Source organism: Eleutherodactylus coqui, chromosome 5 (genome assembly GCF_035609145.1).
Source record: "Eleutherodactylus coqui strain aEleCoq1 chromosome 5, aEleCoq1.hap1, whole genome shotgun sequence".
Lineage (NCBI taxonomy): Eukaryota > Metazoa > Chordata > Amphibia > Anura > Eleutherodactylidae > Eleutherodactylus > Eleutherodactylus coqui.
The window spans coordinates 140,652,397-140,796,575 of record NC_089841.1 but is presented as its reverse complement, the minus strand read 5'-3'; the positions used below and the strand labels follow the sequence as shown (position 1 = coordinate 140,796,575).

The 144,179-nt window shown below is 44.6% G+C and overlaps 4 protein-coding genes across 4 annotated transcripts in view; 1 reads left to right on the top strand and 3 right to left on the bottom strand.

Annotated features, from left to right (window-relative positions):
* PPTC7 (protein phosphatase targeting COQ7) overlaps positions 1 to 17,237 on the bottom strand; it is a 23,896-nt gene extending 6,659 nt beyond the window's left edge. The window contains exons 1-2 of the mRNA XM_066603257.1: positions 16,786 to 17,237; positions 1,870 to 2,049 (exon numbers count right to left, since the gene is read on the bottom strand). Of these exons, the coding sequence (XP_066459354.1) occupies positions 1,870 to 2,049; positions 16,786 to 16,987 (382 nt within the window). The 5' untranslated portion in view covers positions 16,988 to 17,237. The remainder of the gene's footprint in view (positions 1 to 1,869; positions 2,050 to 16,785) is intronic.
* Positions 17,238 to 42,719: 25,482 nt separating this feature from the next.
* LOC136628817 (periaxin-like) lies at positions 42,720 to 43,580 on the bottom strand. Its single transcript, XM_066604911.1, has one exon. The coding sequence runs from the start codon at positions 43,578 to 43,580 to the stop codon at positions 42,720 to 42,722; it is 861 nt and encodes a 286-aa protein (XP_066461008.1).
* A 350-nt stretch (positions 43,581 to 43,930) lies between these two features.
* On the top strand, positions 43,931 to 104,941 carry TCTN1 (tectonic family member 1). Its single transcript, XM_066603255.1, has 15 exons — positions 43,931 to 44,321; positions 46,600 to 46,720; positions 53,850 to 53,977; positions 57,398 to 57,552; positions 64,388 to 64,475; positions 64,760 to 64,866; positions 74,758 to 74,778; positions 75,031 to 75,156; positions 77,302 to 77,421; positions 94,722 to 94,806; positions 96,763 to 96,901; positions 99,940 to 100,111; positions 102,314 to 102,436; positions 103,477 to 103,628; positions 103,927 to 104,941. Exons 1-14 carry the CDS (start codon positions 43,973 to 43,975, stop codon positions 103,618 to 103,620), a joined length of 1,878 nt encoding a protein of 625 aa, XP_066459352.1. The 5' UTR covers positions 43,931 to 43,972; the 3' UTR covers positions 103,621 to 103,628; positions 103,927 to 104,941.
* On the bottom strand, positions 104,808 to 138,572 carry HVCN1 (hydrogen voltage gated channel 1). The gene is made up of 6 exons (XM_066603256.1): positions 138,382 to 138,572; positions 115,122 to 115,326; positions 114,817 to 114,921; positions 110,726 to 110,957; positions 109,505 to 109,617; positions 104,808 to 106,358 (listed from the first exon to the last, which is right to left on the bottom strand). Exons 2-6 carry the CDS (start codon positions 115,299 to 115,301, stop codon positions 106,296 to 106,298), a joined length of 693 nt encoding a protein of 230 aa, XP_066459353.1. The 5' UTR covers positions 115,302 to 115,326; positions 138,382 to 138,572; the 3' UTR covers positions 104,808 to 106,295.
* Between the last annotated feature and the right edge of the window lie 5,607 nt (positions 138,573 to 144,179).

Genomic DNA, 144,179 nt, shown 5'->3' with positions numbered 1-144,179 from the left:
GGTATTTTGCTTCTTCCTATCCACATATTCTTAAAGTGCTCATCAGAATGACAGCAACACCAGTCCAAAACAACCGGTCCTTTTCCGTGCTAAGATCCTACCCTGCAAGTTATTAATATGATCTCCTATACTTGGAAAGTCATAAAATGGATCCACATACTTTGGGCACATGCTGCTCCTTTCTGACCTTTACATTTAGATTAAGAACAACATATGCTCTATCACAAGACCCACAGAAGGCCCCAGATACATTTCAACTTGAACCTCTCTAAGACGGCGGGGGATGAGGGGGAAGTGAAGAAACTCCAATAACACAATGATAGGTTAAGAAACGGAATTTATATAAATGATTTGATAGACATTTTATACACATACAGTATAGAATGGAACCTCTCCAGCAGACTGCCAATGGAGGTGCTCTAGGACCCCCACCGATCCTGAGAACGGAGGGGCCTTCAGTGATTCTACCTGTACAGCAGTGTCCTGGTCACCCAGTGTGCAGGGATAAACCATGAAAGCCTCATTTAAGTGAAAGGTTTGATCACCACTCATGATGAAAGCAGCAGCTTTGCCATCGCTGATTTATCCAGGAACAGCAGCTCATCCCTATCTGCACAACAACGCACGTGTCCAGAGGGGCACATGTAGCCCCTTCCTTCTCTTGCTAGAGGTTGACTATACACAAACATGCATCCATCGTGAAACAGCACCGATAAGTCAAACTCCAACCATACAGGACAGAGGTAGTAAACGCATCAAAAACTGCATAACTGCGTGCTTGTACAAGCAGCATATTGCAGAGCCATCAGATCAGGTTTCTTAACACCTCGCTGTTTCAGACTGACATGTCTAGCTCGGATTTGTTAAGTCATATCATTGTATTCAGCAGGATGTGAAATACTGTCAAAAGTGCATCTTTATATCTCTTTTACGGTTCTCTTATGCACTACAAGAGGATTATTTATGTCCTTCGTATTAACTGGACGCACTCCCCCCAAAAAACAACTTCATTTTGGCTCCTTGTCCACGGGCGTTGCAAAGTCCTGCGGCAGATCGCCGCCGCAGGAGCCACCGACGAATCTCTGCCGGTCAGCCCTATCTGATAGATCGCAATGATTCTCCGCTCGTGGACAGTGGCCGGCGCTTTCCATAGCAATGCTATGGAAAGCGTCGTCCGGCGTGATTTGCCGGCAAATACACGTCCGTGGACAGGGGCCTTAACTGACCACTCATGAAAAACAAAAAAGCATAATAAACATTAATAGCAACTCCCAATATATCGGCCGGTGCCCTTTAGGTATTAAACATTTTCTTAGAAGGGTTATCATTTCAGTGCTCTGGGACATTATTATAAACTTGGCATATAAAGCTTCATCCCTTCAGTGAGAGCTGCCCGCTCTGCTGAGTGCATTTGTCCAGAGACACATTAGTTTTGGCACAAGTGTACAAATTCACCATTTCCCTGTAACATATTTAGGTGATAGCGCTTTATTACAATGTTCCTCATGTCCACAAAAGATGTACAGAAATCTTTTTCAGGGCTCAACAAAACACCAGATCACCGTGAGAACTAGAAAATAGGTTGCGCTTTGCTCTCCGAGAGAACATACTGTGTCTGCTGGTGTGGGGCTTGGTCCACTTCTGGCAACTGGAAATCCCAAGACTGGTGTGCAGTGTAGTCCTCCACCGGACTGTGCAGACCCGGCTCTACAATATGTTGTGCCGACTTCTTTACCAACTAAGACCTAATCAATTTTTAATATTAAGCTGTTATTTACTTAAGTTAACTTTTCGAAAAGAAAAGGTCTTTTTGTAACCAGGAAACACTAAAACGGGATTTCAAGTCAAATCAAAAGTAGTACTATTTACCTAGTAATGGTACTTTGTTCTGGAGCAGCTCACAGTAACTTGACGTTAGAATCCCAACAGGGTTTGTTGGCACAAACCGTCCTTCTTTAACCAAACGCTCGCATGTTCGCATAAGGGTCTCAGAAAACTGAGAGGGGTCAACTCCATAGTCTCTCCATCCACCCACTCCATCAGCCACACCTGAAAATAGAGGAATAGGTTATTGTCTCAAATATATACACACACAGTTAACGGGTGTTCTGGGCACAGACTAACATCTTAAAGTCTAATGCACATCATTGCAATTAGTCATTTTGTAATAGGCTCACTGCACCGGTGTGCTGGATCATATTTTCCTCCAGCAGGCTTCGGGGTATTATGTAGCTTCCAAATTGTATAGTGTGCACACATCATCGACCAGATCAGACACAAATGCTGGTCTAAACCGGGAGAGTCTCTGCAATGTGTAGAGCCTCAGGCTTTTTATTATAACACATGACACCTGCCCTTTAATGGGCGTGCAACAGATTACATCAGTAACATATAAGATTCTCATTTGTCGGATCATATAGAATCTCCCGCCTCTCTGCCCACCCTTCCTCAAGTCCGATGTAGCTTGGACTTTGTCTTCTTAGCATGCAGGCAACCTTAAGGAATTCCTGTGTACGTGACAACTCATTGTTTAAATAACTTCAGTGTGGGGGGGTGGAAGAGGGCTAGGAAAACACTCAGTATTGAATACAGGTATACGTATAACACTATGACCTTTAACTCTTAGAGGCTGCTTGTGCAACTTATGTACCAAGCTAACATTACACCACACATCTTTCACCATGCCATTGTCCAACAAATACCATGATGAGATTGTGTGGCCATTAACCTCCACAAAGTTAAAAGTCATTACAATAGCATAATACATTTGGTTTATACAAATCAATAGACATTTTACACTGACTAATCATCATGTCTATCACACCGGATCTAGCTACTTTCTTCATTTTCTATCTATGTCATGTAACCATCCATCCATCCATCTGAAAGACATGTCCAATTCCTCTGACATGTTGTCTGAATTTGCTACTTCCTCGCATCCATAGCCTCCAACATCCTGTGAGCAGTGTATGATGGGAGGACAGGGGTGGAAGTACTGCGCTGTACTGCTCATGTGCAGTTCAGAGCGCCGGACGGTCCTGTCTGCTGCTTGAGCAGGCTCTCTGGCACTCAGTAAGAGGGATGCTGGTAGCTAGTAACTTGTAGGACCTGTGAGCTGTGGGCGGAGCTACAGTGCAGGCCAGGAGACATACTCTTTGAATGCTGGAGCTGTAGGTGACAGTACGGGATGCAGGTAAACAGCAGCAGATTGGCAACTGCACAGGACAAAGAGGGTCCAGAGTGGCAGATAAGGTACAGGTTGCTGCTACTTAGCTGCATCTTCTAGACTTCAGCATCTGAAGAATATCCATTGTATGCCCGAAAACCCCCCTTAAGTAGGAATTATGAATTCTTTAATGCATCAGTAAATTGACAATGTTATATGTTAATATACACATTAATTCGTGTCCCAAAATAAATACATGTTTCAGATGTTACACCTCAGATTTCATCTTATCATCCTATTTTGCCACTGGCCCAGGGCCAGATAAACAGTGGTGCAAATGGAGCATTGGCTCCAGACCCCACGTTCCTCTATGTTCAGGGGGGGCCCCTGGTTGCCTGCTCTTCACTGGATGGCAGGGGCCCCAAGCACTGGTCCGTTGGTTTGGCAGAAAAAGGTGGCACTATTAACAGGACAGGAAAAAGCTGCTTTATAGATAAGTCAGAAAAAAGCAGCGTTATTAATTACTGTTGCAGAAAAAGGCGTCATTAATGGGGACAGAAAAAGAACATTATTAATAATAGGGCAGAAAAAGATGGTGTAATTGGCACATCATTGGTGATACATAACTGAGCACATAGAGGAAGTTAGACTGTCAGGCCCCATTCACATCTAAGTCACAAACTCGCCAGTCAGAATATTGGAAGGACACATTACAGCAAATGGGGGCGTCTTACTGCTGTTCAGGTCCGATATTTCCATTGTTCGTCTCTGAGGACCAAGACCAACCGAAATAAACCAAAACTGCAGGGCGCAAATATGAAAGGAGTTTTCCCCGGCAGCTGGGATACCCCAGGGCCGGAGCTGAAGCAGGTGCTCAGACCCCTGTGTAGTGGCCGATGCAGCTGTCATTGAAATCAATGGGAGCCGCACCTGCATTTATAAGCACAACTCATTGATTTCAAGTGTGGATTCTGGAGTGTAAATCCACAGCAATTCACAGTCCAAGTAAATGGTGTGCTAAAGCCACATCATGTAGCACCGAAACCAGAGCATACTGAAGATGGTCTGGTCTGCAGCATGTTCATCCTTGGGTGGAAAAGCCACTGTGCCACCATGCAGTAAGTGAGCCAGAGGAGGCATGGCATTGGCTTGCTGCTAACCGTGTATACCAGCTGACTTGGTGCATTTCAGCTGCGTTACACCAAGAACATCCTGCTTATAACGATGTGCAGCTTGGAGAGCAGTGCCAATCTGCCTGTTCTTATAAGGACCAAGATCAGAGCATTACAATAAGCAGTATGCATTTTACTGGAACACAATGTCCTTCAGATCGTGCCCTGACAGACTAAAAGCAGGATTTTTGCCTTGACCCAGCTATGAACCCTGTAATCTGTGAGAAACATGTTGCCAGACTACCGCCTGGGCAGATTAATCAGATTCTACCAAAAAATACAGGTCAAATTTTCAACCACTTGCTCATGGAAGAAAGGAGCGAGCATCCCCACACTGACGAGTAATGGGACTTCAGTAACTTGTTATATTCTTCAGCACTTTCAGAACAATTTGATTGTTCTAATGCGAAGCCCGACAACAGTATTATACATACAGAAACCAGTTAGTGCTGACAACTCACCCCCCATAGTATGTACATAATGTATTTATAGGTATGTAAATCTGATGCTGAACGCCAGGGATTACAAGCTACTGCAGATTAACACTAAGAGTGTGATTACTTGTGTACAGTGACTGCAACACAACACCACAACCCACACTACATGGCCAGAAGTATGTGGGCACAGACCTCACCCATATGCAGAGGCATAACCTAAAGCTTCTGGGCCCCAATGCAAAACCTGTAACAGGGCCCCCCAACTATAATGCTTTATTGATAGTCTTGGGCTCCCTATATGGAGAAAAGTGAACTTATGGCCCCCTAAGGCTCCTGGGCCCGGGTGCAACTGCACCCCCTATAGTTACGCCCATGTGCAACGTCCTTACAAACCACATCCACTTTGCGGATGAAGCAGGAAGATTCACAGCAAATCTGCCCTTACTTCATGTTCGTGACCCATGTTTAACTCCTTTACAGGGCTCTAGATGACGACCAAATTGGTCTTTAGAGTGCCCCAGAATTTGCAGATGGCGACCAGAATTTACAATCGAGTCATCTGCGACTAGCCTGATGCCGCTGTCCTGCAGAGGTTTGGAGGAAAAAAATAAATCCCTTTCCTGCAACTGCGTGTAACAGATATGATGCACAACAGGATCGCCCGTTAGACCCTCCTCCGAGGTACAGAGCCCACACAAACATTCCCGCCGAGTCTTAATTATGCACTGCCGGAGGATCCAAGTAGTGGCAAGTGGAGAAGACAGCTGGAGGAACCTTCTAAAGTCGAGCTGCTCAGCTCTGTCGAGCCCTACTGCCGCTTCTGCAACTCTTCCCCGGGTCAACACCCACATTTACTCAGCACCATTCAGCAGGGGAGGTCACAACCACAGCAGGATGGGAACATGAGGTAAATGGTGGGGGTGAAGTGAAAGATATGCTGTGAGCAGAGGCGTAACTATAGGGGGTGCAGAGATAGTCACTACCGGGCCAAGGAGCCTTAGGGGGCACAAAGGCCCTGTTACATACCAAGACACCAGTATTATAAATGGTAGATAGAGGGCCCTGTTAAAGATTTCACATCGGGGTCCAAGGGCTCCTAGTTACGCCTCTGGCTGTGAAGGAGTAAAGTGAGACATATGCTGGGGAGAGCAGAGGTTATAGTGCAAAATATGCTGTGGGGTGGCAGGGATTATAGTGAGGTGTATGCTGGGAAGGAGGGATTACAGTGATTTATCCACAGCCAGTCTGTCCATGCTTTTACTATGTTCACCTCTGCGCTGCCTGCCCAACATATACATGGGGCTCTTTTCACCTCCCCCCCCCCCCCCCCCCCCCTCCGTTTAAGTGGGTTTCTTCCCTTTCCTGTTTTTTTTGAAGGGCAGAAAAGTGTTCTGCTTTCTATCCTTATATAAAGGCTTACCAGGGATGGAAACCTTGTGACCAAAATGGTCTCTACCTTACACAGTAAAGAGGTTGCACCACCACAACAGACTTATCGCGTATCTGTAGGAGATATCTAATTGGTGGGCTGTGTCCCCTTCCTCACTGCACCGCCAAAGGCGCAATGTGAAAGGAGTATCCTGAGCTACGTTGCTGGAGTCCTGTTCTTGTGAGGGGGGTTGTTTCCGGCTCCAACTTCCGTTGGCTTGGCCTATCTAAATTGTGACAAATTGATGTCTGTGGCCGACAGTGAATTTACCAGAAATATAGCTGTTCAGGCAAGATGGAGAATAGAACCTCTAACCAGCCTCATATTACAGTGGCAAGGTGCACGTGGTATACTCGTACCCCCAGCTTCAGGAGGTCTATAATGAGCCACTGAAAAGCCACCGCAAGTACAACTGAAGGGTTTAGACCTGCTTGGACTACACCTAATATTAATCGACTCTTCACTTGAAATGTCGGCTACTGAGGAAGAAATTACTCTTGCTCACTTGTGCACCGATCTCCACAACCCCCTGTGCCACAGAGGTCTTGTTGTGGTGGGCAAAAATACTGGGTGTCCAAAAACTGAACAAGCCCTTGCCAATTAGACCCATAACAGCTCTGGATACAAAGTGGAGATGAGTACACCCAGACACTTAAATGGCAGATTACAAAAATACCACCCTGGCCCGAGGCTAGCATCCAGAACAAGGAGCTAATTACAGTCCAAGACAGTTTGTCTTCTTTCAAGCCTTAGCACGCGGTGAGACCATAACATCAGTCCTAAAACACATGCTGTCCTCCAACTAAGCTGTTAGTTCAGTCAATTAGACACAGTTGGCCTGGGATTTGCAGCCAAAATACGGGCACAGAATCACCCCATTATTATGCCGATGTGAACTTGGCCTTACTGTACTTTTCACAGTACTTTCACAAATCAATGTAATATAAAAATATTTCCGTGTATTACCTTTCTGTTACATGAGGCTGCCCACCTCGTGGACTTTGTGAAAGGAGAAGCCCCAGTACACACAGTATAATGCAGTTACCAGTGAGGTTTTGCCATCACTGTTCGGAGCTCCCGGCACAAATCTGGCATGAAATGCTAGATAAAGATGACCTTTTCCAACCCACACTGACGATACATAAGATCTCTTTGATCAATCTTGCTGTGGTTTGTTAAATGCATTTGTGGTCTTCTTAAAATTAAGGTCTTTTCGGCCAGGCTCTCATGTTCATAAGTGCAAAACGCTGCGTGGTTTACACAGCGTTTTACCGATGTAGAGCCGACAGTGACCCGGACTATTGCGATTCTCCACCACAGCTATCAGGATTGTAGAGAATTTCCCATTGTTTTCAATGGGGAGACACTGCATTACACTAGGCACATGGTGCAATGCTGCCGCCAGCCACGTTGAGAACAATGAGAGATGCGATGCAAGGGCACGCCCAAGGATAGCGCAAATCTTGCCTGCTTTGCTCAGCCGTGTGAAAACGATCTTAAATGTTTGCCATTAAATCACTATTGTCAGGATTCACCAAACACAGGTGGAAATACCGGTAGTCAAAACAATGCTGTATTATATTACAACTCAATTATAACAAGGCTTGCTTGTGCACTCAACTGGACGTAAAACTTGGCAGTCCCCTATTATGGGACTGCAGGCACCGTGTGCATGGTGCCTCCTTACGGCACAGTACTTGGTCTTGGAGTTCTGCCACGGATTAACTATCAGATCCACGGCGGAAGAATCTGCTGACTGAACATGCTCTAAGAGAGTCCTTCAAACAGGTTTAATTCGGTGGCTTGTAAAACCACCACACCATAGATTTTTTTTTTTTTTTAGATAGTAGATGCCCTTCTTGTATATTTTTTGGATTCACTCCTGGCTTTGGCTCAAAAAAAATGCACATGTGCATCCAGCTTATGGAGGCTGGCCCATTAATTACATTCTGTTAGATCTTTCAAAACAGAATTTTTCATTTAGCGATGATGTGTCACCCCTCCTGACACGTCTAGCCTAGAGAATACTTGTATTCTTCATGAAGTCATTTTGGAGCATCTTTTCTTATAACTTTGCATTTGTGCCATTCCCCTTTTATTCAGCCTAGGGATCCATAATGCGTGTTTGGGTCAGTAGACCCATGGCTGGGCCAAGACACTTGCCCATAATATGGGCACACAAATGCACCTGCAATATGTTCATCCATGTTCAGTAAAGATAGTCCTGTACCACGCTTACAAGAAAAGTCTATGTGATGTTGTATACTCTTGTACAAGATGACAAAGTATAATAGAAGTGACATCCTTATTGGCCAGCCAAAAGATATTTGCAGGACTCTGATCTCCCAAGCTTGCAAATTTATGTTCTGATCAGCCAATAAATGGACCACCATTATAACGCTGTCTTTTTTAATACAAGAGTATTTAACATTACAGTCATTGTTTCTGAGGCGCTTTACATGGATAGTTAATCACAGGAAATAGGGTGGAGAGGTTAGCGGCAAGCGGCCCTTCAAACATCAAGTTACGCTGACAGAGAAAGTGCCTTTACATGAGAAGATTGTCGTCCCCATAAGTACCAAACAGTCTTTCTGGCGACAATGCTTGCACACAGGAACAAGTCGTTCAGTGAATGGATGCGGAGCAGCCAGAGATCTCTTCCAGCCACCTGCTTCAATTTACTGTGAGCAGGTCGTTCAAAAACAAACTGCCTGTTTACACGGGCCAATACTTTTATGGGACCTGAAAACCAAGACACTTATAAATGAGGGATTTCTCGTTTAGTGTCCTGTCGGTGGCCGACTAGCACCCAAAGTCACTGTTTACAGAGATTAATCAGGTGCTCATCCCATGTAACTTAAAAAATAGAATCTCTCAAATGCATCCAGACTTCTAAAGAAAGATAGAGGGAGGAGAAAAAAAAAAAAAAGAGGCCTCTGTGCAACTGAACCCTGCGCTTTGGTCTACTAAACTGACTCCAGGTATCTCTAGCTTTAAAGGAATTTTGTCAGAACCTTCTCCAGGATCAGCGGTGACTTCCAGGTGGAAGCATGCGACTCCTGAGGCCAAGCAGATGCCACCATCAGCACTCCTTGCATTAGCGCTCATATCCAGGGCGCCATGATGCCAGGAGTTTGGGGATGTGACACTGCAGTCTCCGATTGGCCTCAGTAGTCACATGCCTCCGCCTGGCCGTCTACCCATAAGTCACTGAAGATACTACTGGTGGCTGTCAGCTGCCTCCCAGGAAACCAGGAGAGGGGAGTAGATATTTTTTAATTTTAGGCAGGCCCAGCTGTGGAACGGGGTTTTGTTCTAATGGCCCCCTTTAACTCTTGGAGGAAGAGGGCAGGGGGGGGGGGGGGGGGGGGGCTCTTCATTTTACTTATGTACAGTGGAGGCAAATTTAGAAGACTTGAGTTCTACACTCTATTAATACCCTTCTGTTGAAAACTTCTTACAGGGTGTTACTTGGAGGGTAGCTGGCGATTGCATGGGGTGTGTGGGTGGGAACTGTTTTACCAGACATGCTGCAGTTTCTCTCATGCGTGTGTCTGAATACACCAATGCGAAGCAATCATGTTGCATGCTATCTGAATTAAGTCTGTAAAAAATACAGGACGTAATATGGACAGAAAATATGAATGAGGCCTAAGGGCTCCACGTACTTGCGTTTTTTTAACGCGAATGTCAATGGGACTTTATAATTTTAAAAATGTATCAAAAGTTTGTGCTTTGCGATTTTTGTGCAATGCGTTTTAATTTAAGTCCCATTGACATTTGCGTTCCAAAAAATAAGAAGGAGCGTTAAAAAACACACAAGTGTGTGGGAGCCCTTATACAATCACAGGTCACAACCTAGTTAAGAAGCCCTGTGAGGCACTTAATCGCATCCACATGGAGCGGAGAAATGCCACATGAAAACTACATGGTGTCTGAAATACACTGGATTGTAAATCCGCAGCACGGCAATTTATAGCTGGAGATTTTGACAGGGAATTGCAGCCTTTGTAAATTTGCAGCAATAGTGACACCATTTAGGCTTAGACGCGCCGTGTACGCACCGCTGATATTCTGCTGTGGAAAGTCGGCGGTGAACATGTCCTGTTTGAAGGTACCTTGGAGTTTGCCTTTGTTTTAGTCATTTTCCAGGCTCTTTCAACCTTTGCAGTTCACTTTTACAAAGCTATAAATATTGGAGATATCCTAGAATGTCTTATAGACCTTGAATTTGGTAGCAACCAACAAAGATTGTCCCATTCCCACATAGTCAACACCTAGACAACAAACTATAGAATCCATGTGCTAGGTCTAGGACGGGACACTCCAAGAGCGTGTACACCATACAAGTGCGAGACATTACAGCAGAACATACAAGTGCAGCTAGAAACACAAAGGAAAGGAGGAAACTAAAGCCTGGAGAGATGATGCATTTTGCTGTCCTTTTAGGTTACGCTGCACAATCAGCCTATGAAGACGCTGATCCCATATATGGCAAAACTGAAATAACACAATTATTCTCCCGCATGAGTCACTGAACTCGCTGAAGAGAATCCACGAGGCACAGAACAGAACATTTCCACCAGGGAGTGACTCACTGGATTCTGTATCCATCGCTCCACACCCCAGCCGTTCACAAAAACATTTTGTCTTAAAGAGATTACTTAGCCAATTATCAAATGTGAATGCAACTCAAGCTGTGTTTGACTACTGTGTCGGAGCAGTTAAGCATTTCTTGCTTTTGACAGGTGATAAGTCCAGAAATAACATCTCAATAGAGCTGCTTGGAGGGGACACTAAAGACAAGGGGCACAGCTGAGGTTCAGCCTCCTGCCACCCCCCACACCAGCTACCCTTCATGGCTGCTGGCCATGGTCTGCAAGGAACTTTCTGCTCCGTCTGTGGGTCCTTTAAGTGACCCATTAATACAGCTCTAGCAGCCAAGAATGAGGCTATATTTATGTCTCCCCACCCCCCACCCCTCCCACTTGCCCTCCAAGAAAAAAAATTAATTATTATTAATATTATACACCCCCCCCCCCCCCCCCCCCCCAACACAACCTTCATGACACGCCAGGCTCAGATGAAGCAGCTCACCATTAGGATCTCCCTAAATAGTGTAATCATATAATAAATACCAGCTCGACACAGTGATAGTTTTTACAGTGCTATTACCTCCAGTGATCAAAGAGGATGCCTTCTATGGATTGAAAGCACTCGCTATCTGGACCCAGACTATCATTAAGACTTCTTTAAGCCATTACTTGCCCCTGCACATTCGCCCAATCATGTCACTATCTGCAATGTCCATCTCAATACCTCCCAGCAATTATGCCCACTTTTGTGCCCTGTAAAGTAATAGTGCCTCCACAGTGTTATATTTCCCCCATAGTAGTAATGTCCACCTTTGTGCCTCATACAGTACTAGTGCCCCCTGTTGTGCCCTGCAAGGTAATAGTGCCTTCACACATTTTCCCATAGCGACCCTCAAAGCAACTATAGTGACAGGGTTTGAAGACCCACCTCCAGCAAGAGATTGCTACAATTGGTTCATCAAGCGCTGGCCCAGCCAATCAGAACCAGCTGTGCTGAAAACGCAGCAAAACTGTTGTCAAAAATGTAGGACAACGCTGCTGGAACCGCAAAAAAATGCTGCAAACGCCTGTGTGAGGGAGGCCTAACTTGCAAGGTCTCATGTTCTGATTCTGGATGCTACAAAAGATCTTGCAGCAGTCATGCGTTAGTTTTTCATGAGATTGAGCCAATCACCAGTGTATCCAGCGACTGGTTGTAGTGATCGCAGGAATGGCAGACGACGGCTGATGGAATTTGCAGCACTGGTCCACAAGGACAATACGGTTTAGTTTATTTGGTCCATTCAGTGCCTTGGAACGTGTGTGTCTTGGTAAAACTCTAATAGTATTGCTGTTCCTCTGAATATTAATGAATTGACATCTAGGCGTTACCATTCCCCATGTCAAAGCTTTATGTCCATACAGTCCCATACGATCACCAGTGATTGGGCAGTGTCAGAGAGTGAAGACAAACTTCTAGTTTCAGTTCAGTCTTACGTTTCTAGGAACAGAGGAACGGCACAGTTCTAAGAAAAGATGCGCCTACATCTAGATCACAGGTATTTACTAAAGGCAGACACGTCAGGAGAGCGGGCGTACCTTTAAGGCTACCTGACTAGATAGGAGGCGTTGAAAGGGGTTTGCCCACACATGAAATTTATCACCTGACCGCAGGATAAGTGATAGATGTCTGGTCACTGGGGAGCGCACCAACCCCTAAAATAGGTGAGCTCTTTATTTCATGACAGCAGTGAGCATTGAATGAAGTGGTGGTTGAGCATGCACACTGCTACTCCAGTAAAAGTCTACAGGACTGCCGGATAAGATAGAGTACAGTGATTTGCTCCATAGACTTTAAATGGAGCAACAGCTTACATGCTCGACCACCACGTCATTCAGGCGTCTCACTCAAATGTCATTTGTGGGGAAAATCTCTTTAATAACTTGCAAAGTATATTAGGGAATTGCTATATCAACAATTCTCCAACATATTCATTAACCAAACCAATTTCTTAAGAAATGGAGGACTTGGGTAATAGAAGAGAAAGACAGGGAAATAAGTGTCCAGCTGCCTTCCCTGCAGTCTGTTCTGCACATGGCGAGAGCAGAGGGCAGTCATAATCTGTGCTTTAGAGGACACAAGTATCAGACGGCATTTGTTTTCTGCGATGGAGCCTGCAGGGCGCTTGTGTGAAATCAGATTTCCCTGACACTTGGCGTTCTATTACCCAGATTTATGTCTTCTTTTAGGCGCAGGAGTATATATAACAATGTTCTCAGAGGCTCCGAGGTGAAGCGCTATTTAAAAAAATAATAATAAAAGCTGTTTGGAACAACATAGTCCTGATACATTGGGAATATATAACCTGCACAGTAATGGCGACTGCTTGTGCCCTTCATTTCCCCGCATAGAATGGGAACTGCAATCTCCGACAATGGGAAACAGCTCCATATATGTCTGCACTCGCTTCAGCCAACGTTTCCATCAGTACATGAATGTTACAGCTTTAGAAAAACAGGATATTTTGACCATAAAATCCTTTTCTCGGGGGACACAGCAAAGGCCTTGGGTATACCTCCTGCCACTAGATGGCAGACAATAAGCAAAGAAAGTTAACTCTTCCTACCAGCTATACCCCTACGGTAGCTGCTGCACCAACTCATTTTGTACAGAAGTAGGAGGAGAGGAAAAGCCCACAGGCTAACTGAAAATGTAACATGAACACAACATACAACTAAACATAGCAACATACATAGTATGTCAGGCAATGTCTATCCAGTTCAGACCATTTCCACCCCCCTCCCTTGTTGATCCAGAGGAAGACAAAAAAAAACCAAAAAAAAAAAACCAATGAGACAGAAGCCAGAGCAGAGAAACAGCCGAACATCTAAGAAAGTATTTTACGGTAGGAAACAAAAAAAAAAAAGTTCACGCTTGTGGCGTTTGGGGACACAGTGAAGATGTTCAAAAGTAGTCACTAGGGGTGGGCCAAAGTATCTCTGATGAGATCAGGGTACTGCCGCCCATAGAATCCTGAAAAGCAGCATCAAAAGATGCAAAAGTATGTACGCTGTAAAACTTTGAAAAAGTATCAAGTGAAGACGAAGTAGTATCCTTGCAGATCTGGAAAGAAGCGTTATGGGACACCACCCAGAAAGCATCCACTGCACGCATGAAATGAGCGGTCTACCAGAATGGATGGAGTCCTGCCTATGGCAGAGCAGTCCTCCATAATCGCTGACCTAATAGAGAACCTTTACGTGCAAGATAGAGCCAAAGTGCATCCGTCAAGCTTGCACAGATGATGCTCCATGGGGTGTGAAGGCTCTGGACAGAAGGAGGGCAGAACGATATCCTCGTTGAGATGGAGGGGATGAGACAACCTTTGGAGGAAAGGATGGAACCGGGCAAAGGACCACCTTGTTCTGATGAAGCACCAGAAAAGGAGGCCTGCATAACAGCACAGTGAGCTCAGAGATGTGGTAGATGCAAGTGATGGCTACTAGGACGGCAACCTTCCAAGAAAGCAGCAGAGGGGAATGTCACACATTGGCTCGAAGGGAGATAATTGTAAAGTATCTAAAGACCAGACTGAGGCCCCAAGGTGCTGATGGTAAGGAGGGGCAGCATAGACCACTCCCTGAAGGAAAGTACGCATCGCAATGGACTTAGAAGGCAGAGGGCATAGAAAAAGGATTGACAGCCCAGAGCCTGATTGGATAAAGGAAGGGATTCTCAGAACAGAAAAAACAAAAAACACATGGGTTGCATATTATGTTGCTGGAATCATCTGAAGGAGAACTTCCACACCCTATGGTAGATGCAAAAGGAGGAAGGTTCCCTGGTCCTGAGCATAATCTGTACAACAGGGTCTGCAAATCTCTGCACTTTCAAGACTGCGGATTAAACAGCCATGCTGTCTAAACATTGCACATGCAAATACGGGTGAGGAGCTGGGCCCTGCCACAGCAGATCCTGTATGAGTGACAGGGGCCAGGGCATGTTGACCACTATCGACACCAGATCGACGTACCAAGAACAATAGTGTGGAGCTATGAAAATCATGGGGACACTTCATCTTGGCTGTCTTGAGGAGCTGTGGGATCAGAGGCGTTTGTGGAAAGGCACACAGGAATGAAAACTGGTTCCTTGGTACCGCTAGAGCGTTCACCACCCACGGATGGGTGCTACTTGCGGTCCTGAGGAGACTGACAATTCTGAGGGCCGTGGGGTGGAGCGACGAAAGAAACAAAAAGCAGGCCTTCTTCTTGGCAGAGTACCGAGGAGAGGACCTGTATTGCGGAAGATGAGAACTCTTTCCGCCTGTCGCCTCAAAAATTATTTTGTCCATGATGAGGCAACGATCGGACGAAGGGCCGACCCCAAGCTGCTACAGGAGGGGTATAGTTGATAGTAGGTAGAAGTCAACTCTTCCTCTACTAGTGTCCTAGTGGCAGGAGCTATACCCAAGGCATTAGCTGTGTCCCCCAATTACAAAGCTCTATGCAGAAACATTATTTCTCGGCTAAGTGAAGCAGATTATCACATCAGTAGACGCCGCATGTGGGAGGAGGGACAAGACTTCCAGGACCTCCCTTCATAGTTTAGGCATAAAGATGAAATGCTAAATAGCCCCGTGCAAACAGCGGTGGTTTATCTAGGAACGACTACCTATTTACTAGGAATGCAGGCGGATGGCTGAGGAGATCTCCGGCCGGCTGAGCCTTCAGTCACAGAGCCATCAGTGTGAAAACAGGAGTGATTATCGCCGAGATGGCTTAAGCACCCGACAATCATCCTGTGTAAGCGTCACCTGGAGAACAGCATGTCCTGCCATGACACCCAGGCAGGAAGACGAGTTCAGGCGTCTCCGGTGTGATCGGAATGACTGTAGATTATTGATAAGAGTAGCATTGTCTGGCTGCTGTATGAAGAACCCCACGATCATTCCAATCTCGTAGAGCTATTTTACAATAGCAGGATGCACGGACGACCCCCAGCAGAGCAGCTCCTGCCAGCTTTCCTGGACAGCATGCAGAGTGGCAGATGGGTCACACGGGCGTCAGCGCCAGCTTCATGAGGTTTATCCGCTGGCTCATCCTGCACACTATTTTAATCCTTAAAGGGCTTGTGCCAAGATTTAAAGTTCTCCCCCATCCACAGGATAAAGGGATAACCATCTGATCAGCGGGGGTGTCACCATCGATCTCAAGAATGGGGGTCCTGTGTGCAGTGGCTGAGTGGGTCGCTGGGGATACCTGAGCACTAGATACCCACGCTTCCTCCATAAGCACATTAGAGACGGCTACAAATGGCTACAAGTATATTTTGCAGATGAATCTGAAATCAAGTTCCAGCATAAAGCTAAATAAGTTCTATAAACTGGTACAGAGGCTCCTGATCAGGTTACACCAGAAGGGTTGGGTTTCTTGCCCAGAAGAGGTCATGACATTGAGTACAAGCACCTGTCCCACACAGGGTTAACTGGCACGGGGCCACGATGTAAGGCAGGAGTGTTGTAATAACAGGGAGCTCTTAGAATGGACTTTTCAAGGACACCTTGCAGCCGCTACATTGTTATATCCTCCTGAGAACTAGTAGTCCCCTACTGACATCAACAGGGTGGGCGAGATAGATCAGCGTCTGAACACACACGGCGAGACGTCCCCTAATAACTGCCGTAGGAGACACCTAACTCACCCCCGCATGTACCGAAAACACTCCATAATGGAGGAGAAGGACTTGTGCTGCTGGGCTGTACATGGGGCACTGCAGCAGGACATTACACACCAGCAGCTTCCATCATCCCCTATAAGCCAGTCCTAGTACCAGCAGTGCTGCTGAATGATCAGCTATTGTTCTCTGTTATCTGTCATCTCGGATGGAGGCGGGGCCTAGCACTAGAGCCGGCACGTTTGTGGCCCTTTAACACGGGAGTGCAGGCTCGCGCCGGTCACGTGTCTCCTGAGGACTGCACAGATACACCGTACAGTGCCGCACACTCACCTAGCACGTCCGCCGTCCGGTGCCGGGCGATGAAGCACGCGTCGTCCCCGTAGCACATCCCCTTCTTCAGGATGCCCTTCCTGGCATCCTTACCGAAGCCGCAGCTGGCCGTCACCAAGCTGTAGTCCCGGGAGTCCGTCTGCGACAGCCCGCCCAGCACGGCTCTGGCCACCAACCTGCCGTACGACAGAACCGAGAACATGGCCCCGGACGGTGCCCCGAGCCTCTCGCCCTCCTCCTCCTCTTCAAGGACACTCCGGCTTCTCACTGTTCGACTGCTCAGTGCTTCCCCCGCTGGACTGTACCCTCCGCCGCTGAGCTCTTCCCACCACGCCGGTGTCTCTGCCCGTGCCCCGTACGACGCACTCAGTGCCGGTTCTCAGGAGTCTGCTCGACCTTTGCCGCCATCTTGGACCGCACTGACACTCAGGAGGCCGGAGGAGGGAGGTGACTGCAGTGAGACACGTGACCAATCGACGTGACTCTGACGTCACCAGGATTCCCCGCAGTAGGCCCGCCGCGTGCTGCTGGTGACAGGGGCGTCCCGTGCCAGAGTCCCCCCACCGGGGACCGGAGGAAGCGGCCAACTAACCATTCCTGAGCTAGTGGCAGTGAAAATACACACATTGACAAGAGAATGCACCCAGATAGAAGTGTGAGATTGCTGCAGAACTCGGCATGCAGTTACATCTCAGGCAGATCTGGACACCGTTACACACCGGCTGCTCCTCCAGAGGACATAAAAGTGTTCCTCCATCACCCTATAAAAAGGCTTTGGGAGTCATACAGCTGTTTGCTTGGGCAGTTGTTTCATACTCGGGGTACTTCCATAAATTCACATATGTAGGAGAAGTTAGATTCCAGATTTTGCTGTGGGGCTGCTTTCTATTTCTCCCTCTAGTACAGGATATAAAAAGTTTTCAATAATAGGTCAAATACAATTGTCACTGGGTGGGGGCACATAGCAGGGCACTACCGCTGTGTTGGGGGACATAACAGGGAATTGTCACTGTGTGGGAGCACATAGCAGAGCACTATCATTGTGTGGGGACCCAAGGGAAGGCACTGTCACTGTGTGAGGCTACAATGCAAGATACTATCACTTGTGGGAGTACAAAGGAGGGCACTATTACTGTGTTGTGGTACAAAGGAGAGCACTGTCACTGTATGGGGCAAAATAGAGGGCACTGTCACTGTGTGGAGCACAAAGGAGGGCACTATTACTGTGTTGTGGTATAAAGGAGAGCACTGTCACTGTATGGGGCAAAACAGAGGGCACTGTCACTGTGGGCACAAAGGGCACTCACTGTGTGGGGGCACTATTATTGTCGGACTGTATTATTATTGTTTCCTGCCCATAAGAGGGACATTGCTATGTAGGAGGCATTGAGAGTGGCAGCATGAAAGAGCAAAATTTGAGCCAATCTTTCTTAGTAGAAAAAGTAAAAACCACTCACGAGAGGTTGAGCATCCAGGCGCTTCAACCTCTCATGGATCTGTCCATCTTAATCTGGAGGTCCGCAGCACAGAATAACATTGCGGCAAAGAGTCAGCCCCATCCTGCTCTGAGAAAAGAGAGGCAGTTTTGTTTAAGGGCATTAGTACGTCTACTTCAGGCCTCTTCTCTGCAATGTATGACTAGGCTGCAGGCTTCAGAGCCAGGAGTGGGAAATGGAGAGCAGATGTTGAGCTGCCACTATTGCCACCACTTTCACCAACATTGACATCTACCCCATATTCTAGCGTGCCCCAGATCAGCAGCCAACCCTCCATCCTCCAGCTATGGTAACCTAACACCCCAACCATCCGCAACCACGGAGCTTGTGAATGCAAACATTGCACAGCTGCTTGCAATGGAAATGCTGCCCTTCAGACTAGTGGACACAGCATCATGTTGCAGAAGGCATCTATATGCCAACTCACAGTACCAGATGCCCAGCCGCCACTTCTTTGCCCAGACAGCAGTCCCTGCCCTGCACCACCATTTGAGTGATAACCATGGACACATGGTCCAGCAAGCATAGCCAGGAGTATTACATATCCTTAACAGCACACTGGGTCAATGTCCTGCAAGTGGGGCATGAAGCCAAAAGTGGTGGTCCACGTGTCATGGTACTCCCAAGGCGTACGGGACATTCATCCATGTCTGTCACGTCTTCAGCCCCCTTCTCTTCCTCCACTGTTCAACGCCCTCCACATAAGCACAGATATCCATGTGTGACAAAACCCGGCCTTCACACAGTGCTGCACATGGTAAAAGCCAACATGCTGTCCTAAAACGCATATGTCAAGGGTAGCACAGCCACACGGCCAATGAGGTGTTGATAGCTCTGCAGGCTCAGGCTGACGTGGCTGCCCCAGCACAATCTGAAGCAGGCAAGCTCGTGTATGACAATGGGGCCATTCTGCTGGCAGGCCTTTACTCGGCAATCTCACACACAAAATGTGTGCGGTTTTAGCCTGATTTGAGGAAGCGACCAAAATGGTCAGTCATGATGATGCACTGATCAGGATGCCCATCCCTGTTGTCTGCCAGCTGGAACAGACACTACAGGGCCTCAGGGACACAATGATGTGTTGTTGTCACAGGAAAAGGAGGAAAGAATAACAATCTGTCAACTGTCTGGCCAGTCTGCCCAACACCACAGGGAGGATGGCCTTGGGCAAAAAAGGGAGGTGTCTTCTCCAACACATTTCTCCACCCATGGGAGAAGTATAGAAGAGGAAGTGAGATAATATAGGTTCCGCGGCAGGCTACGCAATGTTCCTTCCATCACTAACCCCAGTTATTCTACATGGATGGTGGGACCAGCTGGAGGAAACTCTTAGGCCTTATCCTGGGGAATGTGGATCATCACTTTGAGGCATATGAGTGTTTTATGCTGTAGTGCTTGCAGAAGGACAGTCATATAGCCAACATCAAAACATCAGATCAATCCTGGGTGGGTACCCTTCTTGATCCCCGCTACAGTGTCAAAATGACAAATCTCATTCAAGCAGATGAAAGGGACTTCAAAATACAGCACTATCAGGGCAAACTGTTAAAAGGCTTGAGCAGAGCATTTGCCCATGGCCGTGGCGATGCATTCGCAATTGATCGCACCTCTTGGCGGACGAGCAGGAAGCTGCCACAGCAGCACCACAACTGGTGGCAGGGAAAGTCTAAAGCCCCATTTAGACCGGATGAATGTTGGGCAAACGATGCTCGACACTCGTCCCCGCACATACACTCTCCCGTGCTTCTTCACGAGGGCTTGTATCGCTGGCTCACAGCAGGTGGCAGGAGTAGATTTCAGTTCTCGCTCCCCCTGCCTCTCTCCATTCAGTTAACATAGTGGTCGTTCAATACTGTACGGCTGCTATTTACACTGCAGTTATAGTTAAACTCATCGCTCATCGTTTATGCAGGACTAACAATCAGCGCTTATCCTTGATGGTCCAAGAGTATGACAGTTCCTGTATGGATGTACTCAGACATGGCGTTCACCCCTTTAGCTTCTGGCAAAAGCAAAGATGGAAAGGAACTGAATGACCAACAGAGTGTCAAGGCTAGGTGGAGGGAACACCTAGAGGAACTTTTTGCCTGCAACCATGTACCTGGACCTATGCATGAGGTGGAGCCTGTGGACTTAGAGCCCCCCATTATGGAGTCAGAATTCGTTATGGCAATCAAACAACTAGTGAAATATAATGCACCAGGCATAGATAACATATAGGCAGAGCTATTGCTGCCACTACCAGTGAAAACCATCGCAGTGCTGTATTGGTATCCATGCAATGGCTGCAGGACTGGAAAAGATCTGGCTTCATCCCTCTGCCAAAGAATGGTGACTCCAACTACTGAACAATAGCCCTCGATCTGCATACAAGCAAGATCCTTCTCAAAATTATAAAGGACAGTCTAAAGGCCCATTTAGACACAACGATTAAAGCTCAAGATTCACTCAAAGGCAATCTTTTGAGCTAAAATCATTGCGTGCATTTACGCACTCCAAGAACTGCTGTGTTCTTGGAGCGCTCAGCTGGTATCCTCTCACCCTTCTTGTTTAACCTATATGCAGAAGTGATGATGCGTAAAATAGACCTAGACGAATTTGCAACCGGGGTGAAAATAGGTGGCGGAAACCTCAACAATCTCCATTACGCAGATGACACAACTCTGCTTGCAGAAACAGAAAGTGGTCTGCAGCAGCTAATATGTAAGATTAAAACTGAAAGTGAAAAAATGGGCCTACACCTGAATTTAAAGAAGACAAATTATGACGACTGCAAAAATGGCCAAATACAAATCAAAATCTACACCGAGGCCATAGAATGCATGAGAGACTTCATCTTCCTTGGCTCAGAAATTCACCAGGATGAAGAATCTATGCCAGAGAACAAACATAGGATTGCATTGAGGCGGAGCACGATGCTAGACATGGCCAAAATTTGAAAAAGTAGTGATATCAGCATAGCAAATAAATGCAGGATAGTGTAAACCATCGTTTTCCCCATAGCCATGTCTGGATGTGAAAGCTGGACTGCGAAAAAAGGTAGTAGAAGGAGGATTGATGCGTTTGAGATGTGGTGCTGGCGAAAGCTGCTGCGTATGCCCTGGATGGCGAGAGTAACAAACAGAGAAGTCCTGAGTCGTATAAGACCCAATATATCACTGAAGGGCAAGATGACTGGTCTCAGACTCACGTATTTTGGCCATGTAATGCGAGCAGAGTCGCTAAAAAAATCTATAATGCTTGGGCAGGTCAGTGGCAAAAGAAGACTTGGCCGCCAAAGAATATGATGGCTGATACTGTCAAAGCTGATACTGGCATGGATATCACACAACTGAAAGAAGCCTAGATAGACAGGGCCTTATCCTGTCTATCTGTCCATCTGTAGGTGTGCAGATGCCTTGTGTGAATGATGTCCTGTGTGTAGCTGCTGTGTCCCTGCCTTGTGTTTTCTGCCTCTTACCATCTTTCCATCTATGGTGAGTCAGGTGTCAATAGGTTCCAGTGTGGGGCTGTCCTTTATGAGATCACCTCCCTACTTGTAGAAAGGGTTCCCTTTTTATGAGTTAGTTGTCTTGTTATCGTAGGGACTCACAAGACAACTGTCAGGTTGTGCTGCTGGGATCTGTTGTACTACTGGGTTCCAGGAACGCATCTTCACAGGTAGGGGTTAATTGAGCTGGCTGGGTGTGGTCTCCATCAGCCAATCCCCTTTAGTCTGCAGCATATAAAAACCAGAATATCTCAGTAGTTGATGCTGGTCATTGTACTGCTTTGATTCACTGTCTTGTTTTCACTCATAGCTTTGTTTGCTAGTAGGTCTCTTAGTGTCTCTCTGCTTCCCAAAGATGGTTTGGACACTTGTAGCCCTTGTCTGTAGCACATGCAGACCCCCTCTTCCCTTCCCCTGTCAGGTGCGGCCTCCAAACGTCTTATGTCTCCGTTTGTGTGTCAGATGGGTGATGTCTGACTCAGTTCCCTATGTCAGCGTGGTGGCTGACTGTCTATCCCCCTGTTATAACAACATTTTAGACTTGCTGTAGAGTTTCATCTGTGTGCATGTGAGTTCTTGGTTGAGTCCGTGTTGTATGCACTACCTGTTGTAGTCTGGTGTGAACAGTAACTAGTGTTGTATGTCTGTTCAAGTGGCCAGACATGTGGTGTGAGCAGTCCTGTTCTGTGTACAGTGTGTGTGTGTCAACAGTGTCATGTCCATGTGTGTGTAGTGTCTTGCTAGAGTAGGGACTACAAGACATGAGGAGCCTTTCCCTGGCCTTACAGCTTAAGTTCATTGGCCAATGCATGAACTAATTTCTTGCTTTTATTTTCAGCTTTTCCATCTGCTGTAGAGTGTCAGGTTTGTGTGGTGAGTTTGTGCATTTGGTCAGTTCCGCCTGGTTGTGAGTGTCCCCTTTTCAGGAAAAGCAGGGCCAAGGTTCCACTGTGGGTCCACCTTTATAGAGGCGATCACTCTGCTTTGTTAGGTAGGGCCATGTCATCCTCCCAGCAGTATAGGGCCAGTTGTCCCTAAATCCGTGTCTACGGGTCACGTTCGTGTGGGCCCGGTGCTTATTCTCTCACATGAACATAACAACAACGAGGACTTTTGACATGAGCTTGTGAGCTTAGGTACTTTGGGCAAAATACTATTAGCGCATGCTTATTTATATTTCCATCTGCTTGTGTATTAGTACATTTGGTAGTATTTTGCCGCCTGGTGGGTGTTGAGGTGACCGCCTATTGGTGTTATTGTTGGTTGCATGTTCGGTTCTATGTTTGGTGTGTATGGTATCTGTTCGTATACCCTTTCTCTCCAGCCCTAAATAGATTGCGTCCATGTAGGTGGCTGTTCCCACGGCCTGCACGAATGTAACAGCCTAGGGTAATAGATGCTGTAATTCTATCTCATGGCAGTGCTAGCTTGAGATCGAAGAAGCAATGGAAAGACTGTGGGTCAAGTGTTCTAGTTTGACGTGCATCTCCTGTGTTTCCAGGTCACACAAGTATCTTGTTTAACCATGACCTACAGTTCAAGCTAAAATAGGAAACTCTTCTAAACCTCTTGTGCTTGCCAGGCACTTTGACCTAGATCTGGGGGAAAGGTGATATATGTTATGTCTAGTGAAGCTGCGCTGGGGTTGTATTCAGTCACTATTGTCTGCCTGATCTGTAATTTAGGGTTAGGGCTCATTCACACAATCGTGATTTCGCCACATATTACGCATGTGTTGAACACCCGTGTAATACGCTGTACATAGCAGCAATAGAAGTTAATGGATTATTGTTGTTCCGCTCACATTTGCGTAAAATCATTACGTATGTCACGCGTGCAAGAAAAATCGCAGCACGCTCTATTTTTTTTTTTTTTTGCGTATTATGCACAGAAGAGTCTTATCATTTTCTATGGCTGCTTATAATTGGCAAAGCCTACGTAATGCCAACACAATTATGATTGTCACAACGGCGGTTTTCATGCATGTTGCTAGAAAACATGTAAATAAATTGAAAAAGAAAAAAATACAGGAAAGTTGTAGCAGAGTTCAGGGCAGAAAACAAGAACCAGGAGACGGCAAAGAAGATGGCAGGCACATACAATATGGGGAAAACACATTACCTTGATGCAGGACCAACCTGCAATCTGGAACACCAACCTTCCAGAGTACCAGGACAGGGTGTCAAAGGACCGCACCTGGAATGAGCTGGCATCCCAAATGCACGAAGGCCAGTGACAGTGGGTTTCCACCATGCTAAAGAAGGATATGTTTTGAGTATTGTTTTGCTACTGGTTTTGGTGATGTTCTCTATGAATTTTGTGCCTTAGCATTGCTTATTGGCTGCATTCAAAGTGATTTTTTGATTTGGAGGTTTTAGTGTAGCCATGAAACTAGTGGTATTTCCTTTTTTTTGTGTAATAGCTGTGACAATTGAAATTTTTGTTGGATTTGCGTGGAAGATTTATTTACATATACTTGCTTTTATTAAAATTTACTTGGCCAGAACACATACCGTACTAGCATGCACTATTTGCCATGATCAAGTTTTGTTTTAAACCGGTAAATTGTCAGTGCAATTGCAACTTGTATATTTTTTAGAGAAAACAAAAAAAGCTTGACAATTTGCGCATACAAAGGTTTCAAGGCTTTTAATGCAACTGTGCACCAAACCAACAGAATTAAACGTCGAAGAATTTAAAATTAGAGCATTATGTTTCAGTGGAAGAGATGAAAAAGTGGCAGTCCGCCAGGGACCGGTTGAGCTGTGAGTACACCACCAAGGTGAGAAGTGGTTCAGCAGACAGACGAAAGCAGCCTTACGTGTACCTGCATGAAATTATGTACCTGGCAACAACAATGGACCTTCGTCCATAAGTATAATTTCTTACCATTTCTCCGTACACTGGCAATATAGTCTTTTCACAAAGCTGTCAACTGGGGAAGGAAGATACTTGTCTGTTGGATGGCAGGCACGCACTGGTTTTAAAACCAGGGCCCCCTTGAAGCTATGGTTTCCCCTGTTTGAAAAAAGATGACATCCCTAAAATGCAAACCATTTTTTTCCCAAAAACTAGATACAACGTGGGCAGTCCATCACAGCAGCAGGAGGAGGACACATTGAGGACTTTACAAGTGCCGAATGTCAGCCATCACCAGGCTGAGACTTCTTCACAATTGGAGGAGGGCAGTTGTAGTCCAATCAGCACTGGTGTGGAGGAACGTGTACAGACACCACCGCCTCCTCCATGAAGAAGATGAAGAAGGGTGGCAGCTGTGCAGTCAGCGTCTGCCTCTGACCCAGCGGCACAAGTTAACATTGCTCTGCAGCAACGAGTGGTTGAGCTGCTAGATCAGAGGCAGTCAGATGACTGGGCAGACGCCTTTTGATGCACACTTGCGCCTGTGCTAAAGCATGTACCGGAGGCCATGCGAGTCCCCACGCAAATTTATACTTTATGCCTGGCAGAGGCTGCAGTGCCTCCTGCAGAACCTGGGGATGTGCATGCCTTTATTGATGTGTGGTGGCATGCCCGCCATCAGCCAGCAACTTCCATGGCTCCACAACCACCAGCATAGGCGTACCCGGCCCCTGCGCTTGAGGGGGCCCAGAGGCCGCCCTCCACCATATACAGCTACACTTTCACTTTGCACTGTCGGCGGCCACGTGCTAAGTTAGTGCGATCCGGCCGACAGCATGAGCCAGAGAGGAGAGTAGGAGAAGGGAGGGGTTAGGACTTGGAGAGACGACAGGGGAAGAGGAGGAGGGATGGGGGAAGGAGCAGAGAGGACACAGACTCACGGCACATGGGCACAGCACAGCAAGGCATCGAGTGGAGCAGGGATGATGTCATTTCCCTGCTGCTTCCCTCCAGCTCACACTGTGTACAGCTGCTCTCCTCACCAGAGAAGTAGTCCGGGCACCAGGGTATGTATCTATCTATCTGCATGTCTTTCTATGTGTCTGTCTATCTATCTTGCCTGGTCTCTTATCTATCTATCTATCTATCTATCTATCTATCTATCTATCTATCTATCTATCTATCTATCTATCTATCTATCTCTCTCTCTCTCTCTCATATCTATCTATCTATCTATCTATCTATCTATCTATCTATCTCTGAATCTCTCTTATATCTATGTATCTATCTATCTCTGAATCTCTCTCATATCTATCTATCTATCTATCTCTGAATCTCTCTCATATCTATGTATCTATCTATCTATCTATCTATCTATCTCTGAATGTCTCTCATATCTATGTATCTATCTATCTATCGCTGAATCTCTCTCATATCTATGTATCTATCTATCTATCTCTGAATCTCTCTCATATCTATCTATCTATCTATCTATCTCTGAATCTCTCTCATATCTATCTATCTATCTATCTATCTATCTATCTATCTATCTATCTATCTATCTATCTCTGAATCTCTCTCATATCTATGTATCTATCTATCTATCTATCTATCTATCTCTGAATCTCTCTCATATCTATGTATCTATCTATCTATCTCTGAATCTCTCTCATATCTATGTATCTATCTATCTATCTATCTCTGAATCTCTCTCATATCTATGTATCTATCTATCTCTGAATCTCTCTCATATCTATCTATCTATCTATCTATCTATCTATCTATCTATCTATCTATCTCTGAATCTCTCTCATGTCTATGTATCTATCTCTCTCTCTTAGGCCTCATGTCCACGGGCAAAAGAAGAATTAAAATCCGCAGCGGATTTTAACTCTTCTCCCGCACGCGGATCCGCACCCCATAGGGATGCATTGACCACCCGCGGGTAGATAAATACCCGCGGATGGTCAATAAAAGTGATTTAAAAAAAAAATGGAGCATGAAAAAATCTGGACCATGCTCCATTTTCGTGCGGGTCTCCCGCGGGCTTCTATTGAAGCCTATGGAAGCCATCCGGATCCGCGGGAGACAAAAATCGGGATTTACTCACCCGCTCCAGTTCTTCTCTTCGCCGCGGCGCCATCTTCTCTACGTCGCGGCCGGATCTTTTTTCTTCGGGCCGGCGCATACGCAGGGCACGTCACCGACGTCATCCTGCGCATCCGCCGAGCCGAAGAAAGAAGATCCGGCCGTGATGGAGAGAAGATGACGCCGCGGCGAAAAGGAGATCCGGAGCGTGCGGGAGGTAAGTTTATTCTTATTTATTCTCATTTTCAGCGCTCATGTCCGCGGGGCAGGAGGGACCCGCTACGGATTCTCCATGGAGAATCCGGAGCGGGCCTGATTTTCCCCGTGGACATGAGGCCTTAGGCCTCATGTCCACTTGCACGCACGGATTTCACTGCTTAATCTCACAGTGAAATCCGTGTGTGCCCGCGGACATGGAGAGGGAAAATACATTATACTCACCTCTCCGGACGCTGCGAGGCTCCCCTCTGTGCAGCCCAGATCATCTTTCTACCGGTCGGTGGACGTGTGCATGTGCACCAATATTTAAAAAAATCTCCTGTTCTCCCGCGTATCCGCGGCACAGCACAAAAACAGCTGCGGCTATGCCGCGGATACGAACGGCTTCCATAGGCTTCAATGGAAGCTGTAGGAGTCGTCTGTGCGGCATATACGCAGGAAAATGGAGCATGCTGCGATTTCTTCCTGTGCGTGTGACCCGCACTCTGGGAAGGAATCCCATCTGCATGCTTTTAGCTGCCCTACCAATGCATCCCTATGGGCAGCAAGATGCACAGATCTCCCATGCGGGGCCACGTGCGGATTTTATAAATAAAATCCGCACGTGGACATTGGCCCTCAGGCATAGGTACGGGGCAAGGGGGAAAAAGGGCCCAGGGGGGGCCCGAGCTGAACTTTTGCACCCAGGCCCCTGAGCCTTTACGTACGCCCCTGACCACCAGCACCACATTATAGTGCTGCCAGCTGCCAAAAGCACTATGGCAAGGCAGAATTGTTACTGCCAACCAATTTGTCAGCTGCCATCTGCCCCACAAAGGCAGCAGCATAGCACCCATGAAGCTGGAGTCTTGACACCTCCGTCCACTGAACCAGATTCTCGCTACACAGACTTGTAAATATATTGTTCTCGTTCATTGTTATGGACATTCCATTTAAAAATTTATTTTATTCCTAAAAAGGTTACATTTTTTCTATATTAAAGTTTCTATTTTTATAACTGCATTGCATTTAAAAAGGTTCTATTGGCCCACATATCATACACCCATCACACAGAGGCTTTGTAAACAGTAGACAGGCCTCAAAAAATATCCGAACAGTAATAGCAGCAACAATTGAGGCTAGCCATTCACATGCTCCTCAGATGCTTTTGAGTCTAGACGCAGAGAAGGTGTTTATAATAATCTTTATTTGGCGTTTGATAAGTTGTCATGGCCTTTCCTTCAATCCACATTACAGAAGAGACTCTTTGGCTTAAATTTCTGTAGCTTTGTCAGATACATCCAAAATGACACCTCAACCACTCTTACAATAAACAGACACAATACACAACCAATAGACATGTTTCAGGGAACCAGACAGGGTTACTCACTCAAGGCCCTTCTTTTTAACTTATCTTTAGACTCCTTACTATTCCACCTACAATCACGTTCACCATCAAGATCACCTCACACATACCGCCCGAACATCTTTGCAGATGATGTACTAATTTGCATCAAAGACCCAGCTAACGCACACCCAGAAATTCTCCGAAATCTGAAGGAACTGGGTCTGCTGTCAGGATACACTCTTAACCTGGTGAAAACGGAAACATTACTACTAAGGGGCTCACACACCCCAAATTGGGCCCACCAGTACCCCTTCCAATGGCGCACATGGTTCATACATACCTCTGGGTCCGCATACCGAGGAAAGACATTAATTATACAAGGCCAACATAAAACCGTACATAACAGCATTGGAACAAACCCTCTTAAAATGGTGCAAATTCCCACTCTCCCACTCTATATAGGCAGATGTCACTTGTTCAAAATGGTGGAATTCCCACTTCCTTTATATAGATTACACACTCTCCCAATATACCTCACCCCTGAGGATGAAAAAAGAATAAACTACCTCTTATGTACATTCATCTGGAAGGGCAGAAGAAGCAGAATCCTGTTCAATATTTTAAGGCAATCAAAACAAAATGGCGGAATAAATCTCTCCCAACGTAAGAATATACAACGTTGCGCGAAAGCCAGGATAACCATAGATTGGTTACAACAAACATCTGTTTTCACAGATATACAAATAGAACAGAAACTCATCCCTGAGATCACTCTTTCCAACTTCCCACATCTAATATACCAGGCTTCAGTTGCTCCTAAATGAAATCATAGGTTCTTCCCACTGATGGAGAAATCATGCTTGCTCTCACCTCAGGATGACCAGCCGACGCTCTTCAGGGGAGATACAATGACACATAGTGCTGTCGGTGTAGCACAGACCATATCTCTTCTAGCAGTTTATGACATGATAACACTGTCATTCTGCAGACGGCTGTAAACATCTCTGGATCCCTTTCGGAGATTGCTATAGAGGCTAACAAAGACGCCCTTTCTGGCTTGCTGCGATACAAGAGGGTGAACCCAGAACCTCTGCTTCTTACTTCTGGGCTCTTCCTCAAGCATCGGGTGTTGTGGTGGGAAAATGGAATAGACCAGCCAGGCCAAGAAAAACAGATGCTCTTGTGAAGACTTAAGTCTCTGATACACAAGTTTTTTTTATCTGCATGTCTGTTGTGAAAAAAAATGGACGATACACAGACAGCATACAGAGCCATAATATTCAGGGAGTTTTTTTACGCAGACATGGACTGCGTGAAAAATCTCATTGCATGTCCTATTCTTGTCAGTGTCACGGACTAGAATTAGGACATGCAGATGCAATGTGTGGCTAGTCCATGTATCGGATAGCACACGTACAGGTGTCCATGTGGTGTTTGATGAGACACTTAAGCACACCGCGGGCACACGGTAAGTGTGTAGCTAGCCTTATTCTTCTTTGCATCTGGCACTAGTATGCCTGCCTGGAAGTGAGCTCTGCACATTTCAAGTCTTATTCTCATATAGACTCGCATAAAAATAGGACATGCTGTGATTTTTTGATGTTGCACTATCCCTGTGAGTAAAAAAGTGCTCATGCAAATTAACCTATTGAAAATAATGGGTTATTACAATGCACAATCTCACAATTGCACAGAACTGGTAAGTTATTCTGATGTGTAAATTCAATCTAATGTTTACCATCTAAGCTCTTCAAGGGTACCCCAATGCCAGTCCTCTATGTCCTGATGTGACAACAAGGGCAAAACATCACTGCATCAAATGTCGACATCAGTAACAACCATTGGACAATGCAGCTATATGATATGACAGCACTATGGCTATAAGGTTACTGTAACCTAGTCATTATACCTGAGCACTGAGGATCACTCCGGAATTTTGGGTGTAATTTCATAAACATTTTTCACTAATATCTGCATATTGGCAAGACATTTGTGGTTCCGGAAACTAAACCATATAGCTTTTCAGCCGTCAGAACACCAATTTCCTGCTCATTGTCTATAAATTTAATTGCAAAAGTTTGCCTCCACACTGATGCTAAAATACTGCATTTATTGCTCTAAGTGAGAGTGAATGAAAAAGCAGATTTATGAAATCAATGTATTTCAATGGCTTCATTTTTATCTGCGATGTGTTCTCTGTTGCAATGCTGTGATAGGAAAAAATCGCGACATATTCTATCTTTCGTCTTTTTGTGGCCTTTTTAAGCGCCTATGTTTCCATATGAAGCTATCATTTGTTCGATTTGGGTGAAAATAAGGCACAAATTCCTCCAGGAGAATGGCTGAGATATTTTCAGCTGCTGGGGGCCTTGGATTCCCTGACGCCCGATGCAGGTTTAGTTGAACACCTTTCCCCCTTCGAGGTAATTTGCACCTCCATAGATACTCCTAAACACCCAATACCGTACCTATATAGGATGCTGCTGTCTCGAGAGGTGGGGGACGAACCCCCGGAGTATGTTGGGGCTTGGGAAAGGGAGCTATCACTCTAATACACAAGGGGACAGTATATTCTAGACTCCAGGAACTTAACTTTAAGATATTGTCACGATGGTACAGGACACCGGAGGGCCTACATAGAATGTTTTCCCAAGCCTCCCCCATATGCTGGAGGTGCTCTGGGAGTAGGGGTAGTATGAGTCACATATGGTGGGATTGTCCCCCGGTGGCAGCTTTGTGGTCAGATGTCTTGGCCCTGTATAACAGAATATGTGGTGCTTCCATTGTTCTCACCTGCGAGATGGCTTTGTTGTCTATGTTTGCAGGGTCCATAGCAAAGATAAACAGGGGTTTGTTACAATTCTTTGTCCAGGCCGTTAGGCAGATCATCCCAAGATTGTGGAGAACCAACATTTTCCCAACCAGGGTTCAGTGGGTGGAGGCAACCAACACACTGGTGCGTTATGAAGAGATGAGAGCTGAGGAGGACCAAGATCTTAATGCATTTTATGCGGTATGGCAGCCATGGCTGGAATTTAGGTCATCTCCCAGAATGGAAAAATGGTTGTCTTTAGGTTCGGGCATGGCACAGTAAAAGCTATCTTTGGGCTTGCCCCTGGTTTCCTCGGCCTCACATGAGAGAATGTCAAAGATAGCCTGGGTTGCCAACATTTCTACACAGCAGGGTTGATTTCTCTTTTCCAACCTCCTTTGAGGCCCAGATGTCCCTTCCCACCTTTCCCTTTCCTATATTTCCCTTTCCTACCTGTGTTCAACCATTTTACTTTGTGTTCTATTATATTATTTGATTTATCTGAAAATCTGTGACATGGGTGTAGTCTTTGGATGCTTTTCGAGATCCACTGGCAGAAGAGATATGCTGTTAAATTCCCTTTTATAGAGCGTAACCTGTCAAAGTTATACAGCTATATATTATTGTTGTTAATTATGTTTTGTCACCTATGTCATAATAAAATATTTTTGAACGAAAAAAAGGCAAAGCAGACACATATTTGCCCCATCGCTGCGTTTTTCACCCACCCAAAAATGCAAACGTCCATGTGGAGGTACCCTAAGCCTTGGTTTCCACATTGTAGTAACTGTGTACGTTCAAATGCACTTGGCCACGGCAGCCAATTGCCACAAAACCTTGCCGGCAAGATCTTGCAATCATTGGATATAGCAGATGCACAGGGTTTTGAACACATGCAGTTACCAAAGATTGGAAACCCAGCCTAAATGGAGGTCAGTGAGTCTGAATGGTCATTTGCATATATGTATTAGCCAGTAATAATGATCTCAAAATATCTACAGTAAATAGTCACTGGTCACATGATTATGTAATTTTAGATTTGCCTATTGCAGTATGGAATGTGTGTGACTACTGCTCAGAAATCAAATTTAGAAAAGAAGGGGCATCCAAACCCTCTTAGGACTCAGAGAGTTACATGATTATAATACAAAAATAGAAAGCCAAGTGGTATAATGCTTCATTGCGCACATAAATATTTATACTTGTTGAGCTTGCAACAAAGAAGTGGAAGCAAATACGTGTCAGAGAACAGTAGTAGATTAAAAAGTAACTTCTTTAATATCCTCTTATTACAAACAATCACTATTACCAAAGCAAACTGTGCATTAGCCTGATGATAACCACCAGTTACATATGAAATTTCCATATTTTATTGCTACTGGGAATTGATAGAAATAATTCCATGAATGCTTTGTGACCAAGTATATGCATAGGGGATCTTATACTTGGGAAAGTTTGCATTATGGGCATAAAGTGATGTGTCCCAAAACTATAGAGCTTTATATTGTGAATTTTGTGAACAGGAGTTTATACAGTCCTGATCACTAAAATGGCATATGTTGTCACTGTGGTAAATTACTGCAAAATGGATAAAAGGCAGGGCCCAATAGCAGGTGTTGACACCATGGCATAATATCACATCTTTGCCTTGGTGACATCTTTGTTGATGTCACTGGGATGTTTTCAGTGGCTTGCCAATGCATGTGATGTCACATGGGTGCTGATCCTGTAAATTGAACATTGAATCCTACAGGTGTTGGCATGGTAGCTGCAGCAGGGATCGGGTTGTCACACACCAGAGGTGTGGAGCATCCATAGTGAGCAATGTCACAGCACTGGTGATGTTATTTCTGGGGATTGTTGGAGACATGGGTTGGTACAGGTGATGTCATAATGGCCAATATCAAAGACATTGCCTGATGTGTCCACTTTAAAGTCACATAAAGGGCATGACATCAAATGTGGGGGCATTGCAGCAGTTCTTGACATAGGATTGTTCATTTTGGCCAAAATATTAACCAATATCTAGTATTTATCAGTATTTATTAGTACATATCATTAACATGCAGTATGGAAAAATCTTCTCTTCTCTTGCCAACAACTTTATTTTCCAAAAGGTAAAAGAGAAAACAACCGGATCTGCTTTCTTGGACCTAATTCTTACCAACAAAGAGGAAATTATTGAGGAAGTAAGGGTGGCTGGGACCTTAGGACCTGTGAGGACTCAGACTTCACAGATGGATTTCAGAAAGGATTCAATGACTGGATGTTCCTAAGGATAGAAATGTCCAAGAAGGATAGGAGATTTTGTGCAAGGAGATTCTAGAAGTTCAATCTTTAACAATCCTTAAAAGAAGGGAAAATGGGAGAGGCGGGGGAGGCGACTGACTCAGGACACTGGAAAATGACACATAGATCAAATGGTACATGTCCGCTGGGTGGCGCCTCCAAATGGGTCTATCCTCGGCGTCCCCTCCGCGCCTCCTTTAGGCATATAGACTGTCAAGTTAATTCATTTTCTTTGAAGCATTTATCAATGCAATGTTGCATATGTCTTTGTAAACCAATAAACATATTTTGAAGAAAAGAAGGGAAAATGGGAAGTATTTAAATAGACCAGGATGGATAAACACAGAACTTAAACACATGCTAAAAAGGAAACAAGACAGGTATATCAAGTGCAAATATGGGAATATATCTAAAGAAGAATATAATGCAGTCTGCAGAAATTGCAGGGCTAGTGTCAAAAAAGCTAAAGCTAATAATGAATTGAGGCTTGCAAGAGAAGCCAAAAGCAATAAAATAAATTTTGAGGGTATGTCAAAAGCAAAAGCAAATTCAAATGCATTATAGGATTTTTACAGGATAGAAATGGTGAATTGATTAAAAATAATGTTGAGAAGGCCAAGCTTTTAAATTCTTATTTTGTATCTGTTTTCTCTCAGAAAATAACTATAACATCAACTAATCTTCCCTGTGCTACTGGGGGAATAAAAGAATCCAGGCTACTTAGAAACAGAGAGATGGTGAGGAAACACCTAGATAACTTAAATGAATTCAAGTTTCCAGGTCCAGATGAATTATATCCTAGGATACTGAAGGAAGCAGCATAGGCAATTGCTGAACCCCTCACCATAATCTTTGAAAAATCCTGGAGATCAGAACTCCCAGAAGACTGGAAAAGGGCAAATGTTTTCCCTATCTTCAAAAAAAAAGGGAAGAAGGTGGACCCAGGAAACTGCAGACCTGTGATTTCTATACCAGGAAAGATCTTTGGACAAATTATTAAACCGCATGTATGCAAGTATTTGGATAAGAATTGAGTAACTAACCCCAGCTAGCATGTGTTTGTAACAAACAAGTCATGCCAGACTAATCTAATTTCCTTCTATGACACAATCACTGATTGGGTTGATCAGGAAAATAGTTCAGTAAAACATTTTGTAAAAAAATTCTGAGATGTATTAAGAAAAGCATGAACTTTGGATCATGTGAAGTAATTGTCCCCCTCTACTACTCATTGGTCAGAGCTCATCTGGAATACGGAGTCCAATTTTGGGCATCCCCATTTTAAAAAGACATCGACAAACTGGAACAAGTTCAGAGAAGAACTACCACGATCGTGAGCAGTCTGCAAATCATGTCCTATGAGGAATGATTAAAGGATCTCTGAATGTTTAGCTTTCAAAATAGAAGGCTGACAGGAGACTTAATAGCTGTCTACAAATATCTGAAGGGCTGTCACATGCAGAGGGATCAGCCGTATTCTCATTTGCACAAGGAAAGAAGAGAAACAATGGGATGAAACCGAAAGGGAGGCGGCAGATTACATATTTGAAAAAACTTTTTGACAGTGAGGATGATCTATTTAATGAATAGAACAGGTTGCCATAGGTGGTGGTGAGTTCTCCTTCAATGGAAGTTTTCAAACAGAGGCTGAACAGACATCTGTCTGGGATTTAGTGATCCTACATTAAGCAGGGGGTTGGAAGCAATGACCCTGGAGGTCCCTTCCAGCTGTACGATTCTATGACTGACTCCCTGACATGTCCCCATAATTATAACTCTGGCTATTTAACACCTTTAGGGCTCCTGCACATGGCGAGAGCGATATCAGGATGTGATTCACACCCCAATATCACTCTCACAATTCTTCTGATCCCCTGGATGCGAGGCGTTTTCTCAGGAAAACAGCCTCCCATCCTAGCAGGGCTGAAGGAGTCTCCTGCTGTGACTGTCACAGTCACGGCAGGAGATAGTGATGTTTCTCCCATAGATTTCAATGGGGCCAGTGGCAGCAGCGCCAGCTCCATTGAAATCAATGGGACACAATCGCTGAAGGAATTCCCTGCTGCAGCTGTCACAGCTGCAGCAGTAGATCCTGATGTTCTCCCATTGTTCTCAATGGGGCCGGCAGCAGCAGCGCCGGCCCCATTGAAATCAATGGGAGATGATTGCGATCCTCTGTCACTGCTGTGACAGGGGACTCCCTACGGCAAGGTTTTTTGGGGTGGGGGCTTGAAATATAAACCCTATCCCAAAAATAGTCCCTAACTGTAAAAAAAAAATATATATAATAATACATCACCTTAGAAGCGCTGTCATCTCCGGTGTGTCTTCTAGCAGGTCCCCAGCAGTCTTCTTCAGCTTCTCTTCTGGCTGGGGATCGAAAAATCCCCGCCTCCTAAAAGCACTGCCTCTGATTGGCTGCGCGCTGTGACCAATCAGAAGCAGGGCTCAGCCATTCATCGAATGACAGCTGAGCGCTGCCTCTGATTGGTCACAGCGCTCAGCCAATCAGAGGCAGCGCTTTTAGGAGACGGGGATTTTTCGATCCCCGGCCAGAAGAGAAGCTGAAGAAGACTGCTGGGAACCTACCAGAAGATGCGCCGGAAATTACAGCGCTTCTAAGGTGATGTATTATTATTATCCTTGTCATGGGAAGTTCCCTGCCACTGTTGTCACAGTAGTGGCAGAGGATCGTGATCATCTCCCATTGATTCCAATAGGGTCGGCACCAATGCTGCCTGCCCCATTGAGAACAATTGGAGAACATCAGGATTCACTGCTGCAGCAGGGGATTCCTTCAGCGATTGTGTTCCATTGATTTCAGTTGGTCTGGCGCTGCTGCCGCTGGCTCCCTTGGAAACAATGGGCGAGATCGCAAAAAGATAGTACATGCTGCGATTTTGTTTTCACGCTGCATCGAAAGCGTTAAAACATCGCACATGTGAATGGAGCCATTGGAAGCCATTGGCTTCATAATTTAGCGATTTCTCACAGCCTCGCCAGTGTGAAGGTACCCTTAGATGCTGCAGCACTTAAAGGGGTTGTCCCGCGAAAGCAAGTGGGGGTATACACTTCTGTATGGCCATATTAATGCACTTTGTAATGTACATTGTGCATTAATTATGAGCCATACAGAAGTTATTCACTTACCTGTTCCGTTGCTGGCGTCCCCGTCTCCATGGTGCCGTCTAATCTTCAGCGTCTAATCGCCCGATTAGACGCGCTTGCGCAGTCCTGTCTTCTGAATGGGGCCGCTCGTGCCAGAGAGCGGCTCCTAGTAGCTCCGCCCCATCACGTGTGCCGATTCCAGCCAATCAGGAGGCTGGAATCGGCAATGGACCGCACAGAAGCCCTGCGGTCCACCGAGGGTGAAGATCCCGGCGGCCATCTTCACAAGGTAAGTCAGAAGTCACCGGAGCGCGGGGATTCGAGTAAGTACTGGACGGTTTGTTTTTTTTATGCCTGCATCGGGTTTGTCTCGCGCCGAACGGGGGGGCTATTGAAAAAAAAAAAACCCGTTTCGGCGTGGGACAACCCCTTTAAGTGTTTTTACAAAGCGAGAAGGCTTCCTTTAGAAGCACATCAGGGCTATTACAACGTGATTGTGGGGTGCTGACCTGCCATGGCTATATGACTATTAGAAATAATAGAGTGCCTGTCATTCTGAATAGCTAAGCGCTGTCTGTAATTGGCTGAGCGCTCAGCCAATCAGCACAGCCCTTTCAGGAGGCAGGGATTTTTAAATCCCCACCTGCTGAAAGTGATGGACAGCAGTGCAGGGGAGCCAGGACATGTCTGAGCGGCGGAGAATTGAGTACATTTTTTTGTTTGTTCTCCAACCAGCTAAGGATTATTTTCAGGGAAGGGCTTATATTTCAAGCCCTTCCCCTTAAATCATGCTGCGGGGGTTGCCACAAACCACTGCTTTCAATGGGGCCGGCAGCGCCGATCTCATTGAAAGCAATGGGATAGCATGGTGGACTTCTGCCACAGCTGTGACAGCTGTGACAGCTGTGACAGAAGTATGTGATATTCTCCCTATGTTTTAATGGGGCTAGCGCTGCTGCCACTGGCCCCATTGAAAACACTGGTGATATCACAGCGTTTTTCTTGCGCTGCGAGGCAAGTGTTTTCACTTGCTTTCGCAGTGCAAGAGAAAATAAAACGCCAGTGGGTGTGAGCCCTAATAAAGTTGATATTATTTAAACTGCATGGTGAATAACCTACAAGAAAAATCAATAAAACATTGGCGGAATTGATTTTTTTCACCATTCCTCTTTTAGTTAGCAGTAATTTATATGTACCCCAATGTCTATTAAAAAATATGACATTTATGACTTGTCGCTCAAAAAGCAAGCCCACATAAGGGCTACATCCACAGAAAAGTATGGCTCTTGGAATACAGTGGCATAAAACTGTTTTGTCCACGAAGCGTGTTTTTATTGCGGAAAAAGTAGCAATATATAAGAAATATTTTGTATCACCAAATAGCACCGACACTAGAATAAAGGTAACCTGTTATTTATGCTGCATGGTGAATAGTGTGTCCCCGGGATAAATGGAGTGGCGGTTGAACATGTCTCATCATTCATCGGTATGGAACTGCCAGAGATGGCCAAATGCTGTACTCAGCATCTCTTCAGCAGCACAATAGAGATGAATGGAGCAGCAGCATGCATGATCATTTGCCACTCCCTTCATACAGGGAACCCAGGACCTCATCTTGCAATTGGTGGCGATCCAAACAGTCAGACTCCTACTGTTCAGATAGTTATCCCATATCCTGACCGAACAGTTAATGTCTCCCACTCGCACACCACATCCTCGTCTCACATTCTCTCTGTTGGTGTCCCCCAAGGCTCTGGTGTCCCCCCTACTCTCTCTTCTCCATCTACAGCTCTGGCCTAGTTTGTAGAATCACATGGCTTTCAATACCACTTTTATGCCAATGACATTCAAATCTACCTCTTTGAACCAGATGTTACCTCTCTTCTATCCAAAATCCCTAAGTGTCTATCAGCCATATCCTTGATCCTCTCTTTCTGCTTCCTAAAATTTAACATGGAGAAAGCTGAACTCATCCGTTTTCCCCCACCAGCCTTATCAATCACTACTTTCATTGTTTTCAGAAGTCCACTATCTCGGTGTAACATTAGACTTTGCCCTCTCCTTCAACTGCACATATAAGCCTTTGCCGCCTCCAGCTCAAAAGATCTCTTGGATAGATGTTTCCTCAATCCCGAGTCAACAAAAATGCTAGTACTTGCTCTCATCATCTCCCATGAAGGCTACTACAACACTACCTGGAAAAGCTTTAGAAGAAGCCTGCAAACCCACCTCTTCTGAAAGCCTACTGACAGCACAAGATGAGCACCTTCTGCCTACTGTCTCCTTCCTTTGTACACTGTAAGCCCTTGCAGGCAGGATCTTATCTCCCTTAATATCGTTTCATTAGTTATTTAGTAGAAGCTTATTGTTTCTGTCATTGTATACATGTTATATGGTTATATATGTAGTAGTGTGTATAGTTAATCTCTAATTAAACCCCCCATTTTTCATTTATCCAACGCCCTGGAATTAAAGTGGTAGTCCTGTTACTAGATAACACTCCTGCTTTAGTGCCCCCTGTGTTCTAATAAGAAGAGGAGCACTATTTGTGGTCCACTGCTGCAGCCTTGCTGCAGTCCCAGTGTTTTATTGTGACAGATGATGTCACCAGAAAGCAGGTGACCGCTGCAGCCTGTCAGAGGCTGTAACATCACTACTCGTTCTCCTGCCATCAGCGCTCACGTCCTGAGTGCCATGATGCCAGGAGTTCAGGAATGTGATGCTGCAGCCTCAAATTGGCTGCAGCAGTCATCTGGCTTTTGGGTCACCACGAGGCTGTAGCCCTGAACCACAGCAGCAGGGAACAGATCCGGACAAGTTCTTATTTCAGCATGGGGGCACTAAAGGTAACATCTTATCCAGTAACCAGACAATTTCTTTAATAGCACTTTAAAATAAATGAAGGAAGTCAAGGAGAGCGCCAAACACTTTTCCAGATGCTTGTTGGTAAATTATATCAACTCACCTGGTGCCAGACATGACACCCTAGGGTGAGCATGTCAGCACCTAGTGTCCAGGCAGGCATATAGCATTTTTCTTTCACAAGAGATCCACCGAGTTGTATTACAATGGAGAGCTGCAGGTGTCACCCAAAAAATCCGAGCCTCCTAAGAGGTCGGATCACACAGAGATAAAGAAAAGGAAAAAAATAGGGCTCCTGCGCTACTTTATATGGAACAGGGACCGATTCTTTTTTTAAAAGAATTGCAGCGGTCAGTAATAATTAATAATAAAAACATTTATTTAACATTACAATCTAAGGTCACAGCCTTATATAAAGAGTATATAAATACTTGCAGTACAAAATATGCGACGCGTTTCGACGTGCTAGACGTCTTTCTCAAGCATACATGAATACCAATCAAGCCGGGTATATATAGCACAATAGTTAATTACATACCTTTCCCTGAAAGGTCACCGGAGTTGTGCATAGTTCCGGTGTGCGGCGCCATCTTGGGCCATGAATGATGACGTTATCACCTGCTATTCTATGGGGCTCCTCTCTGGGAGCCGACGTACAAGGTTTCGTCACATGACTCCTAATGCGGAGCTGCGCTGTATAGATGACACGCAGCGCTGCGTTCCATATAGAGGTGATTGGCCGGGGGCGGCATCCAAGAACCGTACCACGTGACAGCTCACTCACAACTTAAAGCCGTGTCACGTGACTCATATACGGAAGCCTACTGTGTGATAGAAGACTTCCTTTATATACCGATTAGGGAGCTAACCTCAAAATGTAACAAACGGCTATTTTTGATAAACCAATATATTGCAGAACTATTAAAGATATGAAGGACCGCTATGACAGATGTTTTTTACATGTAAATGGCTATTAATTCTACCGTTGTACTGATAAATTGATTTGAATTAATATTTTCCTTAGTGCAATGATTACGGCTATATTTGGCATAATGGTAGGAATAATGGGGAGGGGAGGGGGAAGAAAACTCAATAGGGGAGGGGAAGAAAGGGGGGGGGGGGAGGGGGGAAAAAAAAGGGGGGTTCCTTTAAAATTATTCTCAGGTCAGTAACGAATTTTATATTTATATGTATTTATATTTTATAGTGATATATTTGTTTATGAGAATAATTTTAAAGGAACCCCCCTTTTTTTCCCCCTCCCCCCCCCCTTTCTTCCCCTCCCCTATTGAGTTTTCTTCCCCCTCCCCTCCCCATTATTCCTACCATTATGCCAAATATAGCCGTAATCATTGCACTAAGGAAAATATTAATTCAAATCAATTTATCAGTACAACGGTAGAATTAATAGCCATTTACATGTAAAAAACATCTGTCATAGCAGTCCTTCATATCTTTAATAGTTCTGCAATATATTGGTTTATCAAAAATAGCCGTTTGTTACATTTTGAAGTTAGCTCCCTAATCGGTATATAAAGGAAGTCTTCTATCACACAGTAGGCTTCCGTATATGAGTCACGTGACACGGCTTTAATTTGTGAGTGAGCTGTCACGTGGTACGGTTCTTGGATGCCGCCCCCGGCCAATCACCTCTATATGGAACGCAGCGCTGCGTGTCATCTATACAGCGCAGCTCCGCATTAGGAGTCATGTGACGAAACCTTGTACGTCGGCTCCCAGAGAGGAGCCCCATAGAATAGCAGGTGATGACGTCATCATTCATGGCCCAAGATGGCGCCGCACACCGGAACTATGCACAACTCCGGTGACCTTTCAGGGAAAGGTATGTAATTAACTATTGTGCTATATATACCCGGCTTGATTGGTATTCATGTATGCTTGAGAAAGACGTCTAGCACGTCGAAACGCGTCGCATATTTTGTACTGCAAGTATTTATATACTCTTTATATAAGGCTGTGACCTTAGATTGTAATGTTAAATAAATGTTTTTATTATTAATTATTACTGACCGCTGCAATTCTTTTTAAAAAAGAATCGGTCCCTGTTCCATATAAAGTAGCGCAGGAGCCCTATTTTTTTCCTTTACTTTAAAATAAATAAATATTTAATTAATTATATTGGGGATAACTTCTAATTATGGCCCAAACACTTTCAATTGAACACAAGCTTGACAAATCATGATAATTCACATTTTTTTCATCAAAGACTGGGACACTTGAACATATCATGACATGATTTACTGCTTTTACGAATTTAGTTTACTATTTAATTATTCAATTCACTGAAATGTCATACGATGTTGCATCTAAGGTGAAGAAATGGGAGAACTGGGACTGGAATAGGTGCATCTCTGTGGCAGGGCCTGTAAGAGGGCATCTGTAGGAAGCTTCTCTGTGATGGGGGCATCTGTAGGAAGCTTCTCTGTGATGGGGGCATCTGTAGGCAGGTTCTCTGGGAGGGCATCTGTAGGCAGGTTCTCTGGGATGGGGGGCATCTGGAAGCTGGTTCTCTGGGATGGGGGCATCTGTAGGCAGGATTTCTGGGATAGGGGCATCTGGAAGCTGGTTTTTAGGGATGAGGGTATCTGGAAGCAGGTACTCTGGGATGGGGGCATCTGGAAGCTTGTTTTCTGGGATAGGGGCATCTGGAAGCAGGTACTCTGGGATGGGGGGCATCTGTAGGCAGGTTGTCTGGGATGGGAGCATCTGGAAGCAGATACACTGGGATAGGCGGCAGCTGTAGGCAGGTTCTCCGAGATAAGGGGGCAACTTAGGTAGGTTGTCTGGGATGGGGGCATCTAAAAGCTGGTTCTCTGGGATGTGGACATCTGAAAGCTGGTTATCTAGGATGGGGGCATCTGAAAGCTGGTTCTCTGGGATGGGGGCATCTGAAAGCTGGTTCTCTGGGATGGGGGCATCTGAAAGCTGGTTCTCTGGGATGGGGGCATCTGAAAGCTGGTTCTCTGGGATAGGGGCATCTGGAAGCAGGTTCTCTGGGATGGGGGCATCTGGAAGCAGGTTCTCTGGGATGGGGGCATCTGGAAGCAGGTTCTCTGGGATGGGGGCATCTGGAAGCAGGTTCTCTGGGATGGGGGCATCTGGAAGCAGGTTCTCTGGGATGGGGGCATCTGGAAGCAGGTCCTCTGGGATGGGGGCATCTGGAAGCAGGTCCTCTGGGATGGGGGTATCTGTAGCCAAGTACTCTGGGATGGGGACATCTGAAAGCAGGTACTCTGGGATGGGAGGCATCTGGAAGCAGGTACTCTGAGATGGGGGGCATCTAGAAGCAGGTACTCTGGGATCAGGGGCATCTGGAAGCAGGTACTCTGGGATCGGGGGCATCTGGAAGCAGGTACTCTGGGATCAGGGGCATCTGGAAGCAGGTACTCTGGGATCAGGGGCATCTGGAAGCAGGTTCTCTGGGATCTGGGGCATCTGGAAGCAGGTACTCTGGGATCTGGGGCATCTGGAAGCAGGTACTCTGGGATCTGGGGCATCTGGAAGCAGGTACTCTGGGATGGGAGGCATCTGAAAGCAGGTACTCTGGGATGGGAGGCATCTGAAAGCAGGTACTCTGGGATCTGGGGCATCTGGAAGGAGGTACTCTGGGATCTGGGGCATCTGGAAGCAGGTACTCTGGGATGGGAGGCATCTGAAAGCAGGTACTCTGGGATGGGGACATCTGGAAGCAGGTACTCGGGGGGAGGGCATCTTTAAACAGGTTCTCTGGGATGGAGGGCATTTGGAAGCAGGTACTCTAGGATGGGGGGCATCTGTAGGCAGGTTCTCTCGGATGGGGGCATCTGGAAGCTGGTTCTCTGGGATAGGGGCATTTGGAAGCAGGTACTCTAGGATGGGGGGCATCTGGAAGCAGGTTCTCTGGGATAGGGGCATCTGGAAGCAGGTTCTCTGGGATAGGGGAATCTGGAAGCAGGTTCTCTGGGATAGGGGCATCTGGAAGCAGGTTCTCTGGGATGGGGCATCTGGAAGCAGGTTCTCTGGGATGGGGCCATCTGGAAGCAGGTTCTCTGGGATGGGGGCATCTGGAAGCAGGTTCTCTGGGATGGGGGCATCTGGAAGCAGGTACTCTGGGATGGGGGCATCTGTAGGTAGCTTCTCTGCGATTAGGGCATCTGGAAGCTTGTCCTCTGGAATGGGGGCATCTTGAAGCAGATTCTCGGGGGGGGGGGCATCTGTAAGCAGGTTCTCTGGGATGGCGGGCATTTGGAATCTGGTACTTTAGGATGGGGGACATCTATAGGCAGGTCCTCTGGAATAGGGGCATCTGAAAGCTGGTTCTCTGGAGGAGGGGGGGGGGCATCTGGATGCAGGTTTTCTGGAATGGGGGCTTCTGTAAGCTGGTTCTCTGGGGGGGGGGGGGGGGATCTGGAAGCAGGTAACTGGGGTTTTCTTAGCAGGTGATGCATGAGGTCCGCTTAAGAACAACCGCAGAGAAGCTGGAGGCCGCCACACGGTGGCGCACGTTACAGCTGCAGTCAGGACTTATTAGTTACAGTATTTGCTAAGACGATCCTCAGCCGGAAGATGTTTGTCGTCACTTCCTGGAGCCGGACAAGCTCCTCGTTGTTTATAGCAACGCTGCTGCGGCGGCCGCCATGCCCGTGTGTACCCGCTTTGCGGTGCTGCTGGCAGTGGCCGCGGTGTGCAGGGTGGCAGCGGTTGGCACGGAAGGACCTGATGTTACTGGGCATTTATTTGCGGATAATATAACGGAGGCTGGCGGGCTGCTGGACGATGGCACCGGGCAGGGGAATGCAGGAGCCGCCACTTCCGAGCCTCTACCCGGGGAGTACACAGGCTCACCCCCCGTAGCCGGGACTCCACCTGTGTCCTCGGAGCCACCAGTAGGACCGGGCACGACGGCTGGACCCCCAGCGACCACAGAAGCCCCCGTCTCCACGGAGCTCCCCCAGTTCCGCTCCATCCCTCCTCTCGTCATCCCCGGTGAGCAGCCCGACTACATGCTCTGTACAGCGGTGTAGTCGGCGCACACAGACCGCTCCCAGGAGGAGCCACACTGAGGGTTTCCCTCGGTCACTCTTCCATGTTCCATTAGAAGCAGTGTTTGCAGGACAGCTGCGCCCCGGCAGCCGCTGCTGGGAGGAATCTGTGGGGGATTGAATGTGTAATGGAGTTGGTGTCCCCCAACGTTGTGAATGGCTGAGGGCTTCACCTAAAACCACCTGGCTGTTAGCAGAGCACCTAATTCATCAGCAAGCTGCAAGGACTGGCATCACTGGCGCAGGGACCCCTACGTGCCACCGTTCCCTTACAGATCTCTCCAGCATGAAGTTGAGCTGCTTCTACACAGAATGATTATCGTCCGGATTCCTGCGATCCAGCAAAAATCTGAATGATAAATCGTTCATTGTAAATGCATACAGAAAACCGAACAACGGATCGTTCCGTGTAAACCGCAATAGCTCACTTATGACCGACCTGCTTCCTGCGAATGGCGGCGGATAGACTGGAATGATCCCCGTCCCGCTCAGCCTCCATTCACTAGTGATGCTCGTTCCGGTGTAAAGGCACAGGAAGGATTATCGCTGGGACGAGCCGTTAGGCACCTGCACCCGACGGGTCGTCCCATGTAAGAGTACCCTTACATGCCATACAACTGTAGTAAATAGTGGTGCTACTAGAGGGAGGCTCTGAGGGGACGTTCTCACAGGGTGGGTGCCGCAGCATTTCCAGTAGCTGAGAAGCAGATGACCTTTAAACCAATCTTATATATGCTGCAGAAACCATCTGCACACAGTTAGCTCTGTATGTGACCTGCGGTGCAGATTTTAAAGTGAATATGTCATCAGAACATAACCCGTTTCATACATCAGGTTTTTATGTTAGAATTTTAAAAAAAATTCTTAATGTCACTATAGCTTTAAAAAAGTCCTAAAATTCAGCATTTTTCACCCTGACCACAGGGCCTAATAATAGTCTGACACTTCCTGTTTTGCAGAGAGAACTTTTCAGCAGTCATCTCATTATCATCACAGGCAGGATCACACTTAGATGTAACATCTATATCTGTGTTTCCCTGAAAATAAGGCCCTGTCTTATATTTATTTTTGCCCCAAAAGAGGGACGGCATCTTATTTTTGGGGAGTGGGTTATACTCACCTGGCCCACGGCATCTGAGTCCTTCGTGCCGGTCGCCGGCGCTGCGGCAGGCGGCCTTGTCCTCAGCGCTGACATATTACTCTTTTTCTGGTGACAGGGTTTTGAATACCTCGCCTCCAGCAAGCGAATGCTGTGATTGGATCACGAGCGCTGTTGCTCAGAGCTCACTGAATGGCTGTGAATGATCGAGCACCGGCTCTGATTGGCTCAGCCAGCGGTGCTCTTTATCCAGTCACAGCACTTGCTTGCTGGAGGCGGGGTCTTCAAAGCCCCGTTATCACAAAGAGAGTGATATGTCGATGCTGAGGACTGCCTCAGCACCAGCGCGAGAGACTCGGGCACCGCTGGCTAGGTGAGTATTGCTGTATTTTGTTTTTTTTATGTTGTAGAACTAGGGCTTATTTTTGGGGGAAGGGCTTTTATTTCAAGACTATATCCCCCTCCCCTCCACCCCCCAAAACAAATCAGGGTAGGGCTTTTTTTCAGGAAAGCACAGTAGATAACACAGAATCCACTATTCACAGTACACAGTGGCGTTATACACAATGACCTCTGCACAGGTCGCAAAACTAGCCTACGGGAGGGAGACCCCTAGGGGTCAGCACTTTACAGTGATCATTCTTGGTACTTCTGCGTGTTCTCACAATGGCTTATAAGCTCGAGTTGTTTGAAAAGTTAGTGACCATTTAAGCTGGGTCTCCTTGCTTTGGCAGCTGCCCCTGCCGTATCCCTGCCCATCCACGGTAGCCAATGGCCACACGATTTAGTAGGTAATAGTGTAGGATGGCCAAGGTTTCATCCACATGTGGCTGCCACAGCATGACAGTATCCCAGTCTTATAAGTAAAAAGAATCTGTCAGCTTGTCTAATAATCATTTTTAAAATAAACATGTTGTAGATGGGGCACCTATTAAAGGACCATGTCTCTGAATGAAAAAAAAAAAGGGGGGGGGGTGTTCCATTCACTGACAGCAAGCAGAAATATTGAATCCCATGGGAGTGAAGCAAAGTGCTTTAGAAAGTTGTACAGCTTTTTATCTTTATTAAACAAAACCCATTAAGCAGTTTCTATACATTTATGTTTGTACTTTGTTTTCCCCAGTTGGCAGCCTGTGTGTCTGTGACCTGCTGGTGGCCGAGTGCGATGTTAACTGCTGCTGTGATGCCGACTGCAGCGCTGCTGATTTTAGCGTCTTTTCTGAATGCTCCATTCCTGTTGTAACGTAAGTAGAATCTATATTGTCTCCTCCTTCTGTCCTGAGCCGTCTGGCTGCAGCGTGCATATCACTCTAGATTGGTATTTATCGGGATGAATATAATACTGTTGGTAAATTTTTCGTAATAAAATATATATTTTTGAAGTCTGCCTTTTGTGTCACCGTGAATTAGGCTCTGCTCAGAGCCTCCGCTGCTGAATTCCATTAAAGTCCTGGATTAAACAGTGCGGCATACTGTGCTTTGTCCAGGAGAATGCTGGACAGCATGCCATAAACTAAGTGAGGTCCATTTGGTGGTGTTCGTTTCCATCATAACATGGATCCATGCAGCCAGGGTCACATAGCAGAGCAGGAAAACAGAAACCACAATGCCCTAGAATGGACCCATGCTGCAATCCTTTGTTCCAGTATAAAAGTATTGTGCATGGACTGTAGCAGAAGGGTTAAATGACCTGGTGCCATCCTCTTCCCTATTTGCCTGCCAATCTGCCTGTTCCTTGGGCCTCTCTTCATACATTCAAGATGGCTCAGGCAATTCTTAGACTGGTGGTGCATCTACCATGAGCAGTGCTGGCCCATCAGAGCAGTCAGACAGTGCATGCTGCTTCCCGACAACTCGTAGTGTGCATCGAGTAGTGACAGGAGCGAGCACCGTGGCCATGTTGGACATATCCGGAGGAGCAATTAGGAGTCTCTCTTCCTTCTAATCTGCTGTCCACTGCCTGTTAAGTGATGCCCATGCGTAGTATCAGAGATAACAGGATGGAGAACAGGAAGTGGAGAAGGGAGATTACTCATGCTGCCCATAGAAGCCTGTGGAGAGGAAAGAGCAAAAGGGAGAGACTCTCACAGACACTACAGCAGTTAACTGAAAATTAGAGATGGAGCCTGCAGAGGCGAAAACTAATATAAATGCGGGATACAAGTCATATAATGGCCAGAAATAGTGTTATTACTCATCTTCACACATGGAAGCTTGTTCTGAAGAGTCTTCTGAAAATTCGAGTATGCTTGTTAGTTGACTATTGATTGTTAATTCCCTTGTAGTTTGTACAAGTGTAGCCAACAATTTTAAAGTCCCAGATAGCCCATTTGAATGGGTTTTCCAGAAGCACAGTTGTTGTCTTTTTCCTGTCATGGCTATGCAACTTTTTATTCATTTCTTACAAAAATAATGTGCTTACCAATAGATAATCATAAAAAAATTGTCTCATGGTTTCCTTTCACTAATGCCTCATGTCCACTGGACAAATAGAATTAGGAAATCCGCGTGGGTATCCCGCACGCGTTTTCTACAGCCATAGGGATGCATTGGAAACCCGCAGGTAAGTAAATACCTGCGGATGTCAATTTTCCCTGCTGCGCAGATCGCACGTGCGGGAAAACACCCGCAGCATGCTCCATTTTCTGCGGGTCTTCCGCAGTCTTCCATAGAAGCCAATGGACACCGTCCGTATTCGCGGTACACCCGCAGCTGAATTTCTGCTCTCCAGCGCGGGAGAGCAGGATTAAAAAAACAAAAAAAAATGCACAGCGCATGCGTGCGGCACGCTTCTAGCGTGCCGAGCACATCCGCCGGGCCGAAGAAAGAAGATCCGGCCACGACGGAGGGAAGATCCGCTGCATCCGGACAGGTAAGAAAAATCCTTTTTCAGGCCTCATGTTCGCGGGAAAGGAGGGACCCGCTGCAGGATTCTGCATGGAAAATCCGCGCGGGCCCGAATTTCCTAGTGGACATGAGGCCTCAATCTCACATTCAAAGGGAATATATCATTCATGCGAGGAGCAACATGCAGGGCTGCATTTCGGGCTCCGAGGTCTCACTATTAAGCCACAATAGTGGCAAGAGTGAGACCCCCCCCCCTCACTGTCAGCATAAAGATCGTTCTCCTCCGCCACAGCTGCAGCAGCTGTGGCAGAGAAGAACGATGTTAGCCCATTGAATTCAATGGAGCCGGCAATACAGCCGGCTCCATTGAAAGCAATGGGCTGCCGGCGAGCGCGGGATGAATTTTCGGGAAGGGCTTAAAAATATAAGCCCTTCCCTGAAAAAGAAACATTTTAGCGCAAAACAAAAAAAGGAATAAAAATAAACGTACCTCTCCGCCACTGCTGTGACCCAGATGTATCCATCACCCCCGCTAGTTAAAAGAATTCCCTGCTGCTACATCTGCCACATCTGTGGCAGATGCAGCAAAAGGAATTCTTCAGTTCTCAACTGCAGCTGTCACACATGACAGCTGCGGTAGAGAATCCTGCTGCCGGCATCCTGTCAATGGCTTTTCAGGGAAGGGCTTCATAAGCCCTTCCCTGAAAAGCCATTTAAATTAGTGCAAAAAATAAAAATAAACAATTCTCACCTCCCTTCAGTTGCCGGGGCTCAGCCGCGACTTCTAGCGCTGTCCCAGGCTCTGTAGTTCTAAACTATCAGCAGACGGGGATTTAAAATCCCCAGCTGCTGATAGCTCAGCAGCGCTACAGAGCCGGGGACAGCGGCAGAAGTCCCCGCTGAGCCCCGGCAGCTGTTAGTGGCTTTGCAGGGAAGGGCTTCATAATAGTAAAAAAAAAAAAAGGTACTCACCTCCCTTCAGCTGCCGGGGCACAGCCTCGTCTTCTCCTGCTGTCCCCTGCACTGTGTTGCTGAACTGCTGATCTATCACCAGCCGGGGATTTTAAATCCCCGCCTGCTGAAAGAGCTGAATGTGATTGGCTGAGGTGCTCAGCCAATCACAAGCAGCTCTCACCTGTCATTCATTCGGGAAGAGCTGCCTGTGATTGGCTGAACACCTCAGCCAATCACATTCAGCTCTTTCAGCAGGCGGGGATTTTAAATCCCCAGCTGGTGATAGATCAGCAGTTCAGCACCACAGTGCAGGGGACAGCAGGAGAAGACACGGCTGTGCCTCAGCAGCTGAAGGCAGGTGAGTATCTATTTTTTTTTTTTTTTTTAAATCACTTTTAATTCATTTCCAGGGAATGGCTTGTATGTAAAGCCCTTCCCTGAAAAAGAATTCAGGTGTGCCAGCGGACCATTGTCTTCAATGGAGTCGCCCGCAGCAGCAGCGGCTCCACTGAAGAGTTTGCCTGCATTTTTATTCTTTTTTACACTAAAATCTTTCTTTTTCAGTGAAGGGCTTATATGTAAAGTCCTTCCCTGAAAAGGAATGCAGGGAGCCAGCAGGCCATTGTTTTCAATGGAGCCGCCAGCAGCAGCCGTGGCTCCATTGAAAACAATGCGTGCATTCCCTATGGTGCACGCATGTCCTATCTTTGCAGGCACGCACCTGCAAAGTACGGACATGTGCACACACCATAGGGAATGCAGTGTTGTAAATACAAGCGTGTTTTTGTGCGTGCGTATGCACGCACCAAAACACGCTCTTCTGAACGCACCCTTAAGGATGATTTTCAGGTAAGGGCTTATATTTTTAAGCCCTTCCCGATAATTCATCCCGCGCTCGCCGGCAGCCCATTGCTTTCAATCGAGCCGGCTGTATTGCCGGCTCCATTGAATTCAATGGTCTGTGCTCGTTTAATCGAGACGAGTACCGCATGGTGCTCGTCTCGAGTAACGAGCATCTCGAGCACCCTAATACTCGAACGAGCATCAAGCTCGGACGAGTATGCTCGCTCATCTCTAGTCACAATCTATATTTGAAAAATCCTGAAATTCAGCATTTTTCATACTGACCACAAAGCCTAATAATAGGCTGATACTTCCTGTTCTGCAGCGAAAGCTTTTCAGCAGTCATCTCGCTAACACCACAGATAGGATTAGGCCTCATGTCCACAGGCAAGGCGGATTCTGCATGTGGGAGCCCACAGCGGAATCTGACCCTGACCACGGTCGAGGACAGTGCTTACCTGTACGGGTCTTCACTGCGGATGGGTGCGGAAGCATTGGCGCACATGTGCAGTAGAGTGTTTTTTAAATTTTTTTTAAAATCTGCTTTCCTGCGGAATCCGAGGCCCGTCTGCACGGGTCAGCGAACATGCCTAGAACAGACTTCCATACAAGTCATTGGGTCCCCCCCTGATCATTCAGTGTATATGGCTGCATGATCTGAACACCAAATGATAATTAGTTCAGATTGTGCAGGCATGAAAGTCAGAGGACAAGCAGTCTTTCATCTATAAACGACTGCCTGCTTACTGTGAATGAAGGCGGGCGTCAGAACGATCTCCGGCGCGCTCCACCTCCATTCACTGTGTAAAAGCACAGGAGCGATTCACTGGGTCCCCCGGGTGAAGCAGCCCTTTGGGTGGTTTATCCTTTATTTCCATTGGACAGATTGCTATGCATGCGAGGGCAACCTTCATTATACAGTACTATATGGGCTGTACAGTCCATCACATCAAAGAAAAGCAGGTCCTGTTCTACCCTTATGTCACATCTCTGTTTTACACGCCATCAGTGTTTTAGAAAGAAAGCTTCTCTAAAGCCACAAGGTGGCAGTCAAATCATTTACCTTTCTTCTAGGCATCTGCTGCATACATACATCTGTATCTACAGTTAGACATGTATTAATCCAGTGTCAATAGACCCTGAATGTCGCTGGCTCATCACATATGCTGAATTGATGAAGTCAGAGAGAAGTTTCTAAAATTCACCAGTAAGGACTGCAGAACTTTAGGGAGAAGGCCAAAAGTAAAATAAAAAATCCACAACTATAAAGTTCTGCTTCTTATCTTGGGAAATTCTGCATAGACAAATGTTAATGTTCACGTGAAAAGATCTAGGGCTAGTAAGTTGTAAATGGAATGGGGCAAATATGATCATATAATTAAAACATTTACGTTGTCAAAATAAAGCTATGATTGATAAAGTAACATGGATATTTGATATTGATTTTTCTTTAGCACAATAACAAAGCATTGATGAGCTCAACCTACTGATTACAGATTGAGGAGCAAAACAAATGTACCTTTTGTGGTTTAAACTTTCAACTTAACAAACAACTTAAACACTGAAATGCCACATTAAAAAGTCCTACGGGAGGGACTTTTCTGTCTGGTAAAACGCTGGACAAGATGATGGGAACCAATCAGATCCCCGTATTCAGTGGAGTCTATCGGTGTCGTACGGTTCTGTCATAAAAGGGAACTGTTCAGTCAAGGGATTCCATTTTTCTACACCCATATCGCAGCAGGAAAACTAAACCCCCATTGTACTATACACTTACTGATACAAGGGTACAAGTGCAGACACAAATGTCAGTTTCCAGCAGTATACAGAAAAAACAAAATTCCATATGGGAGAGATAGCACTGGTGTAAAGTACTAATGCACAGCTACTCATACACCTACCGTTCATGAGACGGGTGGCTGCTTACGATTCTATATACTTGCATAAGGCTTATGTAAGATGCTAATTGCACTATTACATGTAATGCACATTGCTGGCTTACAGTCTATTGACCCTGTCCATACTATTAGATCAGATAGGCTATCCCACACTTTTTGCGTGTACCAAAAGGCACCTTGTGCCTCCCAAATATCACAAAGTAAAACGGTCTCCTGCAAAAATGATAAACGTTAGTTGATATTTTCTCAAGCTCGCAACCCGCATCAAGGGTCTCATTGATTTGGAAGTCCCTAAATAACTTTACAAGTAATTCACAGAAAGTTAAATAAAATCACAGAAAAGACCACACTTAAGGTTCAATATAAACGTGTTAACTGGACAATGAGCAGGCCATGAATGAGGCTGATTGCATTGTTTATGCCACTGAACAATATTGGTTCTTGGCAGCATATCTCCTTGTGTGAATGGGGTATATGCTGCCAAGAACGATTTAAAGGGCATTCGGAAGGGAGCTTGTCTCACTTTTTATTGAGTGCGAGGAAAACCCTTAATTATAGCCACTGGTTCATCATATGGCCACTACAGTAAATTCCAATGCTGTGCAGGCCGGGTGTTACTTCCAGGCAGCACAGCAATAGAGTTTACTGTAGTGGTCATATGATCGATCAGTGGCTGGGTTTGGAGCTTTTCTTCTTCTTTGATAATATGCTGAATAGATGTCCTTGCCCCCCCCAAAGAAAAAAATACGTCCAAGTGAATGGATTCAATTTTCCTGCTCCATCATAGAAGCAGGAAACAGAATGCTTGAGAAAGATGGATCCATCCTATGACTGAACCAAACGGCACAAAACTGTCCCTATTGACTCTCATGGGATCCTTTTGGCTTCAGTTATGCCCTTAGGCATTTTATAGGATGAAGAAGAACTGCATGCAGTGCTATTTTGCCCTATATTTTAATGGAATTCAGTGATGGAGGCCCCAACCCTGATGGGAATGAAGCCTAAAACCGTACTTACACACATAAATAAATTACCTGAACGTGCTGCGGATTAAGTTGGCTCTATACAAATTTATAGCAAGATTTATTTTTTTATGTGCTGCAGATGACTAGCACTAATCAACAAGATCGGTGCTTGACTGCCTGACCTTCACACAGGCTGATTCAGACTCTAATAGGGGACGACCCATTGTTCATCCCCCATAGCATATCATCATTCCCAACAGCATATCCCCTGTTCATTGGCAGATGTGGCAACAACAACGATGATTCCTATGTGCTACACAAAATATATGATTAACCGATGTGCAAGTGTTTCCTCATTCACTGAGTAATTGGCACAACTTCCCCTTGGCTCATTATTGGGCAAACAAATTTTCCAAGCAACATTCTTGCCTGCTTGGACCAAAAAAAAGTCCTTTAGGTTGTTCTGAGTTTTAATGCACCTGTACTCCCATAGGTTTTTTTTCACAAGGGGCACATGCTTTAAAGAAGACATTGCTGCTCCCCGATGTTGCGCTTAAATACGGTCTGAAGTAGACCCTCTTTTAGTTATTCTATCCTGTAGCATGAAGGGGTATTCCAGGACTAAATAAAAAAAAAAAGCAACTATTAGCAGAACATAAGAAAATAAGACCAATTACTCACTTGCTAATCTCCCACCGCTCCAGCGCCTCTACTCCATTGGACCCTCTGCCGGATTTAGTTTGCATGTGAACAACTGGTACAATATTATTGCTCCTCTGCGGTTGTCTTTATGAAGTATATGAGAACGTTGACTTTTTCATATTTTTTCTCTAAACTATTGTAACTTTTCATTTTTGTTTGTACAGTGGTGACAGCCAACAATGCAACCGTGAAGCTGTTCTCTATTCAATCAGTACTTCAAAGGTTCCTCAAAGAGTAACACACACAGTGGAAGTAGTGAACCCAAATATTTTCTGCATCCAAGCTACAAATTGTGAGTATTGCTAAAATCATAAAGATTTTACAGAAATTGTAACCTATCCATTCACATAGCAAGTAGCATCTGACATCCCGGAACCAGAAAGCAGTTAAGAGCTGATTGTTTTGGTTTCGCCAATTCTAGTTGTAAAAAGCAAAATGAAGATTAGAGGGGATGGCTGGGGCTTTTACTATTGATGGCCTATCCTGAGAATTGGTCATCAATAGTTGATTGGCAGGGGTCTGCTGCTTAGGATCCCTGCTGATCAGCTAATCTCTGTTTTACTCCGTTAGGCCATTGATTTCTATTTCTAAGCCTCTCTAGAAGAAGTGTGCACATTTTCTTTCCCCCCCAAGGAATCTGCTAGCATTCCACTGACAATGCATGTGATTGGGGTGTTTAAAAGGGTTGCCTGGTTTAAAATGTGCTTTTTAACCCCCTAACAGTATAGCACTACATTTATATCCTGCAGCATCGGGGTATGTATGAAGGGAGATGGTGCGGCGATCCCCCTCCATACAACGCAGGCGCTGGCTGTTTCTTAAAATCAACACCTGGCGGCAACCCACGCGGCTCATCGGAGCAGTTAAATTCCTTAAATTAAATTCTGACAGCGGTATTTAAATGCCCCGACCGATGTTCTGGGGTCCCATATGCCCCCCTTCCCCCTCCGGCGATGAGATCACAGGGAGCCATGCGGCTGTCATAGCAGCCGGGAGCTTTCTGAAAGGCCCCAGGGCTGTCATGGCAGAATGCCTATCAAGCCATGCCTGTGGGGTAGCTTGATAGAATGCCTGCCCGATCGCCGTATGATCAAGGAGTCCCAAGTTGTTGTCCCTTGTGCGGACTAAGAAAAAAAGTAAAAATAAGATCAATAAAGTTTTTCTAATTATTAAAAAAAAGATAAAAAAAGAAGAAACCAACCCTTTGCCATATTTGTAAAGAAGAATCTAAATAATAAAACAAAAATATATATTTTGTATTGCTGCGTCCGTAAGGGTCTGATCTATCAAAGTAATGCATTATTTTTCCCCGCACGGTGAACGTCGTCAGAAATTTTTTTTTTTAAATGCCAGAAATGCGCTTCAAGAAAAATGCAATAAAAAATGAACAAAAAGTCGTATTTATGTATTCCAAAATGGTACCAACGCAAACTACAGGACGTCTGGCAAAAACCGAGCTCTCGCACAACCATGTCGATGGAAAAAGAAAGTATTGCGGTCAGAAGATGGCAGCAGAAAATAATTTTTAAAAATTAGATATCTTTAAAAAAAAAATAAAAGTAGTACAGCAAAAAAATTAAAAACTATATAAGTTTGCTATGGTTGCAATTGTACTGACCCATAGAATAAAGTTATCATGTCATTTTTGCAGTTTGTGTGCCGTAGAAACAAGAAGCATTAAAAGATGTCGGAATTTTGTTTTGTTTTTACATTTTACTCCACTTAGAATTTTTAAAAAGTTTTTCAGTACATTATATGGTAGACTAAATAGTACCATTGAAAAATACAACTCGTCCCGCAAAAAAAACACTCAGACATCTATGTCAATGTTTTGTTTGTTTTTTTTTAAAGGGGGGAGGAAAAAACTAAAAGTAGAGAAAAAAAAGGGTCACGTCCTTAAGAGGTTAAAATTAGAGGCAAATGGGTTAAAACAATAGGTACTTGCCTGTTTTCAGCCTTGTGAATTTCCCGGTCTCTGTTGGCGGCTGAAGTCGGGTGGCCACTGCATGCAAGTCAGAGGCCACAACATTGCTGTTCTGAATTCCTGGCATCCTAGCTCCCTGGATGTGAGTACATGCAGTGATTGGCTGTCTAGTAGCGCCTCTATGCAGTACAGTAAGGTATCACTGGTCCTGTACTGCTCTCCACATGCACCAGGATGAGCTGCTCCTTTGGACACCAGCTCAGGGCAACCCGGTTTTATTTTCCTGCTACATTGTGTGCTGTACAGGAGCCTAAAGAAGCCTCTGTCCTTTACATAGGAAGTGATTTAGGCTGGGTTCACACAGGGCGGATTTGCTGCGGTTTTGCCGCGGTTTTTCAGTTGCGGTTTTGCCGCTGAAGAACTGCTTCTGCGGCAAAACCGCTTCAAATGTTAATTTTGGCTTGCGGATTTTGCTGCAGATTTTCGTGCGGAAAAATCCGCAAGCTGTTTTTTCTGCAGCGCTTTTTACTTCTTGCCGCGCATTTGTCGCGGTTTTGGTGCGGTTTTGGCTGCGTCCATAGAGGTCTATGGACAAAAAAGCGCTGCGGAAAAGACCAAAGAATGAACATGCTGCATCTTTTAAAACCGCACCGCAGTTGCATTTCCGCACTGCGGCTATGCGGAAAAAATCCGTCCTGTGGGAACAGCTTTTTGGCAAATCTCATTTGTGCTGCATTGCACTGCAAACGCAGCGGTTTTGCCGCAGTGCGGATATGCAACGGCAATCCGCGGCAAATCCGCCCTGTGTGAACCCAGCCTTACTGCCTCCATCAGCTGTTTTTGACTGTTTAATGTTAGAACTTGCTGTAAGTTATCTACTTGATTTTTCTTTTTAAAGGCTTTTTCCAGGCAAATACTATCAGGATCCCTGGCGATCAGCTGATTTGCTTGGCCATCTGACAGCATAACAGGGCCAGACCTCATCGGGGTTGGAGCAGGAAGTCTAATATATGGCTTCACCCCTATTAAAATCACTGAGAGCGAAGCCGCCTATTACACTTCCAACTCCACAAAGGGGTCAGAGCCTTGAGTGTAATAGGCAGGATCGATCCCATTGATTTCAGCTGAAGCAAAGTCGCCAATTGGGCTTCCTGCTCCAACCCCTGATGATAAGGTATGGCCCTGCCGCACTGACAGCTGGCCAAGCGATCAGCCGTTTATCCTGAGCAGTAAATCGCCACCGATCAACTATTGTTGACCAATCCTGAGGTCTAATCCTACCATGATCATCATCTTGAGTTGCGCTGTGGGTTTCTTTGATCATTAGGTGCAGCACCCTCGGACCCGTTACTCGCTGCTCACCAGTGCCAGAGAGTGAAGAGAGTCCAGATCTATACTGGAACTATTTGGCCCAGTGCGTATCCTCACTGAATCTAGTAAATGTGTGGAGGATCAGGATCAGAACACCTTGTTGCCATTATAAGAAACCTTGTATATTCAGAATCGGCATATTCAGCCACTTGCATCCCAACATGAATAACTTTCAAGTCTGTGAAAACCTCTTTTCTTTTTGCCACCTAGAAAGTGTAATATCAACACATTGTAACTTTATTATTTTCAAGGTTTGTAAGGGAAAAAAGCCGCAGAACTTGGGCGCCAGCTTTGCAAAACAGTGGTTTTTGGGGTTTTGTAACTAATATGCAATGCTCTCTTGTCTGTAAAGGAATAATAATGGTAGTGGTAATTATGTTTTTATGACTTTTATATCTTTTACAATTCTTGCTACAGATCTGCCAGCATGGTCTTTCATAACCCCAAATGAACCAACAGAGGCAAGCTTTGAGGGTCTTCTCCAGGAATTTGGTGGAATGAACTTCAACAGTGAAAGTGATATGCGCAGCACAGTTGGCTCAGCTGAAGCCCGCATGGCATCCAGATATGAGGTAAATATTATTTTGATATCCCTTAAAGGGGTTGTCCCGCGCCGAAACGGGTTTTGTTTTTTTTCAATAGCCCCCCCCGTTCGGCGCGAGACAAACCCGATGCAGGCATAAAAAAAACAAACCGTCCAGTACTTACCCGAATCCCCGCGCTCCGGCGACTTCTGACTTACCTTGTGAAGATGGCCGCCGGGATCTTCACCCTCGGTGGACCACAGGTCTTCTGTGCGGTCCATTGCCGATTCCAGCCTCCTGATTGGCTGGAATCGGCACATGTGACGGGGCGGAGCTACGAGGAGCCGCTCTCCGGCACGAGCGGCCCCATTCAGAAGGGAGAAGACCGGACTGCGCAAGCGCGTCTAATCGGGTGATTAGACGCTGAAGATTAGACGACACCATGGAGACGGGGATGCCAGCAATGGAACAGGTAAGTGAATAACTTCTATATGGCTCATAATTAATGCACAATGTACATTACAAAGTGCATTAATATGGCCATACAGAAGTGTATACCCCCACTTTGTTTCGCGGGACAACCCCTTTAACATATTGGGTGCAGCACAGATTGAATGCTATTTTCCGACTATCTCCCTTTTTCAGCCCCTCCCCCACTCCCCTACATCTGAATGAAGCTTCTCACACAAGTAAAAAAATTTAAAATGGTGCCAAGCAATGCTCTGTGATAAAGGGATTTATATTATTTGGGCTTTTAGGTTCTATTCACATCATATTAATCCTCATATTCATAGTATTACATTCATGCAACAAAGGTAAAGGAGTGTCCTTTTGGCCTCTCAAACCATTATACCGTATTATACTATTCTATACAAAGGTATGAAGTAAAAAGATATATAAATGATATATAATACCTTTTTGTTTGATTTAAGGGTGCTCTTACAGAAGTTACAAGGCGCATGAATAATCGCTCAAATGAGCAAATATGGATGATTGTCTGCCAGTATGAAGACTGCATCCGACCGGGTACTGAGCCAGAAGTTGCTTAGTAGTCGTTCAGTTTCAGCTCACTGAAGCGGACCAACTAGTGAGCGACTTCTCGCTCGATGTAAACAGGCAACCCTTCATCTTTGAAGGATTGCCTGTTTGCAGTGAATAGAAGCGGGCACGTGCCGCCTACATTCACTGAACGACTCACTCCTGTGTGAATGGACAGGAGCCATAATCGTGACAGCAGTCGCCAGACAGTCGTCCCATCTAAAACCAACCTAAGCCTATTCGCAACGTATCCCACTATATAGCCATACATGGGGATACATCAAAACCTCCATCAGGAATATATGTCGGTAGATCCTCTGACAGAAGGCTCCTAAAGGGCTTGTCTTATTTGCTCACATTTCAGAAACTCCATACAGTGACATAAAAACTGCTGTAACATTTCCAGGCTTACCTTAGCCCATACAATGAAGACCCATCCGGTACCTATTGGTAGTGAATGTCCTTCGCTTTCCAAGATGGTAGCTGCATCCTCTGCTGTGCAAGCGCTGAAGGATCGGTGGGAACAAAGCTTTATGTAAAATCCAGAACAAATGTTCTCAAGTTGAATTGCTATCATTCATCTGACACAAAGCATGTGGGTGATGTCTGTCAATATTAGACACATTTTCTGTACTAGGAATGATGAGGGAGCATCCCTTTAAAGCTCTCAAGCTATGTCACATAAAATATAAAAACTAATACAAACTTTAGTGACAAAAGAAAATACACTTGGGAAAATACAATTCTGAATATGAATTCCCTAGCAGTGCTCATGGTTGTAACTCTTTCCCATCTTTTACTTTTAAATCTGGTAGATGGCTGAGATCGCAAGATTGTCCCACCAATAGTAATACTTCCATATCTGCAGATAAGGGGATAACTTTCTTTATTGATGTGTGTCTACAGGCCCATTTAGATACAACAATTATCTCTCAAAATTCACTCAAAAGTCATCTTTTGAGTGATAATCGTTGTCTAAACGCACTGCCATTGTGCATTATTCATTCATCACTGATTTCTAGCAAGCAAGCTAGAAATCACTGATGACTGTTATCAGCGCCGTGCGCTGATTTTCTCAGCGGGTGGCGCTGATGGCATTCTTTTAGCTGGTATCCCGCTGGGACTTCTCAGCAGGATACCAGTTGAAAGCTCCGATAACAAAGCAGCTGTCAGTGCTCCTGCTGTTTTTTTTTGGAGTAGCATATACAAAACAGCTGCTGTTCTTGGAGCTATCCGCTCAACTGAGTACCAGTTGAAAGCTCAGAGAACAAAGCAGCTGTTTGCATATACAAATCAGCTGCTGTTCTCGGAGTTAGCAGCAGTGTCCCGCTCCACCTGCATTTAACTCTTTAAGTAGCTAATTAGCTACTTAAAAAATATGCAAAGATGATCGCTCAAAACTGTCACTCAAACTGTCCTTTTGAGCGTTTTTTGAGCGGTCATCTTTCAGTGTAAAATGGGGCTTAAGGGTGCATTTACACACACAGATGATTGTTCAAAATTCGTCAAACTGACAGTTTTGAGCGATCATTTTGCATTAGGTACTAATGGGCTAATCAGCCCTTTAGTAGCTAATAGCTTCATTTGGATGTATTTAGAGAACAGTGGGTGGTCTATTCTCTAAATACATCACTATTGTTCTCCAGTGGGCAGCAGCTGTTAAAGAATCTTATCAGCGCTGTCCATGGAGAACTCAGCGTGCAGTCCCTCTTATCAGGGGTGACGGATTTTACGCTGACCTTAAGTCAGCGATGGATGAAAAGTACACAATGGGCGCACATTTACACGCAACGATTATTGATCAAAAGATGGCTTTTGAGACAATTTTGATCGATAATCATTGTGTGTAAAAGGGCCTTAACTGCTGGTACCTCAGCTGTCGTGAATTGAAGATCCCCATGTGAATGTAATAATAATCACGCACGTGCATCTCTGCTCCATTCATCTTAGTGTGACTGATGGAGATAACTGTGTGTACTGTATACAGCAATAGTGACTGATGGCGATAACTCGATGAGCTGTATAGAGCAAGGTTTCCCAAAGTGTGGTCCGCAGAGCCCTTGGGGCTCCACGAGCAATTACCAGGGGCTCCGATTGAGAGTCTAGCTTCCCGCTCTACTCAGCCCTGTAAATGAAAATCCAGGACCTGCTGTCAGTGTAGCAACGCTGCTCACATGAGCTGGCTCCAATCATGTGATCCGCACTGCTATGCCGATTGCAGGTCCTGTATTTTCATTTACAGGCTGTCCAGACACCGCGACAGGGCTGAGTAGAGCAGGGACCAATGGTTGGATTATATTAGGAGTGATTAGGGCGACTGCCCCAGGCCTGAGACTCCAAGGGGGCCCTCAGCTGTCCCAATTACCCCTATTGTAATCCGCACTGCTAAACCTCCAGCTTCAGCTACTGGGCCAGCAATGGGAGGCGCTATCACCACTGGGGCGGCACTGGAGGGTGGTGGGGGGCTGCTATCACCACTGGGGCTGCAATGGGGGGGGGGGGGGGGAGGGGGGCGCTATCACCACTGGGGCGGCAATGGGGGTGAAAGGGGGGGGGGGCAATCACCACTGATTTCTGCCGAAGCATGCCACTCCTTTCCCACTGCAGGGGCGAGGCTTGGTATTACATACAAAGTTCCCATTGACGTGAATGGGTATAATACAGGGTTAGGCAACTGCAGGGGAACGGAAGTGTCTGCTAGTTCCAGAAATCTGGTCAGAGCATGAATGCATCAACTGATAGAACAGCTGATTTGTAGATTTGCTGGGTGGTGGATCACCACTGATCAATTCTTGATTGCCTATCCTAAGGATAGACCATCAATGGATTACAACTGAACACCCCTCTTTCCCTATTTCCGAAAAAAATCGTAGTTGCTATCGCTGTGTCTGCTCCATTAAAAGATTGCATTACTTTTCCCACATGGTGAACACAGAAAAAAATATATCAATAGGAAATTCATCTTGGTCCGCAAAAAAACAGCCCGCCTCAACAAGAATTTTTTTTTTCCAATTGTGAACAAAATGTTTACTTTTTAGAAAGTATGGATATATATATATATATATATATATATATATATATATATATATATATATAGTGTGTTTTGTGTGTATATATATAATGTGTGTGTGTGTGTGTGTGTGTGTATATATATTTTAGTACAGTATTAAGAAAAATGTATAAATTTTTTAGCAACGTAATCGTACTGACCCACAGACTAAGGGCTCTTTCACACGGGCGTATTTTTCATCAGTATTTTGTGAGCCAAAACCAGAAGTGGGTCCAAAATACAGAAGAAATGCAAATCATTCCATTATACTTTCTCTCCACTTCTGGTTTTGGCTCACAAAATACTGATGAAAAATACGCCCGTGTGAAAGAGCCCTAAAGTTAATGTGTCAGTTTACTGCTTTGTGAACGCTGATGAAGCAAACTCCTCCTTCCTCCAAAAAAGTGCAACTACATTTTTTACTATTTCACCCCACTTAGGCTGGGTTCACACAGGGCGGATTTGCCGCAGTTTTTCCGTTGCGGTTTTGCCGCAGAGGAACTGCTTCTGCGACAAAACCGCTTCAAAGGTTAGTTTTGGCTTGCGGATTTTCCTGCGGAAAAATCCACAAGCGTTTTTTTATTTTTTTCCGCGTATTTTGATGCGAATTTAGCTGCGTCCATAGTGGTCTATGGACAAAAAAACGCTGCGGAAAAGACAGTAGAATGGACATGCTGCATCTTTGAAAACCGCGCCGCAGTTGCATTTCTGCGGCTGTGCGGAAAAAATCCGTCCTGTGAGAACAGCTTTTTGGCAAAACTCATTTGTGCTGCATTGCACTGCAAACGCAGCGGTTTTGCCGCAGTGCGGATATGCAACGGCAAACCGCAGCAAATCCGCCCTGTGTGAACCCAGCCTTAGAAATGTAAATAACACTATTCTCTTTACGAAAGACAGACCTTCAGCTAACTGGGGAGACCTGTTTCCCACACCAGTGTCATGCAGATATGATTTACTGCTCCTGTATTCTGCAGTGGAGAGAAGAGGTTCTGTTGTTATGGCCGTCCCTGATGTAAAGGACATCCAGTAAACACAAAATAGTGATGTCATTAAAGTCATTTCAGTGCAAAAGTTTGTATGATGAGCCAAACACAATAAACGGCAGTGAAGCTGAACATTGTGCTTCACTTGTTGTGTGTTACAGATCTATTCTTACTCTTGGTAATTTGGCTATTTGTCGTGGCTCACATACCGCAGACGGAGGTTTAGTTCCTCTTTTTATGTAAATATAAATACAGGTGCATCACATTAGCACATGGCCCAGCCCTTCCCAAGACTGGCTTTATTTTGTGTGTTTGTGATGGGCAGAAGATGAGTTCTACCAAAATCCTGTTTATCTTTACAAAGCAAGCAAAATCTGTTTCCCATACTAGAAGGCTTTCAGATGAAACAAACACTTAATCTTGTATATATTGTTATGTTTAATAAATAATCCCCATTGCTTAGATTCCTTCCTTTACTGAGCAAATAAAAGTAATATCTATTAAAGAGACCCTATGGAAGGGAAACAGCATCTGTCTTGTCAGCCAGTCTCCAAATTACCCAGTTGTAACATTAAAAAGCATCCTTACAATCCATCTGAACATTTTAGATAGATAAAGGCCTCATGTCCACGCAGTGGAACCCCACCCTGCCCGCAGCAAGAGGACATTACTTACCTCTGCGTGGCTGTGCGGCCTTCCATCTTCTCCACTGCGGATGTGGGTGAGCGCACTGCCACACATGCGCAGTGAAGTTTTTTTTTCTCCCAAGTCTCATGCTTTCCCGCGGGATCCGCGGACCGTCTGCAGTGTCAGCTGCGGGCGGGCCACAGATAGGACGACTTCCATTGACTTCAATGAAAGCTGTCCATGCGGGACCCGCAGCTAAATGGAGCATGCTGCAAATTGTTTTCCAGACCACAAGGTCCACAAATCAAATCCGCATGCTTAAATTCAGCTGCGGGTGCACGATTGCCTATGGGCGACTTGAATACTGGTGAATACTAACCACTGCACTGAGAACACCCCACAAGATTTGCCATTTAGATGTTCTGACCAAGCTGTCTAACCATCACAATTTGGTCCTCCTCAAACTCACTCAGATCCTTACGACAACGTGTTGTGTTTTGTTTTTTTTTTGCTTCCAACACATCAACTTCAGAATTGACTGTTTACCTCTGCCTAATATTTCTCACCACTTGACAGGTGGCACTGTAACAAAGTGATGATGATTATCCATTCAGGTGCTTCAGTCACTCTATGGAGCAATGTTCTGCACGCGTTCCTGTCTTTCACCACTTCTTTCAATTCCGTGATTGACAGGTTTGTGCTGGGCTTGATTGTATCTAGCCATTTTGTTCTTTGTCGTCCTGATTTTCTCTTTCCACTGACCTTGCCAAGCATCAGTACTGTTTCCAGTGAGTTAGCGCGCATCACGTGCCCAAAAACAGAGAGCCGCTGTTTGATGATTTGCCCTCTAGTGATATTTTCAGTTTGACATGATCTAACACGATCTTGTTTGTTGTCATGGCAGTCCAAGGTATCCATACCATTCTCCTCCAGCACCATGTTACAAAGTAATCAAAGTTATTCTCTGCACCTCTCAGTGGTTTTATTGGCTAATCTGTGTGTGCGTGTGTGTGTGTGGGTGTGGGTGTGTGTGTGTGTGTGTGTATATATGTATGTGTGTGTGTGTGTGTGTGTGTGTGTGTGTATATATATATATATATATATATATATATATATATATATAGTTTATACTGTTCTAAAATATATGTCTAAATCTATTTTAATCACATGTATTTTTTTTTCGTAGTATGGTTCTCCCATTCTGACTCGAGACTCTTACTTAAAACTCCCTTCTCCTCTCGGTACGAGTGAGTGCACAGACAGTAACCCAGTAGGTAAGATTCTTCTTCTTTTTTTTTTTTTCCTTTGTTTCGCTAGTATTTTAGATGCTCTGTGACTACAAATGGAGTCGGACATATACACTAAGTAGCACCCAGTCTGAAAGGTTCTCTCCTCATTGTCTTTTAAAGTAATTCAGCATTCTGTGTTAATTCTTAAACCAGCCATATTTTGGACTGAAATACTATTTCTCTGTGGGCTGAAAATTATTATAAAAATGAACAGCAGTTGGACTAAGCTCTGCATATGGATTTCATGAATTAACTTGTCTGTTCAATAGGATTTTTGAAAAGTCAAGATTTGACTTGTAGTCGAACTGTACAGATAGAAAACTGCTCAATTCCTGTACTGACTCTTGGAACCTACACAAACATTGACGTTTTGCCTGTAAGTAATCATTATTGTCATCTGTTATTTATGAAGATTCGACATATTACATAGCAGATTTTAATGCGTATGCACGTCTGTGTAACATCCGTATGCATTGCATGTGTCCATTTTTTTTAAGCCTGTGTGATATGTGTCATCCGTTTTTTTTTTCTAATGCACAAAAAACACTAAAGGAGGCCTAACTTTTGTCCTAGAATTGCTTAGCAATGATCTGTGCAGAATGGAGCACACACAGATGTTCTCCATGTGCGTTCTGTGTTTTTTTTTTTTTGGCACACCAATTGACTTGAATGGGTGACTGTTGTACAAAAAGTTGGACCAGAATAGGACATACTGCAATTTTTTTCCCCCCACATTCCGTGTAACAACAAAATAACACATGTGTATAGCTCTCACTGTAGGGAGCAACTAATAGGATAAAACGTAACTTTTATTTCAAATATACGTGACAAACAAAACAAAAATAATGATAAAAAACACAACAATATAAGTTGTGTGTACCGTATATACCGGCGTATAAGACGACTTTTGAACCCCGAAAAATCTGCTCTGAAGTCGGGGGTCGTCTTATGCGCCGGTAATACAAAAAAAAAAGTGTAAAAAAAAAAATCATTACTCACCTCCCCCGGCGTTCTGTCGTGCTCCGGCAGGATGTTGCTCGCTCCTCGTCCCCGGCGCAGCATTGCTTTCTGAATGCGGGGCTTGAAATCCCCGCTTCCAGAAAGCTAATACACACGCCGTCAGCCAGTTACAGCCATTCAATGACAGCATTGAATGGCCGTGATTGGCTAAAACACACGTGGCTTCAGCCAATCACACTATTCAATGACATCATTGAATGGCTGTGATTGGCTGAAGGCGCACGTGTGTTAGCAATCACACCCATTCAATGATGTCATTGAATAGTGTGATTGGCTGAAGCCATGTGTGTTTTAGCCAATCACAGCCATTCAATGATGTCATTGAATGGATGTAACTGGCTGACGGCGTGTGTATTAGCTTTCTGGATGCGGGGATTTCAAGCCCCGCATTTAGAAAGCAATGCTGCGCCGGGGACGAGGAGCGAGCGACATCCTGCCGGAGCACGACAGAACGCCGGGGGAGGTGAGTAATGATTTTTTTTTTCTCCACTGTAATACCGGCGTATAAGCTGAAAGTTGGGGGGTCGACTTATACGCCCCGTCGCCTTATACGCCGGTATATACGGTATATGCGTGATACTGTATTTGGTGATATTATGCTCACACCAAGGAGGAAAACCGTATAATTGACTCTGTATCTATATATATAAAAATGAATGTATGTCTGTGTGCGTGCGTGTCTGTTTGTCCTTTATGCGCTACTACACCATTCATCCGATCGCCATGAAACTTTGGGAAGTTGTTGAGTACACTCCTGGGAAGATTATAGGCATAGTACAACTATCCTACGATAAATGGCGCGCGCGCGAGCGTCGTCGAAAGCTACGACCCCCCCACGTAGATCGAATAAGTAAGCCACCTGCTATTGTGATGTCATCACTGATGTCATCAACATCGGACGCCCTTGAACATGCCCCAACATGTTCTATAAAGCTGCATTGTGAGACCTCCTGCTCATATACTAATATATTAAACAGACGACCTCCTCCTCATATACTAATTCTATGCGCAAAAAAATTAGCGTCCAAATTTTACGCACGGAATCGAATTCTCTCGCTTCTTAATGTAATAGAAATGTGAAATTTGGCAGGAGCATTGATTATGGCTAATGGGTCCCAAGTCCATTATTCAATTCTATGCGCAAAAGAATTAGCATCCAAATTTTACGTACGGAATCTAATTTTCACACATAGAAACTCGAAATTTGGCACGGGCATTGAATATGTCATAAATAGGCAAAGGTAATGGGTCCCAACTCGATTATTCAATTCTATGTGCCAAAGAATTAGCGTCCAAATTTTACGTACGGAATCGAATTCTCTCGCTTCTTAATGTAATAGAAATGTGAAATTTGGCAGGAGCATTGATTATGTCATAAATAGGAAAAGTTAATGGGTCCCAATTCGATTATTCAATTTTATGCGCAAAAGAATTAGCGTCCAAATTTTACGTACGGAATCTAATTTTCTCACTTTCCGGTGTCATAGAAACTTGAAATTTGGCACGAGCATTGATTATGTCATAAATAGGAAAAGTTAATGGGTCCCAACTCGATTATTCAATTCTATGCGCAAAAGAATTAGCGTCCAAATTTTACGTACGGAATCTAATTTTCTCGCTTCCCAATGTCATAGAAACTCAAAATTTGGCACGGGCATTGAATATGTCACAAATAGGAAACGCTAATGGGTCCCAACTCGATTATTCAATTCTATGCGCAAAAGAATTAGCGTCCAAATTTTACGTACGGAATCGAATTTTCTCGCTTCCCAATGTCATAGAAACTCGAAATTTGGCATGAGCATTGAATATGTCATAAATAGGAAAAGCTAATCGGTCCCAACTCGATTATTCAATTTTATGCGCAAAAGAATTAGCGTCCAAATTTTACGTGCGGAATCGAATTTTCTCGCTTCCCAATGTAATAGAAACTCAAAATTTGACACGAGCATTGATTATGTCATAAATAGGAAAAGTTAATGGGTCCCAAATCGATTATTCAATTCTTCAATGTCTTCGCAGCAACGCGCGACGGGTACGCTAGTAACTTATAAATCAGAATGACACGATGTCATGTAATATAGTATATATATTATTGATAATAAATATATAACTATTATGTCAATTCTTATAGATGTTATATCAGTAAACAGAGTAAGGTCCTAATTTTCTGAATGTACACCCAAGGAGCCATGCGTTGTATTGAGTCTTATACGCATAGTTCTCACAAGTCAATATGCACGTTCGTTCTTATAATTAATTTCTCCCTTTTTAACCAAGATGGAAGGTATAGGTAATAAAGGTTATGAGAAAAGCTCTTCACTTTGTTGATAGAGCAGAAGTAACGGCCAATATTTATATCGATGCGTGTTTGATGCATCAATTTATCATCAGCACTGAGTATTCATGATGATGAGTAATGCACCTGTTTTTATAAAGATTCTTTCCTCTGATATGTAAATAGAGGTTATGTAGAATTCTTAGGTCAGTGACGCATCTCAATGAATACGTTAATTATTGCATTGTGTGCATATTAATTACCTTGGGTTAAATGTGCTTATTAATAATATTATATAAAGCACCTATTTGTATGCAGAAAAACGAAAGACATGTATTAGTGGTAGACAAATGTTGTGAAAGTCGTCTATCACTAAATGAGATGTTTTATAGACATTAGATTCCCCTTTGTGGCAAGGGGAAAATTATGTCTAACTCCAAACATATACCAGCAGAGTAATTGAATTAAGTAGATGGCTGTTCAATTCTCTGATTACATGAAACGGAGCTCCTTGTAACTGTTAGATCGGTATAGATCTTACATCGATTTTGTCTGTTGATAAATAAGTGCATTCAATTCTCAATCATGCACTTATGAGAAACAAGTCTTCCTATATGCATCACCCAGCTATAGGTTAGATTAGATGTCAATCCCACTGGGTGATAGCTAATGGAGAACTAATCTGCCTAGGTGAATTGTTTAGCTAGAAGCTAAAGACTGATATTAGACACACTAGGAGATAGGAAAGTGTCCAGCAACGCGTTTCTACTGCTTAGTATAAACTAGCAGTGTCATCAGGATGGACATAGAACTGCAGAGCAGTCAGAGAACCATTCAGCACGGTGGATGTCTATGCTCATTTGTCTGACAGCCAGTAGAAACGCGTTGCTGGACACTTTCCTATCTCCTAGTGTGTCTAATATCAGTCTTTAGCTTTCAGCTAAACAATTCACCTAGGCAGATTAGTTCTCCATTAGCTATCACCCAGTGGGATTGACATCTAATCTAACCTATAGCTGGGTGATGCATATAGGAAGACTTGTTTCTCATAAGTGCATGATTGAGAATTGAATGCACTTATTTATCAACAGACAAAATCGATGTAAGATCTATACCGATCTAACAGTTACAAGGAGCTCCGTTTCATGTAATCAGAGAATTGAACAGCCATCTACTTAATTCAATTACTCTGCTGGTATATGTTTGGAGTTTAGACATAATTTTCCCCTTGCCACAAAGGGGAATCTAATGTCTATAAAACATCTCATTTAGTGATAGACGACTTTCACAACATTTGTCTACCACTAATACATGTCTTTCGTTTTTCTGCATACAAATAGATGCTTTATATAATATTATTAATAAGCACATTTAACCCAAGGTAATTAATATGCACACAATGCAATAATTAACGTATTCATTGAGATGCGTCACTGACCTAAGAATTCTACATAACCTCTATTTACATATCAGAGGAAAGAATCTTTATAAAAACAGGTGCATTACTCATCATCATGAATACTCAGTGCTGATGATAAATTGATGCATCAAACACGCATCGATATAAATATTGGCCGTTACTTCTGCTCTATCAACAAAGTGGAGAGCTTTTCTCATAACCTTTATTACCTATACCTTCCATCGTGGTTAAAAAGGGAGAAATTAATTATAAGAACGAACGTGCATATTGACTTGTGAGAACTATGCGTATAAGACTCAATACAACGCATGGCTCCTTGGGTGTACATTCAGAAAATTAGGACCTTACTCTGTTTACTGATATAACATCTATAAGAATTGACATAATAGTTATATATTTATTATCAATAATATATATACTATATTACATGACATCGTGTCATTCTGATTTATAAGTTATACAGAGTCAATTATACGGTTTTCCTCCTTGGTGTGAGCATAATATCACCAAATACAGTATCACGCATATACACACAACTTATATTGTTGTGTTTTTTATCATTATTTTTGTTTTGTTTGTCACGTATATTTGAAATAAAAGTTACGTTTTATCCTATTAGTGGCTCCCTACAGTGATAAATATTTAACATACGGGAACTTATTTGCCTCGGTGATACTCTCATGTGTATAGCTCGATTGATTGTAATGGGTCAGTGTGCTGTCTGTGTGCAGTCAGTTAGAAATACGGACAGTCCACGGGCATGAAAATCACTCATGTAAATAAGTCTGTAGACCAACATTGTATATATGGTTAACGGTGATAAATCTTGCATATTCGTTAAGGTGACTGTTTAACCCCTTAAGGACACTGCCCTTATTTTTTATTTATCTGACGGCTTGTTGTTTGCAGGACGAGTTGTATTTTTCAAGAGCACAATGTAATGTACCACATAATGTACTGAAAAAGTGCTGTAAAATTATTATTTTTTTTTTACGGTGTACACACTGCAGCAAAAATGACAATAACTTCATTCTATGGCTCTGTACGATTACAACTACACCAATTTTATATAGTGGTGGGTTTTTTTGTTTTTTTTTAATTGCTGTACTACTTTTAAAAAATAGAATGTTTTTGGAAAAAAAAATAAAATCTTCTGACCGCCATAACTTTTTTTTATTTTTCTGTTAACATAGTTGTGTTAGAGCTTGCTTTTTGTGGGATGTCAAGTAGTTTCTATTGGTACCATTTTGAAGTAAATGTGACTTTTTGATTGCTTTCTATTACATTTTTTTCTTGGTCAGTTCTGATGAACCATGCGGGGTAAATAACGCGTTACTTTGCTAGATCAGACTTTTATGGATGCAGCGATACCAAATATGTTCTTGGTTTTCTTTATTTAGGTTTTTTTAAATTATAAATGAAAAGGTGTTTTTTTTTTTGTTTTTTTTTTACTTTTTCATGAATTTTTTTCTTTAATAAAACTATTTTAAAATGATTTTTACTTTTTTTTTTTTATTTTTTTTAGTCCCCATAGGGAACATGAACTTGCGATGGTTTGATCAGCCCTGCAGTATGATGTAATACCATAGTATTATACCGTGATCTAACAGGTAGTCTATCAAGCCACACCACAGGTATGGCTTGATGGGCAAACTGCAGTAGCAGCCCTGGAGGCTTTCAGAAGTTCCTAACTATCATGGCAACTGAATGACTTGTAAATGCTGCTGTCAGAATTGGTGGCATTTAAATGGTTAACAGCTATGATCAGCAGAAGGGTGCCATCGGTAAGAAACACCCGGCAGCTGTAAGAAACTACCAGCACATGTGTGTCAGGTTTGCATGGAGCTGTTGAAGGTGCTGGCTGTAAAATACAGCTAACACTCAGCCACATTAGTTGGGAATGGAGATAACTCAGATCCTGGACATTTAAAGGAGTTGTCCCGCGCCAAAACGTTTTTTTTTTTTAAATTCAATAGGCCCCCCCCCGTTCGGCGCGAGACAAACCCAATGCATGGGTTAAAAAAAAACAAACGTTTAGTACTTACCCGAATCCCCGCGCTGCGGCGACTTCTTACTTACCTTACCAAGATGGCCGCCAGGATCTTCACCCACGATGCACCGCAGGTCTTCTCCCATGGTGCACCGTGGGCTCTGTGCGGTCCATTGCCGATTCCAGCCTCCTGATTGGCTGGAATCGGCACACGTGACGGGGCGGAGCTACGAGGACCAGCTCTCCGGCACGAGCGGCCCCATTCACCACGGAGAAGACCGGACTGCGCAAGCGCGTCTAATCGGGCGATTAGACGCTGAAATTAGACGGCACCATGGAGACGAGGACGCTAGCAACGGAACAGGTAAGTGAATAACTTCTGTATGGCTCATAATTAATGCACAATGTACATTACAAAGTGCATTAATATGGCCATACAGAAGTGTATAACCCCACTTGCTTTCGCGGGACAACCCCTCTAACTACCGTATATACCGGCGTATAAGACGACTTTTGAACCCCGAAAAATCTGCTCTGCAGTCGGGGGTCGTCTTATGCGCCGGTAATACAAAAAAAAAAAAAGTGTAAAAAAGAAAAAATTTATTACTCACCTCCCACGGCGTTCTGTCGCGCTCCGGCAGGCTGTCGCTCGCTCCGGCAGGCTGTCGCTCGCTCCTCGTCCCCGGCGCAGCATAGCTTTCTGAATGCGGGGCTTGAAATCCCCGCTTCCAGAAAGCTAATACACACGCCGGCAGCCATGACAGCATTGAATGGCTGTGATTGGCTAAAGCACACGTGGCTTCAGCCAATCACACTATTCAATGACATCATTGAATGGCTGTGATTGGCTGAAGGCGCACGTGTTAGCAATCACACCCATTCAATGATGTCATTGAATAGTGTGATTGGCTGAAGCCACGTGTGCTTTAGCCAATCACAGCCATTCAATGATGTCATGGCTGCCGGCGTGTGTATTAGCTTTCTGGAAGCGGGGATTTCAAGCCCCGCATTCAGAAAGCTATGCTGCGCCGGGGACGAGGAGCGAGCGACATCCTGCCGGAGCGCGACAGAACGCCGGGGCAGGTGAGTAATGAATTTTTTTTTTTTTCTCCACTGTATACCGGCGTATAAGGTGACAGTTGGGTGGTCGTCTTATACGCCCCGTCGCCTTATACGCCGGTATATACGGTACTTAAATGCCTTTGTCAGTGGGGTGCCGCTTGGTTGGCTTTGCAGCCTGGGGCCTAGTGAAGGCTCGAAGGCATTGATTTTGGCCTATTAAGCCCTGTCTGTGGCAAGTTTAATAGGCTGTTATTAAATGTACAATTTGCTGCCATACTGAAGTATTGCAGTATATTGTACAAGCGATCAGATGATTGCATGGTCATGTTTCATATGGGGACGAAAAAAAAAGTGTAAAAAAGTAAAAGGGGATTGTCCTGTTGTAAACCATTGATGGCCCACTACGAGTGCCTGCTGATCAGCTATTTGCTGAGGGAGTGTGCTTGTTGTGCACTTAGCTGATTTCTGCCCAAGCAGACTGCTCCTCTCCCAATGCAGAACTGTCTGCTTTTTTTCTAGAAAACAGGTCAGAACAGGAAGGCATCAACATGGAACAGCTGATCGGTGGATTTCCTGGATCGATTCTTGATTGCCTATCCTAAGGGGCCTATCTGGGGGTGGGTCTAAGAATTGGGGCCCTCCCTCTAGCTCTGGTATACTCAAGGCTTACTATGGGCGGTGGGTCTAAGAATTGGTGCCCTCCCTCTAGCTCTGGTATACTCAAGGCTTACTATGGGCGGTGGGTCTAAGAATTGGTGCCCTCCCTCTAGCTCTGGTATACTCAAGGCTCACTATGGGGGTGGATCTATGAACTGAGGCCCTCCCTCTAGCTCTAGTATACACAGGATTCACACAGGCATTATACGCACCAATAGGACATGCTGCTTTTTTCATGCATGTAAAGGAAACTGCTGATTTGAGTGACCCAATAGAAATCACTGGGTTTTTACTACGTATTACGCGTATGAAAAACATGTGGGCTACATGCATCTGTGTGAGTGAGCCCTCAGTTTATTGATTTATGAAATGGTCGGTCATTCATCTGACTAGCTGGCATGTAAGAGTGGATTCATACCTGGCGTAAAACTAAGCCACAGACGAATCCACCGCAGAATCCACATGTCTTGCATGCAGAGTTCCCCTAAAAATGCTGATTCTGCGCCTTGCATTACATAACATTTCTGCAACTTATCCATGGCAAATCCACATTGTATCCATGCAGATTTTGCATCATATTTGTTTGCTGTGGATTTTTATGCCGTAATTCTACAATAATACCTGAAGTGGCTGCTGCAGGAGAAAGATATGACTGGCAACGGCTTCTCTTGGCAGTAACAGCCCATCGCCAACCCTACAACATGGACTTTTGTTAATGATATCTGTTCCGCTTTCCATCACATATAGGGTGTTTTTTTTTTGTTTTTTTTTCCAGAAAAGGAGTGTGAGGACAATATTTTGTTTATCTAATCACTCTGTGAATATTGAGGCCTTTTATTGATTCCACAACCCCTTAGATGATCTGGCCAATGCTGACTGCATCATAGAAGTGGTTCAGCAGAAAAAATAAAACTATTCTTCTCTTGCATCATGTTTTATTGTTGAAGTAAAAGAAAAATAATTTTAAAAAAACCACATAATTGGTTTTACAGCATCTAAAATGCACTGATCCTTTAGAGGGGGTACTTCCATATTGGCCCCTCATCTTATTCCAGTGCTCTCCTCCTACTGGCCACAGCATCCAGGCTTCAAGTGTTGACCGGGTCTTACGGAAGCAGCTGAACACCATATGCTATGCTGTTTTCATAACTTCCATAGAAGTGAACGGGAGTTGTGTAAACCATGTAGCAGAGTGAGTTACACTGCTTCATAAGTCTTGGGATGTGAAGAAAGCATAGCTCAGTGTATGATGCTGTTTAGGTAACCTCCATTTGCTTCTATGGCTTTTACGGAAACCGTACACTCGGATATTTCCACAAAACCCATCCACCTCAGGCAGCTTCGATGTGACGGAGAGCAGAACAGGGCGGGCAGAGACTGGGTGGGGGCTAGCTCTCAAGATAGGTGCGTCTCCCAGAGGTGAAACCCACATCTATCAAACATTTATAGCATATTCTGTGGATATGCCAAAAATGTCCTGGGATAGGCTAAAATTAGTTACTTCACTAAGTGGTTAAAATGCATGGTATGCACCAACTGTATTTGAGATCTAAATTCAAAATGCAAAAATGACACTTTTTCAGGAGAGTTTTTCCAATTTTAAAGGGGTTGTGTCAGAGATGCCCCATTCAGAATGTGGCACTTGGGGTGAACAAATGAGGAGGCAGGTAGTTTTGCAAGGATTGTATATTTGGATTAGATCTAATACTTTGGTTGGGGAATTAAGAAGTTACATTGCTTGAAGCAAAGCATAATGGTTACAATTTTATTCAAGTTCTTATACCATGCCTTTTCTTCACAATTCATTTAGTTTATTCATATTTTTTTCCTATTACAATAGGTGCCCTCTTCAGAAAATACGGTAAGAACTTTTTGTTCTGTTCAGGCTGTATTGGTATTTGTTTAAGTCTTCTTTTAGAAAATATGATCCAATCAACGTATATATTCACAAAGCAAATGACTTCTCTGGTCCCTGCTGGTCATTACATATTCAACGCTGATGTTAGTAGACTTCCTTTTCAAAGACCTTTGCAGTCCAGCAAACCTCATATTGCAATGTTCATATCAGGTGTTTGGTTAATGCCTTCAAAACATATTTTCACTTTTATTGCAGATTAATGTGACTCTTCAGGCTATTACCATAACATCTGTGGATGGTGCTGTCTTCCGTGGCAATCTTAGTGACTATATACCTTCCTATGACATCACTATGGGGGTTTGTAACAATGTTGTTCTTGGGGTAAGTACTTATGTGATGTACGAGGTATAGGTGAAGAGTTATTGTTATACTCTGTTATATACTGTATTTTAAATGGCTGCTTGCAGCATAACAGCATTCCAACGCTGTGTTCATGTCTTTATATATACTTCACTGCATCACTATTCTTCCTGATAAAAACAGAACATGACTGACCCCATTATAAATCAAAATGGCTCTTTGAGTTCTGGTGACATCTGCCGTTAGTTGTGAATAGAACCTTAATTTGGGGACATATTTTGGTTATTACAGTAAAAATGCCCAATATGTACATTCTGGGCCTGTACTCTATGTCATGCATTGCCCCTCTCAGACCCCAATCTGGGTATAAAGCAGTATATTATTTTTGCCTGTTATGTCACCCCTTCCCACCCCAGGATGTAAATGTACATCCTGGCCAAGAAGCAGTGCCAGTGAATTGACATACATTTACATCCTATGAATGGTGCGGGCTCAGAAGCGGAGCCCACTCAATCCAAAGTGGGCACCGGCTGTAACTAACAGCTAGCCCCATGCTGCAACAGTGATGATTGGTGAGAACACTGATCCCCGCTGTTAACCCGTTACATGCGGCGATCAGTGCTGATGGAAAAATAAAAATTATGGGAGTTTGCATGCAGTCATTGTTAAAAAAAAAAAAAAAAAAAGGGGGGTTTTATTGTGCAAAATTGGAAAGACATAAACAAAAAAATATATAATTTTGGTATTGTCGTAATTGTACTGACCTGCGATTGTATCATCTCATTTATGCTGCATGTTTAATGCTGAAAAAAAAACAACAATTGATACCCATAAAAACTACAGCTCATCACTCAAAACACAAGCCCTTATATGGCCATGTTTACAGAAAAATAAAGTTATGACTTTTGAAAAGTAGAGCTGAAAACTCCCCCCAAATCTTTGCAACCTTAGCTCCCAAATAGGTCATGTTACTAGGGGGTTAAACACAAAACTATATTGCGTACCAAAGAATTGAAAATTATCACACTGTTTCATTAGGCGTTAAAGGGATAGTTTCAGGCTTTTACAATTGATGACCTATATTCTTGATAGGTTATCCCTAGTTGATTGGCTGGGATCCACTGGAACACCACCAATCAGCTGATAGTGACACCAGCTGTTAGTGCAGCGGTGCTGAATGTCCAGAAGATAGGTCAACTCTCGTACAAACCTGGAGTACCACTTAAATGTATTACCCAGAGTCTAAAAAAATGATCCATCTTCTGCCAGCTTATTAATTTATTGTATAGTTATATTGTATCACACACAAACTAGGATCAAAGCGACAGGAGGTGTTTGTAAAAAAAAAAAAAAAAGTAGCTACAGTGGTGTCTGGCAGACACTTTTCTTCAAAGTCATTAAAGTTTGTTTGTTAATTATAACACATAAATATCAGATGTGTTTGCGAAAGATAATCTTTTTCTGTTAATATCAAAAATTCTTCATTATGTCCACTTCAATTCAGCGCTATTACACAGTAAAAGAGTTAAGACAAAGTATGAAGCCCCATGGGGAAATCCTTTTTTATAGTCCTTTTATTATATAAAGTGGTGTCTGTATACTTAAAGGGATTTTCAAATGAGGAGTTTTCAATGTATGGTCGTGGGCCCAGGGCCACTACAATCGTTATTTACCTAGGCACCGCGATGTTCACACTACTGTCGCTGTTCTTGGTGCTGCAGCCCAGACTGACAGTATTTTTGAATGGGCTGAGCTACAGTATCAGGCATAGCCACTTGTGCCTGATAAACAATAATGGATAATCCTCAGCGTATTACACAACAAGCAATCTGGATAAGATTTAAAGAAATGTCACCCACATGCTGCAGAAATACGTAATCCACAGCTTAAATGCACCTGCAGTGCAGATTTTACATCCATAGTATTTCAGTTTATGCTGTGGATTTGCAACGCTGATTCCATCCCTTCAAAGGAAGAGGTGGAAACTATGGATACATTTGTATTGGTAAATGGGTATTGTGCTGCTGCTGTGCCCCAGAGTACACAGCAGATTATTTTGTGTAACATACCCTTACATTCCTAGTTAGAAGGTTTTGTTTCTTTTTCAGCTTGATTTACAAACCGCTATTTGACTTATTACTTTCTTTCTTGTGTTTTCCTCCTTAGGGTAGTTATACGTTTTCATATACAGATAAAGGGGAGATCACAAGCATTGCGGCATTGTTTATTCTTGGAGCAATTGATAAGAACACAGTCCAACAGAACTTCCAGATACATTTCATTGAGGTACAGAATGCTGCATTTTAATTTTATAGTTGTACTTCTGGAAGTTAAAGGATAGGTTATAACTGTCTAGTTGGTGGGGACCACTGGGACCCCAACCAATACCGAGAATAGTTATCCCAAAGGCCCTTGCATGAATGGAGTGACAGTCAAACATGCACACCGCTGTTCCATACATTTGAGTGGAAATGCTAGAGATAGCTCTTGAACTCTGGTATCTCTAGAAATCCCATTTAAATAAATGAAGCAATACTACCACTACTAGAACTTTTGGGACCCTCATTCTGGCCATCGATGAGGATCACAGGGGTCAGACCTCTATTGATCAGAAAGTTATCTCCTATAGAGGATAACTTTTAATCCTGCCAAACCCATTTAAGAACTAGAATAGTGGTGGTGAACACGCAGAGCCTTCTCTGCTGGGATGCGCGACGGTGGCTGCTCACCACTGTACATGAGGTAAAAAATACATTTACTCACCTGTCCGGATGCGGTGCGGGTCTCCTCCGTCGCGCCCGGATCTTCTTTCTTCTATACAGCATGCCACGCTTGCACCGTGCTTTTTTTCCTTTTTTAAATCTCCAGCTTTCCTGAGGATCCACGGCACGTCTGCAGTGTCAGCTGCAGGCGGGTTGTGGGCCGGATGGCTTCCATTGACTTCAAAGGAAACCATCCCTGCTGGATCCATAGAAAAATGGAGCATGCTGTGTTTTGTTTTTTTTTCCCCGCGTGCAGACTGCACGCCAGGAAAAATGGGGCAACCACAAGCATTTAAATACCTGCGGATTCCTAATGATAGTCTATGGGCATATTAAACTGCGGATTCCGCAATTCAGTTATGCCTGTGAACATGAGGCCTTACTGTTGAGACCACTGTGGGGGTCACTATTACTACGGAGACCACTGGGGGGGGGGGTCACTATTACTGCTCGGGCCACTGTGGGGGGGTCACTATTACTACTCGGGTCACTGTGGGGGGGGGGGGGTCACTATTGCTACTGAGACCACTTTGGGGGACACTATTACTACTGAAGCCACTGTGGGGGGAGGGTCACTATTACTGCTGAGGCCACTGTGGGGGTGACTATTACTGCTGAGGCCACTGTGGGGGTCACTATTACTACTGGGGTATTGCAGCATTTCTGCATTCAAAAAGCTGTCAAAATCTGCACACTGTCTATTTTGAAACAGCCCTGTTCTTTTTATAACGATGGAGGTAAAATAATACATTGTGATAGGCCCCGCCCCCTGACGTGTTGGCACTTTCTGATTAACCCCTTAACGACCAGCCCATAGTGTTTTTACGTCCTCCCGAAGTGGGCTTTATTCTCTGAGGACGTAAAAACGTGTCCTGCAGAGAATAAAGCCCCTTGGGCTCTGGACGTGACAGCTCCATGCTGTCGGTGTCTGCAGGTAGCCGACAGCATGGAGCTGTCGTCCCGGGCTGTTCGGACCCCCCCCCCCCCCCCCCCCCCCCGGCATTGCGATCGGCGCTATCCAGTGGATAGCGCCGATCGCAAAAAAGTAAATAAAACTGCAATAAAAGTTAAAGATTCAGCTGCTCTGATGGATCAGATCCATCGAAGCAGCTGAAATTACTCACCCGGATCCGGAACGCTGCTCCCCGCTGTCCCGATGCTTCGGGCCCCGTAGCCGTCCTTCTGCGCATGCGCAGAAGGCGGTATTACGTCAGCCGCATGCGCAGAAGGCCCGGCGGCGCGGGAAATTTAAAATCTCCTGGCTCCCGGCTCCTGTAGGTAGCCGGGAGGCAGAAGATGTCAGCGGGGACCGCGGTGAGTGGTCCCCGATACCGCGATCGTCGTTATCCAATGGATAACGGCGATCGCGGAAAAGTGAAAAAAAGTGTAAAAAAAGAAAAGTTTCACCTCCCCTCATGGATCGGATCCACGAGGGGAGGTAAAAATACTCACCTCAGGTCCGCCGATGTCCTCTGGCCAGTGTCGGGACCCCCCGCTGGCTTCTGCGATGTGCCGATGTGGCGCGCATGCGCAGAAGCCAGCGAGCCCGGCAAATTCAAAATCTCCCTGCACCCGGCTGTCACAGATAGCAGAGTGCAGGGAGATATGACTGGGGACCGCTGTATGCGGTTTCCAGTCATATGATCACCGTTATCCATCGGATAACGGTGATCATATAAAGTTAAAAAGTAAAAAAAAAAAAAAAAAGTTAGTTTCATCTGTACTTACGGATCGTATCCGTAAGGGGGGATAAAATTACGTACCCAAGGTCCCGGATTTGTTCCCTGGTGGGATGTTGACCCGTGGACCTTACCCCAGCTTCTGTGCATGCGCCCGTCAGCATGATGGCGGACGCATGTGCAAAAGTGAAAGATTGCCCAAGAAATTTAAAATCTCCCTGCTGCTGGCTACCAAAGGTAGCCAAGAGTCTGGAGATGTCACGGGGAGCCGCGGTATGTGGTTACTGGTCACATGATCGCCGTTATCCAATGCATAATGGCGATCACGTAAAAGTTCTTTAAAAGGTGGCAGTTTCATCTCCCCTCACCGATGCGATCAGTGGGGGGAGATGAAACATCTTCTCGGAGGCTTCCGCATTTGAATCCAAATGCGATGATCCTCCATGGACCCTTCCGGCTGCTGCGCATGCGCCCGCTGGCAAAATGCCGGACACATTCGCAGGAGTCGGGGAGCCCAGGAAATTTTAAATCTCCTTGCTCCCAGTGACCAACGGTCGCTGAGTGCTTGGAGCAGTGACCGGAGACCTCGCTGAGCGGTCCCCGGTAACGCGATAAAGTAGCGATCTAACATTAGGCCGGTCACACATGACCGGAGAGGAATTACGGGTTCTGCATGCGCTTGATCAGCGGTAATCCACGGATCAATCGCATGCATTGGATTACACAATTCCCCCCAATTAGCGGGTCGGAATTACGTAATCCACTCGCAGAAACAGAACACGGCATGTTATATTTCACCGCAGATATCCGCGACCTAGAGCCCATTGTGCTCTATGACCGCGGATATACCCGCAGCCCATATGCAATCACATTGTGTACGGGCTGCGGGTACCCGGGTCATCTCTAAGCGACGGCACGGGAAATATAAACAAAAAAAACCCGCCTGTGTGAGTAGGCAGTTATGCGCAGTACATTACGTGGCCGTACGCAGGTTCACAGCTGGAATCCGCTGCGGGCCTCCGCAAGCGGATTCTGCCAATGGCTGCGTGAGCCCGGCGTTATTCAGACCGCTACCTGTAATACGTAATTTACAAGAAGCCCCGGGAACGCTCGCCTTCATGCAGTTCCAGGAGCACCTTGTTGAGCGCCTTCTCTGTGAGACCGCCGCACCGCAGCAAAATTACAAAGCCTTACAGAGCGCCACTTTTTACACCCCATACCTGCCGCTGAGGTTACGAAATACCCCCCAAAATACATGAGAGGAGGGGGGATACACGGTTTTCTTGCCCCATGTGCCCATCCCAAGCAGCCTCCGTAATTACCCCTGTCTTCGGACATAAAACGCAGTTTATGTTATTACCTTTATCTAATATTTAGGGAATGCCAAAAAAATGGGGATGGGGGGGGGGGGGAGGGGATTATTTTTAGGAAGTCAATTTTTTTTCTGTATAAGTGGGCAATGGGGCCTGGAATTTATTCAGTTCTGCCCTGAAATCCAGCGGGCATTCCCTCCATTATGGGCCTAGCCATGTGTCCTGTAAGTAGATTAGGGCCACAATGGGTATGTTTCTGAACACGGGAAAAATGGGGGTATCCATTTTGGGGTGAAAGTCTTTATTCCTATGTACACTGTACAAAAAAAACTGTTTTTAAATTGATAAAATTGCCAAAAAAATAAAAATCATATTTTTTTCCTTTTGCTTTGCTTAGATTCATTCAAATACTGTGGGGTCAAAATATGCAGTACACCCCTAGATGAATTTGTTAAGGGGTCTAGTTTTCAAAATGGGGTCATTTGTGGGGGTTCTCTATCGTTTTGGCCGCTCAATGGCTCTACAAGTGGGCAATGGGGACTGGAATTTATTCCGTTGTACCCTGAAATCCAATGGGTGCTCCTTCCATTATAGGCCTAGCTATGTTTACTTTAAGTAGATTAGGGCCACAATGGGTATGTTTCTGAACACGGGACAAACGGGGGTATCCATTTTGGGGTGAACATCTTCATTCCTATGTACACCGTCCAAAAAAAACAGTTTTTAAATTGACACAATTGCCAAAAAAATGAAAATCATTATTTTTTCCTTCTGCTTGGCTTAGATTCATTCAAAAACTGTGAAGTCAAAAAAGTCGTCATACCCCTAGATAAATTTGTTAGGGGGTCTACTTTTCAAAATGGGGTCACTTGTGGGGGTTCTCCATCGTTTTGGTCACTCAATGGCTCTACAAGTGGGCAATGGGCCTAAATCTCCATCAAGCAAAATTTCTGTTCCGAAAGACACCGGTTGCTCCTTTCATTTTGGGCCCCATTGTGCATACAGACGTAATGCTAGGGCCACAATGGGTATGTTTCTGAGCACAGGACAAACAGGGGTATCCATTTTGGTGTGCAAGTCTTTATTCATATATGTGCGGTACAAAAAAAACTGCTTTTGAAATGACAGAATTACCAAAAAAATGAAAATCGTAATTGTTTTTCCTTCGGCTTGGCTTAGATTCATTCAAAAACTGTGAGGTCAAAAAGTCATCGTACCCCTAGATAAATTCGTTAAGGGGTCTACTTTTCAAAATGGGGGCACTTGTGGGGGTTCTCCATCGTTTTGGTCACTCAAGGGCTCTACAAGTGGGCAATGGGGACTAAATCTCCTTCAAGCAAAATTTCTGTTCCGAAAGCCACCGGTTGCTCCTTTTATTTTGGGCCCCATTGTGCATCCAGACGTAAGATTAGGGCCACAATGGGTATGTTTCTGAGCACGGGACAAACAGGGGTATCCATTCTGGGGTGCAAATCCTCATTTTCATGTGTACTATAGAAAAAAGTCCTGTCTTTAAAATGACATATTTGCAAAAATATGAAATTTTAGTTTTTCTCTTCTAAATTGCATTGACTCCTGACAAAAAAACTGTGGGGTTAAAATACTCATGACACCCCTCAGTGAATACGTTAAAGGGTGTAGTTTTTAAAATGCGGTCACTTGTGGGGGTATCTATCATTTTGACTCCTATGAGCGTTTCCAATCTTGGATTGGTGTAGTAAAACAAAGTGTTCCTCAAAATGCTGAAAAGTAATGTTACATTTGTACATCTCCTAAATGGTCAAAAAAAAAACGAACATTTTTCCAATGCGCGCCCAAATAAAGTAAACGGATGGAAATATATATCTTAGCAAAAATTTCTATATTATGTTTGCACGTATTTGAGATATTGCAGTTGGAAATGTGAAAAAATGACGATTTTTTTCAAAATTTTCCCAATTTTGGCGCTTTTAATAAATGAACACAAATTCTATCGGTCTTTTTTTTCCACCTAAATGAAGTACAACATGTGGCGAAAAAACAACGTCAGAATCGCTTGGATATGCAAAATCTTTCTGGTGTTTTTCCATGCTAAAGTGACACGTGTCAAATTTGCAAAATTTTTCCTGGTCATTAAGGCGCAAACAGGCTTGGTCACTAAGGGGTTAAATAAGTGGGTTTTCTGTTGCAGTTTGAACACACGGTCTCTAAGGCCTCATGTCCACGGGGAAAATCAGGCCCGCTACGGATTCTCCATGGAGAATCCGCAGCGGGTCCCTCCTGCCCCGCAGACATGAGCGCTGAAAATAGAATATACTCACCTGCTGCGGGCCATGCGTGTCTTCCCTTCTTCCCTGCCGGATCTTCTTTCTTCGGGCTGGCGGATGTGCTCGGCCGAAGAAATGGAGCATGGTCCGGATTTTTTCCTGCACGCGGATCCGCATCTGCAGGGAAAAATGACATCCGCAGGTATTTAACTACCTGCGGGTGTCTATTGCATCCCTATGGGGCGTGGATCCGCGTGCAGGAAAAACGCTGTGGATTTTAAATCAGAATTTACAAGTGGACATGAGGCCTAAGGGCTCATGTCCACGGGCAAAATAAGAATTAAAATCCGCAGCGGATTTTAACTCTTCTCCTGCCCGCGGATCCGCACCCCATAGGGATGCATTGACCACCCGCGGGGTAGATAAATACCCGCGGATAGTCAATAAAAGGGATTTAAAAAAAAATGGAGCATGAAAAAATCTGGACCATGCTCCATTTTCATGCGGGTCTCCCGCGGGAGACCTAAAATAGGAATTTGCTCACACGCTCCGTTTCTTCTCTTCGCGGCGGCGCCATCTTCTCTCCGTCGCGGCCGGATCTTTTTTCTTCGAGACGGCGCATGCGCGGGGCACGTTACCGACGTCATCATGCGCATCCGCCGAGCCGAAGAAAGAAGATCCGGCCGCAACGCAGAGAAGATGGCGCCGCCGCGAAGAGAAGAAACGGAGCGGATGGGAGGTGAGTTTATTCTCATTTATTCTGATTTTCAGCGCTCATGTCCGCGGGGCAGGAGGGACCCGCTGCAGATTCTCCATGGAGAATCCGGAGCGGGCCTGATTTTCCCCGTGGACATGAGGCCTAAAAGGTTCGCCATTACTGTCTTAGAAGAAGCTCTGAGAAATGGAATGATTATCCAGATCCCTTATACTGGGTTGAGTGCTAGTGAATGGAGTAATGATGTGCATGTGTGACCTAAGGCAAGAATTAGAGGAGGGGGGAAGAATCAAGAGAAAACGCTTTAATGATTTTGCAGATATTTAAAGAGACTGTCACCATTTTGCAGCCCTCTCTGAGCGCACCGTAAGGCAATGCCTGTCACGCTGATTGCAAGAATATGTCTGCTGTTTAGATCTGTGCAGTAGTTTTGGAGAAACTTGCATTTAATTAGTAAAAGCCAAATACAGAACTGGTCCTGCATATTCATGAGCTGCAGGCTAGTCACACCCACCCCGCCCTCTAGCCAATGATTGGCTGCTCTCTTTCTATGCACAGTGATATGCAGACAGCAGTCAATCATTGGCTGGAAGGCGGGGTGGGTGTAGCTAGCCAGCAGCTCACGAATATCCAGGGCTACTTTGTCGTCCTCCATGCATGTGGTGCTACTGATAAAAACTACTGCACAGATCTACACAGCAGACACATCAGTGTAATCAGTGTGCCTTGGAGATTTTGGAGATATTTCATGCTATTTTGCCCCTTTTTAAATGCCTCTTTTTTTTTTTTTTTTTTAATCCATGTATTTCTACATAAAGAAAGCCTTTTTGTAATTGGATAATGTAAAAACTTAAAGGGGTTCTGACATCCAAAAAAAAAAATTGTACTCACCTTGCCTGGCCTGGCCCGATCACCAGGCATGTCCCCTCCAGCCGGCATCTTCTTCTGTGCCTTTAAAGCAGAGCAGGAGCGGTCAAAAAGACCGCTTCCTGCTCTGGTCCGTCCGTCAGGCACTTCCGAGGTGAACGGACGGACCGCCCACAGCAAGCACGTCACAAGCAGTGCTTGCTGTGGGCGGCCCGTCCGTCCTGGCTGAACTCCAGAGTGCTGCGCATGCGCAGTGGAGACGCAGCCCGTCCTGACTCCTGTCAGAGGGCACCTCTCCACTGCGCATGCGCGCGATCCCGGAGCGGCGTGGCTCGTGCAGACAGAAGAGGAGGAACAGCGCCTGCTGGGAGATTACCCCCTCCCCCGATGTCAACAACAACAGAAGAACAGGTAAGTATTATCTTTTTATGCTTTAGCAGCCAAAAATTGTGGGTTCCTTGTGTCCATTAGGCAGACCAGGGAACAATGGCTGCTAAAGCATAAAAACATTATTTGTGTCAGAACCCCTTTAATGCATTAATGAAGGACTTGCATATTTCATCAGACAGACTGAAGGGACCCTGAAACTAATGACAGGCTAGGAGAAGCGCAGTGAAAGGAAATTAATTATCTGTGGCAACAGAGCTGTCCGCCTTAAGCACAGAGTACAGTATGCTGACTCCCAAGTGTCACCTCTTGTAATGACAACTTGTTAGCAACCCATACCTTGTAGCCAGGAAATGTAGTAAAATAATTTTTAATTAGATAATTGTGTCCTGTAACATCTCCTCCCATTCTCCCTGCTGTAACTAGAGTTTCTCATCCGTTGCATTGGGAGACACAGCTTAGACTGTGGGTATAGCTACTGCTACTAGGAGGTGGACACTAAGCAAAAAAGTGTTAGCTCCTCCTACCAGCTATACCCCTCCTGCAGGCACCAGGTTAAATCAGTTTCAGCTTAGTTGTCCGTAGGAGGCAGACCTCTTCTATTCACCAGTTTTAAACTGTTGTCCATTTGACTTTGGGAATACTATCTGACCCTGGACTCTCTCCCTATTAACCCACCGAAGAGGGTGAGCAGATTGGAGCTAACCAGTCTGTGGTCGGCCTGACCTTCAGAAGACAAGTTGGCATTGTCAATGTCAGTTTGGCCCTGACTTGCCAGCTATAGTGGCCCCTTATTGAAGCACTCCCTTCCTATCCAAAGGCAGGCAAGCACAGGGGCACACACCGCTGGAGTCCCAGAGTTCTCTAACCCAAGGTGGTAAGGTGGGTATTTTCTCCACAGAGTAGGTATCCTGTCCCATTACCACCACTATCGGCACTACTACTCCCTTCCTTCTCTGCTCTCTTCACCTCCCCCCGCATAGGGACCTTTCTATTGCCCTGACCTCCGCCCACCCCCGGCAGACATTCCTTCAGAGGTATACCTTCGGGTGGCATGGGGACTTCCCTTGGCAGACAGTCAGTGGGCCAAAGGAATTCTCTGGCGGGCCGTATGTTATGTAGTCCTGACATAGAGTTTTCTGCCCACTCCCTCGATTGCTTCTTCAGAATTCTGGTATCTCCTTCAAATGCCAACACTTTGGCTCATGTGTCTTACACACTATGCTCTCATAGTGTAATGGTCCCTGTTCCCCTCTTAGAACAGAACAAGGGGTTCTATTCCAATCTCTTTGTAGTGCCCATCATCCATTCTGGATCTAAAGCAGTTGAATGAATGTCAAAGCTCGATACTTCCGCATGGAGTCTTTGACGTCCGACATTGTGTCCATGGAACTAGGGGAAGCTCCTGTCATCCATCAACATCAAGGATGTGCATCTCCATATTCCCATCTGTCCAGCACATCAGCGATTCCTCCACTCTACCATCCACTTGGAACACTACCAATTCAAGGCCCTTCCATTAAGGTTGGCCATGGCTCCCAGAGTCTTCACAAGGTTCTGGCATCAGTGATTGCTCTCCTCCACTCCAAGGGGATAGTAGCCATCCCCTTTCTCAACTAAATTTTTGTGAAGGCCCCAAATCGGTCGGACAATTTGAGAAGTCTCCACATCACTCTAAACACTCTGTCCTGATTTAGGTGGATCATCAGCCATCCAAAGTTTTCCCTCTCACCGTCATAACAACTGAACTTTCTGGGCCTCTTTCGACACAGCATGTGCCCAGGTTCTACTCCTGCCACAGGAATGGCATCTCCTTCAGGGGCTAGTGCACTCCCTGTAATTTGAAACTCCCATGATAATCTATCATTGCGTGTGAGTGCTGGGGCTGATGGTCTCATCCTTTTTGAGGCAAATTCATTTTGCCAGTTTCCAGCCTATCCAGTGGGTCATTGTCTCTTGGTGAGACAAATCAGCAGTCTTCCTCAGTTGATCTGCCTGCCTTGCTAACCAGCACTCCCTTCTATAGCGTCTGGAATCTCAATGAGTCATGGGCCAAAGATCACCCTCCAGCACTCTTGGTGGTCCACATTCCAAACATGGACAATTAGATAGCCGATTTTCTGAGCAGGAAGACAGTTGACCCGGGAGAATGGGAGTTACATTCTCAAGTGTTCCAAACGCTTTGTCAAAAATGGGGTCACCCGAATGTCAATCTGATAGCGTCCCAGGCTCTACCGCAAACTTTCAAACTTTGTGGTGAGGTCTCGGGATGCCGAAGCTCAAGCAGTGGATGCCCTCGTAAAACCTGGTCCGACTTCCAGCTCCCATACGTCTTTTGTTTCCTTTCATCCCTCGACTTCTCAAGAAAATCAAGTGAGAAGGTCTCCTCGTGATTTTTATCACTCCAGACTAACCTCAACACACAGTATATGGATCTCATTGACATTCCATGACACCTTCCCCTTTGGGAAGATCTTCTCTTACAGGGACCTCTCTCCTCATGAATTTGTTCTTGCTTCGGTTAATGGATTGGCAGTTGAAGTCACGGTACTCAGAGTCCGTGGATTTGCAGAACCCATCATTCAGACCAAGAAGAAGGCTAGAAAGCCCTCCTCTTTCAGGGTCTACCATAATGTCTGGAAGACTTTTTTTTTTCTTTCTCTGGTGCAGACCGCACAACTTTCATCCCATCTGTTTTTCTCTTACGCCTTCTGTCCTTTTTTCAGGAGGATCCGGACCTAGGATTGGACCTAGGCGCCCTGAAGGCTCAGGTGTCTGCACTGTCCATTCTGTTTCTACACCGTCTGTGTCTTTTTACAAGTAATTGCCCATGCCGCTTCTCTATTCCTCTGTCACACTTTGGGACCTCAATTTGGTACTGAACACCATGCAGTCTCATCCCTTTGTGCCGCTACACAGTATTCCAACTGGTCTTTGTCCTAGAAAGTATCCTTTTTGGTAGCAATCGTGTCCATTCACTCGGTCTCTGAGCTTGCAGCCTTGGCGGCCAAACCTCCATTCACCATCTTCCATCAAGGCAAGGTGGTCCTGCGTCTTGTGCCATCCTTTCTCCCTAAGGTTGTGTCAGCCTTTCACATTAACAAAGGCATCACCTGGCTTTCATTCTGCCCCTCAGCCACTCATCCGAGTGAATGTGCCCTCCATAAATTGGATTTGGTTTGAGCCCTGCAAATATGCTTCTCCCAGACATCTTCCTTCAGATGCTGTGATTCTCTGTTTGTGATCCCAGGCAGTCTGAGATGCGGCCTTGTGGCCGATGCTGTTATTTCTTGCTGGATCAGATCAGCAGCAGCGGAGTCCTACTGTGCCAAGGGTAGGGAGCCTTCCCACCTGATTACTGCTCATTAGAATTAGGCAGTGGTTACTTCTTGGGCGGCTCACAATGAGGCTTCTGCTCTTCAAGTGCGTTAGGCCGCCACTTGGGCACCTCTACACACTTTCTCCAAATTCCATTGGTTGCATATTTTTGCATCTGCAGATGCTTCTCTTGGATTCTCTAGGGGAGAGTTTTGCTGACGGCTGTTAAAGGGGTTGTCCCGTGAAAGCAAGTGGGGTTATACACTTCTGTATGGCCATATTAATGCACTTTGTAATATACATCGTGCATTAAATATGAGCCATAGAGAAGTTATATACTCACCTTCCCTGCGCTGGCGTCCCCGTCTCCATGGTGCCGTCTAATTTCAGCGGCTAATCGCCCGATTAGACGCGCTTGCGCAGAAGGGTCTTCTCCCTTCTGGTCGGTCCGGGAACGAGCGGCGTTCTGGCTCCGCCCCCTTCTACGCATCATCACGTAGCTCCGCCCTGTCGCGTGTACCGATTCCAGCCAATCAGGAGGCTGGAATCGGCAATGGACCGCACAGAGCCCACGATGCACCATGGGAGAAGACCCGCGGTGCATCGTGGGTGAAGATCCCGGTGGCCATCTTGGAGGAAAAGAAGGAAGAAGTTGCAGAGAGGGGATTCGGGTAAGTAAAATTTATTTTTTTTTTAATTTCAACACATCCCTTGGGTTTGTCCTGCGCTAAACGGGGCCTATGCAAAAACAAAAACAAAAAAAACCTTTCGGCGCGGGACAACCCCTTTAACTGACAGCATTTGTCATTATATACCTTTCCCCGCCCGGGGAAAACTGCTCTGAAACGTCCAATAGTCTGAGCTGTATCCCCTAAAGTAACAGATTTTTGTACTTGCCATAAAATCTCTTTCTTGTTGCGTTCATTGTGGACACAGCACCCACCCAGTTTAACCCTGAAGATTTCACGATATTTTGCACCTTGTTGAGTTTTTCTCTCTGGAGGTCACGTGCTTTTTGCTGTGTTTGTAGTCTTAAATGTCTTTTAATGTTTTAATATTTGCATTCGTTGTTTTATCTCTTATCCTATTTGGCTGCTTTTATGCAAACTGATTAGCTTGGCACCTGGAGGAGGGGGGAGAGTATTCCTGGTAGGAGGAGCTAACACTTTTTGCTTTGTCTTCCTCCTAGTGCAGTAGCCATGTGCTTCTTCCACCTGACCTCATGTCATTCTTTTCAGGTCAGAAGGGGAGTTCCAGGGGTCAGGGTACTGGCTAACGTAGTGTAATACCATACATTTCCAATATAGCGAAATTATAGGTATTAAGCAGTACATTATATTGCCCTAACAGAATACTGCTCAACAATAGAAGCTCCTACACTATGAATTATAAGGCTGGGGTTCACACAGGGAAGAATCCCGCCGGAAATCTCGCAGTTTGGCCATAGTGAAAAACTGCAAAATTTCAGCCGGGAAAGCGCTGGTTCAAAACCTGTGGCACGCAGCCGTGGGTTTTGGAGCGGCTTGGCTGCATGCTTTCCCGTTGTGGCCGGCGCTCCCATACAGAAGAGCAGGGCCCCAACTGGAAAAAAAGACATGCTCCTGTGTGAACCCAGCCTAAATATTTGTATGGGTGTTGCACACTTAAATCCTGTAGTAATATGTTTTACACATACTGTGTTTCATTGCCTGATATTGCTAGAAGTGGCCATACACATTATTGATGTACATCGTCCGAAACCATAAATCATTTAATGTGTATCATGGCCTCCCACTTCTCCCCCAATGAAAGATGCTGTAGGAGATGAGGATCAGTCAGCTGAATTTGAACTGCCTGATCCTCCTCCTCTTGGAGAAATAAGCTCTCCCCTTCCTGGCCAAACGTGCATGTGTACGCTGTCTTGCCAAAAGTAATTCGACCACCTGAGCAAGAATCAAAAGTAGAATTTATTTACATATGTTAATACTTAGTGGGACCTCCTTTGGCCCTAATGACATGACATACTCTCTGTGGCATACTTTATACTAACGTCTGATACACTTCAGCTCGTATTTCCCTCCATTCATCCTGCAAATGTCTGGTGAGTCCTCCTTGAAGATGCATCAACCTGTCTACAATGATGCAAGGAGCATTGTCACTGGAAAGTTGAGCAATGGAAGAATGTTTTATGGGGTTATGAATCACGCTACTCTATCTTCAAATAGGAAGGACATACCTGGGTGTGGAGGATGTCTGGGGAATTCCTTTTGCCGGATTGTGTTGTGCCAACAAATAAGTAGGCTAGAAGTTCCATTATGGTCTGGGGATGTTTTACGTGGCATAGTCCTGGTCCATTGCTTGTAGTGCCAAAAGCCATCAACACAGAGGTTCTAGACAATAATGGGCTGCTGACAATGTGTCAATACTCTGGAAATGGAAAAGAAGGCTTACCAGCAGCACACACTCAAACCCGGGCTAGATAGGACTGGAATCATGCAGCAGCCACCAAGGAACTTGAACCACTATTCCCAGGTCAAATTCAAAAGAAGCATATATAGGTGCAAAGTAGTGAATAGCTTTATTCCTCCATGCCAAAGATAACACAGCTACGTTTCGACCCTCAGGGCCTTTGTCAAGGGTCTACATTTTGACACTCAGGGTCTTGACAAAGCAATACTTCCAACAAGACAACATATCTTGTCACAAATACAGGGCTGTTTTACATTGGTTTGAGGTTATGGATAGAGATGAGCGAACGTACTCGGATAAGCACTACTCGTCCGAGTAATGTGCCTTATCCGAGTACCGCTGTGCTCGTCCTGAAAGATTCAGGGCGCTCCGCTGCTGACAGGTGAGTCGCAGTGGGGAGCGGGGCAGAGCGGGCGGGAGAGAAGGAGAGAAAGATCTCCCCTCCGTTCCTCCCCGCTCTCCCCTGCAGCTCCCCGCTCCGCAGCGCGTCCCGAATCTTTCAGGACGAGTACAGCGGTACTCGGATAAGGCACATTACTCGGACGAGTACGTTCGCTCATCTCTAGCTATGGATGTTCCACGATTGGACTAGCCTGCGCAGAGTCCTGACCTGAACCCCATTGAACATCTTTGGGACAAGCTGGAATGTTGGTTTAGGAAATATGAACAGCGTCCATCTTCATTGATCAAACCTGCCAGATGCTTGCAGCATGAATGGAGGGAAATACCAGCTGAACTGTATGAGACATTAGTAGAAAGTTTGCCATTAAAGACAAAGGAGGCCCCACTAAGTACTGACATATGTAAATAAATACTACTTTTGATTCTTGCTCAGGTGTATGAGAGTGTCGAGCAAGATCGCTGTCGGCCGAACAAGCATTTAACATACAGGTATCTAATGTGCAAGGTCACTCTAAGGGACCTTTTACGCGGAACGCTTTATCTTTCAAATTCTCGCAGGATCACTGGAATCTCAATGATAATCGTTCAGGGTAAATGCTGCCGGCGACTGAACGACGAACGATAATTAGTTTGTCATTCCGTTTCTGCAGGCATATAAATCAAAGGACGCCCAGCCTCTGTACACAGGCTGTCATTGATGAACGACTACCTGCTTACTGTAAATTGAGGCGGGCAGCCGGAAGAGACCCTCGGCCCACCCTCCCTGCATTCACTGAGCTATCGTCACTCCTGGGTGACCGATTACTGCTGGGACGACTATCAGACGCCTAATCATGTGAAAGGACCCAGACTATGAGAATAGATCTCGGAATCTGAGAGCTGTTTGCAGAAGCTTAATGTCTTTTATATCACTATGTTTAGTGTTTATGGCTTAATAGCAGCAACTTGTGCTTCTGTTTGGATGTCATACAACTGAACCTTGGTGTAAAGGATCTAGAGAGTACAGTTTACAGGAGACCAGCTTGTCCTCACTCCCCAGATAACCAGTGATTAATGGAGGCTTAGTATTTATATAGTTTTTACCCTGAGAAATCATTAACCCAACATAGAAACCGTTGCTGATTGCTTAAAGCTGTTGGTACATATTTTATTTCTGTTGTAAATACAATTTTCTGAGTTGAAAGGAATGGAAAATATTAATGCCATACAGTCAACAATGTCTTATTGACTAAACTATTATCTTTGTATCCAAGAAACTACAGCACTGGGAATTTATGGCTGTTTCCACACTGGTGGGTAATTTTAAAAATTGCTTAGATCCCTGTATGGACTGATTTAATAAAGGCCCTATAATGGCTTCTCCTTCCCCAAACTGCTTTCGTACATTAGCCCCTTAGTGGCGGCCCCATTGCCTTTTTACGTCCTGCCTAAGTGGGCTTTAATCCTAGTGGACGTAAAAACATGCATCCTCTTAGGATTAAAGACACGTGGGCTGTGGACGTGACAGCTCCGTGCTGTCTGTTACCGGAGGTAGCCAACAACCTGGAGCTGTCATCACGGACTGCAGGGAGCCCCCTTCCCCGGCAATGCGATCGGCGCTTTCCAATGGATAGCACCAATTGCATTAAAGTAAATAAAAAGTGCAAAACAGAGTTTCAGCTCCCCTCACGGATCGCATTCACGATTGGCTCTGAAACTACTCACCCAAGTCCTCCGCTATCCCTGGCAGTGTCCTCCTCTGGAACGGAGCTAAAGCCGTCTTCTACACATGCGCGTCAAGGAAAAATTGGCGGCACATGCGCAGAAGCCCGGATCGCCCAGGAAGTTTAAAATTTCCTGGCTCCCAGCTACCTACACGAGATGTCACCGGGGACCGTGATCATGGAAAAGTTGGAAAAAGTTAAATAAAGCTAAAGTTTCACCTCCCTTCATGGATCAGATCCTGCGGCAATATGGTCCTTCAAGGCCCCCACATCGCCTTCTGCGCATGCGTGCCCGATGGAAACCTCGGGAGCGTTCACAGAAGGGCTCGTGCGTGGGAAATTTGAAATCCCTCTGCTCCTGGCTAGCAGAGAGATGTCACCGGGGATCGCTGTACTGCGGTTCCTGCCCACATGATCACTGTTATCCAATGTTGTCTACTGTTATCCAGCCCGGCCGACACCCCCCCCCCCCCCGGGACTTCTGACAGCCCGGCCACCACCAGCACCACCCCCTTCCTGCGAGAGCCCGGCCGTCCACTTACCCTACAGATGAAGATCAAGATCCAGCAGCCGCGCGTCCCCTGCAGGCATAGGAGAGCTTCCCAGCAGCTGAAGCTCTACTGCACATGTGCAGTAGAGAGAAGAAGCGAGAAGCACGTCCCCAACGTTCCGTCAAGACCTGGAGCCAGCCCGACAAGAAGAAAAGAAGATTTCTTGTCGTAACCAGGGACGACTGAGGAGCAACACGGGGGGGCACCCCTACAGGTAAGTCAATAACTTCTGTTTGCCTCATTTTCCATGGACAATGTATATTACAAAGTGCATGGTAATGGGCAAACAGAAGTAATGAGATCTAATGTTTATGGCCGGACAACCCCTTTAAATCTCTTCTAGCATTGCCATCAAGCAAATTTAACCAGAACGGAGGAGGCTTTATTGGAATTCCTTCAGAAGACTATTGGTTCCTCAGTGTCCATCGCAATTCCATTTAGCTAGTGGACATGAGGCCTAAAGGATGCAGTAGCAATGCTCCCTAATGAAAGAGCGTTCGGCTTTGATGGCCTTCCAAACAATTTTTTTTAGACATTACAGTAGATTTTATTGTATGGATCACCATTTGAATAATGATATGAAACAGAACCAAATGCTTATCTGGGGTGTGGGATGAACAATAGATTGGACACCTGTACAAACCTTTTCTCGTTAGGGGCAAGTCTTTCATCTCCATCCTCCACTCTTTCTCTAGTCAATAAATGGCTAGAAATCCCAGCAGTTTGCTGTGTTTCAATATGAATGTAGTTGCCCTTTTAACAAGGGACATGCAGCCTGTTCAGACAAGCAGATTTGTTGTTGACTCATTCAACAAGAATCATTCAAGTGAGAAGCGAACATTTTTAGTTCATCGTTCGGTTGTTGGGTCGTGCCCAAACCGAACAATTATTCCCTTTCACTCATTTAAACAATTCTCTTTCTGTTTAAAGGCACCCTTGGTCCTTAATAATTTTTTTTCTTTGATCGTTTGAGTAGGTTTTGTTGGGGATTTTATCTATTTAGATGTAATTATGTTTCAATGCACTGTTTGGGTGGGGTAATGATATGCCGTATGTATATTATGCTTATGGATATATTAATGCATATAAATGAAGTGGTACTGTATTAAAGTTACAACTTTAATTTAAAATGATCTGATTTAAAAAAAAAAAAAAAAAAAAAAAACTACAGCACTAACCTTCTGTTCTGTTACAGAATAGCACGGCACCCACCCCTCTCAGTGGGAATCCAGGCTACGTATTTGGGCTGCCAGTAGTTGCTGGCTTCAGATTGTCACAATATCCTTTTTGAATGTCATGTTTGACCAATATAGTGATCTATGATTTTATGAATCACATGTCCAGGGTTATAATTCATAAGATAGGTGTGTTATACTGTTGTTCAGACATACTTGATATATAAAGAAATGGGGGTCGTCTGATGAACACAACCAACTTTTTAATAGAAGCCATTATGGAAATAAGCCTATGACCTTAGCGGGGCAGTGGTTTATCTGTGTGAGTGCACATTTGGTGGTGATGATGGCCATTATGCTTTTAGTGCAAACACCCACCCACATTATCTTTGTATACTAAATACACTGAGAGAAGTGCAGTTTCACAGTCTGTTAGGAGTTGAGGTGGGAGGACTGCTAGGAGTACACCACACCAACATGTACATAACTTGACCGTTCTTAAGTTATGACCTGAAGCCACAAGGGTTATTGAAAAAGTAAGATCGTTGTTATAGTTGCAATTAGAACACCAACCACATCCTGTGTAAGTATTTCCAACCATTTATTATTAATGCCTACAAACATGAGTGTAAAAGCCTATAATACAATATAAAATAACCTTTATTTAAAGAGGACCTGTTACCAATCTGTTTTAGTCAATGCTTGTATGTCCTATAAGTCGACAGTTCTGGAGGATCTTTTCCTCTTAATCTGCGTTGCGCCATTCTTCTGTTATTCCTCCTGGAATCATATGAATAAATGGACAACTAGGTGTTCCCATCATGATATATCAAGTAAACCACGCATAAAAACGTGTTGTCATATTATAAATACCCCTTTCATATTTAGGGTCACTAGGTAGCATGAAGACTATAAAACAGAAAAGTGACTATGACAGAGACCTATTACGGCACTGACATTCTCCATTCACATCTTGGTTAGCAGTAATTAGAATTGCAGTGCAGACGTAAGACTTTGTAGGTAATTCTGATACACTTGTTCAAAGGAAAACCGGAGACGTTTATTATGCAGAAGAAATAGAGAAATGACTTTCAGAAGCTTATTGGCTGCTAGAGGGCACTCTGATTCTAGCCATATTGGTGGTTTAATATTAGTGGAAAACCTTCATTATGATGAGCTGCAACTGTAGATAGAGATACTACACTTGATGAAAGGCCTGGCTTACTGCAGTCAAAACCGCAATTGGGCATTTCCTAGAACAGTTTCTTTTTTTAAAAACATATCCGTGATTAAGCGAAAAATCATGTTGGCACATGAGGTTTCGATGTAATCACATTATGTACATAGTGTGCATAGACTACAGGCTCTTACAGTATATGACTTTGGGAAAATTATGGCTAGACACCATGGTCTCTGAAATCTTCACCTAGGGCAGTGTTTTCCAACCCCGTCTTCAAGGTAGAACCCCAACAGGTCATGTTTTCAGGATTTCCTCAGTAATACAAAGGTGATATAATTATTGTCAGTGCCCCACACATTGCTACAGGTGGTGTTAGGGCTAATGCCCACAGACAGATTATCGCTGCGGAATTCACGGCCAGACGCCCGCTGCATCTGTTTGCCTCGCGATATTTTGCACTGAGGGAGTACCGCGAGAATTCGCGTCACAGCCCAGCATTGGCGCGTTATGCAATGTGCATGTGCGCTGGTTCGCGTAGACGCTCGCGGCGGATCCGGAGAGGCGAGTATGGGTCTCTGTGGTGCGCCTGGTCTGATTCCGCTGCAAGATTTCATAGTATGAGTCCGACCTGGCTGTGGGCATGAGCCCTTACTTTAGGATATCCTAAAAACCTGACTTGTTTGGGTACCCAGATGACTGGAGTTGGGAAACGCTGGCTTAGATACTGGAATGCTTCTTATAAAATGTTACCATTTTTAAACAAAGGCCTAATATTCCAGAGCCCTGTACATCCCGAATAAATCTTAATGTGAAAGAGGATTTCAATAATTTTTTAATTCATTGCATACAATTAAATGTGTCCTTAACGCACTTGTATAAATCCGGTATTATTCAGAGTACCAATAGACTTGGGCAACTGACTCTGCTTAAGAGCTCAAATGACCAAAATTGTTTGGCAGAAGAAGGAAGCAGGACTCCAGTGTTGTTTGGGTATAACATGCTGTCCGGCTGCAGACTGCGGTAAGTGCTGGGATTTTTTTTTTTGTAATTGACTTATTTTTTCTTCAATGACCATTCAGAAAGGCCTGTCTCCAGTTAGTTGGTAGGTATCGGGTATGATGTTTCCTCATCAATATCCCTTCCCTTAGGCCTCATGTCCACAGGGAAAATCAGGCCCGCGCGGATTTCTGCTACGGATGGACTATAATAGTCTTTTTTTTTTTTTTTTTCCCCATGTGGGAGATCAATTGAGATAGAGCTCCCACACGCATGATCCGCGTTAAAATGGAGCATGCCGGTTTTTTTTTCCTGCGCGCGAAATCTGCAAATCACTTAAAATACCATCCGTGGCTATTTAATTAACCATGGATGGTCAATGCTTTCCTTTGGGATGCGGATTTGCGTTTTTTCTCCCAAGTGGATTTGCTAAATATAATTTCCCCGTGGACATGAGCCCTTACTTAGATTTGTAGCCTAGACTAGAAATCATAACTAGTTGAAGGGTTAAAAAAATAACAATTGTGACATCTGCTGCTAATGGACCAAAAAAAAAATGCTGGGCCAGACAAAAGTCAGATGAAGAACGTCCAGGTCTGCTATACACCAAGTGCAGTAAATATTACCAGATCGCTTTCAACAGATTCTCCTGTAAAGAAATACTGTAGTAGATTCACCCTTCTTGTATGTACCGTCACCTCTGCAGGGTTTACATTAAATATTGTTATGTCTGCAAATATGATAATCATAATGAAACCTAAAGTGTGTATAGGTAGGACATTCTGTCAGTTCTGGCCGAGATCAGAACCTCCCAAAGTAGCTAATTGTCTTTGTATTCTTGCTTTACAATGCCCCCCCTACTTTTTTGTAGAACGGCATTAGTTCAGAAATATTAAATCATTTTGTATGTATGACCCACTTGTAGTAGTAATAGTTTTCAGCTTTCCTTGACTTCCTGTGGGATATTGGCTTGCAGGTTGTGTTAATATTTAGTAGATTCCATTCTTCCCTTTATTTGCACAAGATTGTCAGTGCCGCGGCTGCCCCACAACCCCAGGACATAACAGAATGCCTGATGTCATCCTTCTGCTCATTTCCAGAATAGAAATAAGCAGGGCCCACCAGGACATTTGAGCACAGAATCGTGGTTATGAAATCTAATACAGGTTGTAGCTCAAGACTGAGTGGATTCGGACATGGCACAAAAATACACAACAAAATCTGCAATAGCGATTCCTCAGCAAAAAATGCAAGAGGAATTACTGTTGCAGATTTTCTGGCCTATTTGCTGCAACATAGTCTTTAAGGCTGAAAAAAAAACCCCACATCCATCTAGTTCAGCCTAATATTTCTTCACCTCCTCCCCCGCGTTGATTCAGAGGAAGGCAGAAAAAAAACCCTATGAGGTTGAAACCAATTTTCCTCATTTAGGCTACATTCACAATGGTGACAGTAATAGCGCGCTGAGAAATTCGATCTGATATTGCGCTTGTCTATGCGAGTTTTACACGTGGATGTGAGGCTTTTTCCATTAAAAAATGTGAAGTTGCGATCCTCGAGCAAGTGTTTCACACAGATCAGAGGATCACAAGTGTTTCCTATTGTTTTCAATGGGAAACATCACATCGCACGGCATGTAATGTCTTTTAAAGTAACATTGAAGACAATGGGCGAGGTTTTTCGAGAGAACGCCATAAAATAGAACATACAGTGATTTTTAACCTCACAGCATCGCTGTGAGGGAAAAAAAATCTGTCATATTCGTGAGTTGCACAACCCACAAATCTCAGGCAAGATTTGCGCTTGTGTGCATGTAGTCTTAAGGGGGAAAAAATCATCCACGTCTGGAAAACTACATAATCCTTGGATCAACAACCCTTTTGAAGTGATTGGTGACTATAACATGTAATGTTGTATCCCTTAAGAAAAGCGTCCAGGCCCCTATAAAAACTCTTTTATCAAGTTTGCCATCACCACGTCCTCAGGCAGAGAGTTCCATAGTCTCACTGCTCTTCCAGTAAAGAACCCCTTTCTATGTTGGTGTAGAAACCTTCTTTCCTCTAGACGTAGAGGACGCTCCCTTGTTATAGTCACAGTCCTGGGTATAAACAGATGATGGAAGAGATCTCTGTATTGTCTATATAATTATAGTTATTAGGTCGCCCCTCAGCCGTCTTTTCTAAACTAAATAATCCCAATTTTGATAACTTCTCTGAGTATTGTAGTCCGTCTATTTTGTTTATTACTTTAGTAGAATTGAGTTGTGGATTTCTGTGCTGAATTTCACATGGCATTGAAGTATTTGATGAAACTCCACATCCGAAGTCTGCAGCACATGTAGAAGATGCTGCGGAAATAACTTGTGATGCAGAAATATTTTTATACATGTACTGCAGGGTTGTTTTCTATGCCCTTAGAAATGCATGGTGTAAATTTCACCACATGTGAATCTACCCTAACAAGGCAAAGTATTTGCACACTCACTAAAATTTGTGTCTGTAATGTTATTTTTAAGGCCTCATACCCACAGCCAGGTCAGAGTCCGCCAGCAAAATATCGCAGCGGAATCGGACCCGGCGCCCCTCAGAGATCCTATACTTGCCTCTCCGGATCCGCCGCGAGTGTCTCACACGGCGGAAGTATCGCAGGAGTGCTCACTGCGGAAGTATCGTGGGGCAGATGGCTTCCATTGACTGCAATGGAAGCCGCCCGCATGATTTTCCACACAGAATAGAACATGCTGCGATTCTCCCCCACGAGTAGAAATGCACCGTTGATTTCCACTCGTGGGCATAGGAGAATCGTTTACCACAGCATGTCTATTGATGGACATTTTTGTGAAATTCGCTGCGATAATCCGTCTGTGGGCATTAGCCCTTAAGGTGAACCTGTACTTGATTTTTTTTTTACTTTTTTTTTTCCCCTCAAGCATGTGAGCAAAATCCTGGGTTCAGTGATGTAGGCTGTATTTCACTGAAATTTAGGCAGTACTACCGGATTTATAGAGATACTGGACATAATACATTTGCATATAACTAAAATTATTTTTGTTTCCTCTTTAGACTCAATTATACTGGCGCTAATTTCTGTAAGCTGGCCAGATCTGCCATTCTAAATGTGCTCCAAGGACAACAATTTCCAAACCATGTGGCCCAATTTGGGAACTCGCAGCCACAGAATATATTAGACTGGCTGCCGATCAATATCCTTAACACAGAGCAACCTGAAGTTCAGGTAATGAAACAGCATTGCAGGTCCATATTATGAATTAGCAAAATCTGGAGTGACAACACTATAAAACTTGCTCTTTTTTAAAAAAAAAACCAAAACATTAGTAGTATAGAAGTTGCAAAAGAGCCATCAAATACATGGCCGGACTAAAGGGTCTTTTAGTTGGATTGATTATTGAGCAAGAACATTTGTCTGATCCTCAGGTCGTGTCAGAGGACAAGCAATAACCGATGAACAAGCATTTATCAGTTAATCGTATGCATTTTAGAACATAAAATGCCCTTTTATAAGCTGTAGATATGCAGCTGACCAGTGATGGCCATATGGGGATTACGATTGGTTCGTTACTCATACAGCAGACCATCTACTCATGTGAACCATAGATGACTTCAGTTACCAAACTGTTATATAGGAGAAGTATTGATGCTGCCATGTTTATGGACTGAGCTTTGCAGACTGGGTTTTTAAATATAGCTGTTTGGTATTGATTCTCAAAATATAAATCTTTATTATAACATAGACTGACAAAGGGTTAATTTTGGTTATGGCAATTCAAATTTAGTATCTTTAAACCCAGATTATTTTTAGGTATTTAGTACTATTAGTTCACATCTAAATACCGGGATTTTGCCCATTCTTCCAGGCAAACTGCTCCGACTCCTTCGTTAGATGGGTTGTGTTGGTGTACAGCAGTCTTCAAGTCCTGCCACAGATTCTCAATTGGATTGAGGTCTGGGCAGTAACTAGGCCATTCCAAGACATTTCAGCGTTTATCCTTGGACGCCTCCAGTGTAGTCTTAGCCGTACTTAGGTTCATTGTTTTGCTGGAATGTGAACCTCCGTCCCACTCTGAAATTTGACTAACTGATACTGGTTTTCCTCAAGCATTGCACCGTATTTACGGACATCCATCTTTCCTTCAATCCTGAGCAGTCTTCCAGTCCCTGCAGATGTAATGCATCTGCCCAGCATGTTTTCATTAGTGTTCTTCACTGTGGGAACAATGTACTTGGGTTGATGTGAAGTGTTGTGTTTGCACCACACAGAGATTTAGTATTAAAAATGTAAGTTTTCTGGGGCAGAAAACTGCCAAACATGCTTTGTGCCACATTTGCTGTGTGTTTTAAACACTTTTAGACATATTTTTTTGGCTGTGTCTAACCTAGAGCATTCCTTTAAAAGGGGTGTGGCCTAAACTGTGCCCAAATTTTGGTGTTAAGCTAAGCCAAGTAATAGGTGATATAAACGTAGACTTAGCTGAAAGTGTAGTTACGCTAATTTTCGACATGTCAAAATTACTGCTCAGTGGGAGTTCTACTGCTGAGAATACCGCTGATCGCTAGAATGAGGGGGCCGCATCAGTCAACAGAGTGCTGAGCCCCCTTGGCTGTCTTCGCTGGTTTTCAGTTGAAGACTGCCTAATAGAAGTGTATATAAGCTGAAGTATGCTGGCATTGGTATATAGAAAGCGCTACAAACCTCCATAAAGCCATCTTAATGAAATTTTAGGTTTATTTTATAGTTCTTTTCTAGTGGGTATCAAACAAGACTACATAGAATACAAAATCGCTATCAACTAGATCAACCTAGTCTACCAGTATGGTTTTATTCTGTATATGCCCATTGGGCTGCTAGCTTGTCCACAACATTAGGGCGCATTCAGACGACCATATATCATCTGGCTATTCATGCCGGCCGATATACGGCATCTCTCACTGCAGGGGAAGGAGGCTGGAAGAGCCGGGAGCAGTGCTCTGCCTCCTCTCCGCCCCTCTGCACTATTTGCAATGAGAGGAGGTGGGATGGGGGGTGAGGCTAAGTTCCGGGAATTAGCTCCACCCCTGTCCCGCCTCTGCTCATTGCAAATAGTGCAGGGGGGTGGAGAGGAGGCGGAAGCTCAGAGCACTGCTCCCGACTCTTCCAGCCTCCTTCCCCGGCAGAGAGAGACGCCGTATATCGGCCGGCGTGAATACCCGGCCGATATACGGTCGTTTGAATGCACCCTCAATTTGACCAGGTACAAATGCAGTAGATGGCTTAATCAATAAATACTAAGAGTAAAACTACTACTATAAAAACAAAAAACAACTTTTTTTGTTTTATAAGAAAATAAATAAAAAATGCAGTTTTAGAAATTTCCCTTTGTTTTTATATTTTGACCCATAAACCTGCACTTGTACTTTACAGAATGTTCTTAATTTTCAGGCTGTGTGCAGAATCCCAATTTCTTTAAATCTGGAAGTTAAATGGACAAAATTTGGCTCCTTGGTGAACACTCAGGCACAAATTGTGAATGTGGAGCAAAATATTGCTTATGCATCTTTCCCGGTAAGTAGCTATAGCTGTAGCTCGTCTTGGTAGATTTGTAGGCACATTAAAGGCCCATGGAAGGATACCGATTTTGGGGGGGGGGGGGGGGGGGGGGGGGGGCTTTTTTACAATGTTGCATTCAAAGTATCATAACTTTATTTTTTCCATGTATGGAGCTCTGGGAGCAACGATTTTTATCTCCACTTAGCAAAAGCCATAATATATATTCATTTTTTCAGTGACACGGCCATATAAGGGCTTATTGTTTGTGTAACAAGCTGCAGGTTTTTTTTGGTACCACTTTAGGGTACATACGACTTTTTTGATGTGTTTTTTGGGAGGTAACAACAAACAAAATAAGCATTTGCCTCAGTTTTTTTGGGTGGTGGAGAAGGGAAGTTTTCTTTATTTCTTGTCCTTCATACAAAAATGGTTTTGGGTTGTTTTTTTAACACACTTTTTTTTATGTCACTGTGGGAGACTTTAAACAATAAAAGCTCTGATCGCTATTAAAATGCATTGCAGTAGTTTTATACTGCTAAGCATTATTGATCACAAGAGCAATAACAGGGCATGCAGGCCCAGACACCAGTGCATGGGGTCCGGTTGCCATGATCATCCATCCGCCTTTCACGATTACAGCACAGATGGAGCACTTTGTGAACCCTTTACTTGCCGTGATGTATATTGATTGCCGCATGAAAGGAGTAAAGAGCGGGGTCCATGTGCTTATCTAACCCCACTGTTGCAATGCAAGGCTGGCTTTCAGTCACAGGTGACTCTGGTTGCGGGATAGCGCAGGCTCCCTTCCGAACCCAATGTGTTAACTAGCCCTCCGCCAGGATGTACGGTACCCTTACATCCAGTGGTGTGAAGGGGTTAAACTGATCTAACTTGCCCATTAAAATCGATGTGAGTATGCCTGATGTCTTTTTGCATGCAGAAATTTGCTAATTTAAAAAAGTAAACATGCACAGACCTGATGCAACATGCCTCGCACAAAATGTGCTTATGCCTTTGTGACGCCGGCCTAAGTGTATAATGTGTTTTGTTTACAGAATAACCTGGAAGGTATGAGATTTATACAGATCTCTTCCTCTGTGACTTTTCTTGATGTGTCACAGCCAGCAAGTCCTGGTTACAAAGCTCAGCCGACCATTGATGCAAAATTGCCCTTTGATTTCTTCCATCCATTTCTATAAATGTACAGGTAAAACATTAGTTGGTTATCTGGCTTCTCTTCAAATATTAATTGGGCTCTGTAAATGATTGGGTCGTTCACTGGCCTGTGACACTGCATGTCTTTAACATTTCTTCAATCTACACGAATTTACAAAAACCTAGAAACTAACTAGGTAAGTTCATCTGAAGTATAGTTTTATAAACTGTTTTCAGTCTGCATAAAAGAAATCGTCCCTCTTGTAGAAATTCTGTATTCACTGATTATTTATCCTACAGCAATTCTTGTGTATAGTAAGACTTTTAGAAAATTGTGTCTTCTCTTTCAGATTGATCTGCTGAATAAGCAATGAATGCATATGGAAGACAGACAGTGATACCCAACCAGCTGGAATTTGGAAAATTGTATGCAAAGATAGTTTTACAAAAAGATTGTGTACTTTTAAAAATTACCAATCTTCTTGAACAAAAACTCACTTATGGCTTTTGCGTTTTACTTATTACAATTGGATAGATCCCAGTCTTGTCCTTCTGGGCATCACTAAGAAAGATTAGTGTAAATTAGGATTCATTTTGTATCAGGCACTAGAAGTACAGTAGCCCTCTTAATGGTCCCTTATAAGGCAACATCTCCACTTGTCGAAACGAAAGATGGTCATACAACGTTTTGCTAAACAAGTATTTAGGTGACAGCTAAACCCTACTCCTCTGGACCCTGCCCCACAGGGGTGTAAGTATAGGTGTTGCATAAAGGCCCAGGACCCATAAGGCCTCTCTTCTCCATATAGGGAGCCTAGTAGTATGAATAAAGCAGAGTTAGGGGGCCCTGTTACAGATTTTGTATTGGGGGCTCCAAATCTTCAAGTTACGCCTCTGCTGCCCCATGCACTCTGGACTCCTCCAAGTGTGCCACCGACGACTCTGGTAGCAGCTTTTTTTTTTGAGCACAAAGGATTGGGCTTGTTGAAAAAAAGACGTGTCCGATCCTTCTTTCTTCCACCATGGGAGAGTTTGTACATCCCCATAAATAGATGGGCAGCTAATCCTGTCAAAATGGGAAGGCTTGGCTGACAATCTAAAATGCCTGAGCACCTTTAGTTTTATCAAAGAGGTCCTCTGTAGTGAGGAACAGCATAATATCTGACCTAGAAGTACAATAGACTCAGAGCAGCTAAGACAAAAAACTACTTAAAACAAACCTTACACTTGGTGGCTGGTCCATCGTGCTTTATTTTGGTCCAATAATGTTTTTTATTTATATATTTTTAGTTCTAATTGTAGAAAAATCACATTTATTAAGATGTACATGTTTTATACTGTGAGATTAAACACTGAGAAATCACATGATCTTTGTTTCTTTGCATTGCACTCATGTTACGCAGAACGCAACAATTTGTATATAAAAAGTCTTCCAAAATACCTTATTATTCAGATTATAAGACTACCCTCCCCCCAGGTTCAAGGAACACAAAAAAAATATTTCAGTTGTTAAAAGTTCCCTGGTGACTTAAGAGGAGGTACAAACGTTTGTGGGCCAAGGTAGTGCTTTAGTTTACTTACTAGTTACTTCCTTTTTTCAGTTATCTTTAGGTTACTAATAAAGATGAGCGAGCATACTCGCTAAGGACAATTATTCGATCGAGCATTGTCCTTAGCGAGTATCTCCCCACTCGGAAGAAAAGGTTCAGCTGCCGGCGCGGGTGAGAGGTGAGTTGCGGCAGTGAGCAGGGGGGAAAGAGAGAGATCTCCCCTCCGTTCCTCTCCGCTCTCCCCCGCCAGCAGCCGAATCTTTTCTTCCGAACGGGCAGGTACTCGCTAAGGGCAATGCTCAATCGAGTAATTGCCCTTAGCGAGTATGCTCGCTCATCTCTAGTTACTAATGATCCATGCAAGTAACGGTAAAGCTATAGGTGTAAATGCACTTTCACAAAAGTTTTTTTTATAGAAATGGAAGGGGTACAGGTACTAAAGATCCCCACTGATTGCTAAAATGAAGGGGCATAAACTGTTAGCCGAGCCCTGTATCCTTGCAGAAAGTGTTTTGTTTGCTTATTCACTTGATTGTGTAGGAATTTACAGGACATCAGGATAAATATGGGCATTGCTGTCCAGATATCAAAACATGGGGAATTTTTTTTTTATAACTATAGAACATTTTGTGTAATGACACTTAAATTAGGAGATATTCTTGTTGGACTTGTGGCCTCTTCGTCAGAAGGTCTCCATATCTGCTTGCGCTAGTGCTACTATGTATTGGAATCTATTACCCCTCAATGTGCTTTTTTTGTTATAACAAGGCTTTTTAACGCCCCACATCACAGGTGACTGTATGTAAGACTGGACATGATTTCACAGTATTCCTTTTTGTTTGTGGCTGCCTGCTTCTCCACTCACTACAAGTCATAGTGCAGCAGAGTGTAGCGACTGGCCAGTTGGTTGGAGGAATTGTTGAGCACAGCAGCGAGGTACAGTAACTGGCAGCACAGACAGCACTCAGACCAAGGAGGGTGACAATATAAAAGGATTGGGAAAGGCAGAGTACAAAGCGAGATCATCAACAAGGCACTTACTTCAAACGACAAGACAGGCTTTTTAGCAAGACTTTTCTTCTTGCTAAAAAGTGTATCTTCTAGTCTGAAAGAATATGGTACATATTTTAAAAGAAAATAGTCATCTTTATCTTCAAACAGTCTAGTTTCTAAAGCTCTGGAAATATGTTGTTTTGCTGTAATAAGGTTTGAAGTCTTGAGATCTCTTGCTCCTGCAAAATGTAGAACAAAAAGTTATTTTAGATTAAAGCCAGACAGCCTCAAACAATACAAACTCAAAGTTGAAACAGTTATAATAGCTCAATTTAGTGCAATTACTAGCACAGCAAGTACAACACCCATTATAGTCTAGTGTTTGCTGTCAGATCAGATCACTGCTTTGCATTTAAAGGGGCTTGCCAAAGTAGGTGATAAAAACGATCAGTAGGGGGCTCCGGTCTTATCACTGAGACTCCTACCGACCCCAAGAATGGGAGTTTCATGTCTCCTCCTCCTCTACCCCTTCCTTCACTGCACCACCCTCAGGGAGAAGATTAAAAATGAATGGAGCAGTACTACTCATGTGCGACCTCTAGTCAATGGGACTGCTGTAGATAGCCAAGCTCTGCTATTTCCATTATCCCCATTGAAATTAATGGAGCGGCACCACGCATGTGACCGTCATTCGATCTTCATGTCACTGCGGGTAGGTACAGAGTCTGCAGTAAGCAGAAGAGGGGGACATGGGACCTCATTACTCAGGTTCAATGGGGGCATCAGTGAATAAGAATGCAGGAAAAAAAAAACCTCACTCACCGAGCCGCTGCCGTCCGGGTCGTGGTCTCTGCCGCTGACCTGGGCTTCCCCTACACTCACAAGTCTATTGCTGTGGGCCAGGTTTGCAAACCCTGCCTCCAGCAATAGATAGAGCCAGCACCGAGAACCAATGCCCAATCATAGCCCTTCATTGACTGTCTCTGCCAATCAGAGCCGGCAAGCTCTGATAGGCTGTGACAGTCAATGAAGGGCTGTGATTGGGCATCGAGCCAGCGCTGATGCCCAATCACAGCCCTTCATTGACTGTCACAGCCTATCAGAGCTTGCCGGCTGTGATTGGCAGAGACAGTCAATGAAGGGCTATGATTGAGCATAGAGCCAGCGCCGAGAACCAATCACAGCAATCTATTGCTGGAGGCAGGGTTCGCAAACCTGGCTTACGGCAACAGACTTGTTAGTGCAGTGGAGACCTGGACGGCAGCGGCTAGGCGAGTTTTTTTTTTTCTTTATCTACTGTAGCTCGGACTGATTTTCGGGGTAGGGCTTATATTGTTTCAGCTGGTATCCCGCTCCGTGAACACAGCCGGGGTAGGAAGAGCAGCTGTGTTCTGCATTCTCCGCACAGAGGGCTCCAGCTGTGTTCTGCATACCCGGCTCGGAGTGCTCAGCTGTATAACAGCTGTGCACTCCGTGAACACAACAGGAGTATACAGTACACAGCGCTTCAGCTGTCCTCTGTATACCCCACTCGGAGCGCAAAGTGATTGCTCAAAACTGTCATACTGCCGTTGAGTGATCACCTTGCCCTGTAAATGCACACAACGATTATCGCTCAAAAAAAGGTCTTGAACAAATTTTGAGCGAGAATCCTTGTCTAAACCAGGTATAAGCTGTGAACAGGGCCTAGGGATAAGCTACATGATGCTGGCATCAGATACCCCTTCACTAGGTGGTATGGTGCTAAATAGAGATGAGCGAGCGTACTCGGAAAAGCACTACTCGCTCGAGTAATGTGCTTTATCCGAGTATCGCTGTGCTCGGGTCTGAAGATTCGGGTGCCGCTGCGGCTGACAGGTGAGTCGCAGCGGGGAGCAGGGGAGAGCGGGCGGGAGAGAAAGATCTTACCTCCGTTCCTCCCCGCTCTCCCCTGCAGCTCCCCGCTCCGTGCCGGCACCCGAATCTTCAGACCCGAGCACAGCGATACTCGGATAAAGCAAATTACTCGAGCGAGTAGTGCTTTTCCGAGTACGCTCGCTCATCTCTAGTGCTAAACCATTGTGCAGCTTTCTTGAAGAAAGCCAAAAGACAGTCTTTCCTCCCTGAAAGGCTTCCCATCCTCACAAATCGCAGGCTTAAAAGACATTGTCACACAATGTACCATGAAAAGCTGCATTCTCACTTGGTGTTTTTGCAGACAGCTCAGCTCTCACTGTAGTGGCCAGGTTTGGTATTACAGGCAAATTTCTTATTGAAGTGAATAAAAGTCTTTATATAGCGCCAACATATTCCGCAGCGTTTAAAAGACAGGGGAGAACAGATACAAAAACCACTGTTACATGTAATCGAATTGATGGAAACAGTAAGGGTTAAGGGTCCTGCTCCAACAAGCATACGTACTACAGATAATGCGGTGAAACAGAAGGTAAAGGGGCTGGAGATGTGCACGGTATGGCAAGGTGGAGAGTGAGGGATGCTATACACACAATGTTCAGACTTAAGCCATGTGGTGGCTGAATCTGTGTGACTATAGGCAGTGGTTGAGTGCAGCTAGCAGGGATTGCAGTCACTAAGACAGGGAGCATGTTATCAGGCGGAGTACTGAGGGGTTTGGTTTAGGGGATGTGGTATGCCTCCCTTAAGAGACGAGTTTTTAAGAGCACACCTGAAGTTTTGTGTGTCAGGGATTGCCCCGATACTTTTGGGGTAGCACGTTCCACAGGACTAGTGCTGCTCTGGAGAAGTCTTGGAGGTGGGAACTTTTCCTGCAAAATTAAGCTTGGTCACTACATTGAGAATGGAGCTGTCCGCTTCTTGCAGAAATCAGCTCAGTGCATGAGAGGCATTGAAATGGAAAACCAACAGCACAAAAATGGGAAAAATACCTTTTCAAGGGGAGGCTTTGAGGCTGCACAGTCACGAACAGAAGATGGACCCTATCTTCCTTGAAGCGACGAAATATGCAAATGTAGTGACAGCAGCACAAATCCAGGTGCATTAAAAGAGTTTTCTTTATTCCATCAGTAAAATATGCATATTTTACTGAGTGCATGAGAGGCACGGGTCTAGTGAACAGCGGGTCGGTTGGGATATAAGGTGGTAGACCCTCACCAAATCTCTATTGATAGCCTATCCTTAAATCTAAGCCAGCCATGGTTTGAACAGTTAACCATGTGATGGATTGGGAGCAGCAGTATGAAAGCTCTTCATTCTAGCTCAGAGGGGGTCATGTGGACAGGAATGGTCTGTCTGAAATACAGTCTTTAAGAAGTGGCCATTTAGGAAATGAGATATTCTTAAAAGTAACCTCGAAATGCCATCAATTTGTATCATAAAGCCATTGAATTTATTAGTGATTTCAGCACAATGCAAAGACGAACCGTACCTGTTGGGTACACTGCTGCTCCAGCTGTGAGACTTTCGCAAGTAGGGTCTCCTGTTTCTCCTTTAACGTGTTGATCTTTTCTTCTGCTCTGCTCTTCACAGACAAAATGACCCCTTAAAAACAAAAAGTAATTAAATACCGAGCTGTATTAATCTGACTGCCCCAAACAGAAAAAGAGCATTTTGGTAATAAATATTGATATCATAAGTGACATGTCAGTGGGTGGGACCCTCACTGAATAAGTAGTTGTTCTTGGATGCAGTGGGCTTGTATGCAGTTACACTTTATTAAAATGATTGAAAATTAAAAGGTGTTGTCCAGTTGTAAACTAACTGCAGCCTTTCCTTAGGATAGGTCATGAATAGTAGATTGGCGGCAGTCAGTTATCTGGGAACCCTGCTGATCAGTTGTGCTTTTGCACTGAGCTTACTTCTGCAAGAAGCAGATCGCTCCATTCTTGCTGTAGGGGCTAGGCCTGAAATTGCAAAGAAGATTTCCATTCATTCCAATGGGAATTTGGCCTGCAATACCAAGCCTCACCACTATAGTAAGAGCTGAGGTGTTTGCTTCCTAAAGAAATCAGCTCAGTACATGAGTAAATGGCCAAGGAAAGAGCCAATAGGTGGATGTCCCGGTGGATGTCCCTGCAGATCGCCCCCTCAATTTACTAGTGTGGCCAATCCTAAGGCTAGGCCACAACTCATTTATAGATAAGCAACCCCTTTAAGGTACTTTGCAAGTGGGATGTTTGAATAATTCCCATTTCAATATATAAGAACGATGCATTTACAGCTAGCTTTCCATTTAAAGTTGAGCAGATCACTCCTAGATTAACTACATTTCTTTCAGGCATATACCAGTAAATAGTAAGAAAAAGGTAGTGGTCCATCTAGAAGAACCTACTATCACTGTTGGTCAAAACAACCCCCATGAGGTTCTCACTTTAGGGGAATACATTTCTGAATTAAATACAGATCTTATTTTGTGAAACTGCAGGCTGAAAATATATAAAAATTGACTCATTGGTCTAGGAGAGGCATTCTAAATCACCATCCTCCAGAACCATACAGCATCACTTGGTAGTTAACATGCACACCGGCTGCAGTTATAGAATTTTATTATACTAGAGGACTCACAACAGACCCCGTGTACCGTGCAGGTATTAGATGGCAAATAAATGTTAAAATATCCAAATAAAAATATTGCTATTGCCCCATTTACCATTCACAATTCTGGCCACTCTCCAAAGTCTGAGTAAGATTAACAGGCCCACAGCGTTGAAGAAATCTGCCCGGGTTATGTAGACCACGTCGATGATAAAGGATATTATAACAATAACTGCATCAAACACTTCAAACTTGTGGTGGAAGAATTCCAGTCGAAAGGCATATAGTTTACCAACAATTTCCAGCAGAAAAAAGGATAATACGGAAACGCTCAAATAGTGGAATATCTGATGGGGAAATAAAAAGAATCACACATTAGTTCATGCAGACCCAATCTATAAACTAACCAACCATACCATTAGAACCACATGCCTAACAATATTTAAGTCTCCCTTTGCCACAAAAACAGTTCATCAAGACATGGTCTTCAGCAGGGCTCAGAAGGTGCCCTGTGGTATCTGGAACCAGCAGATCTTATAAGTGCTGTAAGTTACAAGGTAGGACTTCCATGGATCGGACTTGTGTTTCCAGGAAATCCCACAGACACTCAATCGGCTCGAGATGTGGAGAATTTGGAATCCAAGTAATCACCTTGAACGTTTTATTGTATTCCTCAAAGCCGCCTTAAATCAATTTTTGCAGTGTGCATTATCTTGTACTATCAGATCTGCAGAAGTGTTTAGGTAGGTCGGATTTGTCAAAGTAACAGCTAAATAAATGTCAGGACCCAAGGCTTACCAGGAAAGGATTTTGCCAAGAGCATCACATTGCCTCTGCCAGTTTACCGGCTGATGTTATTTCTTCCCCAAATGAGCTATGCACACACCCACCCACATGATTCATCAGAAGGGGCCACCTTCTTCCATTCCTCTATGGTCCAGTGCTGACATTTATGTGCCCTCCGTAGGCGCTTACAGTAGTGAAGAGAGCTAAGGATGGGCACTCTGACTGGTCCGCGGCTATTCAACCCCATATGCTACAAGCTATGATGCCCTGTGTGTTCTGACACTTTTCTGCCAATGCTGGTATTGTTTTCAACAATTTGTGCTACAGCAGTTTTTCTGTGGGATCGGATCACATGGCCTACCCTTCATTCTCCACATTAATCTATAAGCTTTTGGAAACCATGACCCTGTGTTTTTCACCTGAGGTACTGTAGGTACTAATCCCTGCATACTGAGACAAGAGACTTGCACCTTTAGAAATGCTGGGATCCAGTTGCCCAACAATCAGAATCTTGCCCAAACCGGCTCAGATTCTAACACTTGCCCATTTTTCCTGCTTCCAACACAGCAACTTCAAGAACTGACTGTTCACTTGCTTAATATATCCCACCTCTTGATAGGTGCCATTGTACTGAGATAATAAATGTAGTTCACCTCTTAGTGGTTTTAAGGTTATGGCTGGCAAGCCCTTTAAAATGCACATGGTTTTACAACAGCGTTATGAGTTCTACGCTTTCAGAATTTTTTTTTATTTTTTTTTTACATTGTTGAGTATTGTGGTCTGTACTGTGGTTCAGTACTGAATGGCTGCTGCTTACAGTGAATGGAGAGGGGTGAGGAGAGAACTTTCCTCCAGCCGTCCAAGCCCCCTGCTGGCTGCCTTGTCAGCAATCCAACCATGCTTGCTCCTGTGCAGAGCAAGCATAACAGGGCCAAATGTCAGGCATAGTTTGCCCAGCCCTCGTATGCAAAAGGACTCTAAGATGAAACTTTAGCAGCACTGCTACTGAGATTTCCTGTTCGCCAATTAGTTTTACAATAGACACCCAGTACCTTTTACAATCTGCTTTTGAAGTTTTCTCACACTGTGTTAAAGTGAGTTGAAGAGAGTCAGATTTTTCCCTCAGCGCCGCCCCAGGCAGGCCCTTGTTCTTGATTGGCATGCATACTAATTTCTCAATTTAGCAAGTTATTTAATAGATAATTTAGAGCCACACAAAACTTCTATAATAAAGTGTGATCAGATTCTCTGAGGTTCTGGCACAGGTTTAGATGTGGGACTTTGGGAGAAATATATTTGCAGTGAGACCTCTTCAAAAAGAGAACCCCTTATCCAGACTAGATTTTCGGTGACAGATTGGCCATATGTTATGTGTACTGACCATCCTCTTTGACAAGACCAAATTTTCAAGGCAATTTTCGGTGGTCAACCCAATAAGCTTTCACTGTATATGAGACGATATCAAAGAATGGTTTTTCACATTTCTAGTGTATATTAAGAGCTCTTGTATGAACTCCTGGTAAAACTCACATAAACAACATTTTCCATTGTCAAATGACAAACATCTCCCTTGTCTCCTCACTATCCCACAACCCCAAACTGAAATCTCAGAAAACTGCATGGCTAGCCTCGATCCCAGTCTCCTCAGCACCACATCCATTATCCATTCACTTTCAATATTAGGGGGGGGGGGGGGGGGGTGTCGCACTGGACTCTGTCCTCTCCTTTTACCCCACACATTCAATCTCTGGCCCAAACATGCCACCTGTGCCTCAGAGATATTGCTAAAAATCAGGCGAATCCTCACCACCGACACGCTAAAGACACTCGTTATTGTCCTCATCCACTCCCAACTAGACTACTGCAACTTTCTATTCATTGGACTTCCCCATACCAGACTCTCCCCTCTTCAATCCATACTAAATGTGGCAGCTAGGCTCATTTTCTATCCAGCCATTTCTCAGATGCCTCTGCACTATGCCAGTCTCTGCACTGGCTGCCCATCCACTGCAGAACTAAATTTAAACTTCTCACCCACAAAGCTCTCCAAGGAGCCGCGCCACCATACATCGCTTCTTTCCTGTCAGTACATCACCCAGCCTGCACCCTCCGAATAAACACCCCTCTAATACGAACTTCACAAGCTCACCTACAGGACTTCATCAGAGCATCATACATTCTCTGGAACGCTCTACCTCAAGGCATCTGGACAATTCCCGATACACGAAACTTCAGATGCGCCTTTAAAACGCACCTCTTCAAGGAGGCATACCAAATCTCCTGACCTAGTCCCAGTGCCCCTCCCTATGGCTCCCCACACCTTCCACCCCGCTTACTGCATACATCCCCTACCCCTGCACATCCTTACCGCTCTCACCCAGTTTGCCTCTTAATAACAGATTTCCATATGTAATTCCCATACTGCCTGTGTTCCCCCATGCCTTATCTCCTCCGTCCCCCTTGTACCCCCCCCCCCTCCTGTTTCAAACTGATTGTATATCACATGTAATTGTATTGTCTGTGTTCTCACATGCTTGAAAACGCTGCGGAATAAGTTGGCGCTATACAAATAAAGATTATTATATATAGTGTGCACCTAAACTATCCACATTTTTAGATCTAGCAGTCACGTTGGCTAAAATAGTTGCACACCCTGAAAAACCTCACATAACTGTCAAGCCTGATTAGCCAGTATCTCAGCAGTTTTACTGTTAATTGCTAAGAATGCTATTGGTTGCCATTTTAAAGGGCCACGAGTGAAATGTAATTATTTTTTCATTCAGTATGTAGCTAGTGTTCTCTTCATTAGTTATTCTTTTCTATCTGAAACTCCTGGCTTCTTTCTCCTCATTGATCTCAGTTTTGACCAGCGCAGATTTACTTGGGATTATGCTCTCTGAAACTAATCGATTTCTCGGTCTATGTGATGCTATTGCACGAACCCTACCACAGAAACTGCCTCAAGGGGAACACAGACACTCCTGTCACAGTCAGAGATGATGATCTCACAACCCCTGTCACAGGTATAATAAAGGGGATCACAGCTCATCCTACTGCCTGTATATTTATGATCTGTAGTTTAGGGCTTTTATAGACGAGACAATTGTCGTTTGAACAAGGGAGTGGTGTCACTGTTAGCTCAGTCACTCTTGTATGACCGCTTGAGATGCTGTATAAGTGAATGTGAAAGGCTGAATGATTGCCATATAAACTGAATAAGCCAACAATGGTTTTCACGCCTACATAAAATAGTTTACTTTTCGTTCATCATTTATTCTCATTTGCCATTAGCTCGCGTTTAGACCCAGCGATTATCGTTAACTTATTTCTTTGAACGATAATCGTTCCGTCTCAAAGCAACTCTTATTTAGAGGACTATAGATGATAATTAAATTACTGTGGAATATGGAGTGCTCTTACCTCTGGTATAATGTGGTTTATTTGGTGTGCCAATAGTTCCAAGTCCAATAGTATCTCAATAAGCACAAATAAAGCATCCAAAATGACTAGGCATACAATAACAATCTGTAAAACAATAGGGAAATATTAGCGGATTGACTCCATTTCATTATATTTCCAGCCAAGAGATACGCACTCCAACATACGGTTACGTTGGCTGAATATCACCTAGCAGTAACATCAGAAGTAGTGTTTATATCAGGAAATAAGAGTCTAAAAATGAGATCATTAGCAGATGGTTACTATTCTATACAGGATGGAAGTACCTGAAACTTGTGGCAATGGAAGAGCCACTTTAGAGCATCTCTGAAGGTGTATGAAGAGGTAAATGGATGGGGCGTCTTTTGAGTTTCTTCTTCTGGTTGCTTCTCCTCGTCATCAACGTTCCATTGCCTGTCATGGTGCTTGTCTCCAACAGAAGTAAAATGTTTCAGGTACTTGGACATGGTTGACCGCAGCTATTGTTCATCACTGGGGAAAAAAAAGGACCGAAATAGTGTAAGTCTACACCTAAGTAGAAGATCTGGAAGAGAAGTCTCACATTTACAAGAAACAAGTGGTGGGGCAAAAGGATCACAAACTTTCAGAATTAAAAAACAGAAACACCACACACTTAAGGCCTTCCTCACGCAGACGTTTTTTTTCAGCATTTAGCGCTGCGCTGTCAGAGGCTCCCATTGTTTTCAATGGAGCCGCTCAGACAGCTGCTCGATCGCAGCACTTTAGTGCCGCGATTTTGGAGCGGAGTCTGTTATATTTTTAGATGTTTAGCTCTCCTCAACGATGAGGAGTGCTAGAAGTCGGCATCTGCGGCCAAAAATGAACGTAAAATGTGGCAAAGCGCCACACTTTCAGCATTGCCCGTGTGAGGGGGGCCTTAAGGATGCCTACAAAGAAAGAAAAAAAAATGCAACTGTTAGGCATCATAAATGCCACAATTTTGCTTTCGATTTCAGATGCAGGAACAGCGGGTTTTAGCGCACCCCATCACTGTGATGGATGATGAGGTGCGCTAAATGTGGCACAACAGAGCAGACTGCTTGAAATCAATGGGAGCATTATACTGCGATTACCGCAGCGGTCAAAACTCCAGGGTAAAAAGCGCATGTGTGAGAGCCCTTAGGTAGGCTTTTAATTTTCCCCAAAAACCATCCCATATACTTTTCTACACGGAAAAAAATGCCTGGAGAATACAAAACAGAAGCACTGTGTGGTAAAAGGGTTGGACCATAACTATATGTTATCAGCTGAAACCCCCAGAGATCTCTGGAACTGGGGGTCCAGTATCACCCAACCTCCTCAGTGAGGCGGAGGCTAAATGGAGTGCTGGTCACATAAGATCGCTCCATTCACTTTCAAACAGAACTGCAGACATAGCCAAGTGGCTCTTGCTCGGCTATTTCCGTCAGCCCCATTGAATAGAATGGAGCGCAGACTGCGCATGCTCAGCCAGCACTCCATTCACGGTGATGTCCCTGCAGGGGGTTGCTTCTACCCAGGCAGAGTAGGACACAGGAGTCCCATAGTCGATACTGGCAGAAGTCTTATCGGTTGTACAGTAGTGTATGTCACAATCTGATGCACCGATGGAGCTCCCTTTACTGCTATACAGGTGCAGACGCATTTCTTAGTCCCACCTTCACCTAGCTGCACAGCTGAAGAAGGGTTTTGTAAGCAAGATGTACAGAACAGGCTGAATAAATAAAATCTATTGCAAAAAGAGCTTTAAAAAAAACAAAAAAAAAAAAAAAAAAAACAACCCCACCTATTCTTTACATTAAAAGAAAGAAAAAAAAGTTGTGTAGGTAATCTTCAGATGCAGTTTGCACATTGTGAACGGGTTGTCTCGGACCATAACAGGGTCTGAAGAAACTGGGCTTATTTTCTGCATCAAATCTACATACAGATTGCCATATACACATTGTTCCGCATTAATGAATATTGTGCCACAGCCTGTTCCTGTACATTTCCTTTTCTCAACACTTTTTGCAATACATTATAAAAAGTTGTGGTTTCAAAAAAAAAAAAGTCCCATTTATTTTTTTTGTACATCTACAGTTTAGTTTTATATTAAAGGGGTGGTCTCGCGAAAGCAAGTGGGTCTATACACTTCTGTATGGCCATATTAATGCACTTTGTAATATACATCGTGCATTAAATATGAGCCATACAGAAGTTATTCACTTACCTGCTCCGTTGCTAGCGTCCCCGTTGCCATGGTTCCGTCTAACTTCGGTGTCTTCTTGCCTTTTTAGACGCGCTTGCGCAGATCCGTCTTCTCCCTTCTTCTCCCTTCGGCTCCGCTCGGCAGCATCGGCATTTTGGCTCCGCCCCCTTGTACGCATCATCGCGTAGCTCCGCCCCATGACGTGTGCCGGTTCCAGCCTCCTGATTGGCTGGAATCGGCACATGACGGGGGCGGAGCTACGCGATGACGCGAAAAGGGGGCGGAGCCAAAACTCCGATGCTTCCAAGACCAGCCGAAGGGAGAAGATGCATCTGCGCAAGCGCGTCTAAAAAAGCAAGAAGACACCGAAGTTAGACGGAACCATGGCAACGGGGACGCTAGCAACGGAGCAGGTAAGTGAATAACTTCTGTATGGCTCATATTTAATGCACGATGTATATTACAAAGTGCATTAATATGGCCATACAGAAGTGTATAGACCCACTTGCTTTCGCGAGACCACCCCTTTAAGTATAGTCATTGTAAAAGGATGACAGAGCCAACAGAATATTGCCAATATCACAAAGAGACAAAACACTGGTAATTATGCAGTGGAGGTTAAAGCAGGGGCGTAAATATAGGGGCTGCAGTTGCACTCAACCCCTTAACCCCTTCATGACATGGCCCTTTTTATTTTCCATTTTCGTATTTTCCTATCCCCCCTTAAAAAAAAAAAAAAAAAAAAAAATCATAACTCCTTTATTTATCCATCAATGTCGCTGTATGAGGTCTTGCTTTTTGTGGAGCGAGTTGTATTTTTTAATGGTGCTATTTAATGTAACAAAATTTTTTAGAAGAGGTTTTTCAGTACATTATAAGTGGAGTAAAATAAAAAAATTTAAAAAAAACCACAACACTCCGCCATCTTCCAGTTCGTCTTGTTTCTATGGCGCACAAGCTGCAACAAAAATGACAATCATAACTTTATTCTATGGGTCAGTATGATTACTACAATACCAAACTTGTATAGTTTTTTTTTTACTATACTACCTTTTTTTTTTTCAAAGACATTTAATTTTGTTCAATTATTTTCTGCCGTTATTTTGTGCGCGCAATAACTTATTTTTTCGTCGACGTAGTTGAGCAAGGGCTCATTTTTTGCAGAATGTCCTGTAGTTTCCGTTAGTACTAATTCGGAATGCATACGACTTTTTGATCGCTTTTTATTGCATTTGCACCGACTGAAAAGTCAGCTTAACAGACTGCAGACGACAAGTGAGCGATTATCACTCAAATTTGTTTGATTGAATTTTGAGAAATAATCGTTACATGTAAATGGGCCATAAGACACTACACCTGCTTTAATTACTCAGCTCTGCCCACATGAGTGCTGTACGGTCAGAACTGCATGTGGTGTCAGACTACCAATGCATACTATATACAGTGTGTATCAGGCAGTCCGAGAAGCGGTTCGGCCATCTTTGTCTGTCCACGCCCGGAAGGTAACTTTAGAAGGAAGCCTACGATTAAAAAATGTTACTGTTCTGAGCCTAAGGCTGGATTCAGATGAACATATATTGACTGGGTTTTCGTGCCCAGCCGATATACGTTGTCTCTCTCTGCAGGGGAAGGGAGCCTGGAAGAGCCAGGAGCAGTGCTCTGAGCTCCCGCCCCCTCTCTGCCTCCTCTCAGCCCCTCTGCACTATTTGCAATGGGGAGAGGTGGGGGAGGGGCTAATTTGCAGAACTTAGCCCCGCCTCCATCCCGCCTCTCCCCATTGCAAATAGTGCAGAGGGGCAGAGAGGGGGCAGGAGCTCAGTTCCTGCTCCTGGCTCTTCCATCCTCCCCCTCCTGCAGATAAGGACACCGTATATCGGCTGGGCGTGAAAACCGAGCAGATATACGGTCGTCTGAATCCACCCTAAGGTTCATTTTACACGGCAAGATAAATTGGAACAAGCAGGCAACCTGCTGTGATGTAGTGACCATAGATCATTCACTCGGCAAGTGTTTACACTGAACAATAATTGGGTAGTTTTGATTGGTCATGGGAACATAACCTTCCTCTAGTCACCGGTCTGCTACTGCTTCCTAGTCAGCAGATTGATATGACGCCCATTTACAAGAGAGGATCTGCAGTGGACAAACTAGGATTTTTAGATCTACATGAAAGATCCAAATCAGTAGTGACGTATCGCTGATCATTCGCTCGAAGCATGAATTAACACCTAACAATTATCATGTAGATCACTCAATTAAATGATTTGCACAATAATCATGCCGTGTAAAAGGACCATGAAGCGTTATCCACTTGATCATATTTCAGCTGTGCAGTAGACACCTTCTTCGTGATAACATGCTTTGGGAAAGGCTTTCCTAAGCCAATAACATATGATCCAATTTCATTTTTGGCATAAAATGAAAAATATAATATGGCTGTGTGCACAACGCCCGAGGCTGTTCTCACACAAATACAACAGAGTTTTATTATCAAATCTATCCATTAACAAGTGGTGGTAACCCGGCAATCTACTCTGCCCAGAGTTTGTCAAACTTCCAACTTCAAGCACTATGGTAGCACCTAGGGCTCATGCCCACGGGTCTCCTCACAGAGGTTTACACGTTCTGCAGCCATACGAGTGTATAGGGCTCACACTGCGTACGAATGCAGACAAATAGAGCATGCTGCAATTTATTTCTCCTGCATATCGATACGCAGCGCTTACATGCCGGTGTGCATGGATCAAAGAAGTCCAATAACTCCATTCATCACGTATCACACATTCGTGCAACGCACACATGATACGCAGTGAAAACACGGTCACAGGCCTGAGCGCTTAATCATTCTTATAGTAGCTTTGTTACAAATTAAGAATATTTAACATATTCACAACTCAAAATCCGTATCTCCCACTCAATGAGTGGCTGAAATTGTAGACACTTGGCTACTTTCATGTGTCTACAAGAGGGACTTATTAGTAACCTGGGCAGTATAAGCCAAGTAGGGAGTGCAAGCATCTGATAGGTCCGCAGCTGACTATAGAGCTTTCACCAATGGGCCTGACTAATTATATGCAGCCTGGTACTTTATAGGGAGGGCAGTTTTGGCTCCTTATTGATCTGTGGACAAGCTACCCAAAGGAAAACTTCCAAACCTTGGGCACTAGGTCATGTTAGAAGAAAAGCATCTAACTATGAGAAACCGTTCACAACCAACTTGGAGACTGTTAATAGAACAGCCCCTCATTGCTCATTCGACACTGGCCCTGTGCCCTGTTCCATTTTACTCTTGGTTTTTAAGGGATATCCCATAAGATATTCCTCTATAGTAGATATGTGTTAAACAATATGACCCCTGCGGGGCTACTGGTTAGCATGGTGAAAACTACAGCTTGGTATGCTCTCAGATCAGAGAGCTTTGAGGAAAAAGACGAGCTGCAATTAAAGTATACAATAGGGAAGTGGTAAGACAGCTATTTGGCGGTTAATTCTTGCTTCCATCAATAGATTATTCACTCATTGCAACAAGAGGATTCGTTTAATAACATGACATTAGGAAGTTGCCTACCACACAGGACGACGATCGGGTGGAGAAGCAACCAACAGCTGTCCCAGCAATGATCGATCCTGTCATCTTACAGATGAGGGATCATTGCTCAGTGGGACGGGGATCGTTCTGACCCGCCTGTCTCCATTCACAGTAAATAGGCCATCATTCATAGATGAATGAATGCCTGTTTACACCAGCCGATAGTCATTTGATTTTTATGCCTGCATGAGTTGAACACACAATGGCAATCCAGCGAGAATCTGAATGATAGTCGTTCAATTGAAAAGGACCCAAAGAAATTCTGTTAGACTTTGTTCTTCAATTTTACATGCATGGAGAAAAATATCTGCATTAGGCAGCATTCAGACGACCGTATATCGGCTGGGTTTTCACGCCCAGCCAATATACAGCGTCTCTCTGCAGGGGGAGGAGGCTGGAAGAGCCGGGAGCAGTGCACTGAGCTCCCACTCCCTCTCTGCCTCCTCTCCACCCCCCTGCACTATTTTCAATGAGGAGAGGCGAGACGGGGGCAGAGCCAATTCCCAGAACTTAGCCCCACCCCCGTTCCGCCTCCTCTCTTTGCAAATAGTGCAGAGGGGCGGAGAGGAGGCAAAGAGGGGGCAGGAGCTCAGAGCACTGCTCCCGGCTCTTCCAGCTTCCCCCCCCCTGCAGAGAGAGACAACGTATATCGGTTGGGCGTGAAAACCCAGCCGATATACGGTCGTGTGAATGCACCCTTAGGGTGACTACCCACTAGTTTTTTTTTTCACTGCGAAATTCGCAGCGTTATTCTGCAGGGGTCTATGGGACTTGTAGTGTTAAAGATCGTGCAAAAAAAAATAAATAAATAAAATCGCAATTTACCACAACAAAGTCCCATAGACCCCTGCAGAAAAAAAAAAAAAAAAAAAAAAACACGCTGCGAATTTCGCAGTGAAAAAAAAAACTGTAGTGGATAGTCGCCCTTAAGTAGCTTAAATCTGGATAGTTCTGGTTATTATAAAGACAAGGAAGGTGGCCATACAGATTACATGAATCGGCTAATCTCAGCAGGATAGGCGACCAGGTAGTGTGTACTGCGGTGTGCAGACTCTTCCCTTACAGCAGATGTTGGATTTGAAGGGGTCTGATCATTTCTTCTTATGGGAGATAAGCTTATGCTATAGGCGTCTGGCAGCAATGTAATACCCCCTCCCTATTGAAGTCACATGCATGCTCAGCATACCGAGGGGGCGGGAGAAATATGTCCGTCAACAGCTCTTTAAGGCTAGGTTTCACACGGGCGATTGCGATATCGCATATGTGCTCATGAGAGGTTTGGGCGCAAGTGATGCTTTTTCTGACAACTAATCTTGCATCACTGCAGCTTGTGATTTTCTCTTGCGATATGCAATAAGTTTCTAATGTAAGAAACACATTGCACAAAAAGCGTAGTTTCATGTGTTGCAATAAAAAAAATAGATTATACCTACCCGATAAATCGGGTTTCCAGTAGTCTCCACGGACAGCACCAATTGAGATTGCCTCCTCCTGATAGGACAGGAACACACTGAGAGGCTAAAAGCTCCCCCCCCCTTCCCCACTTTCCTCAGTGGATTCTAAAGAATTGCCGGGGTAGGAGCTCAACTTAAATTTTTTCCCCTAACCGTTTTTTTTTTTTTTCAATTATAAAATTATATTATATTTTTTATATTATATTCTATAGTTTCTTTTCTATCAATTTAGGCGGGGGGGTACGGGTGCTGTCGTTGAGACTACTGGAAACCCGATTATCGGGTAGATATAAGCTATTTTTTCCCCCAGTCGTCTCCACGACAGCACCAATTGAGATGTACCAACTAAAGTTTCCCTAGGGTAGGATTGCTGCCGAGAGGACTTTGCGGCCGAAGGCCCTGTCCTCGTCCTGCTGCACTTTTACCCTATAGTGTTTAATGAATGTGTGGGTTTTTTTCCAGACTGCGGCCTTGCATATCTGCTCGACCAAAGCTGAGCTATGTTCGGCCCATGAGGATGCTACTGCCCTTGTAGAATGGGCTTTAAGAGCTAAAGGGATTTCCTTCCCGAGGGCCTTATAGGACTCTATGATGGCCAGGCAGATCCACCTGGCTATGGAGCTTTTTGCTGCTTTGTTCCCTTTATTTGGGCCACTGAACTGGACGAACAAGTTGTCGTCCCGCCTCCAGTGGCTTGTCGCCTCTATGTAGCCTAGGACTGCTCTCCTAACGTCCAGGCAGCTTAGGGTTTTTTCTTCCTCGTTTTTAGGTCTTGGGACCTATGAAAATGTGATACTACTTTTGGCATAAACGCCGGGTCCGTTTTAAATACTAATTTGGTGTCCGAGATTTTCAGGAATGGGTGGCGAATGGACAAGGCCTGCAGCTCGCTAACCCGTCTTGCGGAGGTGATGGCTACTAAGAAAATGGTCTTGATAACAAGCATTTTTATGGGTAGTGCTTCGATCGGCTCGAATGGTACCGTTGTCATGACCCTTAGAGCCCAATTAAGGTTCCAGTCTAGAAAAAGAGTTATGGGCCTAGGCCGTAATCTAGTTGCTGCTGCTAGGAACCTGTTGACCCATCTGTTGTCTGCGAACTTTGTGTCACATATGGCGCTAAGTGCTGCGACCTGGACCTTCAGGGAGCTTGGAGAGAGGCCCATCTCTAGGCCCTCCTGCAAGAACTCTAAGATTAGAGGGATGTCCGGGATAGAATCCCTGCGATCCCTTCCCTGTCTCCATGAGGAAAACCTTCTCCAAACTTTCTGGTAGATAAGGTGGGTAGTCTTTTTCTGCTGGACATTAACGTTTTTTACTACTCTCTCTGAGAATCCCTTCTCTTTTAGTGAGGATTCCTCAAGAGCCATGCTGTTAAGTGGAGCTTGTCTAGGCTCGGATGGTTCAGTGGCCCCTGCGATAGAAGATCTGTCCAGGTAGGGAAGGCGACTGGGTCCTGGACGCTCAATGTTGCTAGAAGACCTAACCAACTTCTCTTGGGCCAGAAGGGGGTCACCAGGATTAGTGTGCATACCTGGGTTCTGAAATGTTGTAAGACTCTGGGGATCAACGGTATAGGAGGAAAGGCGTAAACCAGCCCCTCTCCCCAGTCTTGGCCTAGGGCGTCTACTGCTGTCGGACGATCTCCTGGCCGGAGGGAGAAGTTGCTTACTTTGGCATTTTTCCTGGTTGCGAACAGGTCCAATTGTGGGGTCCCGCACTGGTTGGTCGGGATTCTGAATGCTTCCAGGGAGAGAGACCATTCTCCTGGGTCTATTTGCCTCCTGCTGAGAAAGTCCGCTTTTTGGTTTAGCGTCCCCTTCAAGTGGGTTGCCGTGATCGAGAGGATCCGGCCCTCTGCCCAGTGGAAAATTTTCTGTGCGATGTTTTGCAGGGCGGGAGATCTTGTGCCCCCTTGGTGTCATATATGGGCGACCACGGTGATATTGTCTGACAGTATCTTTATATGCTGGTCCCGTAGCGAATTCCCTAACTGCTGTAGGACCTGCCATACGGCCTGTAGTTCCCTGTAATTTGAAGACTGTTCTTTTGTCCTTTGAGGCCATGGGCCCTGAAAGAACTGGTTCCCCACATACGCTCCCCATCCCCAGGCGCTTGCGTCCGTTGTGATGCGAGTGGCTGGGTTTTGTAGCCAATGAACCCCTTTCCGCAGGTTCTCTGGGGATGTCCACCAACGCAGGGATGTTTTCACCGCGCTTGGGATGTACATTCTTGTCCCTAGAGAGGACTGCCTTTTGTCCCACGTGGATAGGACTGAGGCTTGCAGGGCTCTGGTGTGAGCCTGGGCCCATGCCACTCCTGGAATGCATGACGTCAAGCTTCCCAGGAGAGACATGGCTTCCCGAATTGTACATAAATCGTCTCCGTAGAAAGGTTTTGACTAGCCGTCGGATTTTTGGTATTTTCTCCTCGGGTAGGCAGGAGCATTGCGATTCTGAGTCGAGCATTATACCCAGAAACGTTTTCTGCTTGTCGGGATCTAGGCTGGATTTTTCCCAGTTTATGATCCATCCTAAGGATTGGAGAAGTTCTAGCACTATCCTCAGGTGTTTCGTTAGGAGTTCTCTGGACCCTGCTATTATTAAAATATCATCCAGGTAGGGTACTATTAGGACCGACTTCTTCCTCAGGTAGGCGGCTACCTCCGCCATAATTTTGGTGAAGATTCTGGGTGCTGAGGAGATCCCGAAGGGCAGGCATCTGAATTGATGGCGCTCTATTCCTTTGCCCATATCCACTGCGAACCTTAGGTATCTTTGGGACCCCTCGTGGATCGGTACGTGGAAATAAGCATCCTTTAAATCGATGGATGCCATGTAGGCTCCTTTGGGAATCAACTTTATTGTTGAGGAGATGGACTCCATCTTGAATTTTCTGTATCTGATGCAGGTGTTCAGAGGCTTCAGGTTCACTATCATCCGCTGTTTCCCACAGGGTTTCCTTACTAGGAAGATCCTGGAATAATGGCCCTGGGTTTCCTCGTTTTGCGGTACGGGCGATATTGCGTTTAGTTGCTGCAGGTCCTGAACGCTTTGCCTTAGTAGGTGTAACTGTTGCTTGGAGCCTCCCGTGATAACGAATTTTCTTCTGGGGAGGGACACCAGCTCTATGCGGTATCCCTGCTGTAAGATCCTTGGGATCCATGGGCCTTCGGAAATCGCAGCCCATTGATCCACAAAGCTCCCCAGCCTTGCCCCTACGGGGATGGCGTCAGGGTCTCTGCTTTGGCTCCCCCTGGTGGGGGTTAAAGAGGATGTTCCTCCCTCTGCCCCCCTTGGGGTAACTCCAGCGGCCTGTCTTGCCCTTGCCTCGGTAGGCCTCTGGCTGTTGCACTGGGGCCCGGAAGAAGGTCTTCCCTCTCTGTGGCTTTTCTTCCGGGAATCCCTTCTTTTTGTCGGCCGCCTTCTCTAGAATCTTGTCAAGGTCCGGTCCGAACAAAAACTGGCCGTAGAATGGGAGGGCGCATAGCTTATTTTTTGAGGCTAGGTCACCTGACCACGATTTCAGCCATAACACTCTTCTGGCTGAGTTAGACCGGGCTGTAGCTGTCGCCGAGTTTGACAGTTTCGGCCGCGGCGTCCGCTAGGAAATTTGTTGCCATACGCAGGATCGGAAGGGAATTTAGGATCTGTTCCCTCGGCGTCTTATTGGTTAGGTGTAGCTGTTCTAGCCATACCCCCTGAGTTCGCGCCATACAAGTGGCTGCGATCCCTGGCCTAAGTATGTTTGCCGCTGCCTCCCATGATTTCTTTAGAAGGCCCTCAGCTTTGCGATCCATAGGATCTTTTAACTGTGCGGCGTCCTCAAAGGGCAGGGTCGTTTTCCTGGCTACTTTGGCCACTGGGACGTCTACCTTAGGTACCTCCTCCCAGCTTGCGCAAACTTCCTCCTCGAAAGGGTACCTTCTTTTTACCCCTCTAATGGAGAAGGAGCTTGCGTCTGGTTTCCTCCACTCTTTCTGGATTATTTTGGTGATATTCTTGTGGACAGGGAAGGTATGCTTGCGTCTCTCCCCTAGTCCCCCGAATACCTCATCTTGTAAGGTACGTGGTTCTCTGAGCTCTTCCATTTTTAGTGTAGCCCTGACTGACTTAAATCAATTCCGTTAAGTCGTCCTGATGGAATAAGTATCTTTTGTAGTCCTCCTCATCTGAGGACTCCTCGGCCGCCTGTTCCTCTTGCTCCGACCCGATAGAACCCTCAGAGTTGGAAGGCTCGTCAGGAACATGCGCCCTTTTCTGGCGCTTCGCTGGCGGCGCCAGCTGTGACGTTAGGGCTGATCTAACCTCTTCTTTCACCAGCTTCCTAACATCCTCCATGAATCCCCCCCTCTGACTAGCCTAGCTACGCATGCCTTGCATAGAGGCCTCTGGTACGTAGCTGGCAGTTTTATCCTGCATTCCATGCATTTTCTGAGTTTTGTTCTGGGGGGGGGGGGGGGGGAATGTCTTTTTTATCCCCCTGACAAAGCATTTTTGTGGGTAAATATGCAATTTTTCCGTAAACAATACACTGGATATTTGCATTTGTATTTTTGCCGCACTGGCTACTTATGGCCGCTGAGGCTGAGGTTTCAGCTATCTCTGGGGCTGGAGCACTCATTACTATACCGGTGCTGCAGACACCTTGCGACCTGTAGTGCTGGTCTGTTCTGGCTTCTCTCAGGTTCCTATATTTAAATTTTCACACTCCTGCGCTAAGCCCCGCCCCCTGCGCTCCTGATGCAGACGCGATGACGTCATCGCGCTGGACACGTGACGCGGCCCCCCGCCGAAGGGCTTCCTGGAGCGCCGCGCTGTAACTCTGCAGGGAGGACGAGGGGGACTAAGGCTCCCACTTTGTACCCCCCATGGGCCGCCGTGGGAGGAACCTGGCCCGGGGGTTACCACCTCATGTGGCGTCCCGGGAGTTGTCTGGCTTGGAAGGGAGGACAGGCTGACCCACTGCCCTCCGATCCGCCTGTAAGTAATCCTGGCTGGCTTCACCAGCCCCTCTCAGAGATCCTGCCTCCTAGCAGGACAGGAAGACACTGAGGAAAGTGGGGAAGGGGGGGGGGGGGGCTTTTAACCTCTGTGTTCCTGTCCTATCAGGAGGAGGCAATCTCAATTGGTGCTGTCGTGGAGACGACTGGGGAAAACAGAGCTCCATAGGGAAACATGGGCGATTTACACGCAGAGCGATAGGTCAGGTAGCGATTTCTAAGTCTCACAACATCGCATGAGAGAAAACATCACAGATGTGAAGGAAACCATTAAAAAGCAGGAGTTTCATAATTCTGCATTTTCACTTGTGTGAAGGAGCCCCAAACTGCTTTGTGACACGGCCTATTGCCGCATATGGCAGTAAAATTGTACTACACATGACAGCTATCTCAGCGTCTCACACATTTTCTGAACTGTCGCTTTACAATAGCGCATATATACATCGCCCATACACAAATGTAATTGCGTATGAGTGGGGTCGATTATGCGCCCATAGAGAACAATGGGCTCTCCCGTGTAATACACCACAGAATAGAACATGCTGCGTTCTTCTTTGCGCTCACGTATTACTCATTTCCTACACGCAAATGTGAGTGAAACTGCGTAATCAATGTATTTGAATGCCTGCGAATCACATGCATAATACACGTAATGTGCTCTTGTGAGCCCGGCCTTAGGAGTACAAGGTTGTCCATGTTTGGTATAGGCACTTATGTCACAAAAGGAAGGATTTCAGTTGTCTTTTAAGCCACCAGAACAATGAGATTTTTAACTTTTCACATAACCAAATATTAAATCAAGTGGCGCAAATAACGTCTGCTAGGACAGGTCATTTTTAAACTGAAGGCATGAAACATACAACAATACATACAACAATGAGTATAGGAGATTGGCTGAAGGAGGCATTTCAAGGACCATGAAGAAAAGGACAACCGTAATCTGTAAGAGTGCCAATGTAGCTTTCAGATGGATGATACGTGACCTCTACAGGCTCTGAGTGGACAGGGAATACAATAAAGTAGTCATGTTTACATGTAACCATCTACTTAGCTCTACCTTAAACATGCCCTTGTCGTGTTTCACCTACTAAGGTTTATGCACCGCAAACAGGAGGGGTGAAGAATTTCTATAGCTTTACATGTCATAAACCCAAGTAAAAGTCCGTATACAAAACAACTTTATTGTCTATGACAGGACAGGATGCACACTTTACCTCATGGAGAACCTGTAGTTCTCTCCGAAGTGGGAAAATGCAGGTTTTCTCCTTTGTGCAGAGGATTGGGGACGTCACAGACATCATAGTGCTACAATCATACATTTGTCTCCTCTCTATTCATACACTATCCCAGCAGAAGTAACATAGTATGTAAGGCCATAGTATGTATTAAAAAAAAAAAAGGGGGACATGCCCATGCAGTTCAGCCCATTACCCCCAATGATGATCCAGAGGAAGGCAAACAAAAACAAAATTTTCCCCATTTAAGGGGCAATATATATTCCCCGACTCTAATCTGACAACCAGAATAATCCCTGGATCACCAACCCTTCTGAAGTAATTAGTGACTATAACATACTATATTGTAACACTGAAGAAAGACGTCCAGGGCAGTCTTGAACTCCATCGAGTTTTTCATCAGCATGTCTTCAGACAGAGTTCCATAGTCTCACTACTCTTACAGTAAAGAACCCTCTTATGTTGGTTACGAAACCTCCTTTCCTCTAGATGTAGAGGATGCCTGTAATTGAGCAAGACTCAAAAGTACTTATTTACGTATGTTAATTAGCGGGGCCTCCTTTGGCCCCAATGACATCGGATACTCTCCGTGGCATACTGTTTACTCACATTGCATACACTTCAGCTTGTATTTCTCTCCATTCACACTGCAAACGTCTACCGAGTTCTCTCGAAGAAATTTAATTGGTACGTCGTCATTTACAGTTGAGCAATTAAAGAACATTCTATTGAGTGCTGAATCATGTTGCTCCATTTTCAAATCAGATGGATGTGCCTGGGTGTGGAGGAGGCCTGGGGAATGGCTAAGTAAGGCAGAGAATCCATTATGGTTTGGGAATGTTTTGCCTGGCATGGTCTCTGTCCATTAGTTGTAGTTGACATTTTAGACAATTTGCAGTCGCCAAGGTGACAATACTCTGGAAATGGCCAGCAATAATTCCAACAAAACAACACGGCCTGTCACACATCCAACACTGTTTTACATTGGTTTGAGAATATGGATGTTCCTCGACTGGCCTGCACAGAGTTGAACCCCATGAATATCTTCCGGGCAAACTAGAATGTTGGATCCGAAAATATGCACAGCATCCATCTTCTTTGAGAGAACTCACCAGATGCTAGCAGGATGCATGGAGGGAAATTAAAGTTGAAGTGTATTAGACCTTAGAAAAAAGTATTCCATGGAGAGTATCTGATGCCAAAGGAGCCCCACTAAGTATTAACATATGTAAATAAATACTGCTTTTAATTCTTGCTCGGGTGTCCAATTACTGTTGGTAGGATAATGTATATAACTTGACTATTGTATGTAAAAGTCCTTCAATCTCAAATTAGGGGAACCTGACAAGTCTCACAATATCAAATGTCGTGAACATGTTTCTTTGGGTGGTTTTAGAAAAGCATGTTTAAAAAAAAACAAACAAAAACAACAACTTACTGTACTTGCAGTAATAGTGAACTTTCAAGAATGTCCAGTATAGATTGTTGAAAACTCATGATCATGTGCACCTCGTGTTGAGGGCTTATTCCGATGTGTGTATAATGGCCGGGTTTTCACGCCTGGCCAATATACGCTGTCTCTCTCTGCAGGGGGAGGCGGGCCGGACCAGGAGAAGTGCACCGAGCTCCCACCCCCTCTTTGCAATGGGAGGGGGCAGGGCAGAACTTAGCTCGGCTCCCATCCCAACCCTCCCATTGCAAATAGTGACGAGTGGTGGAGAGGGGGTGGGAGCTCCATGCACTGCTCCTGGCCCACCTCCTTCCCCTGCAGAGAGAGACAGCACATACCGGCCAATATGCGCACGTCAGAATAAGCCCTTCGTGTGATCACAGCAAAAACTGTATGATAAAAAAATAAAATACTTTGCACCATTTGTACATATGGTAACACTGGGGTTCCCGACAAATGTAGCATTTATGGAATAGTTTTACAAAATGTAAATACATGCATACATTTTGTATCTTCGCAATGCATACAGATTTCAGTAATTTTGCAATAGGTCATAATAAAAAAATTTTTATATTTGTCCACAGCTCCTATGCCGATCTATATGTTTCCATTCCTACACTCTATAAATAAACTCTGTGTAGTCTAATTTTACAGTCATAGTCGCCTGTGTGATCCGATGCATCAGATGGTATATTGGTCTGGACGATATACGCTGGTGTGAATAAGCTCTAACTCAGAATCTTAGCTGAATGAGTAAAGCTCTAGGTGCAATAATAGCAGCACGCTTTAAGTTAGAGAAGCAGGATGAAGTGTTTACTTCTTAGTTCTGTGTAGGGGAAGGCGAGAAGTAAGAGCCTTGGAGGTTTCAAATTGAGCTATATCCTAAGGGCCGACATCTGTGCTCTTTTAAAGGGCCTTCACATAGGCAGACTGTGTGCGGGACAAATGATTGTACTGACAATCATTAATCCCCCATACACTTATTGCCGGCAGCACATCCCCGGTTTACATGGGAAGAGGCACTGCCAACAACAATGATCTATGGTGCTGCATAAAAGAGGTGTTCACCAGACAGCTCTTTTGACGACTGATCATCAGCATCTTCACTCGAGGGCAATGCTTATGTGAACGAACATTCTTCCCCAATTATCAGCCCTTATGTAGAAGGCCTTTACTGCCCCTACTCCCTCTGTATTGCCTCCAGCAACAGGATACATGAATTTCTGCTCATGCTATCCCTCTTACCAGATGATTTCATATGGAGAGCTGCGCTTGGCTGTTTATGTAACTCCCACAAAATGAGTGTATTCGGGTGAACTCACACATAGCGGAACTGTTATGGAGTTTTGGTTGCAGAATGTGCACCGAAATTCAGCAACAACTCACAGTACAATGTCAGTGAATGGCGTTTCAGGCACAGCCGCATCCACTCATTCTGTGGATTTTCAAATCGGCAGCACGTCCTAGCCGACGCAGAAAGGGGGCAGAGTCTCCCGATTGTAATACAATGAGTGAAATCCATGCTGAAAATCCACAAAGAAGTGGTGTGGAATTGCATGCGGAACATTTCTGCTACGTGTGCACGTAACCTTTGGGCATTGTTTGGATGCAGTAGTGTGATTCTCCATTTAACTTCCCTGTGTGCAGACAGCCTAGTATTGCCATTTTCCTGAAAGGCATGTTACAACCCGTCTTACCCAAGAGCTGTCCTCCACTGAGCTACATGTGCTAATCACTGTGTGGTTACCATATGATTACAGCAACCTGTTGCTCAAAGCAAAGTAGGAAGTAAAACCACCCCTTCCACATTCATCACTGAATGCACAGATCTCGGTGATTGCCGGCCGACACCCGAGCTTCACAATGACAGATGGAGGTGCAGCTGGTAAACAGCAATCATCCATAGCGTGTGCAGGCAGCATAACTAGCTCATTATGTAAGACATGTCTATATATGTTCATTAGTCCTTGAAGTTGTGACTAGTTATCAGAAGTGCTAATAAGTACTGGCGAATCTCATCAAACTTATTAATGCTATTAAGTACTGGCAAATTACATCAAACTATATGGTATGGGTGGTTTGCTAAGTTTGTTGCACCTCATAAAGCAGATTAGACACTCCTCTCTCTTATGGCATTTCATGGCTGACATACTTACACACCCAAATCGTGTGCACAAATAGCAGTTGTGAGGTATTCCTCTCTTACAGGGCTGCGCATGCAGTTAGGTTTTCTCCACAAAGCAAGCTGATAATGGAGATGGAAACTGCAGACAAAGCGAAGGACCGTCTTGTAAAACGTCTCTCTCTTTTTCCGACTTATCAGTCAAGTTACCGAGTCATGAAGGACCACGTCTTGCTGCTCCTTCGCACTCTCTCACTTGGAACTGGTGTGTCTCAGCAAGGAGGACCCCCGCTGATCAATGTTCTAGAACCTTATAGGGATTACCCCCACAAAAATATTTGTTGCCTAGCCACAGAATAGGCAATAGCTAGGATAGGTCATCAATAGTTGATGGACAGGGGTCCGACGCTCAGAAACCCTGCCCATCAGCTGATCATCTGGCCTGCTCTCCAGTGCGGTGGGCTGGACAGTGTCATAAGCAGACAGGAGAGGAAGTATCAGAAATGCATTCATTTCCATTAAAAACAATACTTATTGAAAAAAAAAGACCAAATATGGGATTGCCAAGGCAACTGTTAGGTGGATTCAGAACTGTCTGAGTAATCGTACTCAAAGAGTGATCAGAAATGGCTGCACATCCAAGTGGACGAATGTATCAAGTGGGGTAGCACAAGGCTCTGTCCTAGGCCCAGTGTTGTTCAACATTTTTATAAATGATCTGGAGAAGAAAATTAATGGGAAACTAATCAAATTTTCTGATGACACAAAGCTAGGAGGGATAGCCAACACTAGGGAAGAGAGAGAGTATTCAAAAAGATCTAGGGCAGCGACTAACCGAATGGTATTTAACAAGGAGAAATGCAAAGTCCTACATCTGGGCAAAAAAAAATAAAAAAAATGGAAAGAAAAACAACAACCACATACAGAATGGGAGGAATTGAGCCAAGCAGTAGCACATGTGCAAAAGACTTGGGTATACTAATAGATCATAGACTGAACATGAGTCAACAATGTGATGCAGCAGCCAAAAAGGCAAACACAATTCTAGGATGTATTAAGAAAAGCATAGAGTCTAGATCACGTGAGGTCATTATCCCCCTCTACTCTTCCTTAGTCAGACCTCATCTGGAATACTGTGTCCAGTTCTGGGCACCCCACTTTAAAAAAGACAGACAAACTAGAGCAGGTTCAGAGAAGAGTTACCAAGATGGTAAGCAGTCTGCAAATCATGTCCTATGAAGAACGGTTCAAGGATCTGGGAATGTTAAGCTTGCAAAAAAGAAGGCTGAGAGGAGACTTAATAGCTGTCTACAAATCTCTGAAGGGCTGTCACAGTGCAGAGGGATCAGTCCTATTCTCATTTGCACAAGGAAAGACTAGAAGCAAGGGGATAAAACAAAGGGAGGAGACACAAATTAGATATTAGGGAAAAAAAATAAAAATTTCTGACAATGAGGGTGATCAATAAGTGAAACAGGTTACCACGGAAGGTGGCGAGTTCTCCTCCAATGGAAGTGTTCAAACAAAGGCTGGACAGACATCTGTCTGGGATGATTTAGTGACTCCTGCACTCAGCAGGGGGTTGGACCAGATGACCCTGGAGGTCCCTTCCAACTCTACCATTCTATGATTATATGAAGAGCTGCTACGGCTGCAGTATCACAATCTTGAACTCTTAGCATCATAGCGCTTAACATGCGAGTACCGATGACAGAAAGACAAGTGATGACTCTGCAACTTCTCATTGGCTGCAGAGGTCACCTGATATCCTGTGACATCATTTGTCAAAAATCACCGGGACCACAGCAAGGTGCAATGCTGGATCCTGGTAGCCATGGAGGGATAAATATACCTCCGTTTATTATTTTCACACAGGGGGTCCTATTGAAAAGGGGTTTCCCAATAAATGATACCCCAATTTACACCTTCAAGATCAGAGATTTAAAGTTTTTTTTGTCCCCGACTTCCAGGAGCCATAATTATTTTTTCAGTTGACATAGCTGTAGGAGTGCCTGTTTTTTTGCTGGACAAGTTGTATTTCTTTAAATGGTACCATAAAACATACTGTAAAATTTTTAAATGTATTTTGTAAGTACAGCGATATAAAAATAAGTGTGAAATTTTTTTTAAGGGGTCGTTTTTACAGCATTCACATTGCAGTAAAAATTACATGTGATCTATATTTTGTTGATTACAGTAATATATATTAAAAAAGAAAATTAGTATTTTTTTTATCTTTAAAAAAGAATGACACAAATCTTTTTCTTTTTTAAACAAAAATTGCTTGCTTTTGCCATATTCTGAGACGATAGAGGGTAGAGGGTAGAGATAGAGAGAGATCTCCCCTCCGTTCCTCCCCTGCAATGCTCAGTACATTTTTTGGTCACTCTTTATGCAATATTTTTTTGGGTGGGGGAGCCAGCATAAATGCGTTCTTGCTTTAGTTTTTTTTTTTGTTTCTTTAACGGTGCTCACCGTGTAGGATAAGTGTAATATTTTAAGGCTGCCTTCACACAGGCTTCAAAAATTGTGCAATTGTTTTTGTGTTGCAACAGTGCTACAAGATGCATGTATGTGAAGCCCATGGTTTCTAATCGGTTCCTTCACATTAGCTATGTTTTGTCTGATGCTATGTTGCTAGAAAAAATAAATAAAAATCGTGGCATTCTCTATTCTGCCGCAATTTGCAATGTTTTGTAGCGCATGTTTCCCTATGGAGCCTCCTTGTTGATCGCATTGCATCGCACGTACTTGTGATTTTCATGACATGCAATACATTTTTAACATTAGAAACTCCTATTAACTTTCTCACGATTTTATTGTGGGAGAAAATCGCGGGTAGCAGCGATGCAAGATTGTTTCACAAGAAGAAGAATCACTGACGCTACAAAATTGTGTGTACAAAGCTGCAATATTGCAGCGCTGATATCGCTGTCGCCCGCGTGAAAGAGGCCTAATAGTTCAGACTTACGAACATGGCGATACCAGATGTGGATTTTTTTTATTGTTTAGATTTGTACAGGAATTTTTTTTATATTAAAAAGTTTCTGCTGTTCTAAAAATTTTATTAAACCTTTTTCTACATTATTTTTAGGCCCTATAGGTTACGTGAACTTGCAAACACTTGATCCCTTGTACTATACAGTATATTGCAATAATTCAGTACTGCGGTATAATTTTCAACGTTGCCTGCGTCTATAATGGGACTACCTTCGGGGATGACGGGCAACAGTTGAGGCTGCAGTTTTACACCGTTTCCACAACTCCCTTTGAAGAGAAGAGAGTGCTGGAAACAACCAGCGCAGCAGGTAGTCCAATCTTAGCCATGAAAGGCCGAGATGGTAAGATCCCTTCAAAGTTGTGTCACAGGTACAGCTTAATCGGCATCCATACATGGCAACTCTGGAGGCGTTCAGTAGGCTCTAGGCTGCCACGCTAACCCATCAGCATCCCACTATTGAATCACAGGGAGGCTGATATGCCACCGGAGGGCCCACCTCCTTGGCTGGCAGTTTAGACGCATGGTCTAGTTTATGATTTCAATAGCCAATTGCCACAATAGCAGAAGATGCCAGCAGCTGTCAAAACCAGCTGATAGCCAGCAGGTATGGGGCGGATTCAGCTCCTGAGTCCAGTCCACATACCTTTTAAAACTGCATAATGTACATTTAAGGGCCAATTCCCTGAAATCACACGTACTCACCCGTGGCATGTTCTATTTTGCTGCGTGCGTACGGCACAGCGGAAGATAGCGTGAAAACACTTCCCCGCCTACTGCCAGGCGCGTCACATGACACGGCTAGAGAAAGACTTCCTACAGTCGAAACGTTGCCTGTTTTTTACATTATGGAGCAATAAAGGATGATTTGTTTTAAATTCACCATCTGATGCTGCTACTATTTTTGTTGTTCTGGATACCATACAGGGACTGGAGGTCCATGGTCCCTTTGGTAGCTTTGCCTTAAAGAAATACCTCTGCACTAAAGTGCATACTCTGGAGTGCAGCGGGTTATCTATCTTGGAAATACAGGACACTGCCGGCACATCATGCACTGTACTGCGGAGCGTCATGCGGGATGTCGGATCCGGAGGCAAGTATGGGGTCTCTGGGGGGGTCCGTGGTGGAATCCCGCTTGCGGAGCCCTTCACAGCTGTGTGCACTAGGCCTTAGTCATGCGGTTGGTAAATTACATTAAAAATAAATAAATGTCAATGATAATTTTTTTAACAGTCAAATTGGAAAATTGTGATAAATCATGAAGACTGTGACAATGGGTGCAGATTAGCAGCCCTCACTAAAATGATTACTTTTTTTTTTTAATGGACACAAGAAAAGTCCATTATTTGTACGTCATATCTGGTTATCTGCTTTTAGGGTGCTGTCACATGGGCAGAATTAGCCCGCGGTTACGCACTCAAATCTGCAGCTTATTCTGCACCAAAAACCCACAAGTCTCACTGCAGATCTTCACAAGTTGATACAAAACGACTAACGACTTATGGCTCGTCACCCGGTCGGTGGCCATGTTTACACTGAACCACTATTGTTTGAATTCACTCTTTCCATTATTCAGTTGATAGTCGCCCCATGTAAGACTATGTTCGCACGGGACGGAGACGCTGCAGAAATTTGTCAGGGTAGCTGATAAACCGTTCTGAAATCCACAACACATAAAGCTGCTGTTTGTTGCGGATTTTGTGGTGTTTTCTACGGTGTGGATTTTAGTGCGATTTTTCTGTTTACTTTATTCCACTGCGTCATTGGAGGAATAATGTGAATTAACATGCGACCCGCACTGCGACCAACCCTTGTGCAAACACTTGTGGAGTTAGCTCTTATATTACCACTGGAATACTTTACTCAATCAGTGCAAAAGGAAAGCGGACGCATGGGACTAGACCTCAACAGCAAGAAAACGGAAGTCAGGACCGCGGTAGGCAGCGGTACAGGGAACATAGATATTAACAACGAAGGAGTCAAATCAATCCAAGGTTTCATCTTCCTTGGGAGAAAAAAAAAACTAAAACACACAATATATCAACGGGTAATCTGGACCTGAGACGGGTTACACTCGGTAGGAATGCAGTGCAAGGAATGGAAAAGCAAGGATATTGGCATTGCAAAAAAAACCAGACTGGTCAATGCAGTCATCCTCCCATAACAACGTATGGCTGCAAAAATTGGGCGCTCAGGAAAACAGAAGGAAAATTGATGTGTTTGAACTCTGGTGCTGGAGGAGAATGCTGCGGGTACCTTAGACCGCCATGACAACGAACAAGGTAGTGTTAGATCGCGGCAAACCGAAAATATCACTAGAGGGCAAAATCATCAAACAGCGACTCTTTTTTGACCACGTGATGCGCGCTAACTCACTGGAAACAGTACTGATGCCTGGCAAGGTCAGTGGAAAGAGAAAATCAAGAACAAGATGGCTGGATACAGTCAAGGCCGCCACCAATGCATCAGTCACCGAACTGAAAGGCTGCCTGTCCACGGACGGGGTTTCTTTGCATTCGCCACGGCGATAATCTAGCCGCAGGGAACGCAGTGAACGCTCTCCATAGCCCCTGTCCGCAGGTGGAGAATCAAAGCGATTCTCCGCTCGCGGCCGGCAATTCGCAGCATGCTGCGATTTGCCGCAGTCAGCCTGTCAGATAGGCTGACAGCAGAGATCCGTCTGCCGGCTCCTGGGCGGCGTCCCCCGTGGCGGAGATCCGTTGCAGGATACTGCAACACCCGTGGACAGGCAGCCTTAGAAGCAGTGAAAAACAGAAACGCGTGAAGAACATCGATCCATGGAGTGACCGAAGGTTGGATGGGACTGAACGGATAATCATCATCATTACCTCCATGTTAAACTCTACAATGGAAAGTGCAGGGAAAAAAAAAAAAAGTGTATATTCTTGCTGCTTTTCCACTACATTAAAATTTGCTTTCCAAGAGCAATTACACAGCGGATATTTTACACTGTGTACAAAAAATAAAAAATTAAAAAATAAAATAAAAAAAATAAAAAATCACTAAAACTCATTCATTTAGCTGGGATTTCAAAATGCTACAAATCATACACTGGAAGTTCCGCAGCTGACATTCCGCAGCGTACCGCCCCGTGTGAACACTGTGTGGGCACCTCCAGGTCACTTTCACACTTGTGACTTTTGCATCAGTAATTGTGAACCAAAACCTGCATAAAGAGGAAGCAGAGGGGAACCTTACACCTGGTCTTATCTCATATGTAGAAAATGGGAAAGCAGAGTGATAATGGGGGTGAGGTGCAGAGCCCTTCCAGCGGAGAGGAGATGCTCTACCTGTAGTGAGCGCGGACTGATGTGCGGACAGTCACCTACACAGTCCGCCAGCTCCGCTATTCACACCAGTGCGGCTCTCTCCCCACAACAGTAGCTGCTGCTTGCTACAGAGTGAGCGGTAAGTGCACAGACGGTAAATATCCGTCCACACGGCGCAGTAACACGATGCCCAGAGCTGTGCCCACAGAGGGCTACTCACCCGCACAAGCGCTGCCGACTGCCACTTCTCACCCACTCACAGCTACAAGTCATTTAAATCGCGGAGGATTGATCCCTGTCGTTTCCTTCCGCCGCTGTAATGTGAGCAGGAGTCGTATCACAGAGGAAAAGTAGTTCTCCTCAGAGCCTCCCGAGTCCATTTCCTCACACGGCACATGATGTTTGTGCAGCTTCCTGCCCCAGAGTAGTTCTGTCACACTGTACAGGCAGCATTCCTCACTCACATTCCTCCCTCCATGGCTCTGGACTTGCAGCTGCGGCTGTTTTGTACCCATTTAGTCAATTTTGTAAAAAAAAACAACAACTTTCAGCCTTTGTGAAGGGGATGTGTTGCACCAATTGTAGCCTTCTGGATGGGGCTTACAGAAACCACGTGCTGCAGAACCAAGCCATTCAGTTGGCTGGACCCGGTTAGAAGCCGTATTTACGTGGACAAGTGCGATATCGGCCCGAGAGACTGATACTGTTCTCGTAAACCTGCAGTTATTCTTCCTGCGATGCGTCTTGCAAGAACACATCGCTGCACGTGCAATTTTCACGCATTTTTTCATGAACGGCTAGTAAAAATAGAAAAACCGCATCGCACTCGCATGAAAATCGCATGTATATGCAAGTGCGATGCAATGTTTGGCTCCAATAGGAAATAAGGGAGGATTCCTGAACAGAATTGCCCTAAAATACGATATATTGTGTTTTTATTGTTCTCGCACTATCGGTGCAAGCGAAAAATCACTTAGGAAAATTAACCCATTGCAAACAATGGATTCTTTTCACCTGCGATTTCTGCGCGCCTCACTACGCCCAGAAATCACCCGTGAACCTTGCTCGTTTAAATGCAAGCCCATGGTACATGCACACGGGCGCTGAAAAAGTGGCGCCCAATATTCTCAGGACACCATATAGACATCCCATCCGCGTGCTATCCGATGTACGGGACATTAACCCTTTCCAATCCACTGTCTGACGACATTCTGATTGAAGGCTGTACAGCTCCGATGTCGGAAGACGTCCGGCAGGGTATTCTTTCTGTATATTACTGGTTGCTCTCTTGTCAGGGGCCTCTCCTGCATGTCCTATACTGCAGTACTGGCTCTAGCCAGCAGGTGGCGCCATTGCATAATGGCAGAAAGAGAAACCCCCCTAGGAAACGCTGAATCTAAAATTGAATTGCAAAGGGTTAATGTGTACTATTTTCGTCTGCAGGTACCCGCACGCGGGCTTTTTTTTTCTGTCCAATCTTCCTACTGAAAAATTAGTCTGAAAATCAAACAGTAATATGACCCATTCATTTGGCTGGGTGCATGCACATGGGATTTGTTGTAATCCGACAAATAGCACGTCTTTGTCCGTGTGCTGTCTAATCCGAGTTGCACCCGAGAACCTCAGGCGCAACCTTTTTTAACGTCCATGTGTATGTGCAATAAGTTACAGAAATCTCTAAAACATGTCTGCGGTGTCTGGATACACCCAATAAGGCTGGTCTCAGACAAGCCTATTTTAGCTTTATGTTTGCTCCCTGTTTTGCGGACCATAATACGGAGCTAATATGAATCTATTCAGATGGCTAGATTTTTCGCGGCCATTTTTTTAAAGCTCACCATGACATGCAGTTGTAATGTCATCTGTAAGGGTGGTTTCCCACAGGGGTGAGAAAATTGTGCGATTTTCACGTGATGCAAGAGTCAGTAAACAGCAGATTATGAAACCAAAGATTTTCAATGGTTTCCTTCCCATCTACGATGTTTTCACTGATGTGATGTTGAGTGAACAAAAAATTCACAGCATGCTCTATCTTTCTGCGATGTGCGATTTTTTTTATCTCCCATGTTTGCCGCATTTTTCCTGGTGCTTTTTCTGGCATTTTTTTTAAACACTGTGACCAGATCTTAGCTGAAAGTCAATAGGTAAATATGAAGTGCCCTATAAGCAGTACAGGTTTTTTATCGTGCTTTTGCTATTAGTGCATTTTTTGGTCCTTTGTGGCAGATTTATTAATCAATTTATGCTCAAAATGGAGTAAAAAAAGTTATAAATCTTGGCACGCACTATGTTTTGCACCAAAATTCATGCAAAAGAAAGGCTTAATGAAATTCACTTACATTTGGGGCCCCTTCAGACAAGCGTATGCACAAAAACGCTTGCGTAATCGCAATGCATTTGCACCATGAGCAATGAACTTTTGCACGTGTTTTGACACGTTACTGTACTTTTTTTACTTGCAGGACCAGTTCACATGGGTGCAGGACATACCCCTGCCGTGATTTTAAGGGCTATTTAGCCTAATGAATTCCCTTTTTCTGATGGAATTGTACAGTATATTGTGCATTTGTGTGTGTATTGAGTGTGCATTTGCGCAGCTCCCATAGACTTCTATGGGGACCTTTGGTGCCCAAACGTACACAAAAATAGACCATGCTGGATTTTTTTCATGTGCATGATATGTCCGAGCAAAAAAGTAATGAGAATGGACACATTGCAATCAATAGGTTCTATTCTCTGCATATTGCATGTGCAAATACGTTCATATGAAGGGGCCCTTATACTGTACCTGGTTGTAAAATTTTGGAGGACATCCCGCAGCTGAAATTCTACAACAATTCCACTGTGTGTGACCTCACCCTAAGGCCTTATTCATAGGACCGTATATACGCTCGTATTTAGTGACGTAAAAAAAATTGCCCAAAAATTGCGACCATCTGAACCATTGGATTTTTATGTATTCATTCAGATGAGCAATTTTTGGGCGCATAAAAAAATTACGCCGGGAAAAATCGCCATCTTTGCTCGCCGTTCTTATACTCTGCATCAAAAGGTAGGTCTTGTCCTATCTTTTGCCAAAATATGCAGAAAGCTCCCATAGACTTCTATTGAAGTGGGAAAAAAAGGAAGGGTGAGGGAGTTTCCCTGCGTACAATGCTGGAAAAAGAAGACAGCTAGCCCTAATTAAGCATTATTAGTCATTCAAGCCTTTTACAGTGATGAATGGTTTTCATCGCTTTAGTGTATTCTTTTGTCAATACGCATCAGCCACCAATGTGAATGGAATGAAATACGTTAATTAAGATCGAGACTTGATTGCGGCAATCCCTCATTCATGCGATTTTACGGCGCCTACAGATGAACGTAAATGTTAGACTTGTTTCAAGTTGAAGCAATGAATTTCACTATTTCCTTCTACTTTACTTACCTACATAAATATATTGCTTTGATTTTACATTAACAATTATTACTGTCAAAACTCAATAATTGTTTAAAAAAAAGAACGCATATGGTCATGTGAATAAGGCCTAGGGTAAAGTCTGATATTGGGCCAATTATTGTAACAATTGTCTCAAATCTGAATGATCTTAAAGGGAACCTGTCATGTCCTATAAGCACCATAAACTAAGTTATGGTGCTTATAGGACAGGGAATGAGTAATTCGTGGATGTACTTCTTATACTTATCTAGTTCCTCATTCCCATGTTGTCGCCCCAGTTATTCAGCAACTTGTCTGTCATTGTGACTCTTTTCTTCAGTCAGTGTCCATAGAGAACAGTGGGAGAACGCACATACTGACTGAAGAACAGAGTCATGCTTATAGATCCAGCACTGATTTCATAGGACGACGGTTGGGCGCTTAAATGCCCTACCATTGCCCCAATGATTATCATATAATAATTGCTCACTGAATGAAGGTGGAGCGTGTCAGAGATGAAAGACTGCCTGTTTACACGGGACAATTATCGGCAAGTTTTTATGCCTTCCAGTGGTGTAGTTTAAAACCCAAATCCCTAACATGTGAAGGTGCCCTTATATTTAACCCATAGTACCCACCACAATAACTAATTCCCCTTCTAAATCCCCCTCATGGTCAGGATGGCTGCCATTATAATTCCTTACATTAATGGATGCCAATAATATGTTGTCATCTACTAAGACACCATCGAGCTTAAAGGCACATTTACACGCAACTATTATTGCTCAAAATTCCCTCAAAAGCCATAATTTGAGCGATAATCGTTGTGTGTAAATGCTCCCATCTTTCACTCTTCAGCTGAATGATGATTTTTAGGTGAGAATAAAATCCATCATTCATCCAGAGAGTAGATAACACAGAATTATGAGGTGTTTGCTGTCCATTGTGCTGTATTCTCCACAGGAGTGCTGAGTACACTGTATGCAGCAGAAATCCCTGTGGCAGTCCTTTGGCAGAAGGTCCTCTGCACTATTTGCAATGAGAGGAGGCGGGATGGGGGCGGGGCTAAGTAGCAAGAATTAGCTCCACCCCTGCCCCGCCTCTGATCATTGAAACTAGTGCAGGGGGGTGGAGAAGGGGCGGGAGCTCAGAGCACTGCTCCCAGCTCTTCCAGCCTCCTCCCCCTGCAGAGAGAGACGCCGTATATCGGCCGGTGTGAATACTCGGCCGATATACGGTCGTCTGAATGCACCCTAACGGTGCATTCACATGGGCGTATTTTGGTCCATAATATGCAATGTATTCACAGCCAAAATATACTGTCAACCTGCATTTTTCTGCCTATCTGCAGTCTTTTTAAGTCAAAATGCACAAAATTGCATTGTTTTTGTGCAAACATATGCAGCAGATATACAGGTTATCTGTGTATTTCTCGCATATTTACACATATCCATTGATTTCAATGAGCTTCTAAAGTGCATAATACACACCAAGATAGGACATGCCACATATTTTTTCATTGAAATCAATGAGTTCTATTCACTGCTCAAAAATTCTGTGTGTAAATTGCTGCCCAAATAAGCCCAAATAAGTACCCTAGGAGATAGTCTTTTGAAGTTGCAGTTGCATATACCTCCATCTCTCACTAAAACCCTCACTTCCAAATGAATTTCTACTGCCAGTATCACAAACTGTGTTAGTTGTCAATGACAGATTCATATCATTGGTTTCATAATCATGCGTTTTCACTCGTTCTCGCATCGCAAGAACACATATCGCTAGTGGGTACTTCACATGTAGTGGAACAGCAGAAAATCTACGTCAATTTCTGCACCAAAAACTGCATCAAATCCTTGGTGTGGATTTTGAAACGGATTATTGTGTGGATCTATTGCAGAATCAATTGAATGTGTCATAACTGTTGCAGATCTACATCAAATCCACACCAAATGGTGCGCATTTTGATATGGTTTTTGATGTGTATCCGCACCAAAATCCCTAATGTGTATATGCCCTTATATTCAACCCATAGTACCCATCACGAGAGCTAATTCCCCTTCTGAGTCCTGCTCGTGGTCACAGAGGCCCTCTTCTGTATCCTCTTCATTATCAGGGTGTTACCCCTTCTGCACAACTCCATGCTCAGTGTGGTCTCCCCTTTGTGTACCTCCAGCCTGTAGTGTTTCTGGTTGGTGCCTGAGAGATCCTGAATTGTGCTGAGGGGAGCCTTTTGGGGCCGCATCGCAATCGTGACTCTTGTGACCCCATATAGCTACGCCACTGGAAGAATAACAGTGCAACAATTATATATAACACAGGGTCCAATAACCAGACAACTATCATAACTAAAGGATACTCCTTTAAAAATATAAACCTTTATTCAAAGATACTTTAAAACCATTATTAACCTTAATATACACATAGAAAATTGTAATAAGCAAAAAAATACATGTCTGCTGTCTATGGGTAAAGAGCTCTATAGCAGGTATTACTGCAGTACTCACGGTTTGATGTGGATGGTACTACACACACGGATTACTTTCCAGGGACAGCGGGCCTATATTGAAGGCGATGTTCCGATAGCACACTTATCCTAAACA

What these genes read in the sequence shown, in the direction of transcription:
- LOC136628817 (XM_066604911.1), bottom strand. Translation starts at nt 43,580, where the DNA reads ATGCCCGCCATCCCAGAGAACCTGCTTACAGATGCCCCCCCCCCCGAG.
- TCTN1 (XM_066603255.1), top strand. Translation starts at nt 43,973, where the DNA reads ATGCCCGTGTGTACCCGCTTTGCGGTGCTGCTGGCAGTGGCCGCGGTG. An exon ending in CAAACATTGACGTTTTGCCT is followed by an intron (nt 64,867 to 74,757) that starts GTAAGTAATCAT and finishes CTATTACAATAG; the next exon opens with GTGCCCTCTTCAGAAAATAC. An exon ending in TCCAGATACATTTCATTGAG is followed by an intron (nt 77,422 to 94,721) that starts GTACAGAATGCT and finishes GTTCTGTTACAG; the next exon opens with AATAGCACGGCACCCACCCC.
- HVCN1 (XM_066603256.1), bottom strand. Translation starts at nt 115,301, where the DNA reads ATGTCCAAGTACCTGAAACATTTTACTTCTGTTGGAGACAAGCACCAT. An exon ending in AGTGGCCAGAATTGTGAATG is followed by an intron (nt 109,618 to 110,725) that starts GTAAATGGGGCA and finishes TTTGTTTTTAAG; the next exon opens with GGGTCATTTTGTCTGTGAAG. An exon ending in AGCAGCAGTGTACCCAACAG is followed by an intron (nt 106,359 to 109,504) that starts GTACGGTTCGTC and finishes TACATTTTGCAG; the next exon opens with GAGCAAGAGATCTCAAGACT.